Genomic DNA, 144,179 nt, shown 5'->3' on the forward strand with positions numbered 1-144,179 from the left:
AATTCTGTGGTAGAGAAGAGGTATGCGCTGTCTACTGGAAATACAGAATACTTGTGTGATTGAGGAAACTATCACTTTGGTTTTAGTGAAACAGACGAATGGAGTTGTTTTATGTGGTTACTAACTGATTTTAGCTGTATTAAAATGTAAATACTGTGTGCCGATAAATTTTGGACAGGAGGGGTCAGTCGAAGCTGCAGAAACTGGAGCAGAGCTGACGTCAAAGGTGTCGCATATGGACTTGTCCGCGTGACCAAGACAGAGTAAGGGCTGATTGGTGCATCAGCAAAAACAGCGAAATAATTGGTTGAGCACTAATGAAACATATCTTATTCTAATTGGTGCGTTGGTGTGAACCGCGCTGTGCTAGGCTGGTGTTACGAAGCAGTTTACGGAAGAGAAAACGATCTTTTGAAAGACAGGAGATTAACAGCAAAAAATTGAATTTTACTACGGAATGGAGAGAGAAAAATCTTCATGGTTCCAAAAATTTAAAAATTTGTTTAAAAAGGATAAGGTAATTGAAACAAGAGAAGGAAAAATAATTCCTCCGCCTACAACGCCTACATCATACATGATGACAAAATATGGCTACCATACATGTATATGGTTAGAAAATTGGGCAACGTCTACCAAAATGATGGTGCATTAGCTTTTCCAGAAGTAGGATCTTTCAGTCTTGAAGTATTGAGGAACTTGAGAGAAAGATGATAAAGCTTGAACCAAGACCTAGACCGACTCAGTTTGAAGCTTTAGCTGAGTGGGAAGATGAAATGCATGATTTAGAGCAAGAAAGGTTTGAAGAATACATGGGACCAAAGAATAGATGTCGTAGATTTTGGTGAGAAACACATGAGGATAGAATGAGGAGATGGAGAAATGATAACATGTGTATTGGAATGTATCCGGTCAGATTGGTTGATGAGGAGGTAGGACGAAAACGTACAGAAAAGAGAAATAATGTAGAGATAGGAAGGAGAAGTTATAAGGATTGTGAATCTGAGCATACAGTGCTGGAGGAGGTCCTAAATAGGAGACCACCACCATATCAACCACACTCTATAGGTACAACCCCAAATGCTCCACAGTTAGAGGATAGATTTGCAGAAACTCCAAAACAATTTTCAGATTTTAGAGGTCTTCCGGAAAAAGTAGAAATGAGATATGATTCTGATGTTTCATTAATAGGAACCAGATTTACTGGGACACCTAAACAGAGTGATGAAACAAGGACAAATGAGAATAGAGTAGAACAACAAATTCAAGCACAAAAGAGTACTTCTGAATATATAGGTTCGACAAATGAACTGGCAGAAAAGATACAAGAACTTACAAAAAATATAGAAGCTGTAACTGTTCCAGTAACAATAGGTCCTGTAATTCCAGTGTTTGAGAATGAAAAGATAAAAGAACCGTCTTTAACTATACCTTTAAATCAGAGTCTATAAAGAGTAAAGGAAAAGGTTTACCCAGACTTCTCAGAAATTAAATGAACTAATCAAATGACACCGCCTGATTTAACTTTTAATCAGAGTCTTCCGTATCAATTACCAACAGGAGCAGAATCTGATTCTATGACTCCTGAGAAAAGTGTAGAGAAAATCGATTTGACACAAATTCCAGTAGGACTATCAGAACATGAATTAAGTAATTGGATTAAAACTCTAATATTAAAAGAAAATGAACCAAATACTTTAGATGTGGCTAGACTAAAAATTGATATGGAAGAACTAATAATTGGAACGATTGGAACAGATAGATTGAAGAGTTATCAAGATGATGAACTAATGTTCATGTGTAAAAGTATTACATGGAAAACCAAAAACATGCATGACCGATTTGAAGGATTAGCAAGTGAAATGGATGTAGATTTTTTGAAATTTAAAGCATTGCGGAAACCTTATAGAGTGGATTTATCTGAAAAAGATATAGAAAATATGAATACAGCAGGAAGAATTACCCAAATAAAAGAACTGATTGTGTTGTTGAGAAAGTGGGCAGACATTGATAAGTGGAAATTGATTTGGACAAAGAAAAAAGAGGAAAACTGTGACAAATCAACATTAGCGTTCCCAGTTCCAAGAGAGAAAGAAGAAGTGGTAAATGAATTTCCTATGAAAGAAATACCGGGAGGAGGATATGTACATGTACCTTGGAGCAGACAGGATATTTTATCATTTACAAATGACTTTCCCAGATTGAGAGAGATGCCAGTAGAATGGTATAGGCAAGTAGATCGATTTGTAAAAGTTTCAAAAGTCTTGTGGGAAGATTTGGATGGATTATTTGACATAGTAGTACCAGCAGATCTATGGTCGGAGTGTAAAATTACTGTATATTGGCAAAAATCTGAGTTTCCATGAGATAAAGTGACAGGCGCTCCTGAACCTGAAGTAATGCGAAAATATGAACAAGTGGTAGTATTTCTGAAAAATGAAATTCCATCAAAAGAGACAGACTGGGTAAAAATAGATAGGACAAGAAGCAGAAGAATCAGTTCATGCATTTTATGAGAGAGTGTTTAAACAATACAGTGGGTATGAGGAACTGAATGAAAAGGATATGAGTCATTTTGTATATCGTTTTGTGTTTGGACTAAGACCAGAGATAGGAGATATGATTAAGCATAATTTGATGGGATGGCAGTCATGTTCAGTAGACGAGGTTTTAGACATGCAAAATACTGTAGTGATGAAATTGAAGTAACGCAAAGGAAACTTAAAGAAAAAGCAATGTAGGCACAAGTGAAAATTGCAGAACATCAGGTAGCTCAATTAGAGAATAAAACTGCAGAAGAAAACCAGAATAGAGTGAAGGGAAGTTTCAGTAAGCCAAAATTAACAGGAAATAAAGAAGAATTAAAAAAGAAATATCCATGTCATAACTGCGGCAGGATGGGGCATTGGAGAAAAGAATGTATCCACCGAAAGTTAATTAAGAAAATACATCATTGAATCCGCAGGTGCAGCATGAGGTAATTCAACAACCATCGCCACAACAACAGGTAGTTAATCCACAGTGTCAGGTGCCACAACCTCCACTTCCTCACAGTGTAAGTCTACAGAGATACAGTACAGAGACAGGATTCTGTGCAGGAGATCAGGTAACAAGAAATCCAAGAGTGAATGTGAGTCCGCAGTATTTGCTGAAGGAAGATGGGAGTGAGTCGGATGACAGTTTCTGACGGTGCCTGAGAGAGGGAGAAGAGTGCGTACTAGGCGCTACTCTAGAGGTAGATCAATCTGGTCCTTATGTGAATGGAAAGGTGAATGATGTAGATGTGACTTTCCTAGTGGACACAGGTGCTACCCGTTCTACTGGTAGATCAGTGGAAATTCAAAATCTTCCTCTCTCGGGTGAACACATTCAAGTTGTAGGTGTAGCTAATAAACAGATAAAAACGTCCTTAACAAAACCAGTTGAAATAGAAATTGGAAACTTCAAAGACATGCATCGATTTGTGGTGTGTGACAGTAGTCCTGTTAATCTTCTTGGAAGGGACATACTGTGCAAAATGAACTGTGCCATTTACTGTTCACCAGATGGCAGTGAGCTTCAAACCCCAGATGAGGATAGCTTGTATAAAATGACAATGTCACTAATAGAATCAGAAAAGAATAGTATGTTTCCTGTTTTTGATCGAGAGAAAATGCCTGATGAATTGAAGGAGGTAGTCAAAGAACAAGTGTGGGATTCCACAGGAGAAGAAATTGGCTGGATGAAAAACGCAGATCCTGTGAGAGGATCTACGAAGGAATAAGTTACCCAAATATTCCCCAATACAAAATGACAGCTGAGATAATTGAAGGAATAACCCCAGTGATAAATAAAATGATCAAACAACGAATTTTGAGAGAAATAGAAAGCAGTCCTTGTTATTCGCCTATAATGAGATTGAAAAAGCCTAACAGAACATTCAGAATAGTGGAGGATTTGAGAAAGGTAAATAAAATTGTTGTTCCATGTTGTCCAATTGTGCCAAACCCAGCAGTAATACTATACCAAATTCCACCTGATGCAGAATGGTATGCAGTCATTGATCTATGTAATGCGTTCTTCACTGTTCCATTGCACCCTGAAAGCCACCCAATATTTGCTTTCCGGTTTGGAGACCGTATCTTGGCATGGTGCCGAATTCCTCAGGGGTATACTGAAACTCCATCCATCTTTAATCAATTGCTAAAGAAATTGTTAGAAAGTTTAAGTATACCTGGAGAATCAGTTCTAGATCAGTACATAGATGATTTGTTAGTGGCAGCAAAAACAAAAGATGCATGTGTTTCGGACACTGTTGCATTATTAAATCATTTAGCAGAAGAAGGACATAAAGCGTCACCATCAAAATTACAGTTTTGTCAGAAAGAAGTACAATATTTAGGCCACAAGATTGCTATGCTAAAGGAATAGGACAAGTCACCATAGAAAGGATCAAAATGATACCAGGAATGAAACCTCCAAAAACACAGACACAGGTGAGAATGTTTCTTGGAATGGTAGGATACTGTCGACAATGGATCAGTGGATTTTCACTAATAGCTAAACCACTATAGAGATTGACTAAAGCAAACGTAAAATATCCAATAATACTGAATAAAGCAGAATTAGAAGCTTTCGAGCAGGTAAAAACAAGTCTATGTCAAGCACTAGAATTAGGAATGCCAGATTATGAAAAAGAATTTGAACTGTATTGCAGTGAGAGAGAAGGATGTGCATTATCAGTTCTAATACAAAGACATGGAAAACTGAGAAAACCAATTCCATACTTTTCTGCTGTTTTAGATCCCGTTGCAAGAGCATTGCCGGGATTTTTAAAAGCAGTAGCTGCTACAAGTATGAGTCTGGAACAAAGTGAATGTATAGTGATGGGATTTCCTTTGAGAGTATATGTACCTCATTCGGTGGAGATTCTCCTCACTAGAACCAAAACACAGTACCTTACCAATAACAGAATGACGAAATATGAGAAAACAATCTTAGGTGCAGATAATGTGTAAATGTGAATCCACAGATTTGTTGTACTACAGGCAAGAGTTGAAAAGGTATTGAGCCTTAACAGTGCTGGCAAAATTCCCTGACTGGCATTCGTGAAGCATGAACTTTTGCTTTTAGGGTTGCCCGATATGTGGGACAACCCGGAAAGGGGCTGTCTCGAGTTTTCGCGTAAGTCCCTGACCAGGATTTTTAAGGAGAAAGAATTGAACTCTGCTCTTTGTGCCTCAAATGTTGGTACCCTGACTGATTCATTTTTAGCTTTCAAAAATTCTTATATGTTTGAGGATTTTATGGATATTGTCTTTCCGATTTTAGCAATGGTCAGCCCCTGCTAACAAGTCCTGTCCAGGATGCAGCTGTGATGTTGAGGATGAACTTCATGTGCTCTTTTTGTGTCCTGCATACAGTAAATCCAGGAACTACTGACTGGGACCACTTTGTAGAAACGTAGGATTTAAAAATGGTTTGTATGCTTTTAGAATCTTAAAGACCAACACATCAAGTTCTATCGTATTTGCACTTTCTAAGTATCTCCTAGCCATGTGGACCAGAAGGCGCAAATTAACTGATATCCACTGCTAAAGTTCTTAATATTTTGAAAACTATTTTCATATTGCAAATTCAGCCAATATCTGTATAATGAAATCTATGATATTTATCTAATGGCTTGTAAATATCTCCTTTTTTACGCTTTATATTTTGTATCTGTACTCTTTTATGACCTGGATGGTCGAAATAAAGAATTTTTTTAATTGAATTGAATCCATCTACACTGTTACCTGATGTTATGGATGTGGAAGTAAGAAATGAAGTTGATCACAAATGTTTGAATGTTCTTGAATACTGTACCAAACCAAGGCCTGACATCAAAGATGTACCATTGCCTGAATCTGATTATGTGAAGTTTGTTGATGGCTCATGTTTAAGAACAGATGACGGTGTACTGAGTGCTGCATTTGCTGTTTGTACAGTAGCAGATGTCCTAGAAGCATCTTGTCTGAAAGGAATTCGTTCTGCCCAGATTGCAGAATTGATTGCTTTAATTAAAGCACGTGAATTGGAAAACGAGATAAGAGTCACCATAGTGACTGACAGTCAATATAGTTTTGGGGTTGTCCATGATTATGGTCAACTGTGGTCCCAAAGAGGTTACATGACTTCGGCAGGATCCCCCATTAGAAATGCTGAATTTGAATTGATGCCATTCAATTACCAGATAAGATAGATATCGTAAAATGTGCAGCTCATTAGAAAGGAGATGATTATATCACTCGAGGAAACAAATATGTAGATTTGATTGCAAAATACTGTGGTAAAAATCTTACATCCATAAATCGGGATAGGCAAACTGAACATGTTTCAAGTCCTATGATGCTAACAACTGTAGTTGAGTCATGGCAGGAGGTGAGACAAATGCAGGAGGAAGCCAGTGAAGAATAAAAAGATAACTGCTTAAAAGCAGGATGTAGACAGAGAGAAGAGGATGAAATTTTGGTTTACAAAGATGAAAGACCAGTAATGCCTGATAACATGATCTCAAATATGGCTCGAATGTCCCATGGTCAAGCAAACATTTAGACAGACATGGTATAATCCTAAGTTTAGGATGATTGCCGAGAGCCTCTGCCAGAGATGTCTTGTGTGTCAGCAATTGAACCTAAGAAGGAAAAAAGTTGTGAGTTTGGGAACCATAGGACGGGAGGGAGGTCCATTTACAAGAATGCAGTTGGATTTTATTGAACTACCACCATGTAATAGACTTAGGTATGTACTTGTGATCATTTGTCTGTTTTCGCGATGGGTCGAAGCTTTCCCCACTAGGATGGAGTGACAGTTGCAAAACTCATGTTACGAGAGATAATACCACGCTACGGTTTCCCAGTAACAATTGAAACAGATCGTGGAACTCATTTCCATAATGAACTAATGCAAATGATTTGTGAAGCACTGGACATTTGTCAAAAGTTACACTGTGCTTACAGACCAGAAGCTTCAGGGGTGGTTGAACAAGTAAATGGAACAATAAAAAACAGAATTGCAAAAATGTGTTTGGCCACCGGACTAAAATGGCTCGATGCACCGCCACTTGGTCTAATGACCCTGAGGAGTACTCCTTACAAAAGAACAGGATTAAGTCCCCAAGAGATTTTGATGGGAAGAGTAATGAGACAAGCATTTGTGCCAGTTGATAAACTGTTGAGTATAAATGATGATATCATACTGGATTACTGCAAAAATCTGTCTAACTTGGTAACTTCTGTGTTCCATCAGGTGGGAACTGAGGTACAAACGAAAGAAAAACATCCAGCTCATGATTTAGTCCCTGGAGATTGGGTTCGGATAAAGGTTCACAGGAGAAGAAACTGTCTAGTGCCTCGCTGGCAAAAGCCTCGACAAGTTATTCTGGTTAGTACTGCAGTTAAGTGTGCTGGAATCAAGAGGTGGGTGCACGCAAGCCACGGTATCCGTGTGCCTGAGCCTGAAAATCTACAGGAGGAAAGTGAAAGCACCACTGACTCAGACTCTGAGGGTGAACCAGAAAAAGATCCAGATACTGAAGCTCGACCTGTTCGTCAACATCTGGAAATATCAGATACTAGGTCTGCATCTGAAGGAGAAAATGAAACTTTTGAAGATCGACCTGTAAGTCGAGATTTGGTAGAGGCTGATACCAGTAAGGACACTGAGCTAAGCGAAAATAAAACTGGTAATCAAGAAGATACTGAAGGACAGTCTGAAAGCTCTGAAAGCTGGAATCGAAATCTCGAAACTGGTGAAAAGGAAATAACTCACGATGAGGATGAGCTTCCAAGAACCAGCTAGGGAGAAGTTCCAAACAGCGTGAAAGAACTGACCAGAGAGAAAATAAGCTCAGAAAAAGAATCAGAACCTGGAAAATACATTATAAATGAAATTATAGAAAGATCCGAAACAGAGACAGATGACAGTGATGATAACACTCAATTAAGGAGAAGTTCAAGAAAAAGAGCTTGGAGAGTGGAACGAAACACTGTTGAACCTGAAATAAAAAGACTCCGAAAAGGAGATAATTGGCCTAAAGGAACTGATGGACTGAAAATTAAACTGGTTAACAAAGCAAAAGTACAAGAAGATCAGGTGAATGAAATAACCAGTCAAAAGGAGTTGTTGGAAAAGAAAATAGAGGTTGTACAAAGGCCAAAAAGAGTGAGAAGACCAAATCAAAAATATAAATCACCTGAGTGGACCTATATGTTGCTGCCTCCATTAAGTGAAGTAAATAGCAGCCAAGAGAATTTGCAGTCCAGGTGATGAAAAAGAAAGTGAGTGAACTGTGACTCAAAGAAAGAAAAGGAGATTTCAAAAAGGTTTGGAGAAACCATAAAAAGAAGATATATATATATATATATATTCACTGAAAAAACCATAGGTTTCAGGAGTTACATAGTTAGGAATTAGCTTTTAAAAAACCTTTGAAATTCACTCAAAAACTATAAGTTTTAGTGGTGTTATAGTTAGCTGGACATTTTACTCATACAAAACCATTGAAATTGCTCCTATATAGTTAGTTGTACTAACTATATTTCGCGCACCCGCAATCCACTGCTGATGATGTCACATATTAGATCATTCATGACATGGTCAGTGACATCACTGATGACATCTCAAATGACATCACTGATGACATCACTGATGATATCATCCAGTGAATGTGGTTTGCTTCGTTAATTAAATATGCATTATATATATAGCAATTTGCATTGAAGAATAAGTGGATATATATAAATAAATATTTGGATGGAGGATTTAGTAGCAGTGTAATTGACTGTTTACTTGACCAATTTATAATGTCTCACTAAATATAGTGGATAGTGACTAAACTGTGTGAATATCTGTATCACTTTGTCAGTTGTTGTGTAAACTGATTCTACAGTTGGTTACTAGCTATGTGAAAGTCTATATTAGTTATTGATTAGTTAACTGAGTATTTGTATGGGAGTGTGAAAGTGTGTGTGGTTCGGTGGGGGGGTGTGACTGTCCAAAGATGTGTGAATAGTTGATTCAGTAGATATATGAAGTTAAAACTACATGTTCTAACAGTTGTTTGGGTGAGTGAATATCTTTATGGGTGTGGTGATGAGCAAATATATTTCTCAATGGTACAGGTCCAACAAACTAGAAAAATAAAAGGCAGTGTATGTGTCAGTTGTTGTATATAAATAAGTATACATAAGACACAATGATTGTGTGAGTGACTGTATGGATAACTGTATACTTGTAATAATGATTTTATAATTCACTAAGTATGACTTACTATCTAAATGAATAGAAGAAGTGGTGTTTGTATAAGTGTTTTGCTAAGTAAATATGTAAGTATGATCCATTGTTTGCATAAGTGAGTAGGATGACTTCATATGTGAATAGGATGCGTGCTGTTGTTTAATGTCGATATAGATGTATAAGTATTTTTGATAGTGTTCTATTGTTCATTGACAGCATGTTACTTGTGGCGCCTGGCCGCCATATTGGGGGTGCTGTTCCTTCAGCGCGCCACCTGCCTGAGCGCTCTAGTGCTCCGTTAGGAGACCAGGTGAGGCTCTACTTAAGGCGAGCATTGTGAGCAGCTCGACCTTAGGAAAGGTTTACCTTCATTTGCAACGCGCGTTACTGTTAGTGCATCAGTAGGCGTGCTGCGCTTTTGCTATTTTAAATTTTACCGCTTATTCTATCTCTGTTAAAAATTATTTCAATAGCCCCTGTTTTTAACCATATTGCCGCGCCCACAGACTTACACTATAATTGTGCCCCCCACCGCTTGTAGAGTGGAGTTTATCGCCTTGTTATTGCCTAGTTGTGGCGCCTGGCCGCCATATTGGGGGTGCTGTTCCTTCAGCGCGCCACCTGCCTGAGCGCTCTAGTGCTCCGTTAGGAGACCAGGTGAGGCTCTACTTAAAGCTCACACTACCCGCGCAGCGGTGACGCGCAGCGGTAGCGCCTGACTCTCGCCTGAGTCAAGCCAGAGTCTGCCCGTCTGCGCCCGTCAGCGCTAAGGAAGTGCTGGGTGCGGCAGAACTCTATCATTCTCGTCTTAATGCCATGGCCTCTTCTACCATCAGGTACTGCAGAGTAGATTTACTGGCCATTCGAGAACGTCTCCCCATTTGTTCCCTACCGCTAGTAGCGCCGCTAAGTGGCCCTTATCGTTGCACTTGCTGTTGCTGGCGACTGCCTTCCCCTTCCCGCATCCGCTCCTTAGAAACACCATCTCGGCAGATTAACGTGTCTGGGGTGAATGCTATTAGTATATATAGTTTAAATGTCAGATCTTTGGTTAAACATCATGCGGAGATCTTTGATATGCTTACTAATGACTCCCCGGATGTGTTTTTCATGACCGAGACCTGGCTACAGGATGCGGATACCGCGATATTAAACCTTGCTCTCCCCCCTGATTATGCCGTGGCCACTCTTAATCGCGGCTCGAGAGGGGGTGGAATTGCCATGGCAGTGAAACGCCGCTTCCCCTGTGAATGGAAAGAACTAAAATTTCCGGGATGCGAATGTGCCCGGTTTAGAATCTCCCTCTCTCACTGCTATAGCCTTACTGGTCTTTTAATATATCGGCCTCCGGGCTGCGATGCCGCCTTTAGGGCCGCTCTCCCGGACGTCATCAGCTCAGAGGTTCTTGGCTGTGCTAATTTTAATGTGCTAGGCGACCTTAACCTGCACTTCGACTGCACATCTCAGCCCTCTATTCGGAGCTGTCTAGCCGACTTGGAAGCCTTGCAGCTCTCACAGAGAGTGTCCTCCCCCACCCATCAGGCCGGGCATATACTGGACCCGTTTTTCACTAATTTAGAGGACATAACTATATGTCCACCTACCCAGTTGATATGGACGGACCATATGCTGGTGAAGGCAGCTATTCCCATGTCGGATCCTCTCTTCGTGACGCAGAACAAAATCACTTTTATGCGTCAGTGGAACAAATTAAAGCCAGAAGACTTCTATCTTCTACTAGAGAAGACACCTTTGCCTCCCTTTTCGGATGTTAATTGCGGCTACGAATCATTTTGCAATTGGACTGCCATGGCCCTAGACTCTCTAATTCCTTTGGTTTGATCCAACTGCCGGACTAAAATTCATAGTCCTTGGTATGATGAGACCTTAGCGTCTCTAAGAGAGACTGTAGGAAAGCAGAAAGGCGATGGAGAAAAACTTATGACCCCGCGCTTAAAATCTGCTATCTTACTTTAACTAAGGCATACCATAGAGCGGTCTGTCGAGCCCGTGCCGCATACTATGCGCAGGAGTTTCGGAACAGCCCTAACCCCTCTAAACTGATTTTTAAGGTCCTAAAGGACCTCATGACGAAGAGGGCTACCGCAGCGGAAATCTGTACAGACTCCCACTGTGAAAGTCTGGCTTCTTTTTTTATTCAAAAGGTGCAAGCAATCTAGCGCACCTTTCCAACTAATATGCAATATTCGGTCTCAGATGGCTGTCCGAGGGGCGATGATGTGACTCTGGACCTGCTGGCCCCCCTCTCTGAGGAGGGGTTTGATTTATTGAGCCAAAAAATCAAATCTGGCTCTCCAGTGGACCCGCTTAAACCGGCCCAGTTTAAGAACATGCAGGCAACATGTCGCACACCCATGCTAGCTCTCATCAACCTGTCGCTGGCCTCAGGGACTGTGCCCACTAGGTGGAAGCAAGCGGTAGTAACACCTATTTTAAAAAAGCCTTCCCTAGATCCGGTAAAACCTGAGAATTATCGCCCTATCTCACTGCTGCCGTGGGCTGCCAAAGTCACCGAGGCCCACGTGAATGGGATCCTGGCTGACCATCTCGCCAAAGCTAACATCTTGGATCCCACTCAAAATGGATTTCGTGCAGGTCACAGCACGGAGACTGCCTTGTTGTTTATGACTGAACATCTGCGCTCCGTGCTGGACACCGGACGAACAGCAGCACTCCTGTTATTAGATCTGAGTGCCGCATTCGACACGGTGTCCCACGAGATCCTGTTGCGGCGGCTAGAGGAAGCAGGCGTTAGGGGGTCTGCTTTGTGCTGGTTCCGTTCCTTCCTTTCTGATAGATCATTCCAGGTCACGATCCCACCCGGTAAATCTACCTCTCACCCGCTTATACTGGGGGTCCCACAGGGATCATCTGTGAGCCCCACTTTATTTAATCTATACGTCAGACCGCTGGCTGCTGTAGTCAAACGCTGGGGCCTGACAATGGTTTCCTATGCGGATGACACGCAGCTGGCGGTCACATTAAGTGGGGACTCAGCTGTGGAGGCCCTCAAGTTTTGCGAGGGGCTTCGTGCGGTGGCCAATTGGATGAATCAGAACTGTCTCCAATTGAACACTAAGAAGACAGAGGTCATGGTGTTTGGAAAGCAGCCTGGATGGTGGAATGATCACTGGTGGCCTCCCGAGTTAGGAATGACCCCTTCTCCTGCAATGGAGATAAAAAATCTTAGAGTCTGGCTGGACCCTACCCTTAGTTTCACCTGCCATACTAAGAGGATGGCCGCCTCCTGTTTTGGCATTATCAGGGGCATCAGACCGGTACTTAAATTCTTCGATGCCCCCACTAGACAGCTTGTGGTCCAGGCCTCAGTATTATCTAGGATAGACTATGCCAGTGCTCTGCTAGCAGGAACAAACCAGGCGGTACTCAAGCGGCTGCAGCGAGTGCAGAACGCCGCAGCAAGAGCGGTGGTAGGACTGCCTAGGCGATGTTCGGTCTCAAGAACACTGCAGGTGCTCCATTGGCTGCCAGTTGCTCGGAGGATCGAGTTCAAGGTGCTTTGCCTGGCTTTTAAAATTTTAAAAGGCACGGCCCCCCTTATATTGATGAATTTACTGACCCCTTATGTTCCTTCTCGATCCCTGAGATCGATGGGTCAGAACCTGTCTGTTGTCCCACGTTTCTTGTTGAGTAGGACTGGCGGCCGCTCCTTTCGAGTGGTAGCCGCAAAACTGTGGAACTCTCTTCCTGCTGAAATTCGAGCATTGGAAGACCTATTCCAGTTTAGACGTGCTATTAAAACCTTTCTTTTTAATACAAATCTTTGATTCTGCGGCTTTTTTGCAATGTTGTGTTTACCTTCTCTGGGCGCCAGGACGCCCCTTGGCTGGGGCAGCTGTGCGCGGTACAAAAGCAGCTAACATAACATGTATGAGTGAATCCATAGGTAAGTGATTAGATGTGTGTATACATCTATGAATCACTGAGTGGATTTTTAGATACTTGTATTGCTGTGACAATGGATTTAAATATGATACTCTGTATTTTACAAAGAGTGATGAAAAATTGTAATAGTTTATGAAAAGGTGTATGTGATTGTCACGTGGATGATGTCATCAGTGATGTCATCAGTGATGTCATTTGAGATGTCATCAGTGATGTCACTGACCATGTCATGAATGATCTAATATGTGACATCATCAGCAGTGGATTGCGGGTGCGCGAAATATAGTTAGTACAACTAACTATATAGGAGCAATTTCAATGGTTTTGTATGAGTAAAATGTCCAGCTAACTATAACACCACTAAAACTTATAGTTTTTTGAGTGAATTTCAAAGGTTTTTTAAAAGCTAATTCCTAACTATATAACTCCTGAAACCTATGGTTTTTTCAGTGAATTTCAAAGGTTTTTTAAATGCTAATTCCTAACTATATAAGGCCTGAAACCTATGGTTTTTTCAGTGAATTTCAAAGGTTTTTTAAATGCTAATTCCTAACTATATAAGGCCTGAAACCTATGTTTTTTTCAGTGAATTTGCAAGGTTTTTTTAAATGCTAATTCCTAACTATATAAGGCCTGAAACCTATGGTTTTTTCAGTGAATTTCAAAGGTTTTTTAAATGCTAATTCCTAACTATATAAGGCCTGAAACCTATGGTTTTTTCAGTGAATTCGCAAGGTTTTTAAATGCTAATTCCTAACCATATAATGCCTGAAACCTATGGTTTTTTCATTGAATTCGCAAGGTTTTTTAAATGCTAATTCTATTAGCGGATAACGTTTTTATATATTAAAACGTTTTTTAAATCTCAAATGCCTGCTTTGCTAACAGAGTTTTTAAGCACAGGCTCTTTTGTCTCTGGTGGCCATCTTGGGAGACTGCATATCAGAATTTTTTTAATGAAATATAAGAGGATTTGAGAAGTCACTCAAAATGTGCCCTCATTTTTCTTTCTTCAGCACTAATCATAATTTCTATGGCAAAATAAACCCCCTCATTTTGTTCCTTTGCAAATTAAATGTTTTAAGTGTTAACACTTTATTCCGATCAAGATGACTTCAGGTGTGCCATACTTTTGTCATAAGTAAGACTGTTAGCGCTCTAGTTGTTCTTTAGAACACTCTGGGACATTCTGTCATTGGGCTATAGTTGGGCTACATCTGGCTGATATTTGGGCTACATTTGTTTTTTTTGTCTCTGGTGGCCATCTTTGGGCTACATTGGGCTACATTGGGCTACATTTGGGCTCTAACATATATATATAGCCCAATGTAGCCCAATATATATTTTTTCAAAGTTAATTTTCGTAAAAACCACTGGAGCACATATCTTGAGACATAGCAAAGGCACATCGGGCTACCAGTCCCTACAATTTTGCCAGGTTCGGTGGAAAACCATTCAGCCGTTCGGGCTAAAAGGGAGTCCAAACGCCCTATGGAAATTAACATGGGGAAAACACGTTTTGGGACCCCCCTTTTATCTCGGCCCCCACTTGACAAATCCCCCCAAACTTTCAGGGAAGGACCGGAGCGCCGCGAGGCAACGTTAAGGAAAATTTCAAGAAGATTCCTCAACCGGCGCCAAAGTTATTCCCAATAGAATGTTGCAATTTCCCTATGGAAAACAATCCTAACTATATATACCTACTGGCGATAATATATATATATATACATATATATATATATATATATATATATATATATATATATATATATATATATATATATATATATATATATATAATTATATCACAATCTGTAATTTAGATTGAAAAGAACATTGAAAGTGAAAACAAAGGTAAAGAGAGACAATTTATAGAGTAAAAAGATTGTAAAATTTGCTGTGTGTACAAAACAAATGGCTACTAATGAAGTAACTCAATCTAAGTGTTCTATTTTTAGAAAATGGTGTAGAATGTGGTTACTATGCACTGGAAAATTAATGTTAGTGTGGTTAATACTTGCTATTATCATTCCTTTTAGACCTGATTTTGAAAAATTGAAAGCAAATGAAAGTTTGAAAGTGAAGATTAATGAGGTAAAAATGAAACATTACATCTATATAGGCCTGAAATTCATCAAGATATGTCAATTAGTGACTTTTCACAGAATACTTTTTCGAGACTATTATCTGAATATGTGAGGACAATGGATGCCAGCGACTGCTATGTCTGTGTAAAACTGCCAGCATCTGTGTCCGAGGGTGTTACTTACCAACATTTACCGTTAACATATGGAGTAACATGTAGTGTAATAACAAGTTGATTTTATAGAACAGGAACATTAGAATATTATTATTTCGATTCTGATGATGTATTTGCAAAATTGAAAATTGTTGCTGAACTAAATCAAATTACGCCTGCTAAAATAATTGGAGAATATTTCTTAGAAACACAAGAATTGACACATGATTATGCCTTTAAACATAATTTGACTTGTAAAATGAGAAATGAAGAGAAAGTGTTTCTGAATATGGTTAAGGAAAGAAGACAGCAATATAAGAGACGAGAAAAAGTGAAACAAACTAAATCTAGAAAGTGGACATTTTCAGATGATAATATTGAGGGACATAATTTAAATGTGGCTATAAATATAGATACACCAATATTAGGGAAATTATGTATAACACTGTGTATGACAATTATTTTGGGGGTGCAAGTCAATGTGAAGATACTTATATTATCAAAGGGGATGGGGATTTAAAGGAGATAATGACCCAATTTTTCCGGGAAAATATTTTTTATGTGGGAACAAGGCTTATTACAAATTACCAGATCACTGGTATGGCTCATGTTATGTTGGCTTGGTCTTTCCTATAATCTTTCATGTAGATAGAGGTACTAATGGAATTCATGAAATAGGCAAACCTTTAAGTCGTACAAGAAGAGAAAATGTAATTGAAATAATAGGTGATGTTTTTGGAGCACTGATTCCAGCAGTGGGTATATCCTTTAATGGGAACAGAATTAGAAAATTGTCAACCATAGTAGAGCGATTGTCAACAGAAACGGCTGGAGGATTTTTTAATGGTAAATACTGAAATGTTTGCTATGAGAAGTATGGTAATGCAAAATCGACTTGCTTTAGATATAATTTTGGCAAAAGAAGGAGGAGTTTGTGGAATTTTAAAGGTGCCACATTGTTGTACTTACATTCATGATAAAAGTCAAACTATTCAGAAGTATATTACAAATATTACAGAATTGCGTAAAGAAATAGAGCCCCTGGAGGTTGATGGTGTTCTTGAAAAACTTGGTAGAAGTTTTCCAGCAGTTAAAAATTGGTTTATGAAATAGGTAGATCTATTATAGGGAAAATACTAATCCCAGTAACTGTAATAAAAATAGTGATCTTAGTTTTGAGATTAAGATGTCAATGTAGAAAGAGACGAAATGTTAAAAAGTCTTTAAAGAAGGTAATTGAAGAGAAACAAGACAGGGAAAGAGAAAAGGGTGATATTGAGATGGAAGAGTTTAAAGAGAAACTTTATCAAGACAGAAAGAAAATGGAAGAAACAAAAGTGCAACTCATACTAATTAAAAGAATTTGAAACATGTTGAAATAACATTTTCAAAATTTTGGGAGATGTTTGGTGATAAAATCACCAAAGGGGTAAGTTGATGGAGCAAGGTGGAAACAACATTTTTGTATACCCCTTGCTAAGTCAATTTTCCATTACAGTAACATGTATTAATCGTGTGGTTTTGAAATTAACTAACATAGAATAGAATGCACGTACACAAATACACATGGGATACTAAATTGCATGTAATGGCCAAGCGTAATTTACTAATTTGTTATGTATCTCGTCATAAAAAGTACGCATTTTTCATAATCTAATCGGAAATTGCATGAATATGCTTTCTGTCTGTTTATTTGTGGCATAAATCATGAAGATTGGTAAGTAAATCCATGCATATGTATTGCTTAAAGCTAGGTAAATACTAACTGGGATAATATTAGAAGCGGGGAGGTAAACAGAAGGGCTTTATTTCTCAAATTTACGTTTATTTGTGTTTGTTTCTATAATAGTTCCTAAATTGAGGCCTATGTGACCAAAAGAAAATGGAAGCTGACTGTGACTCCGAGGTGGCGGTCTAAGTACGCATGCGCCAACTGGAAGTGTGAGCAGCCTGTGCCTGTGCAGTATGGGTTAAGGACAGAGTGGCATGCCGCATGGAGCAGAGGCCAAAGTTTTATGAAAGTCAGCACACAAATCGTGGGAATGGGGCACTGAATAGCAATTTAAAGGACACTTCGAAGGAAGTAGAACATGAACAATGGCACCACTATTGTTTCAATTATAATGATGACTCCGCATAAATTGAACAGTAAGGCGATGAGGTGATGCTCATCCACCTCTAAATTAACCAATCACGGACACTCTAGAACATAAGAGGTACAAATGTAGATAGATAAGTTAGGGAAAAAGGGTATAAAAGAGGACGCTTGCTTTTCGACGTAATCTTTGCGCCCCGAGATGCTGTCAGACTGCGCAATTTTCCTGTGGCGCAGGGACTTTGAAATATTTCTGAACTTTAACTTTTGAATGGGTGCGAAGTCCTATGAGAAGGGAACATCGAGAGAGATAGAGAGGTGTTCTTTGGGAACAATTCTGTCTTATTGCTGATGTCTGCGTCTCTACATCTTGGTAATATGGTTCTTACTTATTTTCTAAACTGTCATGCTAATAAATGAATGTTTTGAATGTGACTTTTCCTTTAGGTTATTAATGCATAATTGAATTTTTCCCCTTGAAATAATACGTAACGGTCATGCTAGGAGATTTAATCTCTAAATAAAAATTAAATAAATGGAGAATTAAGCTGGTCTTGTTGTCCTTTAGTTAACTTTTACTAGCAGATCCATCAACAAATAATGGCGGGGTGTTTTAAATGTTTTCTTTAATAAAATAATAGTAACAAGGATAAAACTGCAGATGTAGATAATGTATAAAATGTTAGTTTTAGACACTCCGCTATAATCCAGCGGCTCTTCTTTGATCTTCACTGAATCCTCTGAGCAGAGTAAATGTGTGTATGAATGAATTGCAGTTTTATGGGCCCACTGATGAGTAATTTCTGAATAGCTCCCTGGGTTAAGGTGATGGTTTATGGAAAATTTCTGGAGCCGCGCTGCACCAGTTTCAAAACGTTTGCTAAATGTCCACTTCACATAACAGCAAGTGCAATAACAGGTTCAAATTGCAAAAGCTAATCGTGTTTTAATTTTTCTGAATTTAGGTGAGGTAATCCAGAATACATCGGGGTAAATCAACTGATTTTTCTCTGCAACTCAGTAGTCCTCAGCATGCTGTCCCGCGAAGTGTCCCTTTTTGTGATAGCTTTTCCATATGTATGTATGTGGCCTCAATATTTCTTCTGATTCTCAAAGTTTCTCCTAGATTCTGGTTGTCAGTGTGGGTGATATCTGTTCACTTCTCAACCCAGTGCACTTATGTTCGATGGTGGCACCTGCTGTCCTGCAGACAGCTTTCTAGGTAATGTAGTCTTTGGGTCAAGGCAGGGCAGTGCATGCTCTGCTCCGCGAGGCATGCTGTATTCAGGTATGGACTTGAAGCTTCGCCCACTCTCCGCCTATATTTTTCATTGGCTTGTTTCATTGTCCTTTGTAAACTGTAGCTTTTCATTGGTAAATAGGCTTACTAGTTCCTCCTTAGTACTGCCTTGTCCCATCTTGCAACCTCCCATAAGGGCTGGCCCTCTTATGTGTGTTGCTACTCGGTAGACTTTAGTTACAGCCTCTGAGCAATATTTTGTTTAATGGTTTTCACCTGCCTCCTGTTGCAGGCGAAGCGGTACAAAAGGGGGTGGTATTGGACGGAGCATCTGAACCAATGAAACACTCTCACCCAGTCAACAGATCTGGGTTTTATCCATCACCGTTCTTTAGCCCACTCTGCCACCCCAGTTCAGACATGGCCATATGCAAATCAGTCTGACCCTGTACCTCGGTACAGTCCAGCCCGAACTGCCAAGCCATGCCATCCCTGGAACGGAAACAAGCTTCCTAGGACCGGTTTGTTCACCATAAGTTGGCAGGGTATGCTCAGATGTGAGTCCCTTGCTCACTTTGCCACTGGATTCAAGCAAGCATAGCTGAAGACGGCTGTAATGCCAGAAACCGGTCCTAGGAAGCTTGTTTCCGGTCCAGGGAAGGCATGGCTTGGCAGTTCGTGCTGGACTGTTCCCATGATATCTAAACAACAATACAACTGCCAGTACTGAATATGGTTACCTGTTTTTTAGAATGACCCCTATGGATAAGACATGCAGATACTGTTTTTTGTTTGCGTCACTAGTTTATTTATTTATTTTCACACTAGTGGATTGGAGAATTATTTTCAAAAGACAAACAGTATTCATGTGTATATACGAACAATTTGAAAAAAGCATTATAAAGGAAACATACTATATAAAACAATTTATACAATATTTACAACACATCCACACTTTCACTTTGGCCAAACCATTCATCCATCTACATTCATACTACAAAACAAAAAAATGATTAGGGCCTAATGTCAAACAACGTGAGTTTTATATAAATTAATAGACAATGGATACAGATGGAAATCAATGCACTAAACACAATCACATGCGAGGACTGTTCCCATGAGGCAAAGGGTCAGACTGATTTGCATATGGCCATGTCTGAACTGGGGTGGCAGAGTGGGCTAAAGAACGGTGATGGATTAAACCAGATCTGTTGACTGGGTGTGAGTATTTGATTGGTTCAGATGCTCCGTCCATCACCACCCCCCTTTTGTACCGTCCTGTTGCAGGCGAGACACGCTCTCTCCTAACACTTTTTTAAGAGCTCGGCACGTGACAATGGCGGCAGCGCCTTTGTTTTTAGGTCTCGTGACCTATCAATGCGCATGCGCATTGAGAGAAGCGAGACTATAGGGCTTTAAACAAAGTTTAACTAACTGCGGCGATTTGGTGCTGTGCCCGTGCGCTTTTAGGTCAATGCGCAAGCGCATTGACCTAAAATGCGCGTGCACATCACCAAATCGCGATCTGTTCCCAAAGCCACACTCCTCCCACACCTTTGAAGTGAAGCTTAGCTTCACTTCAAAGGCCCCGGCTGCTTCACACCCTCATGCCGCTCTCCCCGCTCCGCCCCCTCCCTGCCCGCCGTGTGTCTCCCCTTCGGTGTCTTAAGTTGTTGTGTGCAATCTCAACAATGACCTGGACCTATTGTCTGTTTTAGTTATGTTTTTGTGGGTAACAAAGTTGCTGTTTCATAGATGAGTCTGTAAACATATAGTCTGTTCATTAGACCAGTTTTCATTCTTGTGAGAATCAGTACCGCTTCATATGCATCTCCAGTCTGGTTGCAAAGAGCACTGCCAGGAACCAAATATTGCAGCGTTAGTGTGATTTTAGTGCATCAAACTACTATAGCACTTTATTGCGTAAAAATGTTTATTTCTAAAGGTTTTTTTGTTAACAGTTTTACATCCTAATATTGCACGTCATCTAATAACCCTCTTCACACTCTATTATGAATCCAGAGCAGGAGAGTCTGGCCTGGATTCCCTCTTGCCTTAACTTCTTTCCCTGCATGCCTCCTCTCTCTGGCTATAGCCTACTCTGTTTAACGTAATCATTTAATGTATTTATCCAAATTGCCAACGCGTAATTTCATGAGCCTCATCCTTGCCGCCTTTGAACCCTTATCCGTATGATCATTGTTCTTGTTTGTCGCCCTGCCCTTTGCTTAGTCACTATACTTGTCTTCTGTTTCATGCTCCCCCTCTGCCCTTTCTGTCCTGAGAGCAGTTTACTTGGCAGTGGAAGACGGTACTTGAAGGTAATCAGCAAAAGTCCTTCCCAAGCTGCCCTCGTGTCCTTGTCATTCCTCTCTCTACCTGTACTGGAGCTCGAAGCCATCTCCTCTGCGTTCGGCTCCGTTCTGATTACCTCTGAGTCCTCCACATCACCTGTTCTTTCACTTTCGCTTTCTAATTATATGCCCATATACACTCCCCTCACACTCACCCTCACTCACCCTCACCCACACCACCCCACACCCACTCACCCTCACCTTCACTCACCCTCACCCCACCCTCACCCACCCCACAACCCCACCCCCACCCCACCACCCCCACCACCCCCACCCCCACCCTCACCTCACCCCCACACACCCTCACCCTCACTCACACCCCCCACCACCCTCAACCCCACCCTCACCCTCACCCACCCTCACCACACCCACCCCACCACCCCCACCCCCACACACCCCCACCCCTCACCACACCCCAACCCCCACCCACACCACCCTCAACCCCTCACCCTCAACCCCCACCCTCACCACCCTCCACTCACCCTCACCCTCACCCCTCACCCACCACACCCACCACCCTCACACCTCACTCACCCCCACCACCCCACTCACCCTCACCCTCACACACACTCACCCTCACCCTCACACACCACACCCACACCACCCCACCCTCACTCACCCTCACCCCACCCCACCACCCTCAACCCCCACCCTCACTCACCCCCACCACCCACACCCCCACCCCACCACCCCCACCCACCCTCACCCCACCCCCACTCACCCCACCCCACCCTCACCCTCACCCCACCACCCACACCCCTCACCCACACCACCCTCAACCCCTCACCTCACTCACCCACAACCCCCACCCTCAACCCCCACACACCCCACTCACACCCACCCCCTCACCCACCCTCAACCCCTCACCCCCACCCCACCACCCCACCCCACCACCCCCACCCCACCACACCCACCCCCACCCTCACACACCCTCACCCTCACACACCCCAACCCCTCACCCTCACCCTCACTCACCCTCACCCCACTCACCCCCACCCCTCACCCCACTCACCCTCAACCCCCACACCCTCACTCACCCTCACCCCACCCTCACCACCCTCCACCCCCACCCTCAACCCCTAACCCCACTCACCCTCACCCTCACCCCACTCACCCCAACCCCTCACCCTCACTCACCCTCACCCCTCACCCTCACTCACCCTCACCCCTCACCCTCACTCACCCTCACCCTCACTCCACCACAACCCCCTCACCTCACTCACCCTCACTCACCCTCACACCTCACTCACCCTCACCCTCACCCTCACCACCCTCACCCTCACTCACCCTCACCCTCACTCACCCTCACCCTCGCCCTCACCCTCACCCTCACTCACCCTCACCCTCACTCACCCACAACCCCTCACCCCTCACACACCCTCACCCTCACCCTCACTCACCCCTCACCCTCACTCACCCTCACCCCTCACCCTCACTCACCCCTCAACCCCTCACACCCTCACCCTCACTCACCCTCACTCACCCTCACCCTCGCTCACCCTCACCATCACTCACCCTTACCCTCACTCACCCATCAACCCCTCACCCTCACCCTCACTCACCCTCACCCTCACTCACCCTCAACCCCTCACCCTCACTCACCCCTCACACACCCCTCACCCTCACTCACTCTCAACCCCACCCTCACCCTCACTCACCCACATTCACCCTCACCCTCACTCACCCTCACTCACCCTCACCCTCACTCACCCTCAACCCCTCACCCTCACACCCCCTCAACCCCTCACCCTCACACACCCTCACTCACCCTCACCCTCACTCACCCTCACCCTCACCCTCACTCACCCTCACTCACCCTCACCCTCACTCACCCTCACTCACCCTCACCCTCACTCACCCTCACTCACCCCTCACCCTCACTCACCCTCACCCTCACTCACCCTCACCCTCACTCACCCTCACCCTCACTCACCCTCAACCCCACCCTCACCCTCACTCACCCTCACTCACCCTCAACCCCTCACCCTCACTCACCCTCACCCACCCTCACCCTCACCCTCACTCACCCTCAACCCCTCACCCTCACTCACCCTCAACCCCTCACCCTCACCCTCACTCACCCTCAACCCCTTACCCTCAACCCCTCACTCACCCTCACTCACCCTCAACCCCTCACCCTCACTCACCCTCACTCACCCTCACCCTCACTCACCCTCAACCCCTCACCCTCACTCACCTCACCCTCACTCACCCTCAACCCCTCACCCTCACCCTCACCTCACCCTCACCCTCACCCTCACCCTCACACACCCTCAACCCTCACCCTCACTCACCCTCAACCCCTCACCCTCACCCTCACTCACCCTCACCCTCACTCACCCTCAACCCCTCACCCTCACTCACCCTCACCCTCACCCTCACTCACCCTCAACCCTCACCCTCACTCACCCTCAACCCCTCACCCTCACTCACCCTCACCCTCACCCTCATCCTCACTCACCCTCACCCTCACTCACCCTCAACCCCTCACCCTCACTCACCCTCACTCACCCTCACCCTCATCCTCACTCACCCTCACCCTCACTCACCCTCACCCTCACTCACCCTCACCCTCACTCACCCTCACCCTCACTCACCCTCACCCTCACTCACCCTCAACCCCTCACCCTCACTCACCCTCAACCCCTCACCCTCACCCTCACCCTCACTCACCCTCAACCCCTCACCCTCAACCCCTCACTCACCCTCACTCCCACTCACCCTCACTCACCCTCACTCACCCTCACTCTCACTCACCTCACTCACCCTCAACCCCTCACCCTCACTCACCCTCACCCTCACTCACCCTCACCCTCACTCACCCTCAAAACCCTCACCCTCACCCTCACTCACCCTCACCCTCACTCACCCTCAACCCTCACCCTCACTCACCCTCACCCTCACTCACCCTCAACCCCTCACCCTCACTCACCCTCAACCCCTCACCCTCACCCTCACTCACCCTCACCCTCACCCTCACTCACCCTCAACCCCTCACCCTCAACCCCTCACCTCACTCACTCTCACCCTCACTCACCCTCACCCTCACTCACCCTCAACCCCTCACCCTCACTCACCCTCAACCCCTCACCCTCACTCACCCTCAACCCTCTCACCCTCACTCACCCTCAACCCCTCACCCTCAACCCCCTCACCCACACTCACAACACATATTGTGTTACAATAGGTGTCACATTTGCGAAAGATAAAACTATTGGCATTGTAAATAACAAAGCTATTAATTTCGCTATTTCAAAACAAGCACATAAATAAAAAATGTGTCCTTTACAATACCAATAGCTCAAACTTTCCTAATGCGAGACCTATTGCATTGCTGTGCTTCTCTCCCCTGCTGCACTCTCCTGCTCTCTAGAGATGTGGCCTAACGACCAGAGCTGCCATCTAAGTCACGTAAATACAAAACATGTTGCATTCCAAATGCTATAGGTGTCACATTCGCGAAAGTTATAACTATTGGCATTGTAAATGACAAAGCCATCAATTTAGCAATTTTAAAAACCAACAAATAAATAAAATATGTCATTTACAAGACCAATAACTCCAACTTTTCTAATGCGAGACCTATTGCATTTCCAATGCTTGTTTTTGCAGCGCCGATCTATTTATTCAATTTTTTTTTGTTTACAAGCGCCCCATACTGCGCTTTCACACTAATGAAGGCTGCAGCCCTTTCTTTAGACGAGCCGCATCTAAAGAAAGGTTCCCTGCCGCTATTAAAGTGGGGGCTTGTAATAAAAAAAGCATTTGTTTGTGAACTTGAAAAATAAATGCTTTTATTTTTGTAAAAGCGCCCTATGTTGCTGGCCATTCAACAGAGGTCCTTGGAATTCAAACGCACAATCGGTCTCCTGAGTTGTTGCTGTGTCAGCGTCTGGTCCATTTCCCTTGTTGTTTGATGTATTTAATTCATAGAAGCATACTGTACACTTTTGTACCAGAGCAAAGTTCAGTTTTGATTATATCACACATTACTTCAGATCTTCTCTTATTTTTAGGGATTGGAAGCTGGATGTTTATCGAACGTGAAACATGTGCTGTTTTAACCAGCGCGTGTAGCAGCGTGATGTGCTTGGTGTGACCGGATATTTTAAATGTTGGTAAAAAACGTTTGCTGCAAAAGTCGGGATCAGAGGAAAGATGTGTGAGTCAATAAATTAAAGGTATTGTTTGAAGGTGCTGATTCTGTTCTTAAATGTAAATAGCTCTTACAAGTTGTTCATTTTCCATGGCTTAAACTTTTTTGCAACACTTTTTTTTCCCATTTACATGTTTACACACAATGTTCGAACGCTGGTTTAATTTCTTGAGCTCTACTGTTTCCTGCGAAGACTCACTTTGTCTTCTGGTTTCTGGTCGGACTCTGTTGCTGTTAACATTGTCTGGCACTATGCAGAGATTGGTGCCAGTGCAGTCTTGTCAGCATTGAGAGAACAAGTTGCCAAGATTTCATATAGCGAGCTTTTATTTGGGAAAAAGAGGAGCTATGATCGCTCTATGCAAGTTACTGCAGAGATTGGAATACCCATGGCCTCTTTATGCACACGCTGTATACGTCATCGCACCATGGACCTGTTAGTTTAGGGGTGAAGTGGTGTACGGTTCTCTGGGTGCAGAAGGAGGCGTATATGTCTTCTTGGCTCCAAGCATTTGCTTATTCATGGGTGCTCCCTAGTGGCTGATAGCTCAGTGCATACGGTTTGGATGGTGAGAACTTTTTCACATTTTGCATAGACTTTGTGGGATAGTGCATTACGCCTTCCACTGCCGTTTTCTCTTATATTCAGCTGCACGGTCTCTTGGTTGTTTACATATATCGAACCATCATATTCATGCATTATGAGAAACATACCAGGATTCCCCTAATGTCTGTCTGACAACCTTGTTTCTAAATAAAGGACCTTGCCACTTATAGGAATAAGTCACTTTTAGGATTTGTCAGGAGGAACTTGTTTTTTTCAAAACGATCTTAGGAAAAGTAAGTTAATCGCATCACTTACTCCTATGTTTGTGTTTTTCATGCCCTTTTTATGCCAATCACTTATAAGATTAACTTTCTCAGACCACTCACTTTTAACGAGAGATGCACCGTTAGCCGCCTTAAAGAGTCAAATAATGTTCCAATAAAAATTACACAATGGAAATTGAGACATTTCCGTATTGCTAATTGAGTAGGAAGGGCACGTTAGCTTTGCATGTTTATACAGGAGTTTCCCATTTGCACGTGTGTGCATCTAACATGCAGAAGTGGCTTAGCATTTTGAAGTAAGTTAGCCAAAGGTATAAAGGGACAACCCTTTGCATGGCAGTATTAGTGTTATTGCTGTGTTTGTGAGAGAACATGGAACTTTGTTCAGCTTCATGGATGGAAGTAGGTGACCAGTAGACGAAGCAACACAGGGCACTGGTGCAGATATAGATTTTGAAATTCTGTGGGATGGATCATCCATTTCCTAACTATGTTTTAAATAAGCTGGTACTTGATGGCTGTTAAGGATAGTGATTTCCTCAGGCTCTGCCGCTTGAACTTTTGTTGTCGTTATTTTTAATTTAGACAAATATGTCTCTTTCTCCCTTGAATTTCATCTAGTCTTATCACTCTTGGGAATCCCTCAAATTCTCTAAAAAATTTCACAATGGGATTCTTGATCTCCTCCTCTTTACCCTTCCCCCGTCACCTATTCTTTTGCCATGACCATTTGCTTCCCTTGCCAGCTTTGTTGATTAGTCCTGGCATCTGTTCTGTGCCTTCTGCCATTTCATCTTTTTCCTACCTATCCTAATCTAAAACCTTCTGTTTGTTGTGGCATCTCTTTCTCTTATCTCTCCACAATCCTGTCATTAGTCCATCTCTGTCTCCTGCATCTCCTGCTCTATGCGTCTCCATCCTGTCTGACATTCTGCTGTGGTTGGCTCTCTAGGTACTTTGTTTGCATAATTCAGTTTCATTACTTAGCCACATATTCTTCTCATCCTGATTTCTCTGGGACTCCTTTCTCTCTCTCCATACTTCCTACTCTCCATCGATTTCCCCTTTTCCTTTAAAGTTTCATAATATGTATGTGTATGTAGTACACAGTAGTGGTAGCCATTGTGTAATGATTGTTCAGACAGTGTTGCCATTGAAAAGCATTTTTTGAGCAAATGTTGCCTTCTGCAGCACACACAGAAAGAGGAAAATGCCTCTCAGGGTTGTTTTTGTGCAGGGAGGTGTCCCTGCATGCTTGTGCCTGAGTTGGTGCTAGTCTGCTAAGAGGGCATCAGCACAGGGGAAAGGCATGAATGTGCCAGATTGCCTTAAATACAGTGCATTCCTCCCCTTTCCCTGTCACACAGTACAGTGCAGCTGCACTGCATGACTTTTTCATAAATAGGCCCCAATGTTGGGAATTCTGGGCGCTTTGATAGTATTTGCCTTTGCCATTCTCTGATACTGCTTAGCGTGATTTCTATGCATAAGCGCTGGAAGTAGGGGTGCTGGAGGTGCTACAGCAACCCCAAAATAACCGTGCTATAGCTTAGAAGGTGAATGAGCAATAAAGAATCTGGTAAAGACGCTTTTGCAATGTGTTCAAAAACAGAGATAAAGGGGCTCATTAGGATGGCGGACGGAAGAGCCACCGCGGCCCTTGAGTAGGCGGAAAAAGCCTTTTCCGTGTCCGCCTGCCGCGGATACTCCGTCCGCCATATCAGGATAGGAAAACGTGTCAAATTTCCATCCGCGACGGAAAAGCACGCACCGCCGCCGAACTACACACGACCACGTGGCGGACGGAACACATCCGGAGGCCACGCCGTACGTACTGACGTCTAAGACCGTCCCCCAAATCAAGATGGCGGAAAACACACATAAAAACGCAGCGGAAAAACAACCTGTCTGAACACGGCGGAATCCCCACAGCGAACATAGGTGACATAGCAGAGATACCCACCGCAAGCTGACCACCACCATGGACCCAGCGCTACACGCTTTCCCGATGCTCTTCGCGATCCACCACGTCCTAGTCATGGCCCACTATGGACGACGACGCAGGTAAGGCACAAACCATTGGCTGTCTGGAGGGGAATACCAGCAAGGGACGTGACGTAGGGAGGGGGAGTGTCATGTTACCGAAACCACTGATGAGAAGCATATACGAATACACATTTGTAGTACGCAAGCAGGAATGACAACGACAGACCACGAGACTTGATAGACTACCTTTATTGTACAAAATAGGGGTATAATCACAGTGTATGCGTGAGCATGGGCAAAGTGGGCACCAGAGCAGCTACATCATTGGCAGTTAACGAGAGGGCAGTATGCAGTATCAGAGCATCAACAGGGCATTGTGCAGTACAGAGCAGGTACATCATAGGCAGGTAACTAGAGGGCAGTATGCAGTATCAGAGCTTCAACAGGGCATTGTGCAGTACAGAGCAGGTACATCATAGGCAGGTAACGAGAGGGCAGTATGCAGTATCAGAGCATCAACAGGGCATTGTGCAGTACAGAGCAGGTACATCATAGGCAGGTAACGAGAGGGCAGTATGCAGTATCAGAGCATCAACAGGGCATTGTGCAGTACAGAGCAGGTACATCAGAGGCAGCACGTTAGAGGGGCTAAGTGCATCAACAGTCCATTGCACAGAACAGCCTCAAGTGCAATTCCGATAAGTCCGAGGTACTCTTCTTTGGATGCGACTCGGAGCCCAGCTGGCAGGCCTCGTGGCCCACCGATATGTTCCCTCCGTCTTGTTCCGCCCCTATGGCTAAAAACTTGGGGGTCAAGATGGACAAGGGCCTGACGTTGAAAGCCCAGATCCTTGGGGTGACTGGTACCTGTTTTGGTCTGTTAAAGATGCTGCGGAGGTTTTTGCCTCTGTTGTCGGAGGATCACAGGAAGCTGACCGTGCAGGCCCTGGTAGGCTCCAGGTTAGATTATGCCAACATTCTTTACCTGGGCCTACCAGAGTACCTGTTGCAGCGGCTCCAAGTTGCGCAGAATGCGGCGGCCAGGGCCATCTTTGGTCTTAATAGACGTGCCAGCGCTTCGGGTCTTTTGCAGACGCTGCACTGGTTACCCATCCGCAAACGGATCGCCTTTAAGGCTATGACTCTGGCCTATAAGGCTCTCCATGCGGTGGGAGCAAAGTACCTCCAAAAGATACTTGCCTTTTACCATCCGGCTCGTTCTCTGAGGTCAGAATCTCTATTCTTGGCGGTTGTCCCTCGAGTTAAGAGAGCGCGCCTGGGTGGCCGGTCCTTCGGTTTGTTGGCTCCACAGATGTGGAACACGCTTCCGCTCCCACTCCGGGGGGCCACTAGTCTTCTTGATTTTAGGAGAGGTCTTAAAACCTGGTTGTTCACCCAGTAGGCCTCTCAGTACCCCCTTTTTACTGTGTTTGTTCTTTTATTTTCTTCTTTTACTGTGTTATGTTATGGTGTAGCAGCTCTCCTTTACCAAAAGCGCCGGGACACTCTTTTTGAGTAACCGTTGCGCTATACAAAAGAATAAATAACATAACATAACATAACAGAACAGGTCCATCAGAGGCAGCACGTGAGAGGGGCTAAGTGCATCAACAGTCCATTGCACAGAACAGGTCCATCAGAGGCAGCACGTGAGAGGGGCTAAGTGCATCAACAGTCCATTGCACAGAACAGGTCCATCAGAGGCAGCACGTGAGAGGGGCTAAGTGCATCAACAGTCCATTGCACAGAACAGGTTCATCAGAGGCAGGACGTGAGAGGGGCTAAGTGCATCAACAGTCCATTGCACAGAACAGGTTCATCAGAGGCAGCACGTGAGAGGGGCTAAGTGCATCAACAGTCCATTGCACAGAACAGGTTGATAAAAGGCAGCACATGAGAGTGCAGAATGCAGTATCAGAGCTTCAACAGGGCATTGTAGAGTACAGAGCAGGTACATCATAGGCAGGTAACGAGAGGGCAGTATGCAGTATCAGAGCATCAACAGGGCATTGTGCAGTACAGAGCAGGTACATCATAGGCAGGTAACGAGAGGGCAGTATGCAGTATCAGAGCATCAACAGGGCATTGTGCAGTACAGAGCAGGTACATCATAGGCAGGTAACGAGAGGGCAGTATGCAGTATCAGAGCATCAACAGGGCATTGTGCAGTACAGAGCAGGTACATCAGAGGCAGGTAACGAGAGGGCAGTATGCAGTATCAGAGCATCAACAGGGCATTGTGCAGTACAGAGCAGGTACATCAGAGGCAGCACGTGAGAGGGGCTAAGTGCATCAACAGTCCATTGCACAGAACAGGTCCATCAGAGGCAGCACGTGAGAGGGGCTAAGTGCATCAACAGTCCATTGCACAGAACAGGTCCATCAGAGGCAGCACGTGAGAGGGGCTAAGTGCATCAACAGTCCATTGCACAGAACAGGTTCATCAGAGGCAGCACGTGAGAGGGGCTAAGTGCATCAACAGTCCATTGCACAGAACAGGTTCATCAGAGGCAGCACGTGAGAGGGGCTAAGTGCATCAACAGTCCATTGCACAGAACAGGTTGATAAAAGGCAGCACATGAGAGTGCAGAATGCAGTATCAGAGCTTCAACAGGGCATTGTAGAGTACAGAGCAGGTACATCATAGGCAGGTAACGAGAGGGCAGTATGCAGTATCAGAGCATCAACAGGGCATTGTGCAGTACAGAGCAGGTACATCATAGGCAGGTAACGAGAGGGCAGTATGCAGTATCAGAGCATCAACAGGGCATTGTGCAGTACAGAGCAGGTACATCATAGGCAGGTAACGAGAGGGCAGTATGCAGTATCAGAGCATCAACAGGGCATTGTGCAGTACAGAGCAGGTACATCAGAGGCAGCACGTGAGAGGGGCTAAGTGCATCAACAGTCCATTGCACAGAACAGGTCCATCAGAGGCAGCACGTGAGAGGGGCTAAGTGCATCAACAGTCCATTGCACAGAACAGGTCCATCAGAGGCAACACGTGAGAGGGGCTAAGTGCATCAACAGTCCATTGCACAGAACAGGTTCATCAGAGGCAGCACGTGAGAGGGGCTAAGTGCATCAACAGTCCATTGCACAGAACAGGTTCATCAGAGGCTGCACGTGAGAGGGGCTAAGTGCATCAACAGTCCATTGCACAGAACAGGTTGATAAAAGGCAGCACATGAGAGTGCAGAATGCAGTATCAGAGCTTCAACAGGGCATTGTAGAGTACAGAGCAGGTACATCATAGGCAGGTAACGAGAGGGCAGTATGCAGTATCAGAGCATCAACAGGGCATTGTGCAGTACAGAGCAGGTACATCATAGGCAGGTAACGAGAGGGCAGTATGCAGTATCAGAGCATCAACAGGGCATTGTGCAGTACAGAGCAGGTACATCATAGGCAGGTAACGAGAGGGCAGTATGCAGTATCAGAGCATCAACAGGGCATTGTGCAGTACAGAGCAGGTACATCATAGGCAGGTAACGAGAGGGCAGTATGCAGTATCAGAGCTTCAACAGGGCATTGTAGAGTACAGAGCAGGTACATCATAGGCTGCACAAGTACGTGTCCCTACCAACCCGTCACAGGAACCACAAGAGTGCCACGCAGTTCTCAATGGACACACCATGTGAAATAACATTTGAGTGAAGTGTTCAGCACCTCACATCACAGAATCAGGGGGACTGCGTGAACTACCTGCCTCGGACACACTGGCAGCACCAGCAACAGGAGTGTGAGACACAGCCACAGCCCGAGTGACACACACATGGGCCACGGACCCAGACACACTGGCAGCACCAGCAACAGGAGTGTGACACACAGCCACAGCCCGAGTGACACACACATGGGCCACGGACCCAGACACACTGGCAGCACCAGCAACAGGAGTGTGAGACACAGCCACAGCCCGAGTGACACACACATGGGCCACGGACCCAGACACACTGGCAGCACCAGCAACAGGAGTGTGAGACACAGCCACAGCCCGAGTGACACACACATGGGCCACGGACCCAGACACACTGGCAGCACCAGCAACAGGAGTGTGAGACACAGCCACAGATGTAGTCACTGACACGTGAGCCACTGACCCAGACAGACTGCCAGCACCAGAAACAGGAGTGTGCACGGCGGTTGTGTACATGGCCTGGCATGGCGGTTGTGTACATGGCCTGGCACGGCGGTTGTGTTCATGGCCGGGCACGGCGGTTGTGTACATGGCCTGGCACGTCGGTTGTGTACATGGCCTGGCACGGCGGTTGTGTACATGGCCTGGCACGGCGGTTGTGTTCATGGCCGGGCACGGCGGTTGTGTACATGGCCTGGCACGGCGGTTGTGTTCATGGCCGGGCACGGCGGTTGTGTTCATGGCCGGGCACGGCGGTTGTGTACATGGCCTGGCACGGCGGTTGTGTTCATGGCCGGGCACGGCGATTGTGTTTATGGCCGGGCGCGGTGGTTGTGTACATGGCCTGGCACGGCGGTTGTGTACATGGCCTGGCACGGCGGTTGTGTACATGGCCTGGCACGGCGGTTGTGTTCATGGCCGGGCACGGCGGTTGTGTACATGGCCTGGCACGGCGGTTGTGTACATGGCCTGGCACGGCGGTTGTGTACATGGCCTGGCACGGCGGTTGTGTTCATGGCCGGGCACGGCAGTTGTGTACATGGCCTGGCACGGCGGTTGTGTTCATGGCCGGGCACGGCGGTTGTGTACATGGCCTGGCACGGCGGTTGTGTTCATGGCCAGGCACGGCGGTTGTGTTCATGGCCGGGCACGGCCGTCCTAGGCCCGGCCGCTCCGGCCGGTGTACAGTGGATGATGCAAGGTGACTGTAAGGGGGGTCATGAACTGGCATGTCCATTGAGTACATCTACAGGGTGTATAGGCCTGCACCTCCCCCGCTGAGTACGTGCACCGCCATGGAGGCGCCAGTGATAGAACATTGTTGCAACTGAAGCATCCGTGCCTGGGCTTACACGTGCGGTTGCCGATGTGTGCCCGTGACGGTCCCTGCACATGCAGCCAATGGGAAGAGGGCCGCTGGCCGCGTATGGCCTTTGGGAAGTAGCGGAAGTTGAGCACCGCCATGGCGGCGCCAATTATGTTATCTTGTCAGACGCTGCACCGTGATGTGTTGTGTGCAGTTGCGTCATGAGGTATGTGAGCGTGATAGGGAAAGGTCATATGTCATACAATATAGCATGTGTGTCCATACAATGCCCATCGGTCGGCACACAATGGGCAACAGATGTGCATTTGTACGTGTTGACGTCGGTTGTGACCCTACAGACGTTCTTACATCTTCACAACTACACAGTACATCACGGCTGTGTGGCCAATTTATGCATCTGTTGTCAGTGTCTTGTTCTGGCGAGGTGACTACAGTGGTGGTGGTACACATGCATTCCGTGTATGTGTTTTGTACGTTGTGTCACCATGCATGTAATTACCGTATGCACATCATTATTGGTGTTGGCATTTGTGCTTGATGACATGGCGTGTGTATAATTATCGTTTGTGTGCATGCAGTTGCATGTGTGTCTGTGATGTGGATACTAAACATTAGGGTGAAGACTGAAGTGTTGTCAGTAAGGTTCACATGTGATGGAGTTGTACACGTATGCGTCGTTTGTAAGTTGACCTAAGTTACATCTCTCTCCCACACAGGAGGGCTCCAAATGTGCATCGGCCATACACTGTGCTGGAGGATATGGTTGACGAGGAGGTGATTCGGAAATTCCGGCTGGATCGACGTCGGTTGCTGGAGCTTGTGGCTCAATTGTCTCCTCATCTGCAGCCACGTAGGACGTATCCTGGGTCGATTACACCCACTGCAAAGGTCATGGCGGTACTACATTTCTTTGCTACTGGCACATTTCAGTACACAGTTGGACATGCCGGGGGGATGTCACAGGCCATGTTCAGCACGGTTCTTCGGGATGTCTTGACAGCTATGATGCTGTACAAGAATGACTACATACATTTCCCACGGCCGGAAGAGTTGCCAGCTGTCAAAGCTGATTTCTATGCACTGGGCCACATACCTCACGTTGTGGGCTCAATTGATGGCACACACATCGCTCTCATTCCACCACGGGCACGGGAACAAGTGTTCAGGAATCGCAAACACTTCCATTCACTGAACGTGCAGGTGGTGTGCCTGGCAAACAACATCATCTCCCATGTGTGTGCAAGATTTCCTGGATCCGCACATGACGCCCACATCATGCGGAGCAGCAGTGTCCCACGACTCATGGCAAATCTGCGACCCGGTCAAGCGTGGCTTGTTGGTGAGTGTGCAGTGGGGACTCTTGTGATCTCTGTGTTGCATGGGGTACCCACCATATCTTGTTGTGATGTTTGTCTCTGTCATCCCCCTACATAGGCGACTCGGCTTACCCAAACCGGCCCTGGCTCCTCAGTCCACTACGTAATCCGAGAACAGCGGGTGAAATGCGGTACAATGAAGCACATGGAAGGACACGGAGAGTCATCGAACGTACCTTTGGACTGCTAAAGTCTAGGTTTCGGTGCCTCGATAAGACTGGAGGGGCCCTGCCTTACTCACCAGGAAAAGTATGCAGGATCGTGATTGCCTGCTGCATGCTCCACAACCTGGCAGTACGCAATGACATTGAACTGCTGTTGGACCCTGAAGACGAAGGAGTTCCTCGGCCTCCCATCCCACCCATGTCGACTGATGAGGATAGTGGTGAGGAGGAAGGTGTGGACCAGAGGCGCCAGCTCATAGATCGCTACTTCCCTTGAATGTGAGTAACTACCTCTAGTGGCGGTTGACAATGCCTCATGTATGTTTGCTGGTGTTGTGTGGATGTGGGGTTAATCAGCTGGGTGTTGTTTGTGATGGTTGCATATGTGTGTCTTCATGTCTTTGGACATACAAGTCTCCATGATGTGTGTGCTCTCATCTCATGCTTTTGTGATGGTTGTCGTTTGTGTAATGTTGCTGTGCATTGTGTTGTGATGTGTGTAAATCTGTTTCCTGATGTGTGTTTGCTGTCTCTGGTTTTCTCTAGGTCACTCCCGCAGCGCCATGATCATGTACGACTATGATCCCGGTACCTGTTTACGTCTGTATCTGAAGGCAATCATGTGAATAAACATGGAGGCAAAACATCATTGTGTGAGTAAGTGCAATTTATTGACAGGTTGTGCTTCTGTGCTGGTGAATATTTACAAGTAAGTGGGGTGGAGGGAGTTGGAGTTGAAGGTAATGGCAGATGAAATGTCCGTGCTGACACCACATTGGGGGGTGTCAGGGTAGTCCAGCAGACCAGTGGGAATGATTGTCTGTGGGACAGGATACTTAGCTGGGTGAATGTCTGGCACAGGCAGTGACATTGTCATGGTCGTCCCCTCTTGGAGCGTGTGGATGGCGCTTCAACACTGCTCTCAGCCACTTCCTGCCTCGGCCGGCCCCTCCATCTCTGAGGTGGAACAGAGTCAGCTGGGAGGGCAGGTTGTTGATGGGCCACATCCGTCGCCAGGGGCACAGGTGGTGGTGGCGGCGGTGGAGGCGGAGGTGACGGTGGCGGGGAAGGCGGAGGTGGCGGTGGAGGCGGAGGTGACGGTGGCGGTGGCGCTACGACACTTGGTGGAGGGGGGGGTTGTTCCGGCCAACCCATTCCCTCCACATCGTTGCCTGCTGGCCCATGATCTGCAACATCTGGCCAAGGATGCCACAGATTTCGCGCTGGATGTTGGTGTTGTCCACTGAGTCCTGGTGTGCACGATCAGCGTTTGCCTGGGACCGGTCGTATGACGCCTGGCACCTGGCAAGGGCTTGTAGGGACTGTGCCACTGGCTGGGGTAGCTGTCCTTCCTCTGCACGGCGTTGTGTGGCTCGCCTGATTGGCTGATGTCCCGTTGCCTGTGTTTGTGGCCCACTCACCCTGCTTGTGTGTGAGGCCGATGGACCAGCGTTGTGCGCTGGGTTATGCTGGGTGGCACCGGCAGGAGTCGTGGTGCTGGTGGTAGTGGTGGTACTGGTGGTACTGGTGGTACTGGTGGTACTGGTGGTGGTGGGGACTGTGCAGATCACAGAGACAGGTGTCGCTGGAGTCACACATGCGACGTTGGTCGGTCCCGGGAGTCCCTGTGAGCCAGATGGCCCTGGCTGCGTGCTTGGTCCCGCTCCATCCTCCGCACCGGAGCTGCCTGTGTCCTCGTCACCAGAGAGTCCTGTAGGTGTGGGAGGCGAGGCTGGCGGCCGGGTACTGGTTTCCCCAGTCAGTTGACGATCACCTGAGGGACAAAATAGAGCTGGTCAGTAATGTGGACATTACATGGTTATATAGATTTGTAGACATTTCTGTTTCCTGTCGCACACACCCCACCCTCCACCACCACCACCACCACCACCACCCTCCCCGTGAACATGGGGGCCTGTTGGGAGTTGTAGTTTGGGCCTCTCACACACCCCACCCTCCACCACCACCACCCTCCCCGTGAACATGGGGGCCTGTTGGGAGTTGTAGTTTGGGCCTCTCACACACCCCACCCTCCACCACCACCACCACCACCACCCTCCCCGTGAACATGGGGGCCTGTTGGGAGTTGTAGTTTGGGCCTCTCACACACCCCACCCTCCACCACCACCACCACCACCCTCCCCGTGAACATGGGGGCCTGTTGGGAGTTGTAGTTTGGGCCTCTCACACACCCCACCCTCCACCACCACCACCACCACCACTACCCTCCCCGTGAACATGGGGGCCTGTTGGGAGTTGTAGTTTGGGCCTCTCACACACCCCACCCTCCCCGTGAACATGGGGGCCTGTTGGGAGTTGTAGTTTGGGCCTCTCACACACCCCACCCTCCACCACCACCACCACCACCACCACCCTCCCCGTGAACATGGGGGCCTGTTGGGAGTTGTAGTTTGGGCCTCTCACACACCCCACCCTCCACCACCACCACCACCACCACCACCCTCCCCGTGAAAATGGGGGCCCGTTGGGAGTTGTAGTTTGGGCCTCTCACACACCCCACCCTCCACCACCACCACCACAACCACCCTCCCCGTGAACATGGGGGCCTGTTGGGAGTTGTAGTTTGGGCCTCTCACACACCCCACCCTCCACCACCACCACCACCACCACCACCACCACCCTCCCCGTGAACATGGGGGCCTGTTGGGAGTTGTAGTTTGGGCCTCTCACACACCCCACCCTCCACCACCACCACCACCACCACCACCCTCCCCGTGAACATGGGGGCCTGTTGGGAGTTGTAGTTTGGGCCTCTCACACACCCCACCCTCCACCACCACCACCACCACCACCCTCCCCGTGAACATGGGGGCCTGTTGGGAGTTGTAGTTTGGGCCTCTCACACACCCCACCCTCCACCACCACCACCACCACCACCCTCCCCGTGAACATGGGGGCCTGTTGGGAGCCATGGGCATGGTAGTGAGTTGGTGTCCAACGTGCATGGGGTGGGGCGTAGGAGATGTTTCCTCTCAGTTGTGTGAGCCTGACCATGTCGTGCTGATCGTGGTGCTTGGTTTGTACTCACCAGTCTCTTCTCCTTCGTCAAGTCCGTCTAGGCTCTCTGGGTGTAGTATCACCAGCACCTTCTCCTCCCAATCGGTGTAGGGTATGGGCTCCGGGGGTGTGCCACCGCCAGTATGATTGGCTCTAGCAAAGTTTTTAGCTCGGATGCCCTTGACCCTGGTCTTCAGGTCATGCCACCGCCTCTGAATGTCATGCTTCGTCCTCGGCACAGTCCCCGACGCATTCACCCGAGTGACGATCCTGTCCCACATGTGGTTCTTTTGCGCCACGGACGTCTGCTGGACTTGGGCCCCGAAGATGTGGGGCTCAACACGGATTATTTCATCTACCATTACCCTCAACTCTGTCTCCGTGAATTTGGTTTTTTTTTTGGGTGCCATGGTGTGTGGTGCTCAGTGTGTGAGTTGAGTGAGTTGGGGGGTGCAGGTGTGTGGTGTGTGATGTGTAGGATTTGTGTGGTGAGTGTTTGTGTTGTGGGTGTGGTAGGGTGGTGGGTGGGTGTCTTCTATGTGAGTTTGCAGTATCTCGAATTGGGCCTCTTGCTAGCAGCAATGCTGTGATGCAAAGGATTGTGGTAGCGTGTGGGTGTCATTTTATAGTCGTGTCTCAATGGTTGTTGGCAGTCAGGTGGTAGGTGGGCGTGTTGACTAGTGTGCATTATTGGATAATTGGGACGTGTCATGGTGGCTTGTGCTCGGTGTTGGTGTGGGGGGGGGGCGTTGACAATGTTCGTATGTTTGCTTTGGACTTGCGGTACACTTTCTAACATTTGTTTGCCGCTAGGGATGTTGTGCGTGTTGGCCTTCTGCAGTGTTGCTGTGGTTATCGTAGCATTCTTTCCGCCGCGGACGTGGATGGCTGTGAGTTCCGTGGTACGGGCGGATTTATCCTAATTGCGGCCACGGAGTATTCACAGGTATGGCGGTACATGTGTTATTTTCCGCGGTCATTTCCGTCCGCGGCAGTGGTTGTTTCTTGGACTCCGTCCGCCGCGGACGGAATTGGATGTGTTCCGTCCACCGCGGACGGTGTTGGTTATGATCCGTCCGCCGCGGTCGGAGTTTCGTGACATGATTATCCTAATCCCAACCGCGGAATCTCCGCGGCGCTGCGGGAGTAAAAATTCCCCCACCATGGCGGACAGTACCCATTTCCGTCCGCCATCCTAATCGACCCCAAAATGTCAGGCTGTCTGCTGACGAATTGCAGCTTATCCTTTTAAAAGGGATATTGGTGTTTATTTTTATTCTTCCGACTACAAAGTGAGGGGAGTTTGTTTAGTGAAGTATGTGACAATCTTGCTGGAGTACAGTGAGTGTGAAAGCGAAGTCATTTTTCAACACACAAAACAATTGAAATACCTGTAAATTAACTGTACAACTATTTCAAAATGTATCTGTATCAAGTAAAGCACACATGAGGCACATTTTTAATTCTTAAGTGTTATGGAAACACAGATTTTAACAGAATTCAAACGAATCAAGACACTTTACTTGGTAATGCACTATTGATAAATATTCGCTGAAACCTGTTTTCCGCGCATCATTTGTGTGCTATATAGTCTTATCAGTAAAAGTGTGGGGTATATTTACAATCCACCTGCGGCACTTTTACGCCCCGGGAGCGCCACTTTTGTGACGCTCCGGAGACGCAGTGTGCCGTCCCATATTTAAAAGGCCAAGCAAGGACACGCAAAGCAACCCTGCATGGTTTTTCATGGCCTTGTAAATAGGGAGTAAGGCAATGTGTTACTCAGCATGTACTGGGCATTCCATGGGTGTTGCTGTGGGTGTTCCCACGTAACACCAATGGTTTTTGACACTGCTCCAGATTTACAACATAGCTTAAAACTGGGGCAGTGCCAAAACTAATGTCTTCCCAAAGCAGGCATAACAAAAGTTTACATTTCTCCTCCTTTTTTCCTCTTTTCACGTGTGCTTCCACAGCACACTAGAACTAGGAAAATCCCCCTTGATTGTTTTTGTGAAGGAAAGTGTCCCTTCTGTCACAAACACAATAACAACACCGGCACCTTTTCACCATGGTGCAAGGGTGCCCTGCTTTGGTGCTCGGCTGTAGTTTGTGCTCTGGCAGAAAGGATAGGAATATGCTGTATCTTGTAGATACGGCACATTCCTGCCCTTTTCTTTTGACTACGGGCAGCGCAGCTAGAAGGCCTGTGGCACTGCCCTGTGCCAAAATATTGCAAATACCACTTTGTATGTCTGTGAAAATTTAACAGACATTTCACTGTCTTAAACGACAAGGCACTACCACAAAATGCTTTAGTAATATTTTGTAAATATGTGCTCCAATATGCATCAACAGATACATAACCACTCCCGCTGAATGGGCGTGGCTCATTTACGAAAGACAGCAAACTTATTCTTCTTAGAATGCTATGTGATACAAACAGCCCTTCAGCTAATAGACCATAGCAAGAGGTGTGCTTTTATGTACTCTAATAAATGAATGAAATCTTTCCACACCAGGGTGGGAGGGTCACAGAGGAAGGTGTCTCTCCTGTTAGTGTTAAGTATAGAGTGTGCAGTCCATGTACACTCTATTAATGCCAAGGCACGCAGTCCCAGTACCTAAGGCACGGCTGCAGCCCAGACCTGCCTGTGAAACTACTCGTAGGATCATGTTTTTAGGGTGTACACTGAGAGCTTGTGATGGAAAAAGTGAGTCAGAATTGTACCGCGATTAAAAACTCCCTGAGGCTAATTTAAGTGTGTCAAATAAACAGAGAGAGGACAGAAGGAAGGGAATGTGGCTTGTATAGAGTATTGGGTGTGCTTTACATTTACCTATTCAATATAAAAGAATACAAACACCTGTATTGTTAACTGCAAGTGCCTTTCCGTTGTAAGCAGTTGAGGGAAACACGATGGAACAAGTTTGAGGGCATGCTTCAATCCAGATTGTTTTGATAGGAAACACAAAGCAAGTCTGGGAAGAGCGGAAAGGGGAGACCTTGGCTCAATAAACATTCTCTTTGGAAACCTAGACTTCAGAAGAGCAGAAAACAAACAATGGCAGTTTCACTTGTTTTGGCTCTTGCATTGTGAAATGGTTGCCTCAAGCTTCAATAGGATGGAGAGAGCAGGTGCCACAACGGCATCAGCTAATCAAGCTTTCTGCACACACTCAACAGGTACAGAATGGCCAACACCAGTGAAAGATTGTCACACACACGCACACACACAAACAAACAAACCCTACTGCCACATGTGAGAGATGGTTATGTAAAGTGCAAGAAAGCGCACAGATACCCACCAGGTGCTCTTGATACTAATCAATGCATATGTCAGAAATATGATGGGCTCTGGGTTCTCAGTGTATTAAGTAGAATGGGATGTTTCTCTGGGAGCTGTGGTGGGTCTCCTAGACATTCAGATAATGAGGATGGAGCTTTTCAGGTCATCATTCTTTATTCTTCTCTTTGGAATACAAGCAGAGGTCTTAGACATGTTATACAAACTCTTGGGAGTAAACATGTTAGGTGTAGTAGTCAGGGTACTATCATGTTGCGTCCTTCTTTGCCGTCTTGCACTATAATAAGGTTTAGTCTGTGGCATCTCTCATGGAAGGATAGGCCATTAGTGACTTCTAAAGGGTGCTGCCTCTAAAAACTGTTGCAAGGAGTGGAAAATTCCCACTACCTGCTCTTACTGGGTGGGGTGGGTTGTCCTCATTCTCACAGGTGTAAACACTTGCAAGAACATGGTGTATACATGTGAACTCATTAATGGTGACTGTGTGCGTGGCATCCCACACGTAACACTAAGAAGAGTCCTCTGGGAGATGTGCTGAAAACTCTCCAGCAAGAGGAGTGAAATATTCAGCGTACGTCCTAAGAGTGGCATTTTGGATGGACATTGAGGGTCCTGGAAAGGAACTGTCACACTGTGGTCTGGAGGACCTTTGCAAAGACATCTATGAGTGACACAGAACCCACACAACCTGCATTTGCCCATACTCTCCTGTACCCTGACCTTTTTCCCCCATGCAGCACCACTCAGCAATAGTATAATGACACTTCTTGGTCTTGCTCTCACACATTACTATATGTGCACACAGGAGGCTTGTTTCACCAAAAACCATACAAAAGTACATGCAGAGATTTGCATCTCTGCCCAAACACACTTTTACCGTTTTTTTCAAATTGCAAACATTCCTAGTGGTACCCTCAGAAGACTGCCCTAAATGCAGGGTTCGATGTGTACAATTAAGAATGTCTCGTGACATCTCCCGCGATCTCCTACTCACCCTTTGCCTTTATCTATGTAGCATAGATTTAAGCACAGGGATTAAAGCCTGCTGTTCAAATGCAAAATGTTTTTTTCTCCATGGAAGGAAGTCATTCCCCAACATGCCCACCAAATCTTGGAATGATACATTCCCCTTCCCATCCCTGAAGTGCTGTTATTCGTGCCCCGAGCTGGAACTCATTCCAAGCTATTCCCAGGATCGGAAGGGCTCTGTTAGGTGTTTGTGATTGCCAACAAACATACACGTTTGTGGCTGGTCCCCAACTTCCAAGGCAAACCATACCTTGTAACATCCACTTTCCACCTCTTGGGTAGGAGTTATAACTGTAAATGTCCCAGCTCATGGCAGAAAAAATGCACAGCAAGAAATCTCGTTACACCAATTAGGAATTCCTTTGTTACTACCTGCAGGTGTAAATTGGGGTATTTTTCGCCATGAATGTACATTTACAGTCAAAAATATCTTTGTGAATTAGGCCCACTGTCATTTTTTAACACAAAGCACACGCATGTGAGTGGGCAAACCAGAACCGTATATCACTTCACATAATATAGTACCATTTGTGCAATAGATCTCAGAGTAAATGCACCAATTATGCACAACAACTTATTAAACATGGTACTAGTGGGGGCTAGGAGGGCTATAGCATTGTTCAATAATATCCAAATTCAATTTCCAGTCACTCGCGATTTCTTGACCATGGAGTAAAAGGTTTGTAATAACTCTTAAAGCAATCATGTATTAAGTATGTTCTGTGAGTGAATTCTTAACTGCTCATGCATGTCATCCTAAAATATAAAAGCAGCCCACGTGCCAGCAGCAATTTCCGTGACGATTCTGTCAGATTTGTAAAACTTTCAAAAGTAGTCATCCCAATGTTTGTAATAATCCAGCAAAAGCCATACTATGTGTTAATTTACATATTTATATATTTATTACACATGCAAATATTTTATGAATCTTTAAATTAAAGAATCTTAAATCATTTGGCAAAAAACTTCTAGTGAGGTTGTACACACTTCCCATATCAGAAAGTGTCGATTCATAGGGTCAGTGGAAAATAAAGTGAATTCAAAAACCCGTTAACATTTTTTTACTAAAAAGGCTCTTACATTTATCTTTTATCAATAGATTTATTCAAACAATTTAGTAAAGTTACATTAATAATGCAGCAACCTAAAATTAATGCTTAACAGAAAATCAACTGTATGTCTTCAGCACATACATTGTCAAATGAAACAAATCACAATCCAGTTTAAATAAATTAACAAGTGCCTTGAATGAGAAAATGACATTGTGGGCTCTTAGAAAGAGCCCAACACTTCTGCAACAAGTTTAATATTAAGTTAAAAAAACTGCATTGCAAAATGTTTAATATAAGACCGCGAAAGCAATAATATGTTAATGTGCAAAAATATAAAACATGAACAAATGTAATGCTTTTAGCCTAAACATCTCCAAATGAAAAATAGCAGCACAGTCTAGAAAACATACATGCAAAATGAAGTATGAGAGGAAAAGAGAACTCTTGCTAAAAACTCAAGCCATTTTATAATGACATAAACAATACATGTTATACATAAAAATATTGTGCCATTTTAAACTAGATAACATTCATTACCAACCCATTTAGGAAACTATAATTGTTACTTCAAATTAAACATATTTCTTTGCTTTCAGTCTGGATACATGTTCTTGTCAATATGCAAACATTTATTATTAATGTAATATTTTCACTAGAAGCACAATATGGACTTCACAATACACTACCCAAATTCATATTTTTCCACATCATTTCTTCTTCCACGTAAATGAAGACGAAAACTTCATAAGAAACAATGGAAACTTTCACTCCAGCTAACCTGCATTGAATAGCTTCATTCAGAATTCCAGACAAGCAAGATCAGCTTTTGGAAAATAATTCACATTATTTTTCTGTCCTGCAGAGAAAGAAGCTCGTGCACATTGATTTGTCATGCATGTTCTGCAGGCCTAGTGTTAACAACTGAACATGATCTCAAGAACAATTTTTAATTGTTAATTAGTTTTCGCAATTCTGTTTATGCATAGGCTGACTGACTATGCTGTAGAATGTTGAATGCGAATGCTGTGAGAATGTAATGATGCATGGAATGTTGGTGTCCATGTCCTGGACGAAGCATGGGAGTTTGAGTACAAGTGGAGAGAGAACGGGGCCCTAACAGCCCTTACTTCCTGTGACTGTAAGTTAAGGTCAAAACATGGAATAAAGAACTTACCTCCGCTTGACTCTTGTATGATTTCACCACCCTCCAACTACAACAAGACTATTGATAAGTCGAACTGGAATTTGACATATCTTATTGAAGGTTTCATGTTTTTAAAAGATGTACAGCTGATGTTGACAACATAGTAGAAATCCATCAGATTATTCACACTGATTTCCTTTGGACATGTCTCCAGCTCTGCTGTAGCACAGCTCTACAACAGGTTTGGATCAGTATGTATGAGCTCGGCTGACAGTGTCTGTGTGATTGGTACTGGGGTTACAAGTTGCACTGCATGCGTAATATGTTCATCAGCTGGAGGTACCCTGGAGGTGGTCTATGTCAAGGGAATCAGACAACCAGTTCCTTTCTTTATTTTTAAACTTCTGGCGGCAGCTTTTCCTATACCTTCGAGCAACTAAAAAAAATAAAATATTTCTCACCACGCAATAAACATTTTGAAAGATAGCTTAGCATGCAATTCTGTACCTGGCAAGAGATGTATAGAAGTACTCAATCTTCCCATCTATTAATCAGAGAGGTGACATTTTAGCTTTGGAATTTGCCTAAATTGGAATCAGGACTTGGTATTCTCATATAATTGTAAATGTTTTCACATACATGAAGATGTGGTGATCATTGCTCAACCATAAAATAAAAAACACCTAAACTTTCAGAATATGATTATGCTGTCGCATTTTATTAAGCAACTACTGGAATATATGATTTGTCTCTCTGCTGATTGCTTCAGTATATTTTGTTGCACCAATTGTGTTCCTATCTCAATTTTTAAATGATTGGCAACAAGGTGACCTATTCACAAATTGCATTTTGTACAACATTTAACAGTACTACAATAGTAGTACTGAAATACGACATAATGCTATTCACAAACCTACAAGTGTAAATCTCCACCTATACCTGTCATATCCTTACTATATGAAAAGTTTACAAATGAGCAGTAAATGTCAGTTGGCTGGAGGTGTAGCTGTGAAAAGGGGCGTACCTACTAATAAATGGGAGGAGTTTAAGGAGTTAGTAAGGAGGGACTATGGGAGGGCGGGACATGTACCTTTCCACAAAAGTGAACTCCCATTCCTATTCATAAACTGCACTTCTAAAGTTATTATAGCCATAATGGGACCCAAACAGTACTAAATTACTCCAGCTCAAAGCTATACCCAGAACCTCACATGACCAACCACTGGCACTGCAATACCCTCCCATAGAAAATAATGAAGGTAGGAACTTAAAACGAAGATGCAGGTGCCTCGGCAGTTACATGTTTTATGCTGTAGACCCAAATTTGTTCACACATTCAGTTTTAGCAATCGGCCCAATCCAATATACCTAATAAAACTCCAACAATAGATTTGAGAAACCACAGAAATGTCAGGATTTAATAATTTTTGGTAAAAAACATTGTGGAAATATTGTTCAGTTGTTTCTTGTATGGTAATTGACCAACTTTCTTTGCAGGTAGCTCTTCTTCCACCTCATTCTGTGCTCGAATTTTCTCTCATGCTGCATTCTACTCCTGCTAAACATCTCAAAGGAGGCAAGCAGCAAATCGGTATATAAATTAGTGTATTTTATTAACAATACAGATATTACACATTCTTCTCTTGAAGAATTAATATAAATGTATCTCCATTTAAAACATATTCATAGTTAATGTGTTTGTTCAATTGTTTTTTGTTGTAGGAGTTTTCTTGAGATGAAAGTGGCAGTGTTCGAACTCTAAATGAACAACCCCGGGGTGTGGCCAAGATGGCGGACGGATGAGACGTGCCTTCTAGTCACTCTGCTCCCTGCCACCAGGTCCAGCCGTCTACAATGACATTAACCGTGATTGGAGCGCATGAGTACCGGCAGCAGCCTAGTAGCATAACGGTCAATTGTCCCAAAGATCAGGTAAGGCCATGGCTCATTGTATCGGAACCCCTGACAGCTGGACGAGGCCATGAACACCACGGCCTCTGCAATGCGGCCTGACGTGAGCCCTCCCCCAGTGCGGGCTAGCATGGAGACGGCCTCCGCCACCACCACATGCCTACGCCACTGTTCTTAGGGGACTCTTGGATGGCTGGCACTCTGTTAGACACCGGATTGCAGTGCAGGGAGGAGCCATCGGAGACGGCCAAAGCTGAGTATCCTGGGCACGTGTGCGGGAGACGGGGGAGCACCCAGCGGTACTGAAAACTGGCGGTAGGCTCCAACTGGGGTGTCCGGGACATTGCAGTCCCAAAGATACAGTGGTTTCTGGGGAGCCACTTTGATCTCACCATGGTAGGCCCATTGGACAGCATCGAGCAGCCCCCCCCACCACTGGGACTACCGCAAGCACCCAGTAAGTCACCTTTGGCTTGGTGGGGTGTGGTCCTGCTCCCTTGTTCGCCCCTAGAGGCGCCTGAGGAGGATAGTCGCATCACCACCGCTACTGACTGTCATACCAAGGCGGGCCCCTGTCTGGGGCCTAGGGCTCATACACCTCCACAACCCTGGAACTCCGCACCGCATAGCAAGGGAAATCACAAGAGGCTAATTCCCAAACCTAAGGCAAGAGCGGAGTGAAAGCACGGAACCCCTCAGAAGAGGGAGGGCCTGCTTGTTCCCCCTAGGATTCATCCACTGCAGGCCGCTCCCAATTATTGTCTGTCGTGCCAGTGCAGAACAACGGGGTCTCCTCTGGACTTACCTGGCCGACCCGGAGGACCGTGACCCCTGGGGCCAACCCCCTTCTCCAGGCTAGAGTGGACACATGGCTTTGTGACAATAATGGAACCGTAACTCTGCAGGACTAATGCACATCAGTGCTCCCCACGACCCGGACCAGCCCATCCGTTACCACTCGGGAGCACTCATAAGGCAAACATCACGAGTCGGTGCCTGAGACTGGGCAGCTGGACCTGGCCAGAAGATTGCCCTGACCACGACAGACTAGTAGACGCACCTGGCCTCGTCTAACCTCTGGGAACCCACCTTTCCCTCAACATGGCGACTGGGAGGATGAAGAAGGATTGCAACCTCAAAGAAATGCTCTTCAAGATCACTGGGGTCAGATGGGCAATACAGCAACAACATCATCCTCTGATGGGCCCTCCAAAGTAGGTGCCCCGGAGGACCTGATCACCCGCCCTTATTTAGAGTCGCTATTTGCCTCCCTCCGTGAAGATCTACCACATACGAGGAGTCCCCTCTGTGGTGGAGGGAGCGGACATCACCTCATTCGTGACAGAACTCTTCCGGTCCATCCTAGAGGCCTACCCCAGAATTGGATATTAAGCTTGACAGAACACACAGGGTTGGTCCCAGATGCTCGCCTGTCACCCCACCACCAGACATCCTAACTTGCATTAGGACTTTCCCCTCCAGGAGCGCATTCTCCAGAGGGCCAGAGACAAACACTCACTGCAATACCAGGGCCATCACCCAGACCTCTACCAAGACCTCGGCGCCATTACCCTCCAGAAGTGCAAGCCTTCCACCCAATCACCACACATCTTCGAGCAGCAGGAGCACAATACTCTTGCGGCCGTCCTTTCTGTTTAATATTTCGTCTAGGAGGGAAACTACGCCAAACACGCATTCTGGACCTGAAGGAGACCACAGTCTAATCCCCACCGGAAGAGCCCGAAATCCTGACTAGAGGGGAAACCAAAGCCAGAAAAAGACTGGATTCCCCTAGCCCGAACTACGTCCAGACTCAGAGACCATAGCCAAGGAGAGACAGGCAGTTCTCGACTCGCTATCTGGAAAATCATACAGGCCTACAACACCCTGAGGCCATATCGAAGGGCTTCACCAGTGGCACCTGATCTTTTCCTCCGTTGGCTTTTCTTATCTCTCCCAGCTGTACCTCAGCATTGCCACATTGCTTTTGAATTGGCTGGATGGGCCCCGGTGGGCGGAGGGTTGGGATACCATGCCCACAGACCCGAGATTGTGAACACCATGGACCTGCAGGAAGGACAGTACTCATGCTAATGTTAGTCTTCTGGTGTCCCTTGCCAAGTGGTTCACGATTATTTGTTTTTTGTTTTTGTTTTTAGTTGGACCCAGGAAAGCCTCAAACACTTCTCTGATATATGGAGCCTATCATGTTCTTAACCTGCCCACCTGCTTCAACACTCAAGGGAGCCCCCCACAGTAGACATATTCCACTATCCAATGCCAGACAAATTAATAGTACTCACCCTGAATGTCCGGGATCTTACCACTCCCTGAAGAGTAATCCGAATCTATTGTTTTAGAGAACTCACAGGCACATATCTGTCTTCTCCAAGAGACGCACCTCCTTCCCAAAGATGAATATAGCTTCCGCCCCATTCCTTCCTGCATCAGTACTTCTCATCCCTCCCAAACAAATCAGCTGGGGTAGCTATTTTGATCTCACAACACTTCAGGGGTGGGGTGAAATCTAAGGAGGCCGAAATAATGGGAAGGATGTTGGCATACTCGCTATAATAGGGTTGAGCTTAATTACAAAAGCCCCTCTGTACTCGCCTAACGAGGGGCAGGAATCTTTCCTCCATAGGGCGGTCACAAAGATCATGGGGACCCCGAACCGCCTGGTCCTGGTCGAGGGAGATTTAAATCTCGTTCTAGACAATGAACTAGACAGATCAGCTCTTTCTCCGAAGGAGGGAGAATGGCTGAACCACCAGCGTCTAACTGACATAGGGAGTAACACACATGCACAGACCCGAGATTACACATTCTATGCATCCGCACACAAACCCTACGCCAGGCTAGATTATTTCCTGAGTTCAGCCAACCTCACCCTTCGGCGACAAGTAATTTACATCAAACCCAGATCTTTGTTGGATCACGCAACTGTCGTAGTCACAATTGAAACCCTACACCAAAGCCCCTACTCAGGACCTGGCGTCTAAGGGAAGGTTTCTTACAATGCCCTGAGAACGTAAAACAAATCTCCAGCGCTATCCATAATAATCTATACATCAACAATAATCCTGACACTACCATATCCACCCTGTGGGCTGCCTTAAAGGCAGTGGTCCGGGGAGCTGATCGCCATCTCTATGTTCGAGAACAAAAGCCGCAGGGACAAACAGGAGCAACTCTCCCTTCAAGTTGCAGAACTTGAACGCATCGATAAGTAGACAGGGGCTCAGAGGGTCTGGAGGCGTTTGGAAGCAGCCAGGTCCCAATTGGCTGGTATAGATGCAGACAGGGTAAAATACACATCTCTTTGCCTCATATTACATAGGTGGGGGCAGGTGCAGGCGTCCACTTGCTAACAGACTGAAGATCCAAAGGATCGGGTCCAAGAGATACTCAACTCCGGGGGACAAGCACTGCATGATGACCCACAAATTGCAGAGGCCTTTCGGGAGTACTACCAAGAATTATACACGGCACAGAACCTCCCACCAGAGGACATGATAGTATACCTCTAGACAGCACACACTTCTACTCTTACCCCAGAGCAGAGAGGAGACTTAGATCACCCCTTTCGCATAGAGGAGGTTGTCTCCTTTATGGCCTGTTTTACACCGTCTAAATCGCCCAGTCTGGATGGCTTTCCAGCCTTCTTTTATAAGTCTTTCTGCCAGACCCTGGCGCCCCTTCTCACAACACTTTTTAATGCCCTGGGGACCTCGGCAGCCCTTCCCCCATCCATGAAGATGGCATCCATCACAGTAATGCCCAAACCAGGGAAAGACAAATCACAATGTCCCTCATACAGACCGATTTCCCTGTTAAACGTGAATCTTACATTTTCCATGGGAATTTTAGAAGCTTGTCCTAACCCGCTCCACTCGGGCCTTATAGACCCAGACCAGGCGGGATTCATCATGCAGCACCAGTGTAGTGAAAATACCCGCAGGGACCTTCACCTCATAGATAAGGCCCAGAGACACTGATAGATGCGAATGCTTCTGGCGGTAGACACCGAGAAGACGTCTGACAGGGTCTACTGGCCCTATCTCGACGCCACCCTAGTACACTTTGGCCTCAGGGACCAATTCCGGAAGTGAGTCACTAGTACATACGACTGCCCAGCGGCAACTGTTCAGGTGAACGGATATTCTTCCACTCCATTCCCTATAGCTAGGGTCAGTAGAAAGGGTTGCCCTCTGCTGGCTCTGCTCTTTGCTTTATATATGGAGCCCATGGTATACAGAGTCCGATCCAACCCAGTGATCACAGGGATCAAATTTGGCGGTGACCGCCACATGATCAGCCTATATTCAGTTGACATTCTGGCAACTCTAGAGACCCCACATATATCTTTACTGGTGTTTCTAGAAGAACTAATGGCATTCAGCCAAGTAGTCGGTTTTAAAATGAATATTCATAAGTCTGAAGCTCTGAATCTGACTTTGCAGCCCCATTCATTAGTCACCCTTAGGCAAACCTTCCCTCTCCAATGGGCTGCGTCTTCCCTTTCTTAATTAGGACTTCATATCGCCTCTACGATACTCACGACAGTAGCCCTTAAATATAGCTCCCTGACTCGCCAGATATGGACAGAACTTGGCCGTTGGTAACAACACACCCTCTCTTGGCTGGGGAGGATAGCAGCAGTGAGGATGGCGGTCCTCCCTCGGATCCTGTATTTCATGTCCTATCAGCAGACCCCCCCAGGCTCTCTACGTTCCCTTCAAGAGGAAATGAAAAGCTTTGTCTGGGCAGATAGGTGCACCCGCCTACACAGGGACCTAGCCTATTGCCCCCCTACCCCCTCGTGAATGGCCTAGGGGTCCCAGACCTCTCCCGATACTACCACGCCACTCAGCGGAGAATCTTTGCTGAGTGGTCCCGTCCAGAGTCTGAAAAGCACTGGCTTTTCATGGACAAAGCGCTGTCGGTACAACCTCTGTGGAGGATCTCCTTTCTTCCCAAGCATGCTAAGCCCTCTAACCTATACTCTCTTTGATCACCAAACCAACATTGTCAGCCTGGGATAAATTGTGACTCAGAGGAACCTCACCTCTTTTCCTTCTCTCTTGACTCCCATTGTGGGAAATCCTGAATTTCCCGGCTGCAGATCAATTGGACACCTATTCGAAACGGAAGACCCTATTCCATTTGAGTCCCTTCATGCTGAACAAGGCCTGCCTGAGGATGAACGCTGGTACTATGCTCAGACACAAAACTGGGTGGCACACTCCTTGGTTTACCCAGGGGCAGAAAGACACCTCACTTAGTCTGAACACTGGCAGCTTTCAGATTCGACAAACTCATGCCTTATCACGCACGTGTATAGGATTCTAAGCTCACCGCCCACAATTGCTGGGGGCTGGAAATTGGGAGGGAGCTGACACTGAAAGAATGGGAGGATATCCACTACTGGGCCCGCCACACCACTTGCAATATACCAGGAATAGAAGCGGCAACCAAAATCACAACATACTGGTACATTACCCCCATTACAATACATAAGTATAGGCCATCTCAGTCCTCCATGTGGTGGCGCCAATGTGGATCTCCTGGCACACTTTCATTATGGGACTGCCCAAAATTAGCCTCATACTGGGTTCAGATCCTTAGTGACATAGATATACACTTTGAAACTGATCACCTCAGATTCCCTGACTACATACTCTTAGATCTTCCCAATGCACTCACCTTTCCCTTAAAACCTCGTAGAGGTAGACAGATCCACTTAGCACTATTAGCAGCCCTGCATAAGTTACTAGCACATTGGGGCACCAGGCACATCCCCACACAGCAAGGATGGTTGCACAGATTGTGGTATAAAATGGGGATGGAGCGAATCACTCTTACACTAGAAAATCAAGGCTCACCGTTCCTTAAGCTCTGGAAGCCATTTTTTAATTCATTATGGTCGGAGGTTGGTGAACATCCCTGCCCCAAATATCTGCATCATGTACATATGTCAGAGACCCTAGCGGATGTCACTTAAGAACTTCAATAGAGCTTCAAGGGGTGGTTAGTAATGGCATCTCCTCCTTCTGTATTTTCTTTAGAGTTATCCAGGTCCGGATTTGGGGGGGTGGGGGTAGTTTGGGGGTAATATGGAATCATACACAATGTATCCTGTTATTCACAGCCTGTCAAGCAGTTGTTAAATACTATGTTTGAAATCATAATAAAGAAATGCAAACCATAAATAAACGACCCCTACTGTAGCTAATTTAGATGGTGAGATGGTAAAGAGAACACTTCTGTCGAATTTACAAGCTGTGCTTTGGCTGATGGAGAGCTCCTGGGAGGTAGGGTTGTTTCCCTGTAGACAATACCTCTCTCTGTATGATGCAGAGATTTGGCTATGTATTTAGTAATTGCCAGTATAGTGGCTGGCGGTGGGAGTACTATGTACTCAATTGAGGCTTGCAATAAATCTGGCTGCTGCGTTGGAATGATTCACAGTATGTGGCTAACTTTTTGTAGTTGCCAACTACTTTCTCTTTATATTTCTCAGATTATATGAATGTACAATGTTATGTATAAATTATTACATTTGGGATATAAAAAGAACAAGCATGGTTCCAATTTTATATTTCCCCCTCATACCTTAGTTTCTCAATTGAATCCCGCGTACACATAGTTAGACCTGCCATCCTTAGGTTGGCCTTCCCTTTAACTTTTTGTCTTCTCCCCCACAGTTTTGCTGAATTACTTTTGTTATATTTAATTTACTTATAAGGCCAAAGTAAAGTGGTATACCATATACCTTGGGCTAGTAACTTAAATGTTACTAATGGGACTGCAGCACTTATTGTGCCACCCACTTAGGTAGCCTTTTAAAAAAGAACTCAGCCCTGTTATTGCAGCCTGTGTGTAGTTTTAAACTTCCATTACTACCGGGCCAAATAAGCCCTTTACCAGGCCTAAACACAATTTCTAATGCATATAATTGAACTTTATGGTAGGCCCTAAACAACCTACAGGGCAGGGTTCAGTGTATTTACCTTACTACATTTAATAAGTTATACTTTTTGCTTGGGAGCAGGTAGAAATGTTGGGCCTGATTCACAAAGGTAAACTTACACATTTGTGTAAGCTTACTCATTTTTGGTATTCACACAACTGCAATTTAATTAACTTTAAGACTGTTGACAATCTGCAGTTGTTGTGGAGAACTCCACATATAAAAAGGCAGGACATGCCTATCATTTTATGATTCACAAAGGTAAGCTTACACATTTGTGTAAGTTTACTCTTTTTTGGTATTAACAAAACTGCATTTTAATTGTAACTTTAAGACTGTGGACAATCTGCAGTTGTTGTGGAGAACTCTGCATATAAAATGGCAAGACAGGCCTATCATTTTATGTGCAGAGTTCTCCACCCCGACTGTGGAGTCTCTGTGGTCATGACCTTACTATTAAATTGCAGTTTTGTGAATACCGAAAAAGAGTTTAAGTTTACTTTGGTGAATCAAGCCAGTCATGTTTGGGGTCTAAGGAATTGTAATGTAAAACCCTCTTTAATGGTACAGTCAGATTTTTATTTTTCTATTTTTTGTCCTCATCTCACCTTTAAGCATATTGCAGAATGTTACAGCCGTTATTATGGACCTGGGCTCCCTCCGGCCGACTGCACTTGCTTAGGTCTCCTGACCAACTCCTTACACTGGAGTTTGAAGGTGTAATCATAGGACCTGGTCCCTTCGCGCTTCGTTACCTACACAGTCTCAAGTCTTGCCCCATGATAATAAGAGGTTGCCAGAGGCTGGTTGAAGTGCTACTAGAGCTGGAAATATTGAGGCGAGCCATTGCAAATGCTGAATTCAGCCATTCTTCCGTTCTTGGGGGGTTTGGGTCTTTCCATTTCAGACAAAATTCTCTGCGCGCCAGCAAAATAAGACATAATAATAGTCCTCTGTCAAGTTCTTTGTTGAGGAACAATCCTCCGCAAAAAAGACTAAAGGCCCATTGACCATGATATTTATATCAAAAATCCTGCGCAGGTAGTCCCCAATCCTTTTCCAGAATGTTGCCAGCTCTATGCACTCCAAAAAAATATGAATGTCATTGGCTTTAGGGGCCATGCATCTATAACACTCCGGCTCTGGGGATGGGGCAAATTTTGCTATTTTAGCTGGGGTATAATAGATACGATTGGTCACAAAAAATGATTTTTCTTTAAGCTAGCTGATTTTGTATATTTATAAAAAAGTTTTAGGAAGGGTTCTAAGAACTCCCCTATAGCAGATTTAAAGGGAGATTGACTCTACACCGAAGCCTGAGATGGAATACCTTTATCATCTGCTTCAACCAATTTCTTGTACCAAATCGATACCTCTCTCTTTAGCAGATGGGCCGATGTAAAGAGAAGCTCTGTGTCCCAATCTCCCCTTATACCCCCGCTCTCTGCCTCGAACCAGGATTTCAGTTGTAGAAACTTGAATTTGGATATGCCTGTGCCTATCTTAGCTCTCAATATTTCCCACGAATGAACACCATTTACGTCCCCCAGATCTGACCAAATAGAAACTCCAGCTTCCATCTTTAAGGCAGAGAGGAGTCCCCGGGGAATCCCAAACAGGGGCGTGGTCTGAATAGTACCCTATCCCACACCTAGTCCTTACTTTAAACCAGATTTCTAAAGCGTTTTTCAGGACCTTCAGGCGCACCTTCTTAAAAAATGTTGGTGACCCGAATTTATAGAGAAACCCTTCTGCGCTGCCCCCTTCTTCGTTGTTTGTCAGCCCGCTAAGCAGAAGCCCCCAAGCTGAGAGAGTGGGTTTTGTCAAAAGCATCCGGGTGGCTTTAAATTGAAATGCTACCAGGTACCAACTGATATCTGGGAGGGCTAACCCACCTTTGACCAATCTCCGCCTCAGTTTCTTCCAAGACAACCTCACTCCTTTGTCCCCCCATGTAAAAATCCCGATCTTGCCATGTATTTTCGAAATGTCCTGTTGGGGGAACCTCAGGGGAACAGCATTAAAGATGTACGTCAGCTTGGGGAGGATAGTCATTTTGACTAAATTTACCTTACCATAAATGGTCAGAGGAAGATTCTTCTACCTTGTGAACAAACAATCTAATTCATTGATGACTTTTTTCAAGTTCAAAGGGGCAATCCTATCCAGTTTGCTTACTATGGTAATGCCAAGATATTTAAACTCTGTACTGATCCGCCCTGTCCAGTGTGTCACATTCCAGCACATTACCTCCGTCTTGGAGGACTTGGCTAGGTATCCAGACATTGAACCAAACTCCCCCAAGAGGGTCTTGACCCTTGGCATTGTTACTGCTGGATCGCTGGTATAAAGGATAATGTCATCCGCATACAGCGCTATTTTTGATGAATACTGCTGAGATTTAAAGGGCAGGATCCGATCATCTAGCCTTATCGCCTGGGCCAACGGCTCTATGTATAGATCAAACAGCAGGGGGGAGATGGGGTACCACTGCCTAGTTCCCCTCTGGATCTCAAAACTGGAAGTGAGCGACCCATTTATCAAGATTTTTGCGGAGGCTCCCTGGTAGCATTGTCTAAGGTATGAATGAACACGGGGCCTAAGCCCATTACTTCCAGAACCTCCCAAAGATAGGCCCAGAAGACCCTATCGTCTAAAGCGATTACCACCGAGGGTTCAGATCTTGCTGTGGCCAGATCTATATTGCCGATGAGGAGCTGTATCTGTTCCTGGATAAAGCGTCCATTAATAAACCCCTTTTGATCAGAGTTAACTAGTCCAGGAGCCAATTTGGCCAATCTCCCTGCCAAAATACCCATAAAGATTTTATAGTTGGAATTTAGCAGGGAGATTGGCCGATAAGAGTCAGCTCTCAGAGGGTCCTTCCCAGGTTTAGGTATTAATACAATGGTTGCTTCTCTCCATGAGCTGGGGATTTGCCCTGTTGACTGAAATAGGCTTCCCAGTGTTGGCGCTACCTCATCTTCTAGAAGTTTGCATACCTCGTTCGGGAGGGCATCCAAACCAGATCCTTTCTTATTTTTAGACAGCTTTATTTGGGTGTTTACCTCCTCCAACGAGATCGCGAGGTTAAATACCTGGGAGTCCTATTTGACATAGAAGGCTCTTTCGCGCACCAAAAGCAGGAAATAAGAAGGAAAGGAGCACTGATTGCCCTGATGATGAAAAATCTGGCAACCAAACTGATGGGTCCGACCATGACCCCGCTTCTGAAGGTAATCAAGGCAAAACTACTGCCCTCGATCACTTATGGCAATGAGGGGAAGGGACTCCAAGTATCTGGACAGCATATAGGTGAAGGCCTATAGAACAATGTTCTCGCTCCCGACCTATACATCTTCAGCTCAAATAAGACTGGAGTTCGGCCTGCAGAAACAAGACCTAGCCAGGCAAGTAGCTTACATCATTTGCTGCCACAAATGAAGAAGCGCTACCACAAACACACTAAACTCTCTGTTATGGAGGGATATACAAAGCAGAGACGCTTCAGAGGCAAGAAAGTACCTCCAGTCAGCTTTGGAGGTCACCAAACTCTCTAAGATCTGGGACAAACAGCTTGGGCATAGCAACTTCGAAATAATAGTCTGGAAAAATGTCAAATCACTTTCCTTACTAGAGGACAAGGTCTTATTTTCAAAAAGATCACATGCATGGATGACTCTAAACTCCTAAAAAATCACTAATGCCACAAACATACTTTCACCAGGGGTGCCCAAGAGCCGTAAAAATGAGCTTTTTAAAGTACAGACTAGGGATTCTGCCATGCCCGCGGCACTTACCACCATGGCTGAGGAAGGATGGCAATGAGACCTGCAGGTTATGTAACTCCAGCAACGGGCACATCCTTCACGTAATCTGCTTATGTGAAGACTTGCAACACGCCCGTCAATCGCTTCTCAAAGACCAATTTAAGCAAAGAGGGATTGGCACTAGAAAGGCAAGCGGTGCTTGCCTGTTTGAATCCATCAAATACGCAACTAAACTGCAGATTTGTGAAATTCTTGAGAGTGGCCGAACAGAGAATGCCAAAACTGGCGGAGAATACTACAGAAGCAGGCCAATCAACAGATGGTCACTGACTGTCACCTTACTGAACATGAACGTCTAGCACTAGTGCTACATTGTTGAGCAAGCAGAGCCCATGGGGCAATCACAGTAACCGGCTGAACAGGACTAGAGCTTCCTAACATAGAGTCCAGGACTACAGATAGTGAAAAAAGGAATGCACTCTATTCTGCTTTGCTGAGGTTCTTCATAATGAATTTTCTATTTTATGACCTATTATAAGCATTTTATAAGGATGCTTTAAGAATTTTTGATACCTGTGTTGCAATGGTTTTAATTAACTACGCAAATAAAAAAATTCCGACTTCCTCCAACGAGATCGGGGAGTCCAAAAGGTCTTTACCCTCCTGCGTTAGGGAAGATAGAGATTTAGTACTCAGCCAGGTCTGTATTTGATGTTTTGAGGGATTCAGGTCTTCCTTATAGAGATCTGTAAAGAGGGGAAGAAGGCAGTTCTTTATGTCCTCTATATCTGTGGATTTATCCCCACTGCTGTTTATAACTAACTCACTGATGTTATTTTTAGTGCGGTCAGTTCTAGCCTTCCATGCCAGCAAGGCGCCAGCCTTCTCACCATACTCATAGTTCTCCATATTCTTGTTTAACCACTGAGCCCTACATTTCTCGTCTAACTTTCCTCTAAAATCTAACCTAGCTATCTCAAGATCCTCCTGCACTTTACCGACCCTTTAAGGAGGACCGCCCATTGTCAAAATAAGTTCAGCTTCTAACTTCTTGATTTTATCCTCTCTCTGTTTTAACTCGCCACCTTCAATTTTGTTTTTAAAGGATATAAAGCCATGTAGCCTATCCCTGAGATTAGCCTTAAAGGTGTCCCAAACAACCCCCATAGACGTTGAGCCTATGTTAATCTCAAAAAATTCTAAACAGGTGGCTTTAATGGCCAAGATGATTTCAGAGTCTGATAACATTCTCCTATTAAGTGTCCATCTCGTCTGGATTGAATTTGTTGTTCTTTTGCATGAAAATATGACAGGGGCGTGGTCCGAGAGGTGGCTTGGGAGAATAGAAACAACTGAGGTTTTAGACAGGAGTTCTCTACTCACAAGTATGTAGTCGATCCTAGAGAAAGGATGATATCTTTTACTGTAAAACGTGAACCCAGCCGCCTCTCCCATCACGTCCCTTCAGACATCTACCAACCCTATTTCGTGCATCAAATTTTTCATTGCACGCCGGATACATGGTGCCCCTATGTAGTGCCCCTAATTTGACCTGTCCTTACAAGGGTCTACGAGGACATTAAAGTCCCCCCCCCCCACGATTATTGGGGGATTCTCCAGAATTAACTTTGAATAAAGTTTAGAGATATATGATGGATCATCCACGTTCGGGCCGTAAAAAGAAGCACAGACTAAGTCCATGCCCTCTAGGTCTAAACGTGCGATGACCCACCTCCGGGTTTGGTCTGTCTAAAAAGATTTTATGGAACACGTTGACCCCCGTTTTATTAAAATTGCAACTCCGCGAGTATTTGTTGTTTGGCTAGAGGAACAGAAATTCTCGACCCAAGGAGTATTAGAAAACAATTTTCTAGATTCCTCAGCAGTTAAGTGTGTTTCTTGTAAAAATGCATATCTGTGCCTCTGAGAGTTCTAAATACTTCCTTGTCAGTCCCTGTCTCCTTTGGCATCTTAGTCCATTGAGATTCCAGGAGACAAAGCTATTCTTACTACGCTGAGTCGCTGCTCCTGCCATTCCCTCAAAAATCTTTGACCTAGAGCCACCAGCCCATAAGCTAAAATCCTAAAGTGAGATGAGTATTTTTTTCATTTTATCCCTATGCTCCCCACCCAGTGCCCCCCGCATCACCCACCCACCCTCCTGTGCCCCTTCACTCCCATGAGGAACCCTTCCTTCCAAATAGGCAAAGCCTATTTAGTCCCGCCCGCCTCAAAAAGAAAGTTTGAAAGAGAGAAAAAAAGAATGAATAAACGATCTTAAACTGCTGTGGTGAAAGCTATTTATGCTATTTTCGTACCCCCATATTAACACCTTCCCTTAGTTATTTCCCAGGTTTTCCACCACTGATTTTTGCCATAAACTCATCAACCTCTTCGGTTGTATGAAACTGATGCATTTGATTATTGAACATAGCTCATAGCTGAGCTGGAAACTTCAGCTGGGCCTGAACTCCTAAGCTTTTTAACTCTTCTAGTCTACTCCCGAGTTCCCATTGCCTGGTAGCTGTTGTATGGGATATGTCTGATCTTATCTGAAAGGTAATTGGCTCTTGCCCTGTAAGTGAAAAGGAGACTGAGCCCTCCTTAACACCTGCAGACAATATTTGATCTTTAACAGCATAGGAGAGAAAATTAACCAGAATCTTCCTGGGCTTATGTTGGCCAGGCTTCTTCCTAAACGGGTCTCGATGGACCCTTTGAATCTCCTGTACTAGGTTTATTTCCGGAAAACCTTTGAGGACTGTCCCCTGTAACAGCGAGATAATAAATCCCTTTAGATCGGTCCCTGCAAGTGTCTCAGGAATATTCAAAATTCTCAGATTGTTTTTCCGGGAGTGATACTCCAACCTTTCTAGATCTTCTCTCAACGCCTTATTCTGAGCTGCCAGCTTTGCCATGTCTGTTGTAGCGGAGCTTATTGCCTTCTTAATAACTGGGATCTCTGCCTCAATTTGGTCTGTTCTTGCTGCTACCTCCTCCAATTTCTGGGCCAACACTTCACAAGAGGTGACAGAGAATCTGCTTGCCAGTTCAGCCTGATTCGTTTCTGAGATCTTAAAACCCGTTATTATCTCCCCTCTTATTGCAATCAGGATATCGGACAAAGAATGCGTCGCAGATCCATTATTTCCGGCTGTTCTGAGTTTTTCCGACTCAGCTTTCCCAGATTCGGGTTCAGGTTGAGTTCGGTGATGATAGTCATAGTTATGTCATGAGAGGAGGCCCCCCCCCAGACGTTAATGTCACATTCACCTTTTATTGCATGCCATAGATGTCCAAAGGGGGGTTATGATGAGTCTGCAGGTCCTGAACTTCTAAGGCCTCGAATCTATTAGACAACAAAACTTCTGGGTGAGGTTGAGATTCACATGATATCGGAGATAAGTTTACATTCGATTGTTTAGCCCCACTCTGCTTAAATTGCTGGAATGGGGTCAGCAGGGGGGTAAAGTCCGTATCACCATCTGGTGTCTTAGTTTTAGCTTTAGTTTTAGGTTTGGAAATCCCTCCTTCCTGCTCTCCTTGGATATTCATTTCGACCGCATTACCCAAACTTGTAGTGGAGGACATTACTCTCTGAAAGGTTTTTAGTGAGGAGGTTATTTTGGTATTTAAAACAATCCCCTTCTTTCCCCTGTCTTTCCCACTACTTTTTATTGAACCTCCCTTGAATATATTTCCACTTCCCTCGTGACGCACTGCTTCCTCCGCTGACCCCTAATATTGGTCTCTAGGATAGGGGGGATTTTCTGGGGGTCACTATGGGCTGAATTATATCCGAGTTCTGTACCGAATGGGCTGCTCTAGGTCTGAGGGTATAGCGACCTATATTTGGAGGAGATATAGACCATTTAACCTCCTCGGCCAGCCTTTGTTCTTGGTGCTCCCCTCTCCTCTCCTCCATACAGTGGGAGGAAAAACTGCCAAAGAAAAAGCCAGCCTCCCAGTGCCCATATGCTGGGACGGTCGTGTCTCCTGGGCCCCCTCCGCTTAGAAATCCGACACCCAGAGCTGCTGCCGACAGGCTCACCCGCTCCATACAGAAAACTATTTGTGCCCCTGACATTCTGGTATCAGAACAGGGTGGAAGAAAATTCCACCACCACCTGTGGAAGAAAAACTCTAGAAGATTCTTCCACTTTAAAGTTGGCACCAGGTATAAAATTAGGACTCTCAGACCCACTCTTCAGTCACTTCTGGACATGCGGGGTCCTCTCAGAGGAGTTTCCTGCTACCTGCTATGTACTTCATAGGACTGCCCAGCTGCTCCACAAGGCCTGCCCTGCAGCCTGAAGCCTGCCCTGTGCCCTCAGAGGAGTGCCCTGATACTTGAGAACTGCCTATTTGCTTGAATCAAGGACTACCAGAGTGACTCAAAGTACAAGTTGCCTGGCCTCCTGATCAGATACTCTGCGGTAGAAAGCCTCCAAATATCTTCAACTCGCACCTGGACCCAGCCTCAGTGAGTCCTGGACCTCCAAGGGATGCCCATCGAGTTCTAGACCCTTGGAAGTGGTGCTAAATGTGCCCAGAACACAACCTGGGACGTAGAAAATATTCTGCCCAAAAGTGCTCTGAGAACTAAGAGGAGACCAGGACCTACCTGCTTGCTAATACACCTAAGGTGCGTCACCAGTCAGCCTATCTCACTGTACCTCCCACTACATTCTTCTCAGCAGCAACAAATCCTGTTCAGCAGCTTTTTGTTGGAAGGGTATTTGCCTCTTGGTACCCTCGTTGGCCACAGCCTGCCGTTTCATCTGGCTGGAGATATTCGACTTCTGAAAAAGAGACTAAGAGGCCTATTAGGATGGCGGACGGACCTGCGTCCGTCTGCCACCCCCGAGGTGGGGGGACAGTCCGCAGGGGCAGCGGCGGTCCCTCCGGTGCAATTAGGATGCGACCGCCACCCTGGCGGTCACATCCCGTATCTTTAACCTTGCTTGAAGCAGCACCCGCCACAAGGTTAAAAATGCATCTTTTGCATTTACATGCACAAAGCGGCAGGCACCGCGCGTGCCTGCCGCTTTGTGCATGCAAATGCAGGGGGGTAACATAGGTACCCCCCATGTGCACCCCCGTCCCCCATTCACCCTGGGGGCCCGCAACGGGCCCCCAAAGAAAAGACCGTATGCCTTTCTGTGGCGGCATTGCCGCCGCGGAAAGGCATGTCCTGGAGCACATCCAGATATGGCTGGCGGTGTCTGATAGACACCACCACCATATTAGAGCTTTTCCGCCACGGTCGGAAGGTGACCGCGGCAGAAAGGCGGCGGACGGTCTTCCCGTCCGCCGATGACCCCCCAGCCATCCTAATGTGGCGCGGGGTCTTTTCATGTACCGCAGCGGTGAATCCGCATCCTCCGGGCCGGCGGTGGCTTCCGCCGGCCCGGAGGATGCGGATTCACCGCAATCCTAATCGACCCCTAAGTCCGAACTTAGAAATCTTCACTGTGACTTTGTCCAGTGGCTCCTCGATGATGACACCTCCTCCTCGGACACCGCCAGCTGCTTTACCTACTGAACTTTACCTTCTCAAACATTTTTCTGAAAAATGGCTTCTTAAGTCTGAATGTAAGCTGAGACCTGGCCACATCTACTTGTGTATTCAAATTGCACTCCATCGGTGTGGACCATAACTTTTGACTTTGCCCTGGACTTGCAGGACTAGATATGTGTGGTTCGATCTGTTAGGTGCTATTCTTCACTGTAACATTTAAAAATTCATAACTTCAGTTCTACTGATTGGATTTTAGTCGTTTCATTGTCAAATAGTTTATAAGATTTTACTTTATTTTTATAAATTAGTGTGAGATGTTTCTTGTGTATTGTTGTCACTGTATTTCTGCTTGAGTGCTGCATAATTACTTTACCCATTGCCTCTAAGTTAAGCCTGACTGCTTGTGTGCCAAGCCACCAGAAAGTTAAGTACATGTTCATTTGGCGACTTTTGTGGTTCACACTGACAAAGACTATGGCTCTAGCTTGAGAAGTGTTCACATCCCCTCTCAAACAACAACCCAATTTCACACACACATGTTCTAAGAGCAGCATCCCGTGTTGGCTCTTCAGCACCTTGGAAATAGGTCTGTGTTAGGTCAGATAAATATAAAACAGTATGCTACACTTGATTGATGTGATCCAAACTACCTAACAGATTTTATGGCAGGAATACACATAAATCGCCAAAATTTCTGCGCATCTAAGTGCAGCTTGGGTGCAGAAAATATCAAGTTGCTTTGTTAAATTTCCAATCCTGAGTCGTAGAAATGTACCCTTGCAAATGTTGCATTGAGAGCTGTTCTGCTGACATTCCAAGGTGTTCCTTCCTGTAAAGTAGGTAAACACAAACATCCACAACCTCCCATTCTGCAGCACACATAGAAAGAGGAACAATCCTTGGGGGATTGTTTTTGTGCAGGAAGTAGCCCCTTCCTGCAAAAAAACAATGCTCATTTCAACGCAGGCGCCCTTGCAACCTGGTGCAAGGGTGCCTGCATTGGTGCTCGGCAGCTAAAAGGGAGCTACTGCAGGGGGAAAGGCAGGGATGCACCACATTGCCTTAAATACAGCGCATGTCAGCCCTTTTCCTGTCACACAGTGCAGTTTAGCAAGGTGACTTGCTGCCCTGCACTCCGTGACTTGGCCACAAATATGGCCCAAGTTTTTCTTAAATGACACACATATTACAATCTTCCCTGGAGAGCATCTTGAAAGCATCATGTTATTCGAAATAGGATGTCATTTGTTTTCAATTGCATGTGCTGATAAAACAAGTGGTCAGACTTAGAGTATATAATCCCTTGAGGCACCCCATTTGTTACATTCTGTAGCAGATCAATCCTTTACCCCTATGCCCCTAGTGCAGCTGAGCATATTTTTTTCCCACTTTACTCCTGTGGATTGTGCTCCTAGATAAATCTTCTAAAATCAAAATATATCATATCCATTACATTTCCTGTGTCTAACTCTTGATTTAAATAATTAAAGACATCTTTCAAATTTAGTTTGTATGACCACTGTTTTCTAAAATCTGTTTAAGTGGATCATGCAATCCTAAATGTTTGACCATTTGCTACTCACTTCTCAATATCTGATGTTTTACAGGGTCACCCTAAAAACCACAACCGCCTTCTGTATGTAACGATGAGACTTCTGAATAGTTAGAACAACTATGCTAAATTCCAGGTAGGCCACATACACTACTTTTTCTTCCTCTAAGTCCCATATTAGATTTCAGAGATATTTTTCTTTCAAGACCTCCATCTTGTAAACCACCATGCTGTGGCTCATATCCTAATGTTGCTACAGTTTTCACCAATATTAGGGCCGCAGCCTACCAGATAGCACAGCTGTCCGGTTTGCTAAAGACATCTTGGCGACTTTAAGAACGTTGACCTAGGAATGCATGTGGTCCCTTGATTACCATTCGCTTTGTAGTTTGTAACTCACCTTTTCTGGCATTCTATTTGCTGGCTTTGTTTGCTTTATGCTTTCCAGGTTCAGTTGGTCCCTTCCGTTACCTAAATCGTGTTTACTGTAGTCTTCCATGAACTTGCTTTCTGTAAACAGGCCTTTAAATCTTTTTCTAATCTTGTCATGTGCTATGCATTCAAAGACAAAGGTCAAATGTCAAGATGTGTCATCCGGTTGCTTGATGGATATTTTTCTTTCTTCAACTTGAAAGTGAGAGGGTTTATGGTCCAATCATGCTGGCTCTGGAGAAGTGCTTGAGGAAGGCTTTAGGGGGCTATTTCTTTTCTAGCAAAAATAAAAATGTAAATGAACTGTGCTTTCCATCAAATCAATACAGTAGGTGATGACATTTCCATACATTGTTTGTGCGCTGCGTACGTTTTATCAGAAAATGTAATGGTTATTTCAATTGAAGATGCATTTTCTGTAATGGCAGTATACTACCATGACATCCAAACTCCACTTCTCCACGTTACCCACTCCACTCTACTCTAAACCACTCCACTCAATACCACTGCACTTGACTCTTCACCACTCTACACTACGCCCTCCACTCCATACTGTGTCACTGCACTCTTCTCTGCACCACTCCACTCTACGCTGCTCTACTCTTCTCCACTCCACTCTACCCTATGCCAATGCACTCTACCCCACACTACTCTACTGCGCACCACTGCATTATTTTCCACTGCGTTCTACACCCTTTCACTCTATGCCAGCCTACTCTGTAATACTACTCTCTATGCCATTGTACTCTACGCCAATGCACTCTACTCTGTACCACTCCACTGTTCGCCAGTGCACTCTATGGCACTCTACCCTGCACCACTGCACTCTAACCTGAAGCAATTTACTCTACGCCACTCCACTCTAGTTGCACCACTGTATGCCACGGCACTCTATGCCAATACACTCTCCACCAACAATGTACTCTCCACCAATCTACTGTGCATGCTACTGCTCTATATGCCACTCTACTCTGCGCAACGGCACTCTATTCCACTCTATTCTGCGCCATTGTACTTCACGCTACTCTACTATACATTTACTGTACTCTATGACAGTATACTCTGCAACACTGCACTCTGCCACTCTACTTTGTGCCACTCTACCCCGCTGAACCCTGCATCACTTCACTCTATGCCACTGAACTCTACACCGATCCGCTCTAAGCCATGCTAACCAACTCTGCACCACTTCCATCTACAACACTATACTCCATACCACTGCACTCTATACCACTTCACTTTATTCTGAAACAATCTACTCTACTCTATCCCACTGCAGACTGCGTCACTCTATTCCACTCTGCAGCACTTCACTCTACGCCACTCCACAACACACCTCTCCACTGTACGCCACTACATTGTACAGCACTGCACTCTGCACCAATACACTCTACACCACTTTACTCAAAACGAATACACTCTACTCCAGTTCACTCTTTGCCAATCTACTCTGCACCACTGCACTGTATGCTACTCTACTCTACACCACTGCGCTCTACAACACTCTACACCACTGTGCTCTCTGCTAGTGAGCTCTATGCACACTCTACTTAAAGCCACTCTACTCTGTGCCACTCTACTGTTTGTGACTGCACTCTATGCCAATTTACTCTGCACCACTGTACTGTAAGCAACTTCACTCTAGGTCACTCTACTACACTTCACTCTATGACACTCCACTCCCCAAAACTCCACTCTATGATGCTTTAATCTATTAAACTCTGCTCCACTCACAAGGTACTCCACTTAATGCCACTCCACTCTACAGCACTCTATTCTGCTCTATGCTATTCTATGACACTACTCCACTCTAGGACATTCTATGCAACCTCGTCTATGCCACTCCATGCCACTTTACTCCACTCTATTCCGTGCCACTACATGTCACTCCACTCTATGACAATCTACTCCGCTCTGCTCCACTCTACTCTACAACACTCTATTCCACTCTATGCAATATCCTCTTCGCTACTCCACTCTGCTCTACACCACTCCACGACTCTATGTCACTCCACTCTATGCCACTCTACTCAATTCTGGCACTGTACTCCACTCTACGCCACTGAACTCTACGCCCCGCCACAACACTCTACAACACTGATGCTACTCCATGACACTCCTCTTCACTCGTCTTTATGCAACTCAGCTCTACTGTATGCCACTCCGCGCCACTCTACCCACTACATCACACTCCACTCTACTCAACTTTATGGCACTCCACTCTACACTACTCTCCTTTAACCCCCTAATTGAACTGCAGCCATTCTGGTGTACAACATTGTTAAACATATTGACAAAGCCAATAGCTCTTGCTTAGGTGAGACCTATAGGCTTTACAAATTCTTTTTGGAAATAAACTATAAGCATACATCTGCATTTCTAAAGACACTGACTACAGACTCATATGCAATGGCAATGCTTTCACCTCAATAAAGAGGGAGACTCTTGAAAAATGGCTCCTTTTGTAGGGAAGGTTCATGTGAAGATAAAAGGAGAGATCATACCTGGTTAGAAAGACATTATCACTGTTTTCTTTGAAACTCTGCCCATTAATGTGACCACTCCTCTGTGGACTCCGAGAAGTGACTGATAAGTGCTGTTTTAGACGTTTTTTAGTGCATATTACATACATATTTATATATACAGAATTAAAACTCACAACCCTCAAAATCAGACTTTTCCAAAACACTGTAAATGGATCTTTGTCAAAGCATCTGAGGTTGGAATGAAGAATTGTTTTTCTACTAACTTTCAAATCCCACAGGGTGAGGAGATTTGTATATTTCCTTGGGATATTTTTTGTCACACATCCTGTGGAAATGGGGAACACTAATGCTCTCTGCAACACTTGCACCTCGATCATTCAAGCTGGATTTAAATTTGAGGGTAAATGTGTTTAATACATTTCGAAATGTTTGTAAATAGCGCCAATTTACGTCTGTCCTAGTAGCCATCTCACTATGACCAAGTCTCCATCTGCTACAAGGAACACCCATGTCTGCATATACCTATATGTAATACATGTAAACGGTAAAACCATGTTGATGACACCCCGGCAGCTTTATTTTCCTATATGTATATAATGCATAGAAAAGTCTTATACACCAGGCCCACAATTATGTGTGACGTCTTTTTTGCTGTCTTTAATACTTAGGCACAGCACTACCTTTTGGGTACCAGTCAATATACAGCAGGCAAGATGAAAAGATGGGTTCGGACGTCTTTCAGGATACTTATGTTCTATGGAGTTTTTGCCTTGGTGATTCTGGCAAATCTTTGTCAATATTGCTATCCTTTTTTAGTCAGGGAAGACACTTAGGTGAATGTCTGGAGGGTTTATTCTTGCAGAAAGTAGTGTTGATGTAGAGGCATGTTGGTAGCTGGCTGGAGTCGCTTGGATGAAGCAGGAGTCTATTGAACATGTTATTTCGTGCTTTTTTCCTCATTCTCAATTTCCTGAGCTGCTGAGGATGCCAGCCTCGTCTGTGAAGGGGGGTGTTGAGTAACACCTGGCACCAATTGTCGGTGCGTCAGCATGTCCTTTTAACAGTGCAGGGCAAAGCTTGTTAATATGTAATTTAAAACGCCTGGCTGACAAACTCCAAGCTTGTCTGACTCCTTTGTATGAAGCTGCGAAGATATTTAGTTGTTTTGGTCTGCAAAATGTATGTCTTAAAAAGCATGCAAGATCAATATACAATTTACCAAGGACAGCTTTACCCTTTTGTACACATTTTCAGAAACAAGAGTTCCTTGGGGGTGTAAGGGTAAGGTGTAAGGGGGTGTACCTCAGCACTGCCTATTTAACATATTCAGTAATGTAAAAGATTACAGGCAGAACAATGAATCCTCCGACGGAGGCGTCAATATTTTCGATTTTTCATGGTAGAAATTCTCACATTTAAGGGACAACCGCGTGAAGGTGTTCCATCTGGTATTTTGTTATTAAAAAATAGGTCAGGCACATTTAATTAGATATAATGACAGGTTTCATCTGAATCTAAGATTGGTAGCAGAGCAGGAGTTTTGCTAATAACAGGCTGTACTATCTCGCCAATCAATATTCGTGTGAAACGTTGCTCTACAATTTCTGTGAATTAATAATTATGCTGCGCACAAACGTTTTCTTTTTTTCTCTTTTTTGGGTCAGGTAAGTGCAAAAGTAATATATATATAAATGACTAGATAATTTTTAGCTTCTATAAAAAGTCTTGTGATTATACCAGATTTAATTCAATCTTATGGTGGTCTTAAAGTAACTTTGTTATTTATATTTTAACCGTTTTTAATCGACAGTTTTAAGATGAGTTTCACTCCTAATGCTATTGTTAGATCTTTCTGTCTGTTATGATTAATAATCGAAATAAAGACTTTTTTGACTGACTGACTGACTAGATAATATGGCAATACCATTCTAAATGATTACAAAGAAATAGAGGAGATTGTGCCTATCCATGAATAAAACCTATTCAGTTTATCGTAATCAACATAGTCCCTGCCAGCTGGCTCAAAAAACTACACGGATGACTCCAGAAATGAGCAACACGTCCCTTCTGCAAGACACAATTACCCAGTCCCAGCCCTAGTGACCAAACTGTCTATCTATGGTCAAAATCATCATCCATTATATTGAATTTAGAAGTAAGCGATAGTGACAAGAAAGACTAGGGCATTAGAGATTTGTCAACATATAAAAAATAATGAACTCACCAGATACAACCACAAATGTTCCATTGATCTAAACCAGTCACTGACTAATCAAAATTCAATAGTTGAAGGGGGTGGGTGTAGATGGCTTTTAGTAGGAACAAGCACATTTGATGTCCAGCACCTTCTCTCTATCCTTCTATAGTCGAGTAGCCTCAGCAGCTTGTATGGTGGCACAACCTCATGATGATCGCCAACCAAGACTCAAGCCAACAGGCCACAATGGACTTACAAAATGTTGCAATAGGTTTTCTTCTGAGTGTGCAGTTCCTCACTGCTGCAGAGCAGACTTTCAACGTAAGGATGAGTTACAGGGATATCACTGGACTTACACTGTTGTAACTGTGTATCCAGATGATAAACTGAACAGGCATTGTCAACGAATGTATGACGGCATTCCACTTGTGTTTAGCATGCATACCTTTGGAACGCCGTCATTAGAATGAATGCATCTTAGGCAGACATTTGTTCAGCACGCAAGACGTTATAATGACTTGCCTTAGGAGGGCGGTGGATTTTAAATTGTTTAATTTACTATTCCACTCCAGTCTGTGCAACAGTAGGGAAGGTGCTAACTTTAAATCCAACCAATGCACCCCCCCTAGAGCAAGTGGTTGTAACAACTTGTGTGTTGAAAGAATTTGTGCTAATGACACGTTTGTTATATTGCCGGTGCTGTGAAGGCACAACGTGATTCCGGCTTTGTTCTAAAGGACTTTTCCCATTGTCGACATCTACAGCAGAGAAAGATGCTCTACCCTGAATAATGGTCTGGGGTCGTATAGGACCTCCTACCTCCATCATACTACAGTCCACGACAAGGGGGGAATGATTCTCAGCTGCTCTATTACTTCTGCCTCCCCACTCTTCTGCTATAATGGTGGGAAGGCCCCACCCCTTCCATCAACAACACAAAGCGATTCAATGGAGCTACCGGTGCCCAACTGCCTCCCTATGAAAGCATCTCAGAATGGGGTATCTTTCCAAACGCTTCTGTAGGGATGTCGAGGAGTAGTTGTGGCATGTAGAGATTACACCCAACACCACAACGCTAGATTAGCATGCCACAAAATAAATCACTAATTTTAACACCCATTTCATGCCACAAGAAGCCTGCAATATGAGGATTGTTGATTGGTACCATTTGATAACAGCACATTCGGGGGAAGAGTGTCAAATGTAAAACTAGAATTACTAATATAGAAGTGCCCCCTAAAATGAGCAGAAAGCCACATCTAATTTAGACACAACTGCCCCATCATCCTCAGACCTGCCTACTAACACGAGCCCACCATGTATCACATGATTTCGGCTCCCTTTACACTGTCACCCAGTGAGGAGCCAAAATCACACGATGGCAAGGAAAACGAGCTGAAAACCATTGTAAACAGTGGGTTTTTAGCTTGTTTTCTAAGGCATTAAGCAGCTGATGTTCATCCAGAGATGTGAAAAGACCCCAGGACATCGGCGATAGCCTCAATGTCTCTTTGTTTTTATTTTCTGGGGAGGGGCGTGGGGACTTGATGAGGGGCACAGTGCCTCTTAGATAGCTCCAAGGCTCCGCCCCTCCGCACATAGTGGCATTCATTTGTACGTTGGTCGGTATGCATTCTTCATTATTTGGGTGAAGTGGAAAACCAATTTATGTTTGTAAAGACATCTTTGCAACAAGATCAATATTATTTTTCAGTTTTCATCTGCAAATATGAACAATTTTATTCTCTTTTAAGGTCTTATATAGTCCTGCAGAAGGAGCATTGTGTCAATTTTTCTATTACACAGACACCAGCACTAAAACAAGGAAAGCCTATGTACCATTGCCTGTGACAATGGCACTAAAGACCTGTTTGTGCTCTTTTTTTAATGGCCTATTCAGCAGTGATATCTTTGCTAACATCAATTCATTGAAATAGCAAACATCTTGCTGAATCTCATTGCATAAAAAAATGATGGAGAATGTCACTTTCAAAACTAATATCAGCCACTCATAAGACCAAATGGATGATATTCATCTCAAACAGGAGTTAAAACTGAGACAAGGAAACCTCTGAATCATTGGGCTTAAGGAAGGGACAGAGGGCGATGAGCTTAAAAACCTTGTAGTAGACTATATATTTTGCCATATTCAAAGTGCTGTGGTACTGGCCACTAAATAAAGTAATGGGTCCCTTTAATGAATAATGGACATGTATCACTTGTCAAAACCTGAACATTTCAAAGTTATTTATGAATATAAATTCTGTTACTTAAGGATTTTACACAGCAGCGTTGTCTTTCTTTGGGTGCCCGGGCTGCACCCACCCTGTTACCGGCATCCGCATTTGTTTTAAAGTGCTAAGTAACACCAGTGGCAATGTTACTTAACATTTTAAAACAAATGTGGAAGCCTTGCACTAGACCTGCTGCCTGCCTGCCTAATGGATGGCACTCCGACTCAGATGCAGGCGTCAGACAGGGCAGGGGGGCGGTCAGGCAGGTTTCTTGTGACACAGTGACATTCAAATTCAAATTCTTTATTTCGGCATGAATGCCATAAAAGGTTCACAGCACAATTCATTACATTAGTATGAACATCAATACAAAATACATTTCTAAATACAAATCAATTTAAGCACATCCTATTGGATAAACCAAATATACTTCAATTTTATAGCTTTTGCCCCTTTTTTTTCCTTAGGAAAAAGATTGAGTGTAAAAATCGACTAACACTAAATATTATTGTTTGGTTAGTATTAGTTTTGAGTATTCTCAGGGCCTGGTTGCATGATCTCAGGCCTAGCAATAGGCATAGTGGTTTAATCCATCTTTTTCTAGCCAATGCATAGGCGGGGCAAAAAAAGAAGATGTGAGTCTCGTTTTCAATCTGGCTACAGTCACACATGACACAAATTTTGTCGGCCTCCAGGGATGAAGCATTAGACCTCCTTGACCAACGTGCTAAGGTTGTTTTGGTCAAAAGATTACCATATCTTAATTTTAGGAATAGAGTTTTAGCAAGTGGAGGCTCTATCTCATCTAAAAAGGTCTCAAATAGTGGCTCATCTTTGAAGCCGAGAAAATTTGTTACCAAGGTTCCAGCAGCCGAAGCATTTGTTGCCATATTAACCATGAAACTCCAAAAGGCCCTTTTTAGTGTTAGTTTTGGGTTAGACGGTAGATGTTCTGGATTCTCCCAAAAATGTTTTAAACCTATTTTGGTAAGCCAAATTTTAACATGTTTTAACCATGGGATAGTAATTGAATTATCAAACCCCATGATTTCTTTTAGACCATCCCTGTAATCCTGCAATTCTGGCACCCGCCACAATCTAACCCATAGCATCAGTGGGCGGATTATGGTGTAATGGTCAGTTCTTTTAACATTTAGATCCAATTCAAGTGGCACTAAAGGAGTGCCTCTTGGGACCCTTACCAAACTTCTCATAAAGTTATTGCCCAGAACACGAAAAGTGTCTTTTGACCCTGGCCCCCAAATTTCTGCTCCGTACAACGCTGCTGGTTGAACCTTACATTTAAAAAGCTCAACTACCGGAGACACTGCTTTACTGGTACTCAAACTTTGTTTCCTAAGAATTGGCTTTACATTCTGACTGAATGCAGCTTGCTTTTTTCCATTTGGGCTCTCCAAGAAAAATTAGAATCTAAAGTAACCCCCAAATAAGAAAAATGTGAGACCGATTCTAATTTAACACCGTTCAGTGTTAAACATCCTTTGTCAATTTTCGGTGGGTTAAGGGCCATACATTTCGTCTTTTTCCCATTTATCTCCAGTCCTTTCTTACTACAATAATCACTAAAAGAATTAAGCAGTGCCTGAAGACCTTTCTTGGTTTGGGAAATCAGAATAGTGTCGTCTGCAAACAATAGTGATGTTACCCGTTCTCCATTCAGTTTTGGTGAATCGTTTATACATCCCTCTAGATGTGTAGGGATGTCGTTCACAAAAAGGGAAAAAAGTGTAGGTGCCAATACGCAACCTTGGCGAACGCCACGCTCGATGGGAATTTTTTGGGTCAGTTCCCCTCTTGGGACCCATCGGATTTTCGCAAAATTCCCTTAGTGCAATTCTTTTATCTGGACCAATAGGCTATTTGGCAACCCTACGACGCTCAATGTTTTCCATAAAAAATTGCGCGGCACTAGATCGAACGCTGCTCTCAGATCAACGAAAGCAACGTATAGGTGACCCTTTTTGATATGTACATATTTCCAATAAAGACAGCAGAATCTAAATATCTGGTCTATTGTGCTTACTTTACATCGGAAACCAGCTTGAAATTTGGTTAAGATTGCATTCTCCTCCATCCAGTTACTGACACGGGTTAATATATGTCTTGAGTAGATTTTCTGGAGAATATCCATCAAGCTGATTGGCCGGTAATTAGAGGGGTCCTTCCGATCCCCTTTTTTAAAAATTAAAACAATTTCAGCCCCCCTCCAACTTTCGGGGAAATCTAAGCTAAGGGATAACATATTACACAAGTAATTTATATATGGTGCCCAAACTGTTAGATCATGTTTATATAAATCACCAGGGATCTTGTCCAAGCCTGGAGCTTTGCCAGTCTTTACTAGGTTGATTGCCATCTCTGTTTCGACTAGTGTAAAGTCCGGGCAATCAGTTGGGTATACAAGATATGGGGCATCCACATCAGATTGGGCATCATCATACTTTTTATAGAGGTTAGTGAAATGGTTGACCCATGTTAGCTCGTCCAAATGGACGTCCTTAGCCACTCTACCTACATGGTTCCCATTAGCTACCAACCTCCAAAAGCCTACGTTATCATTAGTTTTGACCGCTAGCAGCATGTCAGCCCATTTTCCTTCCTCCCAGGCTTTTTTGGAAGCCTTTTGTACTGTCTTATAGTTATTCCTTGCTATTTTTATATCAGATAGGGTTTTAGATTTGATAGCCAATATGAGCACCCTTTTGGCTTCCCTACAGATTCTATCATACCATGGTTTACTATGGGACAGATTCTCTATCTTTTGTTTGTTTTTCTTGGGCATTTTGGTGACTAACATTTTTAAATCATTAAAAAAAAATGTGTGCAGTGACATAAAATGAGTGGGATTTCCCTCTCTTACATTAGATCCTATGTATGGGCCAAAGGTCCCTGCAAAAAGTGTGTATATATCAGCCAGGATCTCACCATGGTCCAATATAAAAGGCCATTTAAGGACTCGTCTATTATTGCTGATATGTAGCTCAGTATTATCTCCGTTATTTACATCTACAAGTGATGTGCCCGCTACTCCCTGAAACAAGGAAGCTTTTATTAAAAGGCTCAGGGGAAAGTGATCACTTTCAAACCTGTCCTTTACCTCAAAGTACAGAATACTCGGCCAAATAGGAATAGATACAATCACAAAATCTAAATTGCTCCTGTAATTATTTCTAATGAAGGTAGGTTTTTTCAGATTGTCAGACGGAAATCGTCCATTACAGGCCCTGAGACAATACTCTGCACATAATTTTGTTATTTGGACAGCCAAAACCGAACATTTAATCGGTTTGGCATTCTCCAGTGCTGGAATTTTATTAGCTTGGTCTTCATCTTTGAAAATGTCGCTAAGCCCCAGGACTGGTTCATAATTGCAATTCAGATCGCCACCCAAAATAACAAGATCGTCTCTGCCATCTAATCCATTTAGAAAAGAATCTAATTTGACTAGTGTAGGTGATTCTTTTGATAGAGGTATTGGTTTGTTATAAACATTTATTAGGAGGAATTTTTTCCCTTCGCATGTGGTGATTTTTAGTACTAATATATCAAGCGAATTTACATCTACCACCTCAATCTGTACCCTCAAGTTAACTTTCACCCAGATTAATAGGCCCCCAGAGGGCCTTCCGCTCTTGGATGGGGTGGCGCCTATTCCAAAAGATTTAAACCCTAGTCTATGAGGCGTTACCACCGCCCAGGTCTCCTGCAGCAGCAAAGATCATTGGTATCAATGAATTCTGCCCATTCGGGGTCCCTTAAATTCTTTGAAACTCCAGCTATATTCCAGGAGACTAACCTTAGAGGCTCCATCTCATCGACCTGGGTCACAGAATGAGCCACCAGTGTTGTCTCCTCAGTTGTTGACATACGTGTCAACATTTCTTCTGCCGCCCCTAGAGCATTAGGACCTCTTCCACTCTCCCCACTAACACTTACATCCCTCAATGCCATACTGGCCATTGGTGAGTTTACTGCTGTTGGAAACCCTGGGCTAACTCCTATAGCTTGATCTTGACAATAACCCGAGGATCCCCAATCTTCAGGCTCATTGGGGGGTACCATTGGGGCCGAGTTATATCGTGAGCAGCCTTTCCCATATATACTTAAGGGACCTGGGTGCTCATCACACCCCGTGCGCCTCTGGTTATTATCAATCAATCTCGGGGCTACCGATTCTGTACTTACAATCGGACTATTTAAGAGTATTGCAGTGGTTGAAAAATTAACCCCAGGAATCCCCATGCCTTCCACTCCAATATAAATGCCATCCATACTAAGGGAATGAATACCAATTCCATCATCCCCTGGAATCACAAGGCGTCAATCACAATCATCTAGGCCGTTAAAAATGTCAAACCTATTTATGGTCTCCAATGGCGTGAATGGTTTTAAGTAATCCATTCTCCTATTGGAGGTAAAATTGGACCTAGTTGGTACAAGGTTCCACCCATAGGGATCAGGGACCAGCAAGGGATAGGGCGTATAAAGAGAGTTCCTGACGTCCTGGGAGGTTGAAGGATGAGCTTGTGTTTGCATATAATGAGGGGGTTGGTGCTGGGATGGAAAAACCACTGATCTTGGATAGAAATACGTCAGTGGACGGGGAATGATGCGATTATTAGTATTGCCTGGGGGCCAATTTAACATGAAGTGAACAGCATTAGGGTCCCTAAAGTTCACTATCACCACATCACCCTCAATATCCTTGGGTCTGCCCCCCAGCCACTGAGTGCGGCGAACATGTGCAATGTCGCCGTTGATGTTGCTTGCAATTGGCCTATTTAGCCTAAGCCAGTGGATAATCTTGTTCTTCAGTTGGGTAAAACCTTCCCGCTTATTTCCTTCCAACACAGGGACCCCTGTAAGGACTACAACGAAAGGCACTGCTTCCGGTGGAAGTTCTGGAAGTGGGTCCCGGTTTGGTCTCCCCCGGATATGCCTAGTGCCTTCCGCTTCCCTTAGCGGTCTCCTCAGTAATGTATCACCTAAGCCCTTAGATGATTTACTGACTAGAACAGCCGAAGTCTGGTCAGGTTTGGATTTTGGCAAATTAAGAAGTGAATTATGTTGTCTATCATTTTTGTTATCAATGGGTTTTGAGTTAATTATGTTCGTGTTTGCAGCAGGAATCAGAACAGATGTAGTGGGTTGGGTAGACAGTGTAATAGTTTGTGTAGCATTATTTGCGGCTGTACTAGTAGGGACTTCCTTTTTCCCCAGTTCCTGCTCAATTTTCCCTAGTCTTTCTTCCACCTTATTCAATCTTTCTAAAATTGCTAGGGAATAGCTCCTAATTAAGCTTTCAGTGCTATCCAATGTAACAAGGTTTTGAACTGCTTGAGGCACAATGGCATCTGGGCGGGTATCAGTACTAGCCTCCCTATCTATGTACATAGTAGCTAGCGGTAGGGGCATTGAATTTGTAACCTCAGGTGCAGCTATTAGGACCTTATCACTCCTAGTGGTAATCTTTGCCTTTTTGCCAAAGTCAGAATGGCTCAATTTTTGTTGGTGGAGTTCCCCCCTTTTCCGCCTTTTTTTGGTAGGGGGTGGGCCATAATTTCTAGGTGGCGGAGTGATTTTTTTTGTCCTATTCCGTGTATTTGTGCATAGCATAGGTGCAGGAATGGTCGGTGCCTTAGTTATACTGGGAGTACTATTATGATTGGTGGGCGAGAGCCCCTTTGTATTTGACTTAGGGCAAGTACTGGGTGTCGACGAACAATCCCTAAATACTAAAGACAAACTATCCAATAGTAGTAAGCTTTCATTGTCATTTTAACTCCCTTCAGCAATAGAGACAGCAGGTAAAGGTGACTGTGACACTAACCTAATCTTCAGACTTTCTACAGAACGACGGCGTTCCGCTCGTCGTTCTGCTAAAGCAACTTCCTTGGGGACATCACCCCCAGACTTTGTAAAATAATTGTCAAGGGTTCCGTTAACCGTACCCCCTGGCTTGTCGGACATAACTATATCTGTACTTAAAAGTGAAAATGACATTTGTAAGAAACAACCGGCTTAAATATTAAAACAGGGTTGACTTGTTAAGACTGACACGAGAAAGATAAAACAAAAAATAAAACGATCAAGGGGTTATGCCCAGTCCAGTCTCCTCAGGCCTCTGAGGGCCACAGAGGGCCCGCCCTTGTCCCGGGCTTCTCCCGGTCGCTCCCGCGCGCTACCGCGCCTCGGGAATAATGACAGCCTTTAGTAGGAGTAGAGATGAACAGGGGGCGTGTCCTGCAGGGAGAGCGGCCCAGGTGTAGGCTGTTGGGCGCACAGGGACTCCTGGGATACGGAGTCCCTGTCTCACGCTCGCAGCCCTGCTCCGCACAAATTCAGCCCAGGAACCTCCTTAAAATCAGGCAATACCCCCAGCAACTCCCGCTGATGGAATGGCGCTGCGTGTCCCGTGCAGCGGGTCCGGCGAGCCGTGGAGGATTCGATGTCCAAGAAACAAAGACAGCAAGCTGAGTCCAGATAAACGATAAAAGAATCAGTGACTATTTTGCATGTGTCACTTAAAAGCTCTGCCAGCAGGGCTGACATGGTGCCAGCCCTGTATTCTCTGTTTGGGGCCCTTGAAACTGTCCACAAAGAAGGCCAGGCAGCATCATATTTTCAAGCAGCCCAGGGCGGGTGCCGTATAAGCCCTGTACCTTTCTGAGGCTGCTAATTGCTAAAGCTGCAGCATGACAACTCGGCCCTTTCCCAGGTCATCACTGTATGGGTTGGGGTCATCAAGCATTACTAACCCCACCCATCTCTGTGATGACTGCTGGATTCACAGAGTAGAGTTTTCAGTTTCAGTTTTAGCTCCTATGAACTGTGGCTGCCTGAGACAGCAACAGAAGCAACAGGCAGCAAGTCACCAACCCTGGTCTGTTCATCAGCCTGCAGGACTGAGTGGGTTCGAAGCTAGCTGATAAGGTTAATTTAAACTAAATATTTTACCTTTTTAATTTAGCATTTAAGCATATTGCATTGCCACACATATTTTTGGGACTATCATGTGTAAATTGTAGCTCTTTACAAGATTTTAACAAGTTAGATTTTTGTGTTAGGGTTGTGCCCAAAAGAGTAATGCAACCCTGATGCGAAATCTGGGCCTCAACTTATTCATTTATCCTTATTAAAGCTCTGCCAGAAGGAAATTGGCATCAAGGAGAAATGTGACATGGAGTCTGTTCTGCTCAATTGTTTGTTAACGCAGCATTGTAAGATACCTTATGAGGTTAAGGCACCTGCTGTAGAGATATTTGTGTGCCCAGAATATATCAGTGAATAATAATAATGGAAAGATAACTGGGGGTTAATACATTTGATTGAGAGAACTCGTTTTTTACCCTCTCATTTTTTAATCAAAGTAGCATAGAGGGTTAATATCATGTAAAGCACATCACGTAATATGCAGATGACAGATTTTTATTTAATCTAGTTAAGTGGGTTACTGCTTTTAACACAGAGATTTGCCGTACATAAATTGTTATCATTCTAAAATAGCACAGAAAGCTATGAGGGACATGTAACTCTTACACCTTGTAAACCTAACTGACTTATCTAAAACATCCTTTATACATTGATTTACAGACACGTGATTTATTGTTAACAAATATTATGCACATGTAATCTAAAGCGCTCTGACACTCTACATAGGGATGAGTAGCACTATAAAAGATTTTTTTTTTAAATCTAGTGGTATTTAAATTATTTGTGTAAATACTGTGACAAACCAGCACAGCTGACATTATTATAGTGCATGTACATGTCTTATGTAGGGACCGCATGCCTCTCTTAAGTACCTGTGAAATGATAACAAGCTGTGGGCCCTTCATTCCACTACATTGCATTTCCATCTAGATGTGAGGCTTTCCAGTGGAGCCAATGCAGTCCTGCCAGGTAGCCTAGCCCCCTTTGGAGGTCACACTTGCTTGGCGACCCAGAAATTCTATGAAATACTTTTAGTTTTCTTTTATTAACTTCCTATAATAATTGTATTTTTTGTCTATTTATTACAAAATAGTGCTGTAAATTGCACCATAATACAGCAATTTTTAATAAGTTTCCCCCCTTATCAACATCGGGCTCGCTCATTTCACTCACTCGCTAGCATTCATTGTTTAATTCTTCCTACGCCCTTTCACTTTCAAATTCCACCAGCCGCCACTGATTTTTACATGAGGCTAAACAGACTTGAATTACATGAGATGACTAGAATTAGCACAAAGACATGGTCAGACAATGATGGAGACGTTAGGCTTTTAGTGAAGCTCTGATCTAGGCACTTGCAGCTTTGTGATTGCTCTTCTTGGCCTTTCAATGCCTGCTTGCGGAGGTGGCTAATATATTTTACGTGGCTCCATTGGCTGCACTGGCCTGTTTCCACAATTTTAACTGGATTATATCACCGATAGTCGTGATATAATAGGTGTAATAATGTGCTCATCATGCCTTTATGTCAGGGATCTGTTTCTGTTTTGTTAGGGTCCATCAGATGCAATTTGTTGCTGGGCCTCCACGTTCTAAAAAAAAATCGTTTTTGGTGCACTTTTTATATTTTTCCCCATCTTGGGTCATTTAATGAAAACAAAAACAAAATGTCTCCTGCATCATGGTATTTGTGTGGTGATGGATGGGTGCCTATGAGTTTGAACGCTGGAGCTATACTGCTGTCCCGAATTATACTTCCTTGTTTTTTTGTTTTTAGTGATTCTGTTCTGCATCAGCTAACAGCATCAGCAATAAGCATTAGCAAAGTCAAAAGGTTGGGGCATGGGATTGAATGGCGAGGTTTAAGGCTTCTCCAATGCTCGTTCCTTTTGCATGTTCTGTATAAAATGTTATTATTAGCCCTGGATGGGAACTCTATGTTTTACCATTCCTTCTTTCCCCTTGTGTTTGTCTCCCCTCTTATTGTTCCTCCCACTCCTCGTTCTCTGCCCTATGTGTCCTTACTTTTTGCTCCTAGGAACCTACCTATAAGCTTCCTCCATTCTGATGCTTCATCTAGCCCTCTGCTTCGCCCTTTATGTTCGTGCTTAGTCAACCCAATGCTTAAAACAATCTGGAGACTGATTGCCTTTACCAATGCTTGTTCATATATACATGTGGAAATCATTAAATCTTTGTTAACGCACTGTTGATTATCTACATAACTACAGAGTCTGTCCAGTATCTTTTAAGGGAAGGAAACCTTACATTGTAGGACAGATTACATGGTGAGCAGACAGAGGAAACATTCATAATGGCTGGCTTCCACCATGTCACGTTCACAGGCTAGCTCAGTCATTAATCTTGGCTTCAGCTAAACACACATTTAAAAACTGCTGACTTATTCTTTTCGTCCCAGTGTTTCTATAGCCATTTCTGTTGTTTTTGTAGGTGTTCTTTTGTTACTCTGCCAGGTAACCTTGGTGCAGCTGCCTGGCACCGAGCTGCTGTCCTTCCCTCCTTGTTTTAAATCTGTATAGAGGGAGCCAGTCCCTGCGTCACTGCAAATGAATTGCGCGGGGTGGAAGGCCCAAGTCACATAAAAAAACATAGCTTCCTGAGCGGAGGCCAGGAACAGCGTGTACTTCCTGCTTCTGTTCTCAAAACGCAGCACCAAGTATTTACAGGAGAGGACAGAAATAAAGCAAGCACTGCTGAGAGGTGACAGCCCTTCTGCCGTCTCTTCTTTTTCTCATCTCTTTTCTTGATCCTGGGCCCAATTCACAGACACATTTCAAAAGTCGGAAATCAGCTTCTTCCTACTTTTAAGGGTAGATTTCCGAATTCTATGGGATTTTCAAAAATCACACAGAATAGTTACTTATACAAGTAGATGTCGTGGGATTTGCCAGACTCGCCCAGCGTTATTTTCACTTTTGCTGATTGTTTCCTAAAATCCACATGATTGGTATACGGAAATGTGGATTTGTTCATTTGTACATGTACTTTTTTTCCATAGATAAAAAAAATGTTGTACACAGAAATCTTGCATTCTACATCCCACTTATTTACGGCAGTATTCCCTCCCAATCGTTGCTCTGAAGTGCATATTTACTTCTATCTAAAACAGTTTACTTCCGGGATGGACATAGTCGTCAATTAGGGGTTGCTGCGGAGTACCCTTAAGGAAGTTCTTTTACCACTGATGTTAGAGGTGATGAAGTTCACATTTACTACTGCCTTTTACAGTTTACTTCTAGCATGGACATAGCCATCAATTAGCGTTTGATGTTCAGTACCCTTGAGGAAGCCCTTTCTACCCAACTGCTTACACTCTAGTTTCCACTCATTGCGCTTACATTAGCCTCTGTGTACAAACAGAAGGATGTTGAGGAGCTGAGGGTGGGTGGGATAAGGGATCAACACTTTAATGTCTTCAGTCGGACAAGAGGTTTGTGATGTCACACCCATAATTCCTGGCAATTCGGTGAACATGTGTGCATAGTGCATGAAGTAATGTCAACAATTTTGGTCCCAAGCAAAAAGTCTTGACCTTATGAGTACTCACAAGAGCTTGCATGATCAACTTCACTCTTTGACTCAGATGTATTAAGGCTTTGTGCAAGGGCAGTGCAACAGAAAGTAAAGCAAAGTGACGCATGCTAGTTACTATACAAGGCAAAAGGCTTTTCTGCTAGAAAAGTGTTCCTTTCTCAGCACAAAAACACTGTGAGGTTATATGCATCAAAGGGCTTGTTACTGTACTGGGGCAGATCAACACGAACACCCATACATTTTGATGCCAAATCTGACCTACTAAGATGTCTGGCCTACTAAGATGTTCACCTCCTAAAACAGCCAGACTTTGCTTTTGTGTTAAAAAACTACAGCCAATTTGAAGCTGGGGCAAACAAAGGGAAATGTGTTCAGTTCTCAAAAAATTGAACTGATGCTTCGAATGTGTGCTACATGGTACAGAACATATCCAAAGTGAGGGATTCTTTTGAGTTTCTTTCCGCCTAGGAATATTGTACTTGAAGGGCATGCTTCCACTACAAATCCTGGGCTAGACGACTCAGACCTATGCATGATGGTGAGGGTGTGTGTGTTATGCAAGGCAGCCTTGCTTCAGCACAAGCTAAAGGGATGACGGTAACAGCAAGCCAGTCTTAGTATCTAGGGCTCTGTGCTGTGTTTTCCCCAATACACAGTGCAGCAGATTAGGATGCTGCACTGAGCTGCATGAAAAATTTGTAAATCTGGTCCTTTCTTCCCTCCATATACTGTTTCCTCCACTTTTTTCCTCTCATAAAACATTCATATTAATCCATCCATTTCCACCAAATAGATACATGTGTAATTGGTTTTGCATTTACAAAACAATGCAAAACACAGAATTTACATTTTATGGAGAACACTACAACTAGTTAGACTGCTAGGTAACCTAATGTGCGTAAATCGTTAATGGTGCTCCTGCTACTCATTTCATTTCCCTTCGTTTGCCCTCTGCAAACTCAGATTTGGAATTTTATTTCTCCTTTTAACCCTTTCCTTCTATTTGCTTTCTCTTTCCTCCATTTTGTATGCTTAGCTTCTTTAACTCTGTTTATTTTCTCTACTCTTCGTTTGCTTTTAATTATTTCTGATGTCATATATATGTTATTCTTTTCGATTCGAAGTGAAAAATATTGTTCTTGGGTTCAGAGCACATTGTTGTGCTCAGAGGCCATAAATAATTAAGATGACCTTATTGTTAAGCTGTTCCTTCTGCAAAAGGTTCACCTTTCATGAACTGTCTTCATAGGGCTGTTACTAAGGCATAAGGTGAGTGAGTCTCATATTACTGATGAGTCATTTGCTTTCATTTGACATAGATCGTACTTAAATAGGCAACTACAGCACAAACATTGACGCCTTTATATCATTGTAAAGAGTGGAACTAATTGGCACCTATGTTAATCTCGGACAAATTAATGCCAGGTATGTTTGGCAGGGATTGTCAACATGAATTGTGGTCTTGGCTGTGAAAGGATGATGTGAATTTATTTCAACAAGCAAGGCTTTTTTTTTTAGTTTGAGTTTATTAAGACCAATATGAAAAACAAAGGGAACAACAATACAATGAATTTTAATACATCCTTTTAACATAACTTTAACATAACGAGTTTAGGAAAAACAAGAATATATGAAGATTATAACTATCACACTTGGTGCAAGAGAAATATAAACAATATAAATAATTAAAGGGGAGGGGCAAAAAAGGGGGAGGGAACTGTGTACAATTACTTTATAATGTTAAGAATAAAATGAGATGGTAATAATTAAACACTGTAAGCATAATAATAAACAGAAGGCAATGACAAAGTATAAATCTAATAGCATAAATAACATCTAATGATCTATAGAAAAGACAACAAGGTGAAATTAAGGAGGCTTCCGTACATCATCTGATACATTAGTAACTTTAGGCTCAGAGGAGGCAGACAAGGTTAAATACATAGCTAATGGGAGCCATAGGAGATCCCTCTTGATCACCAGAGATATAGGAGAAACATAATTGGTGTCTAATCTATAATGAAAACACACAGCATTCCACCAGGATCTAAAAATAACTTTATCTGCTTGTTTCCAGTTAGAGGTTATTATGTGAAAAGCAACAGCTAACAATAGATCTAACAACTTAAAAATCAGTGGTGACTGAGGCCATTGGGGTGAAAGAGTACCTAAAAATATATTCATTATGGAAAAAGGGACCTTAACCCTAGAACTCTTTCCGATTTGAGTCCAAGCCTGCTGCCAGAACAAAAGGATGGGAGGGCATTCAAATATCATGCATTTTAAACCAGCATTAGAGTAGGAACATGACCAAGATGTGGAAGACATGTTTGATGAAAAAGATGCTAGAGTTGCAGGAGAAAGACACAAACATTGATAAACAAAATAAAGGGTCTGAGTGGTATTTGCAGCTTGAGAGGTTTTGTGAAGTTTAAGCCACAGTTTTTCCCATGAGCTAGATGGCCAACATTGCAATATGTCTTTTTCCCTGAGGGTAATTGTAAGGCTTTGTATAAAGTGGATGTGGATGGGGAAGTGTCTAATAGTGGAGGAAGCGTAGTATGCTTTAGGGGGGGGGGTTGGAAGAGAGTGGTAAAGTGAGAAGATATTGGATAAGAAAGGGACATAAAAGAGCATTGTGTGAATTAAAGGTAGCTGGTAAAGAAATTTAGTTTGGAGATCAATAAATGATACGGGTTGATCGTCAGCTAGAAGTTGAGATATCCAACGCAAACCTTTACATCGCCAAGTCTTCCGGTATATGGTACAATTCATAATTCTTAATAATTTATTATGCCAAATGGGTTATTGTTGATAAGAAGAAACCGAGGGATAAGATGATGATAAAAGAGGAGCTAAACGTTTACGTGAGTGGGAGATGATGGGAGAACGTCAAAATGAGATATTCATAGAAAAAGCAAGAATTTCTTGAAAGTCAAAAGGGGAAATAAGAAATTTCTCTATTTTAATCCACAATGGAAGATGTAAGGGGAGTTCAGACGAGAGCCAACAGTCAGCCTATTTTAGGGTAAGGCAGGGTGATAAGTTTTAAAGCCATGAAACCTAAGACCTCTGTTTGGTTTATCCTTTTTAAAAGAGGACAAAGCTATACGAGGGGGTCTGTCTTTCCAGAGAAACATTGTTAAAAGTGAGTCAATTTTCTTAAAATAATACTCGGGATGCATATGGGAATCATGGAAATAATATATAATATCAGTGGGGCTCACATCATTTTAATCTAATCGATTCAGCCCCACTAAGCGAAAGAGAGGATGCCAGCGTGCAATAGTATCATTTAAGGTTTTGGATATGTGGTCAAAATGAAATGTTAATGTCACAGGAATAGTTGGCGAACACCATAACCCCAAATATTTTAGTTTAGAGGGTTGCCGTAAAAAACCTGTGTGAACAAAAAGATATTTATGACATAGAACATTTGAAGGCAAGAATTCACGCTTATCGGTATTAAGTCGATATCCTGATAATTGAGAAAATATTAACCCTGGGAGTAGTTTACGTAGTAGCGCTACGCGTAGTTACTCGAAGTGCACTCCACACTATGCGTAGCTACGCGAACTGCGTAGAGCGGTAGGGCAAATGCTGTTCGCACTGATTGCACAGTGCCGGTTGCTTGTCCGCACTATGCAATCATTGCAAACAGCATCTTGCATAGTGCAAGCGGTCGTTTTCTAGCGCTTGAGTAGATTTGTACTCGAGCAGCAGCTTTCTCAATGCGGACTGGTAGTTTCTCATCGCGAGCGGTCACGAGCATGCGCGACCACTCGCAATGAGAAACCTGACCTCCCCGCGTTGAGAATCTCGCCGGGAGGTTTATTTTCCACGCTCACGATCGGCAACTTGATGTTGCTGATCGCGAACGAGGAAAAAGTCTCGCCAGGATGTTGATTTTACTCGCGCGCGGTCGCCAACCTGATGTTGAGGACCGCGAGCAAGCAAAAAATGTCCGCTACGTTATGCGTTTTTGCACTGTGCTACGTGCAATTCGCATAACACCTAGTAGCGCAAACTACGCACGATCCGCGAGCGTAGCGTAGTACTAAACTCAGGGTTAGAAAATATATCACCTTGTTTGAGAAAGGGAGAGAGAGAGGTTATAGGGTTAGAACAATATAGGAGATTGTCATCAGCATAAACAGACATTTTAACCTAATGCGGACCACATTGGAAGCCTGAGATATGAGCATTCTGCATGATTTTAGTAAGAAAAGGTTCCAGAGCCATGACACACAATAGAGGAGATAAAGGGCACCCTTGTCGTACCCTTCTAAGTAAAGGAAAATAATCTGAGATCTTACCATTACCAAAAATCGAGGCTTTGGGACTAGAATACAATAGAGAAATTAAAGCAATCAATTTAGGGGAAAAAACAATCCATTTTAATGCATAAAACATAAAATACTATCCAATCCCATCAAAAAAAAAATCTGCATCCAAAGTAATAGCAGTAATAGGATGTACTAAAGATGAGGCCTTGCTGAGTACATTAAAAAAGACTTGACAGTGGTCAGAAGCTAGACGTCTCTTAACAAATCTGGATTGTCCCGAGCCTATAAGATAAGGCAAAACGGGGTCAATGCGTGACGCCAAAATCTAAGCAAAAATCTTGTAGTCAGTATTGACTAAGGAGATGGGCCGGTAGTTCTTACATAAGGAAAGGTCTTTATTATCTTTTGGAATTAGGCAAATCATAGCTTCTTGGAAAGTGCCCTAAGAAGTACCTTTATTAATGAAGGAATTAAATAAAAGTCAAAGTTTGGGAAGGAGAAGATTCGCAAAATGGTCATAAAATTCGCGGTGAAGCCATACAGCCCAGGAGCTTTTCCTTGCTGTAGCACCAAGACTGCATGAGTGATTTCCTCTAAGGGAATATAAGCTCCAAATGAGTCAAAGTCAGTAAGGTGGGAGGAAGGAGAAGAAATGGATCGGAAATAAGAGGATAGATCTGATTGCTCTGCTTGTGTTTCTGGGGAATATACATTTTTATAAAAAGAAACAAATTCATTTAAAATATCATTGACTTTAAAAAGAGGAATCCCAGCGGGACCTTGTAGGGATTCTATTATAAGTCTGTCCATTCTAATTTTTAGATAATTAGCTAATAATTTCCCCATTTTATTCTGGCCTCCATTATAATGAGTACTACTTTTCAGTAAATAAGAAGAAGCAGCATCCGTAGATAATCTATGAAAAGTTTAGCATCAATAAGATTTTTCAGGGGAGATTTATCATTAGAATGATAGTAAGTATATTCTAACTGTTTGATTTTATTAAGTAATTGAGTTGCTTGGGCATCTACAGATTTTTTCTTTTGCAAAACAAATTTCATTATAAACCCCCTGGCAGTTGGTGTAAAGGAATCACAAATCATTGTAAAAAAAGAGTCCAGGGTTGAATTGATGGTGAAGAATTCAGAGGCGAAAGAACTGAATTAGTCAGTAAATTTAGGGTCTAAAAGTAAGGAATTATTAAAGCGCCATCAACCTAACTGTGGGGAGAAGGTTATAAGATCAAGGTCAACATGAACTAGAGCGTGATCTGATATAAAAATCGAACCTATTTCAGACTGAAAAACGTGTTGAGCCAGGGACTTACTGAGAAAGAGGCAGTCAATACGGGATTGTGAATGGTGTAGAGCTGAATAAAAACTGAATTTGTGGAGGTCTGGATGGCAGAGTCGCCAAACATCAACTAACGGTTTACGCTGTATTGTGGAAACAAATTGTGAGTGCATTCTGGTATGGACAAACTTAACTGTTGAGTGCCTGTCTAATATGGGATTGTGGATTTGAATACAGTCTCCACCAAATATAATATAATAATCATCATATAAAAGCAGCTTATCCGGGATTTTTGCACAGAAAAGCTTACCCACAGAGACTGAACCATAGACATTAAAGATTACTAATTGTATATTATCAATAAAGAGCCTAACAATAACCCAACGGCCTTCAGGATCTGATTCCTGATGACCAACTGAAACATAATTTTTTATGACAGAGAATCAGAACCCCATTTTTCTTCCCTAAAGCAGGAGAAGAAAATACATTACCTACCCAACATTTCTTCAAATTTTAAAGCTTCAGGCTCCGAGAGGTGTGATTCCTGAAGCAATGCAATATCAGTTTTAAGTTTAGCTAAATGGGATAACACCCATTGTCTTTTAATAGGGTTACCTAACCCTTCAATATTCCAATTAGTAACCCGAAGTGAAACATGAAAAGAATAACACAAACAATCAATATGCCGACAGTAGCAAAGTTAAGAACAGGATGAAACAAATATGAAAAGGAAAAGGGATCGAAATAGTGCTTCTGTTTGATAAGAAGAGGAAGGAAAAGAGGAATGATGACATAGGTAGTAAGAAGGAGAAAAAGGGAGAAAAGAGCCGTATAAGGGAATAAAAAAAAACCACTACAAATCATACAAATGACGACTGAAAAACATTCCTACAAAACACAAAAATAAAATGAGGGTGGTGACCCCAGAAGACAACAACGACAGCACTCGAACTCCACCGAGCATCAGGGCAGCCTTGAATTGGATACGGACATCAACATACAGAGGAGACCACATGGGAAACGGGAAGCGAGAAACACACCTATTTAAGGAAGAAAAGAGAAATATAAATACAAACCACTTAAAACAAATTTAAACAAAAGCAAGACAAACATTCAGTAAATTAAACAGACAGTAGAGCAGCCAGAAAAACAAAATAACAATTAAGTAGACTTTTTAAGTATCTTTGACATCTACTCCAAGTGGCTAAAAAAAATCCTGTAATACAGCCAGCTCTTCATATGTGGTCATCTTTTCTTTGTAAGTAACCTTAAAAAGGCATGGGTAGATTAGACCATATCTAGCATTTATCATTTTTAATTGAGGACGGAGACCTCCATCTATTCTATTTCTCTGTCTAAATCTCTCTACCTACCTCTTCTACCTCTGACTCTTCTCTCTATCCTTCTTAGGGATTTTTGGGATCCGAATCTGACATGTTTTTGTGTGACCCTGTTAAAGTTTAACAAATAATTTAGTATTGTTTGGCATCCTGCAGGATTGAGTTAACAGGAATGGGTACTAACATCCAAAAGGTTATCTGCACAGAGGCCCCCAGAATTGTCTTGCCTGGGATCCCCCAAAACCTGCCTGGGATCCCCCAAAACCTTATGATAACACTGAAGGCATTTCTTTACACTAGACATGTATAGGATGGCTGACTATCAGTGGGGAAACAAAATCTCATTTATTAAGGATTGACCATTTTCACAATGTGTTTGTGCTGAATACACATGTGGGAGCCAAACCTCAATACTCATCTGAAACCTTAGGCGGTTGGGCCCTGTGATCTCTTTGATCTTGCGGTAAGAGACTGCCCTCTCTATCAATGAAAAATTAATTAAGAAGAATAAAAGTCAGAATGGAAACTGGGACCATTAATAACTGAGGGGCGATTACAATGGCTGGCGGACAAAGTCCGCCCGTCATCGCAGCTGCAAAAGGGACCGCCCGCCAAAGGTGCGGCAGTCCCGCTATACGAATTGGAATGCGCCCGCAACACTGGCGGGCGCATCCTGTATTTTTACATTGCGGCGGGCGTCAGCACCCGCCTCAATGTAAAAATACATGCTGTGCATTTGAATGTACAACATGACAGGCACCGTGCGGTGCCTGCCACCTTGTACATGCAAATGCAGGGGGGTACCTTAGGTACCCCCATGTGCAGCACCCCACCCGCCGGTCCCCTAAGGCATTCTCTGCCTGTCTTTATGTGGCGGGATCTCTGCCGAAAAAGACAGGCATCGTAATGCCCACGGCGGTGCCTGCACTGCACCGCAGCCATTGCCCCATTGTACCGTGTCCCGCAAAGTGGGCGGAAAAAGGACGCCTTGCGGGACCACGTGGACGGTCTTTCCGTCTGCGTGGTACCATTCCTACCGCCATCCTAATTTGGCGGTGGGAATAATCAGGTGGATGGCGGGCGGTCCGCCACCATCAGTCTGGCGGTCCTCACCGCTGGCCCAGCGGTGGCGGACCACCCGCCATCGTAATCGACCCCATAGTTCTAGATAAAAAAAAAGAGTTAAAGGATTTATTACAGAATTGATCATAAAAATGATACAGAGGAATGCATACATTTGCCATGAAGGCTCCAATGCATAATAGAGGATCACAAAACATATAAAATCCCTATTTATGCAATTAATTCTCTGCAGATTCTAAGTATCAAACTCAGAAAGAGTACTGACAGTATCCCAAAGGATGAAAAGAAACTCTCAAAATAATCAAACAGCGTCTCAGGGGGAAAATGATAAGTCGCCCCTGAACCTTCAAAACTACTGGTTTTTAATATTCCATTTATGCATAACAATTAATGAAACTTCAAATTCAATTCAGATGATCATGGTTAGGTCGCACTGGCTAATTAAAACCAACTACACCATATTAAAGCTTCCTAACAATAACCCATTTCTTAAGATAAGAATAATCTTCCTCTTGCTTCCTCAGCAACTGCACTCCGGAGATGTACCACATAATATGAAACATTACTCAAACAATAGCTCATAGAATTATGTTCTTCTGAATGCCTGCTTCAGAACTTTCAGCGGAAATCTTTCAAAATGATTCATCAGGTACACAATGGAAAGTTTAGTTCACAATACACGCTTTAGATACTACTGCTGCCTATGTGTCACAGCGTTCTGTGCTCCACAGAAACTGTGAGGAGAGATGACGCAGCGTGTCACTGATTGCACAGGGAAAATGACAGGAGCAAGACGAGCTGAACACCAGAAACTGTTATAATTTTTAATGATAATAATCACACTTCTAAATGAAATAATCAAGTTGTTTCAAGCGCAAAATCATTAGTTCATCGTTTACGACTATATGCATCATTAAATGTATTAATTCCCACTAAACATTTGCCTCTCAAAATTGCGCATCAGAAGAAACTTCTACAACCCGACATAAAAGGAACTAGATGTGGTTTATCTAAGTGTTGCTTTCCCCTATTATCATGTTTTTGTTTCACACAACCACAATGGTTTGTGCATATGTGTTTCTGTTTTATGCGCTATTGGCTTGAAAAAGCAACTGGGCACACTGTCAGTCTACGCAAAACATGTGTCCCTAAACTCTCATTATATTTTAAATGGTAATATTAACCAATCTTGAGTCATAGGATTCATGTAGTACTGCAACCCATGGAACAAATATGGGAGAGTACTTGATCTTACCAAATAATATTCTGTCTTGATTGGCTTGTGAGAGGTTGAACTCCATTCAAAGAACACTTACTTTCTCAAACAATACAAGCTTTTCAAAAGACTCAATGCTTGTTTTTGCAGGATTAATGGAAACTAGTTCAATGCAACCAACATAGAAGCAAATTGTTGAAAATGGCCCTTTTTGCAGGGTTATCCCCGAACTTTTTGCTTCTTCCTCCTATTTTTTCCTGACCTGCTGTTGTTGGTTTTAGGACTCTGTGCACTTTGCCACTGCTGATCAGTGCTAAAGTGCATATGCTCTCTCTGTAAATTGTGTATGGATTGGTGTTTCCATGATTGCTATATTTGATTTACTTGTCAGTCCCTAGTAAAGTGAACTGAGTGTGCCAGGGCCTGTAAATCAAATGCTACTAGAGGGCCTACAGCATTGATTGTGCCACCCACATGAGTAGCCCTGAAAAGGTAACTCAGACCTGCCACTGCAGAGTCTGAGCGCAGTTTGTAACTGCCATGCCGACTTGGCAAGTGCACCCACTTGTGAAGCCTTACCCTTCCCTTTTCTTACATGTAAGTCACCCCTTAGGTAGGCCCAAGGTTCCCCTGTGGGCAGGGTGAAGTGTATGTGAAAGGTAGGACATGCCCTGATGTGTGTGGCATGTCCGATAGTGAAATACTGCCAATTTTGTTTTTCATTATTGAAAGGCTATCTGGCCCATGGGAAAGCATGGGAGTAAATCTATAACATCTTATAAATTTAACTTCCCATTGGGACCAGATAGAAAAATAAAGTTTAGTATGCCTGACCTCAGTTCTGAACTTTAGGGAAAGGTGATTTTTCCTTCTGTGTTTGAAAATACCACTTTTAGAAAGTAGGTATTTTCTTGCTCAGCCATCATGGTGCCTCTGCTGGGTTTGTGGATTGACTGTCTGGCCTTGCGATGACAGGGGCTGGGGAGGAGCCGTGGATCCAATGAGTCTAGATTGGTCAGAGATTGGCTGAATAGACCTGGGCTGCATTCAGAGTAGTAGGAGGAGTTGTGTCTGCTGTCTCCACCTCTTGCTGGGAAGCTGCACCATTGAGGACAGAACTGGTTCTGGCTGGGCACAGACACTGTCTTCCTGAGAGGGCAAAGGATTTTGAGCTATAAAAGGGGGAGCCCAAACCCCTGAACTTTAGAACTATTTTGGCCCAAGAAGACTCCCAAGAAGAAGAGCTGGAGAAGCTGTGAGGAGGAACTACCATTTTGCTGGGTGCTTTGCTGTGTTGGCCTGCAGTGGCTGCTTCTGTCTTGGGCAGTGAAAGGACTGGACTGAACTTTCCACAATTTCATTCTTTTAGTATCTCCAAGCGCTTGAGGTAAAGCTTGCCCCCATTCAAGAATTTTCAGGAACAACAAAGACTTCAAGTTATTCCCCTTCAGCACTGGGGACAGTGTGCTTTGTGCTGCAACAGAAGTAAAAGCAACCCAGAGCTGTCTACGACGCCGCTGCCGACTCTGCGTCCTCAAGGCACCGTAGAGGGCACCGCCGCAAAGCTGCCCCGCGATCCTGGTCTCACCAAACACGCCATCTAACGCAGTCACGAGCCGCTGCTTGCCCCGCGACCTGTGGGCACAGCACTCCACCCGCCTCTATTCACGCCGCCTCCTTGGTGTCCCTGATGACGATGCTTCATGCCGATATCGATGACACTGCCTGCACCCTGGTTCGAGGGCAGCACTCTTAAAGCTATACGACGCACCGCCTTCATCCTACACCACAGCCTTGGCCTATCAACGCCGGTGCCATTGACTCCAGTTCGTCAGCGATTTGGCAACGACGATGCCGCTGCTTGCACCGTCACCTGCCAGCACCATGACGAGCACCGCATCACTTCGCACCGCGACCCTGGTCTCACCGACGACGCCATCTGATGCCCTCATCGAGCCTCTGCTCGCACCGTGAACTGAGGGCATCGCACACCACACAGCTGCACTTTGCACCGCAGCACCTGACGCCTGCTGACGCCAGCGCCCCTGACTTCAACCGCGAGGAGTTCGATCTGCAATGCGTTTGACTTCGAGGGCCCGACGACTTCTGCACCGACCTCCGGAAGTTCAACAGATCATGGTACATAATTCAAGGGGGAGAAAGCTCAAGAGTGAAGCTGTTTTATAGAAAAGCTTTGCATATTTTAGGCAGCTGTAACTGTGTGCCTTGTGAATGGTGTGTAAAGAAGCATAACGGCGAAACTGCTGTTGAAGAAACTTAAAGATCCTGTGGTTTAGGGGTTTGAACCAGAGTCAGTCTTTTAAACATAACATGTTCAGGGATGGGGAGCCAGTGAAACTTCTTTAAGTGAATGTATATAGGAGTAAAGAGAAAAAGCTTACAAAGGCCAATTGAAGCGAATTGAATAACTGAAGAGATCTGCCACACGTCACTGGCCAAAGGAGGGCTTTAATTTATTCCAGCACTGCAGGTCCCAAAAAGCTATATTCTATGACCATTTTTTGACACCTCGTTGTGACAATCGGATGTGGAATGATATTAACAAAGTCTATCTGAGCAGATCTCTCTACTACTTTTCCCTCCAATTTATACCTTTTCTGGACCATAAACTTTAAACAAAATAGTTCAAAATGAAGAACCATCTGCTGTGACCAGCTAAACAGCCTACGATCATAAGAAATATCTAAAGGGACCTGTGGAGCTACTTCAAGCTGCCAGTTTACTGAAAACCATAAACTGTGCATCTTTCGTTCACGCGTCTTCATCTATCACACTGATTAGTGCTGCATCCCATAACACAATAGCTGCACCTTAAAAGTCATCATCCACGACATGGAAGCACTTCCCACATATGATCAAAACTAAGACAACATATCACCAACCTACACAGTATAGTGTGCTATCCATGAAGACAGTGCTCCACATAAGTGTAGTACATGCTATATGAATGTTGCAATACAGTACAATACAATACAAGGCATATTAGCTATTGAGGAGGCCAAATAGAAAGACTTTGTACAGCCCAGAACACGTGGCATCCCTTTTATCGACGTAAACAAAAAAGTGAAGGGTGGAATGCTTGAATTAAGCACAGCTATTAGTAATTACCTGGGGCCTCATCCCAATCCATCGTTTTTTTTTTACCACCAGCCTAGCTCAGATTCAACCCAGCCATGTGCAAATCAGTCTTAAACCTATTCCAACAGTGTGCTACAGGCTGGTACAAACCAATGTATGAAACGGGAAGTATGAGAAACAAGTCAAGAGATAAGGAAAAAACCAGTTCAAGAAAATATTACAAAATCCAAAGCACTGATGCCAATAGTCAAAGGAAAAGAACCTTGCCATGTAAAAAACTATAGGAATATGATCATTAGAAATACCCGCAAACCGGAAAGAGAGAACTCTGGGATGCAGTAATGAATAGTATCCTGACATGGTTTAAAGGTAATGTAGGCCTTAAATTGATGTAGATGTGGATTAGAAATTGGTGAAGAGGACACAAGCACCAAAGTGGTCTGGATGTGGATTTGTAAGGTGCTACAGGGGTTACTGCAGATATTTGAGAGGGACTTGGAGCATTCACAGACAACACCCTCTTTTGGTGGGCTTTGTCCTCCAACCAAAGGTAGGCAGATTATGTGACAGCTAGTACCACACACGATTATAGCTCACGTGAATACCAATAGACTTCCAGGCCCACATTCATGGATGCAAGCATGCCCTGCCAAGAAGTGCACTGACACACATTGTGCAGTAAAGGACATGCACACATTTGTTCCTGGTATTGGACGACTGTTCTTATAAAGGCACAAAACTGCTCTTTGTGCAAACTACCTTACAGGATGCATTATGTGCTGAATAGTCCTCATGAGATCTTGATTCTGTGACATTAGAAGGTAGAGAGCTGAGAGCATTGGAGGGTAAATCCCTCCATTACTGTGCAATCATTCTCATACTGTCTGTTCACATATAGTCGTCTCTTCATTAGATGTCACTAGCACTCCTTGTTTCCAATGACTGGACTTTAATTTGACAATTTAGGCCCTCCTTGCGACACCAATGATGCGTCATATTTACAGTATAACGCATCATGGTGCAAGGAGTTACAGATACGTCAGTATTTCTGACGTATCTGTAGGCGCAAAAATGAAGCATTGCTGGAGTGTGCCACAAAAGTGACTCAACTCCAGCAGTGGGTCATAACACACATGGGCAAGTCCCATGTTAAATGTGCCTACATCAGTCTTACGCCGGCCTCAGGCATAATATGTTGACGCAATTGTGTCCTAATATTATTATATTATAATTAAGTTTCTAAAGCGCTCAGCTACCCGTAGGTTTCCCGGCGCTAAACCAAAAGGTGAGAGGGGAAAGTCAGGCAAGAGAACCATTAGATGTTGAATAGCCAGGTTTTTACCTGTCTGCGAAACCTAAGGTAGTTGGGTTCAGTTCGTATCTGAAGGGGGAGAGAGTTCCAGAGTGAGGGGGCCAGCCAGGCAAAAGAGCGGCCACCCATTCTGGCTTTTTTAATTCTGGGAACTGAAAGTAAGTGTTGGTTAGAAGATCGTAAATTACGAGGGGGATGGTATAGTTGTGCCAAGGGGTTGAGATAAGGTGGAGCTAGACCAGAATTTATTCTGTGAATGATGCAGAGGGCCTTAAATTTTTTCCGGTTTTCAATTCGGAGCCAGTGCAGGGAGCGAAGGGCATTGGAGGTAGGGGAAGTGTTCGGTAATTTGCAGAGAAGTCGCGCGGCCATGTTCTGGACTGTCTGCAATTTACGCGTCACCTCTTTACAGGCTCCCAAAAGAAGGATGTTCCCGTAATCCAGTCTCGAGGTGATAAGGGCCTGGACCACGGTTTTCTGAGTGTCCAAAGGAAGCATCCAAATGATTTTTCGCAACCACTTAATGATAGTGATGCAAGTGGATGAAGTTTTGACCACATGGTTCTTCATAGATAGTTGGTCGTCAAAAATGACACCAAGGTTGCGAGCTGTTTTGGATGGGGTAGCTAAAGGGCCCATTTGAGAAGGCCATTGCCGAGGTCCCCATAAGGTGGTGTTGTGACCGAACAGAAGAACCTCTGTTTTTCCCCCGTTTAGTTGCAGTTTGTTGTCCAACATCCAGGCTGCGATGTTACTCAGTCCTGTACAGAGGGAAGAGGAGGAGGAGTGAGAGTCAGAGGAAAGGGAGTAGATAACCTGGGTATCATCGGCGTACGAGTAAATTGTGAGCCCAGCTTGCTCTGCAATAGTAGCCAAAGGTCTGACGTACAAATTGAATAGCAAGGGGCTCAAGATGGAACCCTGCGGTACACCGTACGCCGATGTGAAGGTTTGAGAAGCAGTGGACGAGGAGAAAACTTGAAAGGTGCGATCTGAAAGAAAGCTAACAAACCAGTTGAGAGCTGTGCCGATGATGCCAGATGATCGGAGGGCATTGATAAGGATGGGATGGGAAACCGTATCAAATGCGGCACTCAGATCAAGTAAAATGAGTGCCACGGTTTCCCCCTTATCAACTCGGCACCGGATGTTTTCGGAGACCCCTAGCAGAGTGGATTCAGTCGAGAAGCCACGTCTAAACCCGGATTGAGATGGATGTAATAATCCACTTGCTTCAACATGGGTTGACAGTTGGGAATTGATGTGTTTTTCCATGATTTTAGAAAAAAACGGAAGAAGTGAGATTGGGCGAAAATTAGATGGGATGCTGGGGTCTGCATTAGTCTTTTTTAACAGGGGCACTATCATTGCATGTTTCCATGCAGAGGGTACTGAAGCTGCTTTAAGGGAGGTATTGAGAAGATCCACAATAAGTGCAAGAGAAGAATGGTCAAGTTTGTTTAGTATATGGGGAGGAAGGGGGTCCAGTGGAGAACCGGATTTAATTTTGCAAATAATATCAGAGAGAGTCGTAGTGTTAAATGGCTCCCAAGTATCGATCAAGAGAGAAGCAGGAGAACTGGTTTCTCGGGGAATCCTGGAATCACATAAGATCGTAGGTTCAGGGGGAGTGGGAGGGGTCAGTTGACCTGAAGTAAGAGACAGGATCTCTGGTGTCAGCTGTTCAGAGAGTGGGATAGGGGCGGGTAGGTAAGGCAGCGAGGGGGAGGGGACAGGTTTCTCAAAATTGGAATAGATGGTATCTATTTTGGCTATAAAAAATTCGGCCAATGAATTACATTGAGCGGTATCTAAGCATGGTGGTTTGGGTTGACACAATGCACCCGACAGACTCTGTACAACCTAAAGAGAGCTTTAGGGCGGTTTTGTGCTTCAAGGATGGTTATGTTAACATGTTCAACTTTAGCAATTTTACATAAAGAGTGGTATTTAGATAGAGCAGCTTTGTAGATTTTCTTGGAATAAGGATCATATTTTATGCGCCATTTGCGCTCAAGATTTTTGCAGATGGTTTTTTCTCTTTTTAAGGCAGCTGTAAACCAGGGTGCGGGCGGATGGTGAAGATTATGTTTTTGTATGCGTTGGGGTAAGCATGCATCTGCCGCCTTTGCTAGCCAGGCGTTAATAGCCTCTGCAGCTTCAGTACAATTACCTTCCATGTGAGGTCTAGTGTTTTCAAGATGGAGATTGAGTTCATTCATGTCTAGTTTGCTCCAGTTTCTAGAAGGTCTAGCTTCAGTAGGTTTAGGAGGGATATTGAGTTGCCGACCAATGGTAATAGTGAAAGTTACCATAAAGTGGTCAGACCATAAGATCGGTAGTGAGGTCTCACAATCGATAGTTTCTAAGTTGGAGAGAATGGGGTCCAGAAGGTGTCCTGCAATATGCGTGGGACCCGAGTTATGTAGGGTGATATTTAATGCAGCCAGGTCCTGTAGAAGGTTGCTACTAATGGAGCAACAGGGATCATTTAGATGTAGGTTGAGATCACCAAGAATTGAAAAGTTCGTGGAGTTCTGGATAAGAGGTGCTATGTGTGCAGTGAAATCTTATAGATTTCACTGCGTCACTTCTATGACCCTTTCTTGTGTTGGTACGCCCTCTGCATATATTATACCAGCCGCAAGTATAATTTGGCATCGGGGTCTACCTAGATGCGTCACTTTGTAAATATGGTGCAACAAGGCGCATCTTTTACACCGCTTGTTTGTCACAAAAAGGGACGCACCGGCGGCGCAAAAGTGACGCAGGACTCATAAATAAGCCCAAAAGACTTTGTGTGCTTCCACTGAGCCAATTGGACTGACATGTATGGGGGCTCGGTTAAAGGGTGATTAAAACACGAAACAGTAAACCAAGATGCTTTAAAGCTGTTAAATCTTGTTAGTCGTTGTTGGCCACAGCATGTTACAGTGCATGCTCTTCATAGGATGGTGTTGCCTTCCTTACGGAATGTTGTACATAGCTTGCCTTCTCTATTTCTTCCTTCCTGTGTTGCAATAACATTCCCCGTTAGCACATACCATCAGTAAGACCGCATTGCAGAATGGGAGTAACACTGAGAAATGTGTGTGTTTGTGTGTGACTCTATCTTCTGCTGCATGTATCTAGTAACTGTTTGAATCTCTGGGTAAACTAAACTCATGATAGAGTTGGATAAATGTTCTTGCCATGGCCAATTAAGGAACTAAATTGGTGTATGCTCCAGCACATTAATCAGAGATTGAGGGAGTCAGCCACTAAGTAAGTGATGAATGTTCTTCTATGGCCCAAGCAGAAATACCTGTGGGCAGCTGAGCTTGTTTGACATTCTGAACTCTTGCGCTCTAACATACCTGGGAATATGTTGGCATCGGAGAGTGCTACTGGCACCACAATTGTGGTGCTTTACTTTTGTACATAGAAGGTTACTTCCTGGCTTAATATCTACTTCAGGAAATACCAGGCTTTCTAAAAATGAAACAATGATCTTCATTCATTCATTTTTCAACAAATGAGTCTTAGGAAAGGTAACATTTCTGCCTACGGAGCTGCACAAAAATATGCTTGTGTCATGATTCGGAATCCCATTTGACAACTAAAAAAGTGTTGTACTACTTAATTAGGTAATACAAAGAGATTTGTATATGAAAGGTTGTAGCTGCAACAGTGTACGAGAATAATGCTTACTATGTTATGTTTCAGTACTTTTATTCTGCTGTAAAATAATCCGCAGAGGGCTCTCGAAAGACTACTGCAAAGTGTACTGCAAAGAACACAACTCTGGTGTTGAAAGCTCTCCACTGACCAGCTGAAATCACGGGCCAGTTTCAAATGGTTCTCTCTGTACAGGAAGGTATTTGTTACATATTTATCTGCACTATTTTTATTCCAGTAGGCTACAGTGCTTAATTAGTGCAAGTGGAAGAAATTGGCATTTATTTTTGGACAGTTGGGTTTATTTATCAATGACTTTGAGTCTGAGCACAAGCGAAAAAGGGTGAAAGAAGGAGGAAAATAGATGAAGGACAGCAGCGACTTTGGGAGGAATGAAGGATCATTTCTGCCTACGGAACTGCACAAAAATATGCTTGTGTCATGATTCGGAATCCCATTTGACAACTAAAAAAGTGTTGTACTACTTAATTATGTAATACAAAGAGATTTGTATATGAAAGGTTGTAGCTGAAACAGTGTACGAGAATAATGCTTACTATGTTATGTTTCAGTACTTTTATTCTGCTGTAAAATAATCCACAGAGGGATCTCGAAAGACTACTGCAAAGTGTACTGCAAAGAATACAACTCTGGTGTTGAAAGCTCTCCACTGACTCCAGCTGAAATCACGGGCCAGTTTCAAAACCCTTCTTCCTGTCGATAAAGCATGTTGGGGCAAAAGGCTCACTTACGTTTGAATCTGGCTTCACGCTACATCCTTATCGTGAACTTTCACCCAGCAAACTTACATCCTATCTAGCAACAGACCTATGAACAAAAAAAATAGAGGTATCTTATTGGAAATAGTTTCTACACATGTTTGTACATTCCTGTTTTTCGTGCATTAATAACAATGTGCAGAATAGTAGGTTTACACTTGATTGCCCATGTGCACACAGATACAGTACTTTTGATTTTAAAATGAAGTTCCTATGATGTGTAGAAGTGTTTTTCCTGACCCTTTGTGACTAGGTCTCAATTTGCGTCTAGCAGCCATCTTGTTCAAAATGGACGTCTTTCCTGTCTTTCCCCTGCACATTTTACTGTTTGTATTTCTGCAGCATGCAGTCAAGTAGAATCATGGTTGTTTATTTCCACTGTCATTGTTCGTACTGTTCTCAAAGAATCTTCCCTGGCTCAGTGACAAAACTGAAACTTTACTGGAGTAGTGTGGCTCACTGGTTAGAGGCGGCAGGCCTGAGAGCAGAAGTCAGCCTGGGACCAGGGTTCAATTCCCGACGCGGCAGGGTCGTGGACCTTGGTCAGCGGACTCGATAATTCTCGCTTCAGTGCTTACTCTAATCAGGGGTTCCACTCGGCAAGTCTGGGCATTAGCTTGCCTAATCTCCACAATGGCCCCACCAATTCCGGGGATGCCTGGCTCCACCTTGGGGACTCCCAGCAAGGGACCATCCCACAGGGAAAGCCAGGACGGGTTCCCCAGAGTTATACAGCGCCGGGACGCCCCGTTGCTGGCGCAGCTGTGCGCTTTACAAATATACTACATTTACATTTACATTTTACTTCAAGGTCATTCTGCTAGCTCACTGTTTCCTAATGTGCATGGAGGTGTACAGCACATTGTTGCATATTGCCTTTGGGACTCTTGCATTCAGTATCGTTAGATGGTCTACTTTTGATGAACTCGTGAGAAATTTAGAAATATTGCGGCCTATCCACAAAGGCATTTTGGAGCACTAAGTTAAGTAGCACTTCTACAATACTCCTTTATCTACTCTACAAGCCTTTGCAAATTGGCCTCAAAACATCTAAAATGAAACAAATAGGAAATATTGGTACACAACTAGTACAAATAGAAAGGACAGTGCTGTCTTTGTACTTTACTGATATGGAACCAGACTTTTTGGGGCCGGTTCACAAAAGGCATGCAATAGTCAGCAAAGGGCTAACAGAACTTCCCGTACTCAAAAATGCCCCACTTTATGTGCGCGGTATTCCAAGCCCCCATAGGTCTACCAGAATGCTGAATGTTAAATGTCGTATTCATTCTTATTATCACATCTACATCCCGTCATTAATATATCTGAACTACTCAGATGTGGAGTTAAGAATAAATGAAATGAAATGAAATGAAATGAAAAATTCCACTTATATAGCGCTTAACCACCCGGAGGCCTCGCAGCGCTGGAATAGAAAATCTATATTTACATATGTTCCTATTTCTTTTGATGATATTGCGGTAGTTGAGTGTCTGGATACGATATTTTTGCAGGACAATGTTTTTGTTGTGGATATTTTGACATACAGCTGCTACCAGAACCAGGTCTCCTAAGGGCAAAAAAGCAATGTAAGAGAAACCGAGAGGCAGCAGGCAGCGCCAGCTTCCGCCATGGGAAGTCGCCCCAGAGCGTGCTTAGTTTTCAGAGCTCCCCGTCCATTCTAATACCTCTTTACTATTCAGGCCATGCTCTGAATGGGCGATTAGTCTTGCAAATTGAAGCATAAACCATGTATTGTTTTTCGACAGAGCCTGGGTGGGAGCCATGTGCACGGATGATCCTAATTTCGGGGAGGTGCTCCCTGCTACAGTAACATTTTGGTTTGGGTAGGGCCGTCACAGCATTTAGGACTTGTGTGTGTGTGCGGGGCCGGGGGCAAGAAGAAGGGAGCATATGCGGGAAGACATTTGCATGTCATTGTCTGCACCCTAAAGTGCACAGCTGATGAAGACAGCACATAATGGTTTACAAGGCTCATGACAATAGCAGCGTTTGCTACAATCTGTCATTCTACTGCCGCGTGTGTTTCTAAATGTATCATCAGCTTTGCACACATCATAGTGTCACTGCAGTTTTCTGAACAGGCTGTAGAGCAAATGGTTCTCTTTGTACAGGGAGGTATTTGTAACATATTTATCTGCACTATTTTTATTCCAGTAGGCTACACTGCTTAATTAGTGCAAGTGGGAGAAACCGGCAGTTGGGTTTATTTATCATTGACTTTGAGTCTGAGCACGAGCGAAAAAGGGTGAAATAAGGAGGAAAATAGATGAAGGACATCAGCGACTTTGAGAGGAATGAAGGATGAAAAATAACCTACAAAAGTGAGACAAATGTGAGACATGAAGACAGGAAGCATAGCTTGGTGAAAAAAATAAATGTTTAAGGTAGAATCGAGAACTTGCTAGGCAGTATTCTCGGCATTTGACAACTCTGGAGGTAGACTGCTAAGAAACATTTTGGGCACTTGCACTTATTTCTGTTTTACTGTGGGCCTTGTGGTGACCATAAACATTAAATATCTCGCTCTTAGTTATGGATGGATTATAAAGCATCCGCTTGCTGATATACAGCTATGGAGATAATACCATTCCATTACAGATACATCTTGTCCCTGATTATTTGTGCCACTTGCCTAGAGAGAGACTAAAAAGAAGGACACAGGGCAAGCATACATTAAGAAGACACGTGAAAAGGACACACAACCATTCAGCATAGATTGGGCCACATTTGATTCCATCCTATTATCCCTCACAGTGCTCCATCACACGATGCTGTGTACAAGGGAGCAAGCACACTTACAATACACAATGACACAAGCATGCGCACACACATAGGATTGTGAATCATGATGAAGTGCATCATGTCATCAGGATATGTGTGGAACAAAACGTTATAATTCCCCCTCAGAAATGGTTCATTCTGCATTATGCCCATTAGCACTGTCTAGAGAGTTATAAAATGCTCTAAAAATGGAAAAAGAGAATAAAGAAAGAAATGAAAGGGACCAATAACCATAAAATGGAAAAGAGGTTGACCTAAAGCCCCTCTATGTATATTTACATATATATATAGTATATTTCCTACTGGCAGTTATAGTTAGGACCATGTTCCCATAGGAAAAGCATTTTTTGAATTGTCGATGTTTCTGGTGCAGTTTGAGGAACCTTGACAACATGTTTTTTTAAAAGTGCCCCGGCTTCTTCTTGTGCATGTAAGGTTTCAGAGCGATCCGTCAAGCGGGGGTCAAGAAAAGAAGGGTGGGGCAAAAATAGTGTTTTTCCCATGTTAATTTCCATAGAAATTTTAGACATGACTACAGCCCGTACCGGTGGACGGAATATCACCAAACTTGGCAGAAAGGTACTTCCTGGTTCAGAAAGAACCCTTTTTGTTATTTGGTGTAAATCCATTCAGTAGTTTTTGGGATATTAACTGAAATCCAAATTTGTATATACAGGGAGGCCAATCCCCTACGGATCCCCCCTGGATACTCTGAGATACTCACAGATTCAGGTGAATCTGCGGATCCAGACTCCCAATAAAAAAAAGAACATACATTCACTCACAGATCCACACACTCATTCACATCTCCGCTTACACACCTACATAACCATTCACACACCCACTCACACACCCATTCAGCCACTCACACACCCACTCACAGACACACACAGCTTTTGCACAACCACTCACACACCCACACACACCCTGAATGCCACTCACACACCCACACAACCATTCTGACTTCTACTCACACGCAAACACAGCCACACCCACTCAGAGACTCAAAGAGCCAGTGTCACATGCACTCACACACCCACCACACACACACATACACACCCAGGTTGCAGGGACGTTATAGTTAGGCAATAGCATTAAAATACATAGAAATTCACTAAAAAAAACAAAAGTTACAGGGGCATTATAGTTAGGAAATAAAAATGTAAACAACCTTAGGAATTTACCAAAAAAATAAACGTTACAAGGATGTTATAGTTAGGTTCAAATAAAGTCGATACACAGAGAAATGCCTGCTCGTTTTTCAGCAAATCACTTTTGTTGACCAGTCTCACTCTAAATTACAGCAATAAATTATGGTAACATTTCATGATTAAAACAACAATTTAAAATGTAATTGTCATTAATAACCTACTTATGACTTCTTTAAAGTTATAGTATACACAATTATTTGTGGCATGCTAATCAAGGGGATGTGCCCTTATATCTAATAGTTCCACATAATGATGCATCTCATTAGGAATTACAAAAATTGACCATCCAACTCCATGGGTTCCTTACATGTATCTCATTAAAAATAGCATGAAATAATGTGCACCCATGTGTCCAGTGCCAATATTACATTGAGCATAATAATACTAACTTGGTTATAACTTTCGTCATAAGGAAATTTAGAAAAAAGAGAGAGTGAACAAGAAATCAATCACAACTATACAGTAATCAATTAAGTGCAAGTGGTGGAGTTCAGGTGTATTCAATCTTGATTAAAGATGTATCTAAAAATTAACCAGAGTGCAAATGCTTCAGTATTGTACTCCTATTTTGTAGTCTCATTGCTTGTGCAAATATATATAGTACAGTGCAAGTGCATTACAGTACCTAGATGAGTGCAATTTTATGCGAAAAGTGCAAAATGCTTTACAGTACTGAAACATAGGCTTTTTATGGTCCTTAAGTGAGCCAAAAAAGTGCAAGTGCATCAGCCTAATCTATTTATTTGGAGTACATCAATAATCCCATTAGCATTTCATACTATTTCATTATAAATAAAAAACACCTTGATGAATTACTTAAAACCTAACTGTTATATCCATAAAACATTATGTTCAATTTTAATTCCATTATTCCTATAAATTCCATCTGGATAATATTTGTCTGTGCCACTTACTATGTTTAGGTCTCGCCTGGCGTTAGCAGCGCACTCGATATATATATATATATATATATATATATATATCGAGTCAAAACTCCCAAATGCTTGTAGCAAGACAGAGAAACAGACGCTTTCTTCTCCTTTCACAGTTTAACAAGTGAACTGCAAAGTGCTAAAAACCAGACGCTTTTCGGCAAACTCAGTCGCCTTGCTCACTGGAATAAAGTGGCATGTGACCCAACAGATTTAAAACACCAAAAACCAATCCTGTGTTTGGAAGTCACGTGACCTGTAGAAAGACATGGTAGAAAGACTCTATAAACCACGCTTAAACTAACAAGGACACTGGTGATACAAACTGTATAATGTACAACTCTATACTCAAAACAATAAATTTGAATAATAAATGTTTCGGCATTGCACAATTTAACAAATAATATCTGTATGAATACATTGAGCCTATTTTATTCGTATAAAACCACAATAACCTCATTTTACAAATGTATGTAAAACCACTATTGGATAAAATGTTCAAGAATAATCCTAACTGCATTATACATAATCAATTTTCCTACTTTCAATTGCGTTTTCATGCAATACACAAATTGTCCCAATGATTCTGAACCAAAACCTACAGGTTGTAACCACACTATCAGTATGATGACATCCAAAACAAGCATTTGCAATGCAATAGATCTCGCAATAGAAAAGTTTGAGCTTTTGGTGTGTAAAATGTAAACAATTTTAAATTTTTGTTTGTTTTTCAAAATATAAAAGTATTAATTTTGTTATTAGAAATGCCATTAGTTATAAAGTTAGGAAATGTTACATCTATAGCATTAGTAAAGGTACATGTTTAGTTTTCCCCTGTCTTACATGTATTGATCTGACAAATCACAATGTTTTAACAAGAACAGAAGTGAAAACATTTACATCTTTTTATGACATTTGTAATAAAGCTTGAAACATTGACAGAAAATATTTGAACCAGTTGTTGTTGAATGGTTGCACAGATTGATGCTGTAGTGGCGCTGAGTGATGTTGTTTTGGGGACAAGTGATGTTGTGGCGTTCAGTGATGCTGTTGTAGCGCATAGTGATGTTGTGGTGCCCCTGAGTGATGCTGTAGTGGTGCTGAGTGGTGCTGTGGTGGCTGAGTGGTGCTGTGGTGGAAGTGTGCACTGCCGGCTGGTGGTGTGTGTGCCTGGTGGAAGCGTGCACTGACGACTGGTGGTGTGTGTGCCTGGTGAAAGCGTGCACTGGCGCCTGGTGGTGTGTGCCTGGTGAAAGCGTGCACCGATGACTGGTGGTGTGTGTGTGACTGGTGAAAGCGTGCACTGATGGCTGGTGGTGTGTGTGTGCCTGGTGAAAGCGTGCACTGACGTCTGGTGGTGTGTGCCTGGTGGAAGTGTGCACTGACAGTTGGTGGTGTTTGTGCCCGGCAAAAGCGTGCACTGATGGCGGGTGGAGCATGTGTGGCTGGTGAAAGGGTGCACTGATGGCTGGTGGTGTGTGTGTGTGGCTGGTGAAAGCATGCACTGATGGCTGGTGGTGGTGTGTGTGCCTGGTGAAAGCGTGCACTGACGGCTGGTGGTGTGTGCCTGGTGGAAGCGTGCACTGACGGCTGGTGTTGTTTGTGCCCGGTGAAAGCATGCACTGACGACTGATGGTGTCTGTGCCTGGTGAAACTGTGCACTGACGGTGTGGTTGTGTGTGTGGTTGTATGTGTGGTTGTGCTTGTGTGTGTGGTTGTGTGTGGTTGTGTGTGGTTGTGTGTATGGTTGTGTGTGTGGTTGTGCATGTGGTTGGGAGTGTGGTTGTGTGTGTGGTTGTGGGTGTAGTTGTGCGTGTGGTTGTGCATGTGGTTGTGTGTGTGGTTGTGTGTGTGTGTAATTGTGTGTGGTTGTGGTTGTGTGTGTTAGGCTTGTGGTTGTGTGTGTGTGTGGTTGTGTGTGTGTGGTTGTGTGTGTGTGCTTGTGTGTGTGTGGTTGGGTGTGTGTGGTTGGGTGTGGTTGTGTGTGGTTGGGTGTGGTTGTGTGTGTTTGTGTGGTTGTGTGTGTGTGGTTGTGTATGTGGTTGTGTGTGTAGTTGTGTGTGTGTGTGTGGTTGTGTGTGTGGCTGTGGGTGTGTTTATAAAGACGTTCCAAGCTCCAAGGCAGAATGACTTTCTGTATAACAACTGTATCACATGTCGTATATTGAACAACGCAGGGTGTCACATATCTAATATCAACAAGCATGCCTTTGATCGCATTAATTAATGTATTTAATGCAAGGCACAGGCAGTCACAGAGTTCTATATTAACGTCAATACAACACGGCTGTCCGATAGCAAGGTCCGAGGAAATGTGTTCAAACTAGTGGATGTGGAGACAAACAGGGAATGATGCGTGTTATCACCTATTTAAATGGCACTCACCTGTGGAAGACACCTCGAGAATGGTGTAATCACTGTGAGTGCTGTGGGTCTTGCGTATCAAAGTGTACAAGATATCTATCTAAGTCTTCAGCTACAAAAGCAAACTAGAATAGGAAAGCCGTAAAAAATGGTAAATTGCTGTCCCATTAGCTAGCATTCTTTTGTTTTCTGTAATGAGGAATAACAAGAGCACAAGATGACTATATATACAAGCTACTTTCACCCGATGTTAAAGATCGGGGCCTTTGACAGTCAGCATTTTTAATGATCGGTATGCTATGATAACAGTGGCAGGCAGTGGTAGGATGCACCAAAATCGATTCGCCAACGCCACAATTCTAAGGTAATTTAAAAATCCAAAAAAACAGTAAAGCTATTATACAATTAGGCTTACATTTACCAGTGTTTTTTCCATTTCTTGACATCAATGCATGTGTTGCGGTGTGCAGCAGCGGTCCTGCAGAATGTATTGTTTGCATGTATTTGCTGTTGGCCATATTAAGTGTGTCGTAAGTCACTCGGGTGCCTTTGTGTTACCAGAAGCCATTACGATCTACACACTACGATCGCTGGGTGTGGTGGGCACTGGCAATTTCCTCGGCTCACCTTTGGGTCGTATTACCACCCATCGCTGATGCTCAGTGGCGTGAGTAGGTGTGTGCGCTGGGAAGACGAGGCAGGGACGCGCTTCTTGCACATTGCTGCACAAGAGAAACTAGGGTTTGCACCATTGAAGCGCTGTGAAGATATACCCCGGAAGCCCACTCCCGCCCTGACATTAGGACTCTGGCTGAGTGGGCGGCTGTCAAAACGGTAACGTAGAGAACACTGTCTGTGCAGCAGGGGGTGGTGCCCCAGCGGAATGCGTGGGATGTTTACATCGATAAACTGCAGGCTAAAGCACACGAGAGACTCCCTGAGAGATAGCTTGGTGACAGTACGGAGTGCTAGCAGAAGTGAACAGCACAAGCAATATGGCCGCATACAATGCAGCGATCGTACTGCGTAGCGTATGCCACTCTTGTGTACATGCCGGAGCAACAGGTCAGCAGTTTCAGTGGGTGATGGGTAAAGCACTCACTTGGATATAGCCTTTCTCTTTACGTAATGTGATTTCGTGCGAGTTAAACTAACAGCACTTAGCAGCAGAATAAGGGTGGCAGAATAAGCCTGTTTAGAAAGTTTTAAGGGCATTCTTGTTTAAAGCAAGGTCATTGAGTAACATTTCGTCAAACAAGACATGCATGGGAAGTGGGGGGCGGCCGGGAAACTGAAAGTACGGCCAGCCGGCCGACCATGAATAATTTTGGGAGGAGAAGCCGCAGAGCACGGCCGGCCGGCCGGCCATGAATAATTAGGGGAGGAGAAGCCGCAGAGCGCACGCTGGGAGAAGCCCATTGATGTGGTGTCACGGCCTGGCGGCCGGGAACAAATGCAAGAATAGAGAACAAATGGGAGGGGTGGGGGAGTGCACGCGCATTGTGAGAGGGGGAGCAGGAGGTGAGCCTGAGAGTGGCTGAAGCAACATTGGAGGGCAGAAGTAAATGGGTACCAGAAGCTAGAGAACAATATAGATGGTGCAGGGAGAGCAAGCATGCAATAGCAAGGTGGAGCTTGAGAAGGACGCAGACATGAAAGCAGCGTGGGTTGGGGGAGCACACTAGGGAGAGCGCATCATGGAAGGGTGCAGGGGAGAGCCACACGGGTGAGACAAGGCAGGGAGGAAGAGAAGCATTACTAGGTAGGCAGATAAAGAAAACGTGCGCTTTGGTGAGCTAAAACAAACAGAAACATGCACTGGAATATTGTGCAAAGCATCGCACACTGTTAAAAAATAACCACGGTGCACATTATGTGGTGGGGCAAGCTCGTATGTGGTGTGCGAGGCGGGCAGAAAGGACAGCCGTGGGAGGTGGGAGGGGGAGAGATGCTGATGTCAGATTAGCTGCGGAGGGTGCACAGACATAATATCGACTCCAAAATATCGTTTGGACAGAATATCGAGTTTTAAATATCGTTTGGACAAAATATCGACAAGACAGAATATCGACAGCCAAAATATCGTTTTTAAGGTAAGTGAAGTAATATCGACTGTAAATAATATAGAAAGTGAAAATATCCAAGTATATAATCTAGATAGTAAAAAATATCGTTTTTTAAATAATATTTAATTATTTATAGTGTTTTTATGTTATAATATGTGTGAAAAGTGTCATTTTATGTTATAATTATTTTTAATTAATGATTTTTTTAAAATTATTGTGTAATTTTATTCTGTAGCGGGTTGTGGGTTTATAGGGGAATAGGGTGGGAAGTAATTTAATAATAATTAATTAAATATGTAAATTTAATAATTGGTAGTAATAATTAATTAATTGGTAATTACATAATATTTGTTAATTATTTAAAATTTAATTGGTAATTCATTTAATTTAATTGATTAATTGCTAATTATGTAAATTAAAATAATTTATTTCCTGTAGCGGGTTGTGGGTTTATAGGGGAATAGGGTGGGAAGTAATTTAATTATAATTAATTAAATATGTAAATTTAATAATTGGTAGTAATATTTAATTAATTGTTAATTAAAAAATATTAGTTAATTAATTAAAATGTAATTGGTAATTAATTTAATTTAATTGATTTATTGCTAATTATGTTAAATTAAAGGGGAATTTTTAGGGTTCAGGGTCAGTTTTTGGTTTTTGGGTAAAGGGGTATTTTTAGGGTTCAGGGTCAGTTTTTGGTTTTTGGGTTCAGGGTCAATTTTTAGTTTTTGGGTAAAGGGGTATTTTTAGGGTTCAGGGTCAGTTTTTAGTTTTTGGGTAAAGGGGTATTTTTAGGGTTCAGGGTCAGTTTTTAGTTTTTGGGTAAAGGGGTATTTTTAGGGTTCAGGGTCAGTTTTTAGTTTTTGGGTAAAGGGGTATTTTTAGGGTTTAGGGTCAGTTTTTAGTTTTTGGGTAAAGGGGTATTTTTAGGGTTCAGGGTCAGTTTTGGGTTTTTGGGTAAAGGGTTTATTTTTAGGGTTCAGGGTCAGTTTTGGGTTTTTGGGGTACAGGGGTACAGTGTAAAAATAAAGTAAAATTAAATTTACATTAATTTAATTTAATGAAATGAAATGAAATTATATTAAATTAATTTTAAATAACTTAAATTATAAAAATTATTATATACTTACCAATACTTACGTTGTAATGGTAGTGCGTTGTAACGTCATATATCCACTTTTGCACTCTTTGCAGTGGGAATAGTAATTTTAACCCCTACGCTATCCAACGCTTTCCCTACTGTTGCACCCACTGGAGTGGGAATAGTAATTTTTACTGTTTTGTATTTGTACGTTAATAAGATTGGCTATTATTTAATAAAATTTTGTTACTATATATATATATATATGTTTTAAGAAATATGATTAAAAAAATATTATTTTTTTACTTTCATTAATTATTTAATTATTAAAAGTTATTTTAAGTTATTGTTAAGTATATTTTAGTAATTAATTTTTTATATTAATGTAATTAAACATTGTTTTTATTAAAGTCGATATTTTTTACAACTATATTTTTGTAAACGATATTTTTTACTCGATATTTTTGTACTTACCTGTTTGTAGATAGAAACTCGATATTTTGTCTCTCGATATTTTCTCAACGATATTTTTGTTGGTCGATATTCTTTCCCTCGATATTATTTCAGTGATCCGCTGCGGAGCGGATCTCTTTCAAGTAGCTCACGGCCTCGAGGCCGTGAAAGTTAAAACAATTAGGGGGAGGTGGGAGGGAGGCTGATAGGCAGATGGCTCGGGCAAGCTCGTGCACGAGGACGTGCACTTCTCGAAATCCGCTTTTTGGGAGCCTTTTGAGAGCCTTGGGTTTAAGTAGTGGTTTAGCTGCATTAGACTTGCATACTCATTCCTGCGGAATGGAGTAGGCGAGACCTAAAATGTGCAAGTGCTGAAGTGTTTGTGCAAATAACAGTGTTTTTTTTTTTATAAATAACAATTCAATCTAAATCAACCCCAATATTTGCAATAGATTATCCTAAAATATCCTATGATCCCGGCCAGGATTTATGTAAATGGGTTGAGGTGTTGGGCAGAGAGAAAGCCGTGCGGGCCCTTTCAAATCTAGTTTTATCACTTACTGTGAAAAAATAAATTATTTAACTTAAATTTATAGTAAATTAAATTAAGTCGGTAGTCGATATCTATTTATGGACTACATGTTTCATAAAAGGATATTTGGAAAAATGTATTCAAAGCAAAGGATTGGAAAATCATGGACAAATTGCAGAAATCAAATCCAAACCAAATTTAAACCAATTTTAAACCAATTTCAGACCAAACTCATCCTCCATTAAATATGATATTATCAGTCAATACAAGAAAAGTTAATAGATCCGTGCAAATGCGCCAATAAATAGTATAAAACCAATCATTCATAAAAGATTATAAATTCATGGTGAAACACATATAAATTGAGCACAAGACAAACCTAAAAACAATTCATGTTAAAAAGACTAAAAACATAATTTAATGGATTTAAAAATCAAAATGTAAAACCTTAAAAAACTCTAAAAACCACTGTACCGCACATCAAATCTTCTTCTTATCATGCAAAATATATATACCGGGAGGACTAAAGATAATAGTGCAAATCCTCACAGATATTAAGCCCCCTCGGATGTTTGGTGTCGAGCTCTATAATATACTTAGTTTCAAGTTGTCTGAGGGTCCTCTCCCTGTTGCCTCCTCTCTTGTTTTGTGGGACACTGTCAATTACGAAGTATTGCAGAACATTGAGGTTGTTATTGTGCTCTGTTTTGACATGTCTGGCAACAGGGTATGATGGGTCTGAATTGACCGTGGCCCTCAGATGCTGTAAAATTCGAGCATGTACTTGAAGCTTTGTGCTTCCCACATATTTCAATCCGCAAGTACATTTCAAAACATAAACGGCATAATCAGTTCTTCAAGTATAATGCCCACCGATTTTGATCGGAGCCTCTGAAAAAGCATTAGCGTATGAATTGGTATTCACTCCAAACTTGCATACCCGGCATGTACTGCATTTAAAAAACCTTTCTTTGGGGACAGCCAATTACTTTTATTGTAGAGCTCAGGGCTAGTTTTCACTATATCACTTCGCATGGAGTGTGCCTTGCGGTATGTAAAATTAGGTTTATTAGGTAAAACTCCTTGTAGAACAACATCAGTTAAAATTATTGGCCATTGGGTATTAATAATTTTCCTGATTGTATGTGACTGCCTACTGTATGTTGAAATAAATCTGCAGGAACTCACTGATGGTATTTCATGATTATTAGGAGTATCCGTCAAAGTGCGGGTGCTTGCCATAGTTTTAGATGGAACTTGTATCAACTCGGACCTATCCTTTCTGTTTACCTTTTTCATTGCAAGATCCAATTTGTGAGAGTCATAACCCCGCTCTAGCAGTCTACATTTAGCAATAGCTTGAGCCTCCGTCAAGGCCGTCATTGTGACACATGCCCTGCGAATTCTCAAGAACTCCCCATAAGGCAGACTCGCAATCGTATGATGTGGATGGAAACTAGAGGCATGCAGAAGTGTGTTGCCCGCTGTTGGTTTCCTATATAGACTAGTTTCAATTGCCTCATTGTGTATTTCCACCTTAATGTCCAAAAAGGTGGTGGTGTAAGGATCAATGTGAGGTGTGAATTTCAAATTGAGCTCATTTACATTTATGAGGTCCAAAATGCCTTTGCCTCAGCCTCAGTCCCCTTCCAAATTATGAAAACATCGTCTATATATCTCCACATTTGCATAACATGTTGTTCATAAAGTTCCTTGTACTCCTTTTTGAGGACATGCTCCTCCCACCAACCTACATGTAAACATGCATAGTGTAATGCCTCGAGGTTATCCACACACTGCCCCTTTAATTGTGAACACTATTTAAGACCTCCTCACTCTTGGAGCGACGCTTTACGTTCTTGCGTCTAGCTCCTTGGATTCCGGTGTTCCGTCCTGTATCCAGTTGCCTGTCTTCCTGTTTTGCAGTGCTGTTTCCGGTTACTGGGTGGGAGAGTCTCCAGCCCTCGCACTCTTGTGCGAACTCCGGTCTTTCTTCTCCCCCCTCTGTTCCACGGAGATTTCTGACGTCTATTCCCAGGCGTCCCCGGGTGTCTCGTTGCGTTTGCCTTATAACGAGAACGCTCACCATTCTGTGGAGTCCCGCCAGGCGGCCGGGTCTTTCCCCGCCATCCGGCTGGGCTCAACTTCTGTCCTTGTCTCCCATTGTTGCTCCGCCCGGCGGCCGGGCTTGGTCTCCGCCGCTCGGCCGGGCTCATCACTCCGTCCCTTCCTCAATCCTGAGTTGTTCCGCCCGGCGGCCGGGCTTGGTCTCCGCCGTCCGGCGGGACACACTGGGACCACTTAGTTTAGTTAGAGTCCCTCCCTGCTCCGCATCCGTCCTCCTTATTTTATGTGCTCCGCCCGGTGGCCGGGCTTGTTCTCCGCCATTCGGCTGCACACCACATTTTCCCTCCTTGGCATTCCTTCACACTATGCCAATTCCCCATTGAGCACATCATAATTTTTGCTTATTCTTTGACAAGCCTCACATGTGTTCTGGGGTTCTTGTGTGGACCAGAGTGGGGCGCAGATTACAACCTTCACGACGTAGAATCACGGTAACAGCGCTCTGCGCTGCCTACATATATATATTGATCAATGTTGTGAGTATAATAGAAAATCTGAGTGTATGTTTTATTTCGTAGATCTTCATGCAACGTTCATTGGTGTTGGCATCAGCTCAGTGTTATAAGAATAGGGGATGTTGTCCAGTAGTCTTCTACCATATACAAAGTGAGGAGTCAACAAATCAGATATTTTATGTTTATGTGTAAGAGGTGAGAAAAACTGTGCTTATTGTTATTTTCTTTGTAACAGCTCAAGACGAAATCCTACCATTTTCTCACATACCAGTTCTACAACATAGACAAAACAAAAGTGGTATGTAGTAGTCGTATACATAAATAGACAGGGTATATGTAAGGATTGTGTTCGATCTAGATAGATTGTATATTTCCTTTTCTTACAGCCCATCTGTTGCCAAGTGTCCATTCTGAGTTGCCATCCATCCATTCTGAAGAACCCCATCAAGATCTTGTCTTTTTTCCCCTACCTTTCCTTGTTTTGTCTCCCTGTTTTCCCCTGGTGAGCCATTTGTTACTCTAGTGTTTGATAGAGTCGGAAGGCCTTAGGGGAAGGCTGTGGAATATTCTTCGGATTCCTGACGCTCCTGCGGAACCAGCTTGGACATCATTACAGATAGCTGGGGGAGAAGCATGCCCCCATTGCTACGCCTAGCTTTTGTTTGTAAACTTTGCCATCAAACAAAAAAACATTGTTAAAAAGACACCACTGTATCATTCCTAAAAGCATTTTGTTATGTTGATACATGTCAATACTTCTATGCCTAAGATAAAAATCTATGGCATGGAGACCATCATCATGCCTGATGCAAGTATAAAATGAGGCAATATCCAAAGTTAAAAACAGATAATCGTTGGCCCACTGCACAGTTTTTTTAATTTAGACAAAAAATCCCTAGAGTCCTGTAAAAATGTAGGCAAAGTGGTCACATGTTACTGAAGATAGTATTCCACATATCTGGAGGTACACTTGAATGTACTATTTATTGCTGATATAATGGGTCTTCCTTGTAATGGGTCTAAACCTTTATGTACTTTAGGACTGAAATAAAACGTGGGTAAAGTAGGATGTTCCTTATATAAAAATTTAAATCAATCTTTACTAATAAGACCCTCACGCTGCCACTCCAACAATTCACTCCTGTAGTCTCCATTGATTTTCTTTACTGCGACTCCATTACTCAGTACATAACTTTGTGTGTCATTCAGATGTTTGTATGCCTCTGTCCTGTAGGACTCCTTATCCCAAAGAACAATATTTCCTCCTTTGTCTGCATTATTAATCACCACTGAATCGTTGTTCTTGAGTTTGGTCATTAATTGGAAATATTCTTTACTTTTGCCCTCTGGCTTTAGTTTGGAATTGCATGTGTTTTTGTACAAGGATTTTAATTCATCCGTAATACGTTCATGAAAAATATCCACGGCGTCCCTTGGCATTATGGGGACAAAAGTAGAAGGGGCTTTAAATGGGCTGTTGCTCGGTGAAGATATATTGATTTTCTCCTGTTGTGCTATTCTTTGTGTATCACTCTCTTCTACTTCTGATTCTAACATATTCTTGCGCAATGCATAAAGTGTTGTTAACAGCGGAATCTCTGTGTGAATGGCTGTGTAGCTGCAAGAGTAGATATATCAGTATCTTTATTAGTGAGAGAGTTGGTAAATGAGTGGCTGTATGGGTGACTGCATGGATGTATATGTAGACGTATGAATCAGTGAGTGGGTATGTAAGTACTGGAATGGGTGTGTCAATGGTTTTGAGGATGGTTGCGTGAAAGTTGGAGTAGGAGTATGAAAGGTAACATGGGGTGTGAGTGGCTGCGTCAGAGATTCTGTAGATGATGTAATTTGAGATGTCATCAGTGATGCCACTGACCATGTCATGAGTGATATAATATGTGAGGTCATAAGCAGTGCATTGCAAGGTGCGAGTTAACTGCTGAATTTCTATGGTGTTGTTCAAGTGAAATATCAGCCTAACTATAACGTCCCGTAAACTTAGTTTTTTCCAGTGAATATCTAAGGTTTTTTAATCCTATTTCCTAACTATAACAGCCCTGTAATCTTTATTTTTTTCAGTGAATTCCTAAGGGTTTTTCAATGCTAATTCCTAACTATAACTTACCTGTAACCTTTGTGTTTTTTCAGCAAATTTCCATGTTTTTTTAAGAAACAATGGTCTTTGTAGAACGGTGATGAAAGGGGGAGGGGGACTCTTACCTGCTCTCAGAAATCCTGCTGAGTAGTACTTATAGAAAGTACCTAGAGGGCTTCTTGGTCCCCAAGGTCCTTTAGCATCCAAGACAACTTTATTCCCCAACCAGTAGTGTGCATGGAGACGTGTTTTCAGAGGGGTGCCAAAAGGGTGTGTGGTCTCTGAAGACCTCTTATCAAACTGACTGTGTGGAAGTTGCTGGAGGTAACAAGAGGGATACTTGGCCCCAAAACACCTTCAAAAGCCAAGGAGGCTTCATCTCCCAACTAGTACTATGCCGGGAGGTGTGTTTACAGAATGATGGAGAAAGGCCGTCCTTGATGATTGCACAGGTAGTGCATGTATGATTCTATGAGTTCAATTGCCAAGGACAGACTGCGAATACTGGGTGTTTTTAACAAAATGTAAAACACATATACAGACATATTTCACCTAAGGCATTTTCCTTCTTCACAGCAAAACCAGAGGTCGCAATTACATCATTAGTCATTAATACAAATGACAAAGTGAAAAACAGAAATATAGACCTATTTTACACAACATTTGAGTCTAGCTGTTTAGTAACATATTGGTTTAACTTAATTTTAACAACACCTTTATAAAAAAAAGAACTGTTTAAAAAAATAACTCAACATCTGAACTCACAAATGGAACATAACAACCAAACACCTATCAAACTACCCATTGTTACCCAAACTCATGGGAAATTTAAAACTACTGCAACTCACATTCTGGAAACATCACATGACTGGGAAAGTAATAAATATCATTGAATAATATACTTTCAGTAAAATGAATAGAAGTATACACTGACTCCTCCGTCTTGAATCTTTTCCAGAAGATTATTGTGAGCCGGTGCTAGATTTTGGCTGGAGAATTTTTTTGATCTCATGTGGGACAACGTTCATGTTATATCATCTTAAAACTTATCATAGAAATTGCTGATCAAGCAGAAGGAAACTGGAGGGCCATCGAAATCAGTGGCAGCAGCAACAATTCCTAGCCAGAAAGTGTCTTCAGAGGTACAGACTACTACAACAGATTTGTCACCAGAGTTTTCAAGAAAGGCCACGTATTGCATGGAACGTAGTGCTGTTATAAGAGCTGGTGAGCATTGTGTTACAGCTATTTGCAATCCTGCCAAAAATCATACATGGTAATTTCTTTCCCCCTTTTATATTTTGTGCACATTAAGACAAGTTCCTAGTGAGCAGCAAGAAGGCAACACAAAGCTGAAGGACCTTCAACTTCTATAGCAGCGAGTCCATTCAAAAGTCAAATCTAAACCAAGATTTGGCTCCACAGTTTTCCCCGGTGTCATCATACTGCATGTATTGTGGAGTTGTAGTGAGTGCTGGAGAGCAGTCCACAACGGCCATTCGCAATGTTGCAAAGAATATTAAATGTTGATTTATTTTTTAATTTTGGCCCTTCGTAGCTTTTCTACATTAGCAGGCATTTTATTATCTTACAAAATGGGTATCTAATATCTATGTGTTGATCATTTTATTATCTTCTAATATATTGTAACACACCTTACATATAAGTTGCCACATAGGCCAGTCAAACCATCCCTCTACAAATAAATACACAGGTCGTGTTTGCCAGTTATCATGATTTACTTTTTCACTTTTTAAATATAAGTCAACAGTCTGTGTTTAAATCTTCTAGCAAGTGCCTTGACAACATATACAAACATACTGTGTTTTTTAGTCAACACTGTGTTAAATTTTGTAATCTCTTCTTTGAATCTTTCAACTGAAATATATGTGTCTTGCTCTGCAACTCCTACTCTTAACAACTCTTCATTTTCCCTAGAATCCTGCTCAGGACCAAAGAAACAAAACTGCACATCACCACAAACGTTTTTTACGTCTGCCACACTACAATGAAAAAATGTTCTATTCATTTCTCCTAAACATAAAGCAGGAGTTTTCACATAATGCAGCCTCCTGCCTAAAGTTCACATTGTTAAGTGGTATAACTTATTTTGTGTTTTAAACTTCGCCTTGAAAATATATTTAGGATTTTTCTTAATATATCAATAAATTGCTGTCTAATAATAGAAACACTACTACAATCCTATTTGTATACAGTACCCTCCATATGCCTTCCTTGTACCTCTTCTGCAATAACTTCTACATTTCTAGGTACCATCACCTCTTTTGCTATAGGACCACCATTCTTCATTTCATAATATTGTCCTCTTTAATCAATAGCATGAACTAATCTGTTATCCTAGAGATAGCCTTTTCATTAAAGAAAGGCTCTGTACCAGAAGTATATATCCATTCTCCACTACAAACTGACAACAATTACTTGTATTCACTAATCATTTCTTCTGGTTTTGTCTCCGCCTGCACAACAGCATTTTGTCAAGAGTCTTCATTCTATTTTGAATCAAAAGGAAAAGCATAATTAGATGAGTGCATGAGGAGAGACTGAGTGTTTCATCAGTGCACGTGTGTGCCTCAGTATTTCAATAACTGCATGGGTTGTAAGTGGGAGTTTAGTTGGCTGCATAGGTTTTGCGCAAATGTTATAATGATTGCATAATTGCAGCCTTTTTAATTGAATAAGTCAATAGGTAGTACCTATATGCATAGGTCAATGACTACATAATTTCTACCTGCCTACATAATGTCTACCTGCCTGATTACAAGAGTCCATTGTAGTGTCTGCGTAATTGGCTAAGCCCATGGGTAGTGAATCACTGATTTGATGATTGTCTGAGTAGTGGCTGGGTGACTGCAGGAGTGCCTGAATACTGCCTGACTGACTGTGAAAGTACCTTCATTGCTGTTAGATACATAACAGTTGTCACTATATCGCTGACTCATTGGTTATCTCCTTCTGCCAGTATCAAACAACTTGTTTTACTGTATATATGCTTTTCCTTTGAGCTATGTGTGAGTGGAATCTAGGTATCACACTTGATATATCATTGCATGCATGGCTCTCTGGAAACATACATTGCTTTGTTACAGAGTGATGACAAGTTTCTAAAATGGAAAACAACATTTTGTAATTTTTCAAAGCACTAAACCTTTTGCGAATGGCATACCTACATCATTTCTCAAGTACTTCTTCTGCTTCTAAAACATATATTCAGCATATCTCAAACAAAAGTTACACTCAAAATGAAGCTTGCCGAAACTGCAAGGCATGTAAATACAGTAAAAACTGCAAAGAATGCAGATTGTCCCCCGAGTGCAAACCATTCAAAATTGTTAAATATCTGGCGTGCAATACTGACCATGTTGTATACGCACTGAGCTGTGCAATAAAACATACATCGGCAGTATTATACACAAAGCTAAGAAAAGTGTATTTGAGCACTTACGTGCCATCAAAAATGGAGACAAGCAGTACCCTATAGCGAGACACTTCCAGAAATACCATACCTAGAATGGCAATTTACTGACATTCTGTGTCCTTGACACAATCACAGTCAATGAAAGGGGAGGAAACTGTGTCCAAGATTTGAGACGTCTTGAATCAAGACTTATAATACATTATCAGGCACTGGCGCCGAGGGGGCATAATTGCGATGAGGAATTATCAGTCCATCTAGGGTAAGCCTTCTCTAAACCCCTGGTTTTGCTGTGGTTTGACAGTGACTCACCCTCACGCAGTTCTAAACAGGGTATGTAAATAATTAAATCATTGATCTCTTGTTTTAATTGTGATAGTAACATATGGTATACAAACTGTTACATGAGGTTTTTTTTTAGGGAATCCCAATCTTACTGCTGCCTCGCATTTGCTTATGTATATATTTCACTGTGGCTTTTAGGTGTTTTATTGTTAATTATTTAGGATCAACTGGGTGTTAACAATTGTTTTTGGGTTTCTTTCAGATCCATATGTATCTTGCTATGTCTAAGAAGAATGCAATGGAGCTATAATATTAGACTTTGCATTAGTCATGTTTTTGTAACTTTGTAGACACATTAAGGGACATCTGCGAACGCTTCCTTAGCCTACTAGGGGAGTATTTCCACCCTGGAATTGAAATGTATCTGTGTAAAATGCCCACAGGGGCATGAATGCAAATACACTGCCAATTTTAATCCTTAGCGGGAGATGAGTACCATTGGTTATTTATTGATGGCAGTTACGGCGATGGTGTTTTCACCATCGTTTTTCACATTTGTGGTAAAGACAGGTGATGTTTCTTGTATACAATAGATTCTTTTGATTAATCATGGGAAGCATGTTACGTGACCCTGTTCATTAAGCATTTTGAATAGGTGTCAGGAATACGAACAATAAAGTTGTATCTCTCTCACTCAGTCTAGTGTGGGACCCTGTCCATCAGGCATTGATACTACATGCTTGGGAGGTGAACAATAAAGTTTCCTCCCGTTCCTTAGCTGGCCTGCTAAAACGCTCTTTACATTATTTTTCACTGCAATTGTAAATAGACATGGATTATATGAAATTTAAACGTGACATGTAATGTGATCTGTGTTGAAACTGTTTGCTCACTTAATTATGATTTTCGAGTCAAGTGTAACTCGTAAATGTTTATGAAAGTCTTTTCACTATGTTGAGTTGATCACATGGTATGCTATTTAAACCACTAAGAAAATAGACACAGTTACTCGTGAACAAGGGGATCTCCCCAAAACGCTTAGAGTGTGTCACGCTTCTGAATAAAGAATCGCTTTTGCAAAGATTGGACCACGGTGTGCTATTTTTGACGATCTTTAAATCAGCATTTGTTCGTGTTAAGGAATTTGCCATTCCACCGTGGAACGCCGTCTTTTTTAACTTTATGTGTGATACAACAAGAATGTAACCTGTATTGGGAGGCATACCATTAATGATATTGGATTGATTATGTAATGTATTTCAGTTTTTTTATTCCTAACTTTTAAATAAACTTTTTTCAATATAGTTTGTGGTCCAAATGGGAGTATATTTTGAGGAATTGAGTGTTGTTACTGTGGCATAGTGAAAAGGATATAGTTTTTGAGAAAAGGCACAGTCTATGTAGTCAAATAACTTGTAGCATGATCTGTTAACATTTCCAAAAAACACTTGGCCCCAGTGAGGTATTTTGTCCTCTTAGACATTAAGATATATGTGTTTTTTAGTTTTCATATATACATATATATATATATATATATATATATTAAAGACTTTGCTGTACAAATGGCAAAAGACTTTGTCCATTTCTATCTCGGCGTGTATAGCACGGTGCTAATCCTATGCTTAAAAACTTTGATAGAAAAGCAAACATTTGAGGTGAGCAAATTTAGAGTGTTGCTGGTGTTGAGGGTGCTCTATACAGGAGCTGCCTTCCACCTAAACTTGGGAACTACCCAGAGTTCTCTCCTTCCTTTTTGCATAATTTATGCGTCACTCTATGCCTGCAAGGGAATTGTATTTGTTTCCATGTGTTTATGGTTATGTTGGTACCTTTGCATCAAGCATTTATGCGGTCATATGAAATATTGCATATGAATTTAGTTCAATTTCTTACCTATTTATTTTCTGTTTTAATAAGGAAATTCTTTCCATAACGGAAAATGAAAATGTTTTTACCGATCAAATTAAAGTTTTATCATAGTACATCTTCTATGATTATGATCAGGTGATTGCTGTAACCAATGCACTGAGTGGGTGTGGTGTTTTGCACAAGCATTTAAAAAAGAAAAAAATAGTAACAACTTTACATGTGACCAAGGGCCCACGGGCCCGAAACGCCTCGTGCTGTTGTTGCCTCACCTGCACATTAAAATCTATTGAAGTCAGATCCTGTGGTCCGTTTCTCCTTTTGCTTCGCCGATCTGGACGATTGAAGGTGGCGCGTGGAGTCTTCGTTTTGCATATGATGACAGCAGTTGGTTTGCTGCTGCTCACGGACCCCCTTTCCATAAGTCGGCGTTTTCTTCAAACCACCATTGTCTTTGTGTCCTATTGGGAACTACGTAAAACGCCCCTCACACAGCCGAGTAACGGTCTTCACCGTCAGTAAGGAGGAAACGAGCTGCACCTAGGTCGGAGGACGTAGGCGAGATCAAAGTACACACCACAACGCTGCGAGGCTGTAGGACAGAGTGGAGGTGGAAAGGTTAAGTGAGATCGGCATTTTCATCGAAGCGGTAGCTGTCAGAGAAGAGTTGACGCTACATTTGTTTCAGTTGAATAGGTGCAGGTGGGACGCAACATGTCGGCAGAAGCTGTCCGTGTACGAGCAGCGGAGGCAGAAGAACTGTTTGGGAACATCGCAGCGGCTGCTGCTGGTTCCACAAACGTTACTGGTCGAAAGGAAACACATGAGGAAACTAACATCAAAACTTTATTCAGAGATTTGGAGAAGAACAAGAAACTCGAAGTGACTAAATGGTGGGAGCACTATTCGCTTTTGAAATATGCCGATGTGGGGAGAGTACCAAGAGGATTAAGAATAATGCTGGCTCCCAGTTTCGATAAGCCTAATCCCCTAATGCTAAAAGAGTGGGGACACAGCAACCTTGCAGCCTCAATGAACTTGGTAAATATTTGAATCAAGTATGCTGCCATCGACAGAGAGGAGGTCCTGAAAGAGATAGAAATGCTTAACAACGAAATTGCTAAAATCGGGGACACAGACGGTGTGAAAAAACTCAATGACACCATGACTGAACGCCTGAGAAAACATGAAGATAAAATCAAAACCCGCAAGGTACATAAATTTGCCAGAGATCAGGCCGATTATGAACACGGCCAAATCTTTACATTTGCTCGTAAATTCAGCGCAGCAAAGCGGCAACAATATAGTACCAAAGGAGCTAGCACCGCCAATCCTCCAAACATCATGGTACCATCCAACATCAGCGAAGAAGAACCCTCCAGTTTGGATACTATTTCTCTTACGAGTGGCTCCAGCAGAGCTTCGGACACGGACTCGATAATACAGGCAGCACCAATTTTGGATCTTGGAGAGGAATTGGATTTTTTAGTAAAGGAAAGACTGGATACACTAAGGCCACGACTAAAGAATCAAACAGAAACCGCCGCAATAAAAGGAGACGGGAAAGGAGGCGCATATGCAGCAAAAAAGCAGCAGCAAAAGTAAGTGACAATTCTGTCATCAATTTATCGGATGTTACACTAACTTTGGCAGAACTACAGCTTCTGTCACTAGGCTTAAACTACTGCCCCGAACAGCCTTTTATGTATGCTGCCACCAAAATAGATGTTTTCCGTTTTATCAGAAAACTAAAATTGAAAAAGTTCTTTGCAGTCCAAAAATTAAAAGCAAGCCCTGAGTCTGAAATCTTACCGTCTGTGGCTGTGGGTGATGTTGCAGGGACTACTGCGGGGGATGTTCCTCTCCTTGTAGCACTTCATGACCTGCTCGATGCTACAGATTCACAGCCCTGTGGCCCGAATATTAATTCTAGCACACAAGCGAGATTGAAAAAAATTGATAAACCACAGAAGGGAGCTGGGTTGTCTCCATTCAGAAGCAAATCCAAATTTGTACATTTGGCTGTCAAAGACGCTGTAGATACTTTTCATGACTGCGTAACCAATGAGATAAAGCAATTACACAGGACCACTCTTAGCAAGGGAATTAAATACAGCCAACAACAAAAAGACTATGCCACCCTAATGAAAAAATTGAGTAATAATATTGACATTGTCATCAAAACGTCTGACAAGGGTGGCAATATTGCTTTATGGCCTGCCAAGGAGTACAATGCGGAAGCTTATCGACAGTTAAACGACAGAGGCTGCTATGAGAAAACCACTCATAAAGAATATGATAAGGCCAAAGAAACTCTTCTGAAACTATTGCATAAATGGCGGAGGGAGGGCCTAATCTCCTTGGAGGAATTTAAATTCATGCACAATGATTTTCCTGTCCTCCCTGTATTTTATCTCATACCTAAGGTTCACAAATGTTTACACCCTACTCCTGGCAGGCCCATCATTTCTGCTATTAAAAGTGCTAGTGAACAGGTGGGGAGGTACATTGATTTTTTCTTGCAGGATATGGTGAAGGCGCTGCCGAGTTATGTCAGAGACACCAGCGATTTTCTGTTGAAACTTAAGGATCTTGAGTGGAATAATGACATGCTTTTGATTGCTCTAGATGTAGAGTCCCACTACACCAGCATTGCCCATAGTGTTGGTCTAAAGGCCATTGAGTATTTTTTGAACAAGCACCCTGTAGAGTACTATCAACATAATAAGGTCATCCTCAGTCTTATAGACTGGTGTCTCCACAACAACTTTTTCATGTATGGAAGGGATGTATGAAGACAACTTAGGGGAGTCGCCTAGGGATCCTGTTTCTCCCCCAGCTACGCGTGTTTACACGTTGGCTGGTGGGAGGAACAGGTCCTGAATTTCCAACACCATTCCTGGGTCAATGAAAAGATAGTGAAATACCTCTGCTATATAGATGACGTGTTCATCTTATGGCAAGGTGATGCACAGGAAGCGGCTCTTTTTGTCCAAGAAATTAACGACAATTCTTTACATCTACACTTCACATCCAAAATAAGCCAACAAGAAATTGAGTTCTTGAATGTGAAAGTGTATATTAAGGATGACAGAATGGAGACCACCTTCTTTAGGAAGCCCATAGCTGGGAATACCACTTTGCATGCTACCAGCTTGCATCCCAAGCACACCATCGCAAGTATCCCGCTGGGTGAAATACTGCGTTTAAAACGTATATGCAGTACTTCCATCGAGTTTGATCAGTGCCTTGCTCAGATGAATGCCAGACTTAAAGCACGGGGCTATTCTGACACCATTCCAAAACAAGCACTCTCGAAGGCAGAAATACGCTTGAGGGATAGTTTGTTTGTATCTAATGAATCTAACAATGCTACTGCTGATTGTGTAGAGTCCGTCTCTGAAGGCAATGGTTGCCCAAGATTGATTACGGCCTTCAGCAACGAAGAAAGCAAAATCAGAACAATTGTCAAAAGAAATTGGCCCATTCTCCTCACTGACCCTGTACTAGGCGCTTTGCTCCCTGATAGACCATTGGTCACCTTTAGTGGGGCAAGGAATATGGGGTCGGTGCTTGATGTCAGTAGTACTGAAACAAGACAAAAAAAACATATGGCTAAAACCAGCCACAGGCTTTTGCAAATGTTCCTCCTGCAGGGCCTGCAAATTCGGGGCTAATAAAACCCACTATCAAACTGCTTTTGGGAATCATATGTTCCCTATCTCCGGCTGCTACAATTGTAAGACTGACTTCGCTGTGTATGTCCTGACATGCACCTGTAGCCTCAACTATATAGGCAGCACTAAATTACAGGTGCACGTCAGGATACTTCAACATCTGAGAGCTATTTTACACAGCGACCCCGCCTACCCGGTGGCACGGCACTTTAAGATTAAACACAATAACGACTTAAAATGTCTATCTTACTATGTGGTGGGTGCCGTTCCTAAATTGAGCCGAGGAGGCAATAGACAACATCTACCTAGGCAGCTTGAGACTACTATGATCTTACAGTTTGATAGTAGATGGCCTAGCGGGCTGAACAATTCTGAAGATATGTATACTCATTTGTAAAGCCGCAGTAGCTTATTTGTCTCTTTAACTGACCTCAGATGTACCACCTTTATTTAAGGTCTAGATCCATTTTTGCTTGCAGACTGAGAGAAATTTAGATTATAGGCAGTCAGGTTCCCTGTGGCCTATTATCTTTTGGTATATATTTTTTCTATGATTGTCTGCTCGGCTGGTGCATTAATCCTGAACTATCCAATATATCAATATTCCGTATAGAGGTAGTCAGGTTCCCTTTTGCCTCTACATGTGTTTCATTCCCCTTTTGTAATTATGTAATACTTAAAGCCTCCTATATTGCTCACTGTTTTGACATTTGTAATATTTTATGTGATGCCTGCTATGAAATTTTGGCTAATACCGAATTTTTATGGTAATTACATATTTTTACATATAGTTTTAACTACTCTTTTGCATCAGTTGTGTGGCACTTTTTCCACTATAATCTTTGCACTAATTGGGATAGCTATGTTTGCACAAATTAGCTAAGTTGTTACCTGCTATTTTAAACAGGTTCTTTATTCATCCTATTTATATTCTATTTTTGCTTTTGTCACCCTAGAGCGGTTTTCTTTGTCCTAAATGCTAGTTTTGATATCAACCCCTTTTTTAAGAAATTGTTTTATGATGTATTACAGGAAGAATGCAAATCAATAGGGATTTACCCCGGAAGACTACGACATCCTGTACAGTGGAACCACCAACAGTTTCGTTTCCATGTGTTTACTGTTATGTTGGTACCTTTGCATCAAGCATTTATGCGGTCATATGAAATATTGCATATGAATTTAGTTCAATTTCTAACCTATTTATTTTCTGTTTTAATAAGGAAATTCTTTCCATTACGGAAAATGAAAATGTTTTTACTGATCAAATGAAAGTTTTATCATAGTACATCTTCTATGGTTATGATCAGGTGATTGCTGTAACCAATGCACTGAGTGGGCGTGGTGTTTTGCACAAGCATTTAAAAAAGAAAAAATTAGTAACAACTTTACATGTGACCAAGGGCCCACGGGCCCGAAACGCGTCGTGCTGTTGTTGCCTCACCTGCACATTAAAATCTATTGAAGTCAGATCCTGTGGTCCGTTTCTCCTTTTGCTTTGCCAATCTGGACTATTGGAGGTGGCGTGTGGAGTCTTCGTTTTGTGTATATATAAATATATATATATATATATATATATATATATATATATATATATATATATATATATATATATATATATATATATATATATCCACTCTGTATCTACAGTTAGGATTCAGAGAGATAGGAATTCCTTAGATATTTGCTTACTAATAACTTTTTTGCCATTTGATGAATCTCCAGGAAACTTTGCAGTCCTGTTCCTTTTTGTACACTGGCTGATGATGCAATATTTTGTTGTGAGTAGTTAAGTGTGTGCAAAGAAAAAAGGGCGGCCCTAAAGGCATTCTTCCACAAATGCATTTCTGTACATTTTTTAAACAGACGTACTAACAAAATGGCGGAATGGATTCACATGAAAGTTGGCCGGAATGTAGATTATGGTGTGCCGAAAGGGTCATTTTAATTTTTTTACCTGAATTTGTTGTTATCTTAAAGTTATACGGGACACAAACGTAGTGATATATTAGGATGTGATACACAGCTGTACAAGGCAATGACCAAACACAATATTACTGGTTAATCAACTCCTAGCTAAATAAAAAGGCAGACATATTGGTTAGACAACAATTTGTCTTTGTTCTGTGTTTTAACGTCAAATATAGCTTATTGCTCTTTTTGTAATACGTAGGAAGAAACAAGGCAGTTTAGTAAAGTCTATAGATTTGAGGAAAAATATTTTCATTGATTTATATATTTTTTAAATAATCTTATGATATCCCCCAGTGCTTTCTCAAAACTATCTAGAAAGTACCACAGTAGTTATTTAACTCTAAAAACCAATACTACCGAAACCCAAAATGAAGTAAGAAAATGAACTAGTCTGCAGAAATGGCGTTTAACAAGTATTAGAAAGGCATTTGGTACACAAAATTCTGGTCACATGATTATGAAAACAAATAGAAAACTAGATTAAGAAATAATATTAAGAAGTAAAGCATTATGTGATTAGTTACTAACACAAAATGGGCTATAAACACATCCCAATGCTACTTAAAACTAACAACAACCATAGGGACTCTGCTGACTGTTGGAAAGCAATAGAGCTCTATTCTTTCTTCAGAGACATGACAGAGAAATTTAAAATTATACCTCATCACCTCCATATATATATTTCTAAAGAAAACAGGTTATTTTCTATATCTTTCTGTATGGCTGCTCTAGGAAATGGTGCTTATGAGTTTTAGTTAGATAATTCAGGAAACATGTTATTAGGTGGCCTGCCATGAGTGATAGCATTTGTAAAAATCTGCTCTAAGTTTTGCTGTCTTCAAATCTTTCATATACATGAAATGACTTAGTTAGATATATTAACAGTTGGGCATGCACAACATCTATGGGTATTTTCACAATCTCATTGATTTGTTTTCTCTAGAGTTTCATGATGATCACTACCATATGATCATTTTGAACTATAAATGTTCTAAATGATGACATAGCAGTCTAATAGAAATGCTAGTTTTGTCTGAAAACACTTAAAAACAAAGAGGGATTGACTTTGTGTTATGTTTATGAAATACAATCAGATATCCCTGTAGAAGTCTTTATTACCTGACCGTCTACAATGAAGCCACCATAAGGTATGTGTTTAGCTTATCTTACAATTGCCATTTATCTCTATATTAAATACAATTTATTATTTCTGATGCCTGAAAAAATATGCTTAATTTGCCTAATTTATAAGCCCGTTGCACCACCTGTACCTCACTCTTGTCCATATTTTCAAGGTCACATAAAATCACCCTAGGTGACTTTTCATGACCTTGTAAATATGGGCACCTTTCACACATTACTCTGTGTGAAAGTGGCATTCCATGGGTGTTGCTGTGGGTGTACCCTCGCAACATCATTGAACCTGACACATTCCCAGATTTACAACGTTCTCCCCAGGAGAGGCGTAGGAGTGGCACAACGAGAAGAAATACTTTTATTTATCCTTTTTTTTCGATCTTTCTATGCATGCTGCATTCTGCCGCATGAAAAGAAAAAGGAAAAGGCCATCAATTATTGTTTTTGTGCAGGAAGGTGTCCCGTCTGGACAAAAACAAACACAGGCACTCTTGCAACATGATGCAAGGGTGCCTGGGCTGGTGCATGGCAGCCAATTATGCGTCAGCGCAGGAGAAAGCACACAGATGCATTGTATTGTTGTTAGTATGACGTATCTCTGCGATTTAAAAATGACGCAGCTCGGCGGAGCAAAAATATTTTTTTTCTTGTGTTCTATTTTCTGACTTTTTTTCCTGAATTTCTTTTTACAAGGTGTTTTTTAGCAATTGATCCAGCACACACGTCAGTATTTTAGAAATCTGTTGCACTAATGATCATTCAACACAAGTCAAAAATTATTCAATGAGTTGAGTAGCAGAGTCCTCAGATGTTTTTTGAAGTTTTAATCTTTATTCATTTCTTCAATCCAGTAGCCAACGCGTTTCGTCCTCCACGGACTTCTTCAGGGCTACCAACAATATATATGCACATATACACAAAATTAAAATATATACAAGGAATGTAATACAAAACATTGACTTTCACATCTCAATTACTAATGACACGTGAAAAAGAACCACAACCTCAATCTTCTGGCGGTTGGTAAGGTTGTTTTATACCAAACCCTGTTGAGTTCCAATTACTTAAATAACATCTATTTACACAATATGAACACCTATTTACAAAATTTATCAAAAACACATATCAAAAACACATCATTATGCATTCTGACTCCGCTTCTTGCTTAATTTCATAACCTAAATCGTCTGGGAAGTGGTGGGCCTATCAACCTCATAATTCTAGGAGTTGTGGGTAGGTAGATACCATGTATGATACATACTGGACAGTAATCTATTCAAGAATCTATATGAGAACAGTTTAACTGCATAAACTTATGAAGAGACATTCCAATTTCAAATAAATAAACGGTAGGCACTCTAATTACAAATAATACTCGCTGAATCAATAGTCATACAATATGTGAAATAGTAATAAGGCTTCAATTCTATTACTATAGAATACATTTGTTTTAACCTGGAGCCTACTCTGGATGAAATTAAAGTCACCTGATTAAAAATTGAGAAGAGCGCACTCCGACTGGTAAGCCAACTTTAAAGGTTTAAGCGGTGTAACTGTTTCCATGTAGATCCTTGATCCTACCTGTCTAGTGTTTCCAACTGTCCAACATTTGGGAAGTCAACTTTATAGGTTTATGCTGTTAAACTGTTCTCATATAGATTCTTGAATAGATTACTGTCCAGTATGTATCATACATGGTATCTACCTACCCACAACTCCTAGAATTATGAGGTTGATAGGCCCACCACTTCCCAGACTATTTAGGTTATGAAATTAAGCAAGTAGCGGAGTCAGAATGCATAATGATGTGTTTTTGATATGTGTTTTTGATAAATTTTGTAAATAGGTGTTCATATTGTGTAAATAGATGATATTTAAGTAATTGGAACTCAACAGGGTTTGGTATAAAACAACCTTACCAACCGCCAGAAGATTGAGGTTGTGGTTCTTTTTCACGTGTCATTAGTAATTGAGATGTGAAAGTCAATGTTTTGTATTACATTCCTTGTATATATATTTTAATTTTGTGTATATGTGCATATATATTGTTTGTAGCCCTGAAGAAGTCCGTGGAGGACGAAACGCGTTGGCTACTGGATTGAAGAAATGAATAAAGATTAAAACTTCAAAAAACATCTGAGGACTCTGCTACTCAACTCATTGAATAATTTTTGACTTGTGTTGAATGATCATTAGTGCAACAGATTTCTAAAATACTGACGTGTGTGCTGGATCAATTGCTAAAAAATTGTTTGCTAGAACTAGTTTCTTGTCTTAGGAGATCTAGGGAAAGGAATCTCCGATCCGTGTCACCACACAATAAATAAGGCTTTATACAGGATAAGTGCAATTGTGCTGTAAACCCCTTTTCCCATTCTTTTGTCTTTTTACAAGGTGTACTCAACCAGCCAAAACATTTGTCTCAATAGGAAACAGGAGGAGAACAAAGCAAAAAAACTAAGGCTATTGGGGAGGACACTAGCGAGCCATGACAAGCACATGATGGTTGATCATATTTCTCTCTCCCGCAACAGTGACAGTATGGCAGAGGAGACAGTAGGTTGCTGTACTGCCATGTTGCTCTATTATATGATGATTCTACCTGAAAAAATGTATTGGTACCTTGGGTCCAGGAGCAGGTACTGGTGGAGGGACAGATGAATCCGGTGTTGGTGGAGGTGCTTATGCAGTAGAAGAATTAGGAGGTGTTACTAGAGGGAGAGTTGAAGTGGGTGGTAGTGGAGGTGCTGATGAACCAGGAGAAGTCAACATTTTTCATCCACTGAAGGAGTGGCCGCTGCCTATCTTCCTGCTTCCACCTCTTCTAAGTCCTCTGATGCCTTATTTCCCCACGAGCCAAACTGGTGGAATGAATTGCCTGCAGGTGTTTTTTCATACCTATGGAAATGCCCTGCATCTATGCAGTTTTTCATAATCCAATTGATTTGTCTTTCCCCAGTGTTTTATGATGACTACTACCATATAATCATCTTGAACTGTAAATGTTCTAAATTATTACATAGTAGTGTAAGAGAAATGTTAGTGTTGTCTGAAAACCCATAAAAAGGAAAACAACGATGGACTGACTTTGTGTTATGTTTATGAAATACAATCAGATGTCAATGTAGTTTTATTTACTTAAATTCTACTATGAAGCCATCTTAAGGGACTGAACTGTCACAGTGCTATATTATATCAAAATTCTGCCTGAAAAGACGTATTCTTCAACTAGAAAGTGTTTGGCCTATAATCAGTAAAGCTAAGCCTGCTTTACAATCAAACAACTACACGCATGCCAGTACTGATATCAATTCGCCATCACACAACATGATCACACATTACACTTAATATGACCATATATTTTATTTTTCTTGATTGACATATCATTTTTTCAAAATGCATTATTCATCTGTTTGAGACAAATTCAAAGATACATTAAAAAAACTTTGAGAGAGGTTTGATATACACCTCAGTATTGTAGTTGTCAGACATACATTTTTTAAGAGGGTGCAAAACGGTGAAGAAGATATTGATGCTTATGTCACAGCTTTGAGGAGATTAGCAGCTGATTGTCAATTTAAGAATTTCACTGATCAGTTGGTGAGGGATCAATTAATTGGACATTGCAGTGACAAAACCATCTAACAAAAGTTTCTGTACATGGGAAACCCATTGCTTGACCTCACTATTAGACCTGCCAAGAGTATTGAATTGTCTCAAATTTCTGCTAGGGAATTGGAGAACAAAACGCCTCATCCAGTGTCAGTGTCCACTTACACATAGAAAAAACTGGCTCTTATTTTTTTATTTGCTCCAAAGCTCCGTACATCATCCCCTTTGGTATTGCTAAGTTGGCAGGGTATGCCCAGACGTGGGTCCCTTGCTCACTTTGCCACTGGATTCAAGCTAGCCTGGCTGATGACGGCTGATTAGCCAGAAACCGGTCCCAGGATGCTTGTTTCCGGTCCAGGGAAGACATGGCTTGGCAGTTCGGGCTGGACTGTTCCCATGAGGCACAGGGTCAGACTGATTTGCATATGGCCATGTCTGAACTGGGGTGGGGAGTGAGCTAAAGAATGATGATGGATTAAACCCAGATCAGTTGACTGGGGGTGAGTTTTTGATTTGCTCCGTCCATCATCCCCTTTGGTATCGTCTTATTTTTTCCCAGCGTGAAATATGCTTTTGTTGTGGTAATCGTTCACATGGAAAAGGGGGAAAACTGTGTCCTGTCAGAAATGTTGTATGCAGACAATGTAATAAGCGTGGTGATTTTGCCAAAGAGTGCCAAAGTCGGAAGTCCAAGGGAGATGTTTCAGTCAAATATGTATCTGATAAGAGTTTGGTGGATGATGAAGAGAATATTGGTAGAGAGTTGAGGGATATGGTACTAGTGGTCAAGAGCGATTCTGTCACTACAGGTGATCCAAATGTGTGTGTTCACCCATAATAAGACTTGGCCAAATAGACTGTTTCTACCACCAGATTGCAAGGCTGTATAATTTGAAGGGCGGACTATAGATTTGTGTGGTTACATTGACGATATTCTAGAATTTAAAGAGTGTAGGGTTGCTGGTAAAATTTATGTAACACAGAAAGGGCTAGATATATTAGGCTGGTTTCACCAGGGCATTTTTGAGATGGCTTTAAAACCAGGCTCAAGTGAGCAAGTGTTGGCAATCAGGGATGATCAACAAGTACCCACGTGTTTTCTCGGGTGAGTTGAGCAAGATCAAAGACTTTAAACATAGAATTGTTGTAAAGGAGGGAGCCAGACCTGTGAAACATAAATTTAGGATTGTACCCTTCAGCATTCACACTGATCTAGAAAAAGAGTTGGACACATTATGCAAAAAGGGGATCATTGGGCCCCTTGATTCTTCATTGTGTTTGTCATCTTTGGTGGTGGTGCGCAAACACATTGGAGAGTTGAGAGTGTGTTGACCTTCGTTGCTTAAACCAAAAGATCTGGGTTGATGCCCATCCATTGCTCAACATTTCAGAATTATTAGCGGGCTAACAGAAGGTAAAATATTTTCCAAACTAGATTGAGCCTAAGCGTACCATCAAGTAGAGTAGGAGTTCAAATCAAAGCATCTTACGGCATTTGTGTTTCCTCTTGGGACATGTCAATATTGTCAGAAGCCATTTGGTTTGGTCGCTGCGGCTTCTGTCTTTCAAAGAGTGATGGTGAATGTGCTCAAAGGAGTGGATGGAATCTCCATATTTCAGTATGATATTATGATCTACGCCCCAGATCGGCACTCTCATGACAAGAAATTGGATGAGGTGTTGAAAAGGTTTGAGATGAATGGTGTCATACTCAGGAGGGACAAGTGTGTTTTTCCTGACAGACAAAATTGAGTATTTAGGACACTGCATCTCAAGTGAAGGTGTTGCTCCCAAACCTGCACTGGTTGACAGTACTGCACAAACCAAACCTCCTGTTGATAAAGCAACATTGAAATTGTTTCTTAGGTTGGATGAATTTTATTCTAGGTTTATTGAAACCTACTCAATCAAGTTATGCATGTTGAAGACAGGAGCTTCTTTTGTATGTAGTGAAGAGTGTCAAGATGTTTTGAATGGGTAAAGAGACAATTGTTGTCATTGCAAGTCATGAACATTTTTATCCTGCTCTAGATTGTGTTGTAACAGTTGATGCAAGTAATGTTGGTTTGGGGGTGTACTCACTCAAGGTAAAGGGGTACAGTCCAGGACTATTGGGTATGCCTCTCATGTTTTGTCTGATACTCAAAGGCAGTACTCAGTCATTGAGAGGGAATTGTTGGAATGCTGGTGGGTAGTCATGAAGTTCAGGAACTATGTGTGGGACAAACGTTTTGTGATTCGAACAGATCACAAGCCATTATTGTATATTCTGAGTAGGAGGAACTCTAAAGGATTCACTCCCCACATAGGTAGGTTTTTTACGAAATTGTTACAGTTTGATTTTGCGGTTGAGAATATTCCAGGAGGGAAGAATGGGTGTGTGGACTTTTTGTCCCGCTCACCCGTCCTAGATGATAAAGACTCTAGTATGTGTGCTGATGATGATAAAGAGGATTGTAATGTTGCTTCTGTAGCTCTACCTTTGTCCCAGGCTTATTTGGAACTAGAGTGGAGAACAGCATTAAAAGAAGATGACACTTTGTGTTTGGTCATGAGATATGTTGAGCTAGTTCTGCCAAAAGAACAAAATCTGGATTTTGGTCTCAAGACTTATGTTAAAGTTGCAGAAGAATTGTCTGTGGAGGATGGTTTACTTATAAGGATGGACACATTTGTTCCACCCATTTCATTGAGAAATTACTTAATTGTAGGGGCACATGAAGATCACTAAGGTGCTACCATGACCAAGAAACGTTTACATTCATGCTTTTGGTGGCCTGCCCTTGATGGCGAGGTTGATCTTATGGTCAAGTAGTGTCTGATTTGCCCGAGTTGTGACAAGTCGATTAAAGTGAGGACTCCCCCATTATGTCCCATTGAATTGCCTGGGGGGCCTTGGGAGAAAGTTGGAATTGATATTGTAGGACGTTTTCATGCATTGACCAATAAATCTAAATTGGCCTTGTCATGATGGACTTCTACAGTAAATTACCTGAGGTGAATTTTGTCAGTGACGTTACATCCAATGGTGTAGTAGAATTTCTTAAAGAATTTTTTTCTGAAGGATGCTTTTTAGCCATGCTTGTGTCGGACAATGGTGTCCAATTTGTTGCCAAGGAAGTGGAGATTTTTTTGGAAGCCAGTGGTGTGAGGCATCTCAAGAGTTAACTGTATCAACCCCAAACTAATTGGCTGGTTGAGCGATGAACAGAGTGCTGGGGAGTGCATTCAGTGAGCTATCTCCAACAAGTGTGTTGTTGCCAATGCTGTAAGGAGTGTGTTGTGGTTCTATTGTACAACTCCTCATGCGACAACTGGAGTTTCGCCATTTGAATTACTGTGTGGAAGAAGAGCTACCACTTGCTTTTGCCCAGCATGGATGAACAAGTGGTTGAAGGAGCGTGACTGCAAAGGTTTGGATTCCAAAGACAGGGATAGAGTGACCAAAGTGCAACCTAAACAGGAAAAATATTTTGATGCTAGAAACAGGGTGAGAACGCTAGATATCACGGTGGGAGATTTGGTTCATGTGTGGAAGCCTGTACAAGTAGCTAAGGGTGGGAGCAAATTATTCTGAGATAAAATCCTAAGCTTATTACTTTTGGTATTCACAGAAGGTATTTGGTATTAGTAAAGTTAGGACTCCTAACTTTACCACTACTAAATGCCTTCTGTGAATACCAAAAGTAGTAAGTTTAGGATTTTATCTCAGTTTAGTAGTAGTAAAGTTAGGAGTCCTAACTTTGCTACTACTAAATGCCTTCTGTGAATCCCAAAAGTAGTAAGTTTAGGATTTTATCTCAGATTAGTAGTAGTAAAGTTAGGAGTCCTAATTTTGGCCCCTTAGTGTTCCCAATAAAGTTGTAGGTGTCAATGGTGATAGTGTGAAAGTCCAGGGCGGTTAGTGGTGGAATAGAAAGAATGTGGAGAGAGTAGAGGAATCTGACAGTGGTGAGAACAGGCCAGCGATTAACAGGAAGAAAGATATTCTACTGATCAGGATTGGTGCTTAACACTCATGAATCAAGACACTCAGCTGGGGCGTGGGGGCAGAGTGAGGAACCTTCCTCTGTGTTTTAGAGAATGATCTTGTTTTTCAGATTAATTTATATGTTGCTGTTTTCCATCTGCTTTCCAGAGCTTTTCCTTTATCTGCTGTAGTTTACATTTGTTGTGGTTAAGTTTCCTTTTCTTTTTCTATCTTCTCCATATTGAATTGTGGTTTAATAGGTTCTCTAGTTTTGTTATATCACACATTAGGTATTTTTATGTTTTTCGTTATTCTTTATTTTTGTTTTGGAAAGGGAAGAGACATGCAGTGTTCTCTATGTGTTGTATGTGAGTCTTCTCATGGAATGCATGATATAACAGTACTTGTATTCCACGAGCAGGAGGATTCGTCGGTGGCATTTCCAAGATGGGGTGTGCCACTGGCGGTCCATCATGTGTAAATCCTTAAATGAGACTTACCTGGGTCTGTCCCCTCCATTACGACACTCTAACCCTTTAGCGATAAATCCAAACAGATACGCTGCCACTGGAGAAGAAGTTGTGGGGGAGGTGGTGATGCTGTCCCCACACAGCAATCATTACCAGTGTTATAAAGAAATACACTGGAAGAAGGTTCAACAGTTCTTTATTCGCTCCATTCACCAACACAGGTTCCAGTCAGCTGAATGTAGCTGTAGAACCTTTAGAACACTACAGTACAGAACATTTCAAAAGGATAAAGAAAAACATATGGTATAAACAAAGTTTGCTAAAAACTTGACAAAAGCAATTTATGATTTTACTGAACACAAACTATTTGACGTAAAAATAAATATGCCAAACAGGAGAAACTTTGGTTCTCCGAGATCTACGGAGAATGTGTGGGCCCGTGCCCACAGAGGTTTTATTAGTGTTAGGATCAGCATCGGGTTAATCCACAGGTCTATCTGGAACTAATCTGTCCATACCACAGGTTTGACCATTTTCCAAAAGTACCACATTGCGTCCCATTCTAGTTATCCTGAAAGGCTCAAAATACCGTGAACCTCCTTTCCTGCGTTGCTTTAGGAAGATCAACCTGGACCTATTGTCCCTCACAAAAATGTGGAGACGTTACATGTTTGGTGTGGTCATACCTGTTTTGGTACTTATCTTGGTACTTATCTTGGTCCTCACGGATTTTCTTGGAAATGTGACCCCTGTTCACAACAAATTTACTCTCCTTTTTAGGTCTCGCCTACTCCATTCCGCAGGAATGAGTATGCGAGTCTAATGCAGCTAAACCACTACTTAAACCCAAGGCTCTCAAAAGGCTCCCAAAAAGCGGATTTCGAGAAGTGCACGTCCTCGTGAACGAGCTTGCCCGAGCCTTCTGCCTATCAGCCTCCCTCCCACCTCCCCCCTAATTGCTTTAACTTTCACGGCCTCGAGGCCGTGAGCTACTTGAAAGAGATCCGCTCCGCAGCTAATCTGACATCAGCATCTCTCCTCCTCCCACCTCCCACGGCCGTCCTTTCTGCCCGCCTCGCACACCACATACGAGCTTGCCCCACCACATAATGTGCACCGTGGTTATTTTTTGACAGTGTGCGATGCTTTGCACAATATTCCAGTGCATGTTTCTGTTTGTTTTAGCTCGCCAAAGCGAACGTTTTCTTCATCTGCCTACCTAGTAATGCTTCTCTTCCTCCCTGCCTGGTCTCGCCCGTGTGGCTCTCCCCTGCGCCCTTCCATGATGCGCTCTCCCTAGTGTGCTACCCCAACCCACGCCGCTTTCATGTCTGCGTCCTTCTCAAGCTCCACCTTCCTATTGCATGTTTGCTCTCCCTGCACCATCTATATTGTTCTCTAGCTTCTGGTACCCATTTACTTCTGCCCTCAAATGTTGCTTCAGCCACTCTCAGGCTCACCTCCTGCTCCCCCTCTCACAATGCGCATGCACTCCCCCCACCCCTCCCCTCCCATTTGTTCTCTATTCTTGCATTTGTTCACGGCCGCTAGGCCGTGACACCACATCAATGGGCTTCTCCCAGCGTGCGCTCTGCGGCTTCTCCTCCCCTAATTATTCATGGCCGGCCGGCCGTGCTCTGCGGCTTCTCCTCCCAAAATTATTCATGGCCGGCCGTACTTTCAGTTTCCCGGCCGCCCCCCCACGTCCCATGCATGTCTTGTTTGACGAAATGTTACTCAATGACCTTGCTTTAAACAAGAATGCTCTTAAGACTTTCTAAACAGGCTTATTCTGCCACCCTTATTCTGCTGCTAAGTGCTGTTAGTTTAACTTGCACGAAGTCACATTACGTAAAGAGAAAGGCTATATCCAAGTGAGTGCTTTACCCATCACCCACTGAAACTGCTGACCTGTTGCTCCGGCATGTACACAAGAGTGGCATAGGCTACGCACTACGATCGCTGCATTGTATGCGGCCATATTGCTTGTGCTGTTCACTTCTGCTAGCACTCCGTACTGTCACCAAGCTAGCTCTCAGGGAGTCTCTCGTGTGCTTTAGCCTGCAGTTTATCGATGTAAACATCCCACGCATTCCGCTGGGGCGCCACCCCCTGCTGCACAGACAGTGTTCTCTACGTTACCGCTTTGACAGCCGCCCACTCAGCCAGAGTCCTAATGTCGGGGCGGGAGTGGACTTCCGGGGTATATCTTCACAGCGCTTCAATGGTGCAAACCCTAGTTTCTCTTGTGCAGCAATGTGCCAGAAGCGCGTCCCTGCCTCGTCTTCCCAGTGCACACACCTACTCACGCCACTGAGCATCAGCGATGGGTGGTAATACGATCCAAAGGTGAGCCGAGGAAATTGCCAGTGCCCACCACACCCAGCGATCGTAGTGCGTAGATCGTAATGGCTTCTGGTAACACAAAGGCACCCGAGTGACTTACGACAGATTTAATATGGCCAACAGCAAATACATGCAAACTAAGTATGGGCGTAAAATCCGTTCCGCTCGCGGATTTTGCGGATTTTCGGCAAATTCCCAATCCGCGAACTCTCGCGAACTTGCCGAAAATTCGTAAATTCGTGCGAAGCGGATTTTTTGCTTGGTCGCACTTGCCAACTAGAATACTATACAATTTCGCGGGAGTAAACACTTGCGAACACGTAGATGCGGCGGGCAGCGACAATCTCGCAATTGCGAGATTGCAAAATTTGCAATTTCGCACAAGAAATCCACCAGCAGGCAGCATAAACCTTGAAAATTATGATTTTTATCAGAATAACTCCTCAGGTTGACATTTGCCTGCACTTTTTTTTTGCAAGGAGTCAATTTTTGGGGGGGGGGGGGGGGGGGTGGGAGGAAGGAAGTGCCCCACAGTCTCCAACTTCCTGTTCTTGTCCAGCAGGCTCCTTCCAGTGCTTTCTTCATGTGCTGATTCAAAAAGGGGGTGGTGATGGACAGAGTATCTGAATTAAGCAGAACACTCCTACCCAGTCAAAAGATCAGGGCTTGATCCATCACCGTTTTTTAGCTCAATGCACCATCCCAGTTCAGAACCTGGCTACATGCAAATTAGTCTGACCCTGGCCCGTTGCTACCCGACAAGTAAGTTTGCGTTTGCGAACTGGTAAAAAACCCTCGCGAAATGGCAGAAACACTTGCGAACACAAAAAAAAGGAATCCGCAAAATTCGCGAGAGTTCGCGGACTTTGCGGATTGCGAATCCGTAAATACGCAATTTCGCGGATTGCCAATTCGCAAAATCCGCCCATGCTTAATGCAAACAATACATTCTGCAGGACCGCTGATGCACACCGCAACACATGCATTGATGTCAAGAAATGGAAAAAACACTGGTAAATGTAAGCATAATTGTATAATAGCTTTACTGTCTTTTTGGATTTTTAAATTACCTTACAATTGTGGCGTTGGCGAATCGATTTTGGTGCATCCTACCACTGCCTGCCACTGTTATCATAGCATACCGATCATTAAAAATGCTGACTGTCAAAGGCCCCGATCTTTAACATCGGGTGAAAGTAGCTTGTATATATAGTCATCTTGTGCCCTCGTTATTCCTCATTACAGAAAACAAAAGAATGCTAGCTAATGGGACAGCAATTTACCATTTTTTACGGGTTTCCTATTCTAGTTTGCTTTTGCAGCTGAAGACTTAGATAGATATCTTGTACACTTTGATACGCAAGACCCACAGCACTCACAGTGATTACACCATTCTCGAGGTGCCTTCCACAGGTGAGTGCCATTTAAATGGGTGATAACACGCATCATTCCCTGTTTGTCTCCACATCCACTAGTTTGAACACATTTCCTCGGACCTTGCTATCGGACTGCCGTGTTGTGTTGACGTTAATATAGAACTCTGTGACTGCCTGTGCCTTGCATTAAATACATTAATTATTGTGATCAAAGGCATGCTTGTTGATATTAGATATGTGACACCCTGCGTTGTTCAATATCCGACATGTGATACAGTTGTTATACAGAAAGGCGTTCTGCCTTGGAGCTGCTTACTTCTGAAAGCTAAAACGTCTTTATAAACACACACACAACCACACACACAACCACACACACACACAACCACACACACAACCACATACACAACTACATACACAACCACACAAACACACACAACCACACACAACCACACACAACCACACACAACCACACACACACAACCACAAGCACAACACACACAACCACAACCACACACACACACACACACACACACACACAACCACACACACAACCACACGCACAACAACACCCGCAACCACACACACAACCACACTCCCAACGACACACACAACCACACACACAACCATACACACAACCACACACAACCACACACAACCACACACACAAGCACAACCACACACACAACCACACTGTCAGTGCACAGTTTCACCAATCACAGACACCATCAGTCGTCAGTGCATGCTTTCACCGGGCACAAACACCACCAGCCGTCAGTGCACGCTTCCACCAGGCACACACCACCAGCCATCAGTGCACGCTTTCACCAGGCACACACACCACCACCAGCCATCAGTGCACGCTTTCACCAGCCACACACACACCACCAGCCATCAGTGCACGCTTTCGCCGGGCACAAACACCACCAGCTGTCAGTGCACTCTTCCACCAGGCACACACCACCAGACGTCAGTGCACGCTTTCACCAGGCACACACACACCACCAGCCATCAGTGCACGCTTTCACCAGTCACACACACACCACCAGCCGTCGGTGCACGCTTTCACCAGACACACACCACCAGCGTCAGTGCACGCTTTCACCAGGCACACACACCACCAGCCGTCAGTGCACACTTCCACCAGGCACACACACCACCAGCCGGCAGTGTACACTTCCACCACAGCACCACTCAGCACCACCACAGCACCACTCAGCACCACTACAGCATCACTCAGGGGCACCACAACATCACTATGCGCTACAACAGCATCACTGAACGCCACAGCATCACTTGTCCCCAAAACAACATCACTCAGCGCCACCACAGCATCAATCTGTGCAACCATTCAACAACAACTGGTTCAAATATTTTCTGTCAATGTTTCAAGCTTTATTACAAATGTCATAAAAAGATGTTAAATGTTTTTACTTCTGTTCTTGTTAAAACATTGTGATTTGTCAGATCAATACATGTAAGACAGGGGAAAACTAAACATGTACCTTTACTAATGCTATAGATGTAACATTTGCTAACTTTATAACTATTGGCATTTCTAAAAACAAAATTAATACTTTTATATTTTGAAAAACAAACAAAAATTTAAAAATGTTTACATTTTACACACCAAAAGCTCAAACGTTTCTATTGCGAGACCTATTGCATTGCAAATGCTTGTTTAACCATGTGGCAGATAATTTGGTGTTAGGAATTCTACATTTCAGGGATGTAAACGGAATGATTCCTGTGATGCTGTTATGGGTGGTGCTATAAGCCCACAAAGTGTCTTGGAGCGCCATTTTAGCAGAGATGCCCATTACTTCCTCCCGCTGCAAACACTCTATTATCATGCGATTAGTTTTTCCAACCAAACCATTCCACAAGGACAATATAGAGCTGTCTTGTGATGTTGTATTTGAAGATCAGTTAGGAATTTCCTCATGGGAACAGACGTGAACTATACCTCGTTGTCAGTCACTAAAATATCAGGAATGCCTTCCTCAAAGAACAGCTCTTCCAGAAAATTGATAAAAGTGTTGGTATCTACTTGGGCACCACCCAACGTGCGTGTTAGTTTACTAACACGAGGATAAACCTCTTTTTCATTACTTTAAGATTGAGAGGACCTATTATGTTGAGCGCTAACTTGGCCAAAGAAGTATCTGGAACTTCTACTGGGCTAAGAGTAGGCTTTCTGGCTAGGTGCATTTTGTCACTTTTGATGCACTCTCCACACTCTGACTTTAGAATCAACTATGGTGTCCATTCCCGGCCACCAATAGTCTTGACATATTTTACTTTTAGTGAGGCTGTTCCCCAAATGTCCCACATTTGCTAGGTAAATTATTTAATCTTTAAGTTTCTCTGGTGGAATAATATTCTCCCCTCTGTAAACTGTACTTTCATGCACACTTAAGTCAAACCTGACCTCCCAGTACTTGGACAATGATCCCCTAACACTTTTTTTGTTTTCTGGCCAGCCCTGTGCTATGTACTCTTTAAGTTAGATCATCTCATTGTCAGCTAAAAACACTCCTCCAACCCCGTTTATTCATACATGTCACTTTGAGTACTACTTTTCTGTCTTCCTCAATGTCACTTTCTTACTCATTACCATCTACTCTCTGTGTAAGACTTGCACCTAATCCTTTATTTCTGGCATCCGTACTTAAAATGGTGGTTTGGTAGGGTCAAATCTTCCCAAAGCAGGAGCTGCCACAATGCACACTTTGACAGAATAAAAGGCATTGTGACACTCTTTGCTCTATACAAACGGAGTCTTGGCTTTGAGCAGATTACGTAAAGGTTCTACAATGCTGGCATAGTTCTGTATGAATTTGGAGTAGTACTCCAAAAGCCCTAAAAAGGATTTGAGTTAATCCACATTGGTAGGATCAGCTGTGTTCTGAATGGCCTCCACCAAATTCAACTTGGGTTTAATGCCATCCTGAGAGATAGTGTGTCCTAAGTATTCGACAGAACCCACAATAATACTACATTATTCTTTCGTAAGCATGAGCCCTACCCTGTGTAACTCTGTAAGTACCTTCTTAAGCATTTCGTTATGCTCCTTCACATCTTTCCCATGGATTAAGATGTCATCCTGGAAGCACAATGTCCCAGGTATGTCCTTTAATACATGTTGCATGATCCTTTGGAAAGCGGCCACTCCGGACGCTAGACCGAAAGGCATGTGTAGGTATTAGAAAGCCCCCAGCGGAGTTACAACTGAGGTGAGGTGGTGTGACTCCGGATGTAACTCCACTTGGTGGTATGCAGAAGACAAATCCAATACACTAATGCAGCTGGCTCCCTTGATTAAAGTGAGGACCTCGTGGATGCAAGGTAAAGGGTGTCTGTCAGCCCAAATGTTTGCGTTGAGATCTCTTAAATCAATGAACAACCTGATATCATTGTTCTTTGCTTTAGTCACTAGGACCACCGGAGCAAACCACTGCGAGCTCTCTATAGGCTCAATCAATCCCAACTCTAACAACCTCTCTAGTTCTGCCTTCAATGGAGCAAACATCATGTGACGAATTGGTCTAGGTTTATGTGCTTCCGGTTTGGTCTTGGCTTTGAGTTTGATGCAATGATGATAACCTTTCAGTAACCCCAATTTCTCAGTGAACACCTCAGGGAAGTCATTACACACATCATAACCACAAACAGAAGGATCTACCAGAAACACTTGGTCTGGACTATTAAAATCTAACTTGATTCCCAGCTCTTTCTAATGTCTCCATCCCAACTAACTGGACCCTTCTCATAAATGTAAATCGTCCCTACCGTGTTCCATTCTTTGAAACCAATTTCCATGGTGGTCATGCCCTACAACGTTATGGGATCACCGCTGTACCCTCCTGGTTTAATATCTGGAACTTCAAAGTTCTTCTGCATGCCGGGAAATATTTTGGAGAACACATTTTGTCAACTAGGGTATAAGGAGAGTATGTAATAGGTTTGTTGTCGAGAGTGATTCTGCATGACGGGAAATTAGATCTATAATTAACATCCTGTAGTTGAAATACTAATTTATCTCCCTCAGGTGTATCTTCTTCTATTGATAGTAAGGTTTAGAATGATGTTCCTGACACACCCTCGCCAAATGACCTCTTTTC

The sequence above is a fragment of the Lissotriton helveticus genome, chromosome 10, assembly GCF_964261635.1.
Source record: "Lissotriton helveticus chromosome 10, aLisHel1.1, whole genome shotgun sequence".
NCBI lineage: Eukaryota > Metazoa > Chordata > Amphibia > Caudata > Salamandridae > Lissotriton > Lissotriton helveticus.